General features: G+C 51.5%; 25 protein-coding genes across 25 annotated transcripts; 11 read left to right on the forward strand and 14 right to left on the reverse strand.

Moving 5' to 3' along the window:
• Positions 1-13,238: 13,238 nt before the first annotated feature.
• UCRPA7_2051 (putative cbf nf-y family transcription factor protein) lies at positions 13,239-14,384 on the reverse strand (the record flags this gene model as incomplete). The annotated part of the gene is made up of 4 exons (XM_007914626.1): positions 13,239-13,690; positions 13,743-13,861; positions 13,933-14,066; positions 14,121-14,384. 4 exons carry the CDS (start codon positions 14,382-14,384, stop codon positions 13,239-13,241), a joined length of 969 nt encoding a protein of 322 aa, XP_007912817.1.
• Positions 14,385-15,357: 973 nt separating this feature from the next.
• Positions 15,358-15,873, reverse strand: UCRPA7_2052 (hypothetical protein; the record flags this gene model as incomplete). The annotated part of the gene is made up of 1 exon (XM_007914627.1): positions 15,358-15,873. The coding sequence occupies one exon, from the start codon at positions 15,871-15,873 to the stop codon at positions 15,358-15,360; it is 516 nt and encodes a 171-aa protein (XP_007912818.1).
• A 12,887-nt stretch (positions 15,874-28,760) lies between these two features.
• On the forward strand, positions 28,761-30,532 carry UCRPA7_2053 (putative retrograde regulation protein; the record flags this gene model as incomplete). Its single annotated transcript, XM_007914628.1, has 3 exons — positions 28,761-28,768; positions 28,820-30,301; positions 30,352-30,532. 3 exons carry the CDS (start codon positions 28,761-28,763, stop codon positions 30,530-30,532), a joined length of 1,671 nt encoding a protein of 556 aa, XP_007912819.1.
• A 1,512-nt stretch (positions 30,533-32,044) lies between these two features.
• UCRPA7_2054 (hypothetical protein) lies at positions 32,045-32,815 on the reverse strand (the record flags this gene model as incomplete). Its single annotated transcript, XM_007914629.1, has 1 exon — positions 32,045-32,815. The coding sequence occupies one exon, from the start codon at positions 32,813-32,815 to the stop codon at positions 32,045-32,047; it is 771 nt and encodes a 256-aa protein (XP_007912820.1).
• Positions 32,816-38,484: 5,669 nt separating this feature from the next.
• On the forward strand, positions 38,485-39,498 carry UCRPA7_2055 (putative choriogenin hminor protein; the record flags this gene model as incomplete). Its single annotated transcript, XM_007914630.1, has 1 exon — positions 38,485-39,498. One exon carries the CDS (start codon positions 38,485-38,487, stop codon positions 39,496-39,498), a length of 1,014 nt encoding a protein of 337 aa, XP_007912821.1.
• Positions 39,499-43,751: 4,253 nt separating this feature from the next.
• UCRPA7_2056 (putative dna-directed rna polymerase i subunit rpa2 protein) lies at positions 43,752-46,898 on the reverse strand (the record flags this gene model as incomplete). Its single annotated transcript, XM_007914631.1, has 1 exon — positions 43,752-46,898. The coding sequence occupies one exon, from the start codon at positions 46,896-46,898 to the stop codon at positions 43,752-43,754; it is 3,147 nt and encodes a 1,048-aa protein (XP_007912822.1).
• A 4,311-nt stretch (positions 46,899-51,209) lies between these two features.
• On the forward strand, positions 51,210-51,596 carry UCRPA7_2057 (putative adp-ribosylation factor family protein; the record flags this gene model as incomplete). The annotated part of the gene is made up of 1 exon (XM_007914632.1): positions 51,210-51,596. The coding sequence occupies one exon, from the start codon at positions 51,210-51,212 to the stop codon at positions 51,594-51,596; it is 387 nt and encodes a 128-aa protein (XP_007912823.1).
• Positions 51,597-54,912: 3,316 nt separating this feature from the next.
• UCRPA7_2058 (hypothetical protein) lies at positions 54,913-55,525 on the forward strand (the record flags this gene model as incomplete). The annotated part of the gene is made up of 3 exons (XM_007914633.1): positions 54,913-54,956; positions 55,022-55,153; positions 55,231-55,525. The coding sequence occupies 3 exons, from the start codon at positions 54,913-54,915 to the stop codon at positions 55,523-55,525; spliced, it is 471 nt and encodes a 156-aa protein (XP_007912824.1).
• Positions 55,526-58,661: 3,136 nt separating this feature from the next.
• Positions 58,662-60,265, forward strand: UCRPA7_2059 (putative fibroin-3 related protein; the record flags this gene model as incomplete). The annotated part of the gene is made up of 2 exons (XM_007914634.1): positions 58,662-58,774; positions 58,834-60,265. 2 exons carry the CDS (start codon positions 58,662-58,664, stop codon positions 60,263-60,265), a joined length of 1,545 nt encoding a protein of 514 aa, XP_007912825.1.
• A 1,130-nt stretch (positions 60,266-61,395) lies between these two features.
• Positions 61,396-62,528, reverse strand: UCRPA7_2060 (putative fk506-binding protein 2 precursor protein; the record flags this gene model as incomplete). Its single annotated transcript, XM_007914635.1, has 2 exons — positions 61,396-62,073; positions 62,127-62,528. 2 exons carry the CDS (start codon positions 62,526-62,528, stop codon positions 61,396-61,398), a joined length of 1,080 nt encoding a protein of 359 aa, XP_007912826.1.
• Positions 62,529-64,086: 1,558 nt separating this feature from the next.
• UCRPA7_2061 (putative pre-mrna branch site protein p14 protein) lies at positions 64,087-64,616 on the reverse strand (the record flags this gene model as incomplete). Its single annotated transcript, XM_007914636.1, has 4 exons — positions 64,087-64,187; positions 64,248-64,375; positions 64,432-64,488; positions 64,552-64,616. 4 exons carry the CDS (start codon positions 64,614-64,616, stop codon positions 64,087-64,089), a joined length of 351 nt encoding a protein of 116 aa, XP_007912827.1.
• A 2,167-nt stretch (positions 64,617-66,783) lies between these two features.
• Positions 66,784-68,224, reverse strand: UCRPA7_2062 (putative 26s protease regulatory subunit 7 protein; the record flags this gene model as incomplete). The annotated part of the gene is made up of 3 exons (XM_007914637.1): positions 66,784-68,008; positions 68,074-68,165; positions 68,222-68,224. 3 exons carry the CDS (start codon positions 68,222-68,224, stop codon positions 66,784-66,786), a joined length of 1,320 nt encoding a protein of 439 aa, XP_007912828.1.
• A 529-nt stretch (positions 68,225-68,753) lies between these two features.
• UCRPA7_2063 (putative t-complex protein 1 subunit delta protein) lies at positions 68,754-70,457 on the forward strand (the record flags this gene model as incomplete). Its single annotated transcript, XM_007914638.1, has 3 exons — positions 68,754-68,801; positions 68,856-68,907; positions 68,959-70,457. The coding sequence occupies 3 exons, from the start codon at positions 68,754-68,756 to the stop codon at positions 70,455-70,457; spliced, it is 1,599 nt and encodes a 532-aa protein (XP_007912829.1).
• Positions 70,458-75,103: 4,646 nt separating this feature from the next.
• On the reverse strand, positions 75,104-77,739 carry UCRPA7_2064 (putative arsenite resistance protein ars2 protein; the record flags this gene model as incomplete). Its single annotated transcript, XM_007914639.1, has 3 exons — positions 75,104-75,652; positions 75,704-77,624; positions 77,699-77,739. The coding sequence occupies 3 exons, from the start codon at positions 77,737-77,739 to the stop codon at positions 75,104-75,106; spliced, it is 2,511 nt and encodes an 836-aa protein (XP_007912830.1).
• A 1,964-nt stretch (positions 77,740-79,703) lies between these two features.
• UCRPA7_2065 (putative translocator protein) lies at positions 79,704-80,330 on the forward strand (the record flags this gene model as incomplete). The annotated part of the gene is made up of 2 exons (XM_007914640.1): positions 79,704-79,815; positions 79,879-80,330. 2 exons carry the CDS (start codon positions 79,704-79,706, stop codon positions 80,328-80,330), a joined length of 564 nt encoding a protein of 187 aa, XP_007912831.1.
• Positions 80,331-80,682: 352 nt separating this feature from the next.
• Positions 80,683-81,744, reverse strand: UCRPA7_2066 (putative amino-acid transporter arg-13 protein; the record flags this gene model as incomplete). Its single annotated transcript, XM_007914641.1, has 2 exons — positions 80,683-81,573; positions 81,625-81,744. 2 exons carry the CDS (start codon positions 81,742-81,744, stop codon positions 80,683-80,685), a joined length of 1,011 nt encoding a protein of 336 aa, XP_007912832.1.
• Positions 81,745-82,810: 1,066 nt separating this feature from the next.
• Positions 82,811-84,988, reverse strand: UCRPA7_2067 (putative pre-mrna-splicing atp-dependent rna helicase prp28 protein; the record flags this gene model as incomplete). Its single annotated transcript, XM_007914642.1, has 1 exon — positions 82,811-84,988. The coding sequence occupies one exon, from the start codon at positions 84,986-84,988 to the stop codon at positions 82,811-82,813; it is 2,178 nt and encodes a 725-aa protein (XP_007912833.1).
• Positions 84,989-85,546: 558 nt separating this feature from the next.
• UCRPA7_2068 (putative diphthamide biosynthesis protein 4 protein) lies at positions 85,547-87,277 on the forward strand (the record flags this gene model as incomplete). Its single annotated transcript, XM_007914643.1, has 3 exons — positions 85,547-85,938; positions 85,996-86,056; positions 86,699-87,277. 3 exons carry the CDS (start codon positions 85,547-85,549, stop codon positions 87,275-87,277), a joined length of 1,032 nt encoding a protein of 343 aa, XP_007912834.1.
• A 572-nt stretch (positions 87,278-87,849) lies between these two features.
• UCRPA7_2069 (putative dna damage checkpoint protein rad24 protein) lies at positions 87,850-88,865 on the reverse strand (the record flags this gene model as incomplete). The annotated part of the gene is made up of 5 exons (XM_007914644.1): positions 87,850-87,963; positions 88,017-88,087; positions 88,140-88,381; positions 88,437-88,743; positions 88,805-88,865. 5 exons carry the CDS (start codon positions 88,863-88,865, stop codon positions 87,850-87,852), a joined length of 795 nt encoding a protein of 264 aa, XP_007912835.1.
• A 2,415-nt stretch (positions 88,866-91,280) lies between these two features.
• On the forward strand, positions 91,281-91,756 carry UCRPA7_2070 (putative mitochondrial atpase protein; the record flags this gene model as incomplete). The annotated part of the gene is made up of 3 exons (XM_007914645.1): positions 91,281-91,414; positions 91,516-91,647; positions 91,717-91,756. The coding sequence occupies 3 exons, from the start codon at positions 91,281-91,283 to the stop codon at positions 91,754-91,756; spliced, it is 306 nt and encodes a 101-aa protein (XP_007912836.1).
• Positions 91,757-92,163: 407 nt separating this feature from the next.
• On the reverse strand, positions 92,164-92,844 carry UCRPA7_2071 (putative nuclear pore glycoprotein p62 protein; the record flags this gene model as incomplete). The annotated part of the gene is made up of 2 exons (XM_007914646.1): positions 92,164-92,352; positions 92,404-92,844. 2 exons carry the CDS (start codon positions 92,842-92,844, stop codon positions 92,164-92,166), a joined length of 630 nt encoding a protein of 209 aa, XP_007912837.1.
• A 13,302-nt stretch (positions 92,845-106,146) lies between these two features.
• Positions 106,147-107,011, reverse strand: UCRPA7_2072 (putative nad-p-binding protein; the record flags this gene model as incomplete). Its single annotated transcript, XM_007914647.1, has 3 exons — positions 106,147-106,161; positions 106,212-106,501; positions 106,609-107,011. The coding sequence occupies 3 exons, from the start codon at positions 107,009-107,011 to the stop codon at positions 106,147-106,149; spliced, it is 708 nt and encodes a 235-aa protein (XP_007912838.1).
• A 1,109-nt stretch (positions 107,012-108,120) lies between these two features.
• UCRPA7_2073 (putative bifunctional phosphoglucose phosphomannose isomerase protein) lies at positions 108,121-109,257 on the forward strand (the record flags this gene model as incomplete). Its single annotated transcript, XM_007914648.1, has 1 exon — positions 108,121-109,257. One exon carries the CDS (start codon positions 108,121-108,123, stop codon positions 109,255-109,257), a length of 1,137 nt encoding a protein of 378 aa, XP_007912839.1.
• A 3,692-nt stretch (positions 109,258-112,949) lies between these two features.
• On the forward strand, positions 112,950-114,590 carry UCRPA7_2074 (putative thermostable alkaline protease protein; the record flags this gene model as incomplete). The annotated part of the gene is made up of 4 exons (XM_007914649.1): positions 112,950-113,190; positions 113,242-113,431; positions 113,747-114,111; positions 114,580-114,590. The coding sequence occupies 4 exons, from the start codon at positions 112,950-112,952 to the stop codon at positions 114,588-114,590; spliced, it is 807 nt and encodes a 268-aa protein (XP_007912840.1).
• A 3,405-nt stretch (positions 114,591-117,995) lies between these two features.
• Positions 117,996-119,136, reverse strand: UCRPA7_2075 (putative nmra-like family protein; the record flags this gene model as incomplete). The annotated part of the gene is made up of 4 exons (XM_007914650.1): positions 117,996-118,249; positions 118,314-118,663; positions 118,731-118,975; positions 119,032-119,136. The coding sequence occupies 4 exons, from the start codon at positions 119,134-119,136 to the stop codon at positions 117,996-117,998; spliced, it is 954 nt and encodes a 317-aa protein (XP_007912841.1).
• Positions 119,137-127,906: the final 8,770 nt, after the last annotated feature.

The following is a 127,906-nucleotide window of genomic DNA, read 5'->3' on the forward strand; positions in this document are numbered from 1 at the left end:
CAGTCAGCAGACCAATCACAGGTCAGATATACTGCAATTATAGCCCGTTGATCCGGCCAGGTTTGAGCCCCTCAGTTCGTGATGCCATTGACGCAATGTCAGCTGAATTGGACTCGGGTACAGCGATTCATCCGACGGCCTGCCAAAACTGCCAGATTCCCAGTTCATGAAATGGACGTATAGACAGTGACGGAGCTGCCTCAACCTCGTACATCGATGAAGGTTGGATTTGACTTTACTACAGCGGGGTCTGTAGCCACGGGGATCGTCGCACTCCTCTCCACACAACCAGAACAGTTTTGGAGTGTCGGCAATCGCATTGCGCATATGTGACTTCCCATGGCTAGATCCGCGACACCATGGTCGACGCTTTGCGAGGTAGTAACTGAAACCATTTGGCTCGTGATTAGAGGCAAGGGAGAGCTAGCACTAAGAACCTCCCAAGAAGGGAATAGCCAACTAGTCTGCTGCAGGTGGACGAATGACATTACCTCCAGCTTGGCTGCATACACAACTTCGATGTGGAACAAGCCCAACTTTGTCCTACCTTACTTACCATTTTGCTGATTCCCTTAAACCCATGAATCTCCAGCGCCCGCCTGCTTGTACAGTATAGTGCTTCTGGTCATACCAATGCCCTGGCCGGAGACGGTATGAAACTCATAAAGAACAAGTATTTTAGCCTGGCTAGCGGATATGTCAGACAGTCAGAATTGCTGCGAAGAATTCTCTCAAGTTGGAAAAGCCCAGGATTCGTAACTCCTCTTTGAATGCTGCGCTGACGCTGACACTGGCGCTGGTCCGGCGGGAGGCTGATGATCCAGGGGTTAGAATGGAGGTTCATTACCCGAAATCGCCGCTCTGTCAGTGTGCGGGAAACATGGGTGCTTCTTGACGAGGTCTCCGCCTTCCGCGACATGCAGAGACAAATGCAGTGTAGCAGGAGAATGTCAATGTTGTGGAAGGCGCGGATAATATTTGGGGTTGAGCTGCAATCTGGCCTCGCCTTCAACCTACAGACGAGGTGGTGAATCCGACCCAGGCTCTTATGGGGGATTCTTTGACGTGCATCCTGAGGGCTGCTCGGTTTGTCTTGTCAACAGTAGACTACACTTGGAAGCGCTAGCGAGCTTCTACTGTCTTGCGTTGGTGTTATCGCCTGCATGTTTCTCCATCTTGATACTACCGCCGTATGATTCCCGCCCTCGAGAATGCTGTCGTGCGTAACTTTTTTCTACGTGAGCTTTGATAACTTGTCATCCCGCTGAGGAAGGAGACGGTGTCCCAAGCAAGCAAGGTTTCCGCATGAACCAGCCTGATCAGCGGCATGCTAAGTGCGCATTTCCGTCACCGGCGTCCGGCGTCGAGAGCCATGATATGACGAAGAAATACGTCTTGTGGAACGACTGTGCCGCGCTCGCGACCAGGACGGCCGGGAAGTGATCGGTGCGGCGAATGGTGATCGTAGCGGACCATTGTGGACCTGTCAAGCGATGTTGGTGATTTGAATAAGACGATTGGTGGGAGAAGCCCCTGCGCATGCTGTCTTAGTGTCAAGACAAGCGAGCGGTGTCTGTGCGAGAGAGAGGAGAAACGAAAGTCATTTCTTCAGAGGGGAAAGAAGGCCGAGATTCGATGCGGCCAGTCGAACGCCATGCTCATTCCTGACGTGCCTTCCTTGTAGCCATGCCGCTGTGGGGAATCAATGGCCATCTGCAAATGGCCCAGCCGATTGCTGAGGTGGAAGGGAAGGGACGAGGGAGGAGGGTCTTGGCACGGCGACCCCTACAGGGTACAGCAGGAGCAGCTTCCTTAGCTTCTTTGGGTGCTTGCCCCACGAAGCACGACGATGATGACACGGAGAACTACATTGTAATGTCCGCACTCAGATCCCAATGAGGCAGGATAACTCAATGATCAGATTTGGCGTGGAATCGCTTCTCTTTCCATTCCAAGGCTGTACACAGGAGTCAATCTCCAACGACTCATTATCGAGCATGTCCGTTTACTGGAAAAGTGCAGTAGTTGCGCTGTCGTCCTGCAATATCAAGACCATGAGTCAACATCTTGTCGCGCAGAGCATCTTGGCCCTCGTTTATCGTTTGACTAAAGAGATGCTTGCTTCTTCTGTCCAAGACTGAAAACAGCCGCGCCACTACGGAATGCCTTATTCAGGTTTCAAGGCCTACAATCCGTTCTACGCAAGGTAGCCTCGCGCGCACTTACAACGTACCTCATCGCGCATGGCCTGTGAGCTTGTTCGGTCTTCTGGCTCGGATTCTCACACTGTGCCTTTTACATGCAGGATATTACCTCAAGGGGATGATGATTTGATGATTAAACACATCGCAATTTTCATATGAGCTTGTTATGTCCGTGTGCCGGTCGCGCCGCGAACTGGTTTCTTTCATACCATGCAACTTTCCAATTCGGGGTCTGCAAGTCCTGCAGCTGGCAATTATCTTCGTATAAATAGGGCCGACACACTACTCCGTGCTACGGAACCCGAACCGAAAGGAGGAATGGTCGGGCGCTCTTTTCCAGGAGCGAGGTCCTGTTTCTGAGCTGTCTGTCAGAATTCACTCCGATGCATTGATATTCCCGATATTGTGACGGTCATCACATTCAGCGTGCGCTGTAATGTAATGCAAAGCTCACGTTGGACGATGTGGGAACTGTCTGCGCGGAACGTGCATACGCAGGAAAGCCTCTCTGACATGGATCCAGCTCCATCTTCCATCCGCTCGCGAGGTCTTACTCACCTGCCAGATCGTCCACGGTGATCATCATGCAACAATGACAGCCGCTATGGACTGATTTCAAAGGCTTGGCTGGAGCCTTCCAGCCACGAGCAATTAAGACAATCTCAAGTCTTTGGTGAGGTTAGCTTGGATCCTGGGCTGCATTTTGTCCCTCTACGCCTGTGTATTGACAGGCTACCTGGTTTCACCGGCGAGCTATCATCCGAATGAGCACAGAGGTACTTGCATCACAGCCCCGCAGACACAACTACTACGCTTCGAAAACGCCCCAGGTCGAGAGCCCGAGGTCACAACCTCGGCGATTACGGACATCACGTTAGGGGCAGGGGCTTTTTAGCATGGTCCATGGCGCAAACAGTGAGTGCTATTCTACCAGGTCCTCTACAACCACATTATGGCAGCTTAGCCTTTGCGTGCGCTGGAGACTAACTCTTCGCCTTCCGTTGTGTAGACAACTTGTTCAAAAATCAAGTGAGGAAAATTATCTCTGGTAACAGGCAGACATTTCACTTGCGTCAGATGCTTTGTTCCGGCGTTCGCCCGTGCTGCCTCTCCCACAAAGACAGGTCGACTTTTGAACGTTTACCCTCAACTTCTATCAACTCTGTGGAGGCAGGTCTCGTAACAAGCGCCCTGTGCCGCATTGTGCGACCTCACCCCTTAGATGTACCCCTGTGTACATACGTACTGACATGGATTTACGACAGAGCGAGGACCTGACGAGAGACTTACATAAAACAGCGCGCCGCAATAAGAGGGCAGGTATGACTGGCAATATTTCCGCTCGAAATCGACACTAATGACAATTCTAACTGCCTATTGACCAATACGATTGGTGATACTGTTTGCGATTTGACCCCCGGTCAGCGAGAGACGACGCCAAACCGGCGGGGCTTTCGCAGAGCTTCAAACCCATGTCTCGTCGGTTTTCCTCGCCCCTCTTCTGCATTTCCTTGGCCTGTCCTAGTTTCGCTCGCACCAGGGGGCCCCTGCTGCCGCCATCTGCAATCAGCAAGCCTGGAATCTCGGGATTACTGTTGCCCTCGATTACCTTATCCTTTCGCGATATACTGGCACGCTTGGCCTAATGGGGAAGCATTTGCGGCAGCACCACCCTCGCGTCGCGAATTCAATGCCCACTTGCATGTGCAATGATTGGCACAAGTTGTTCTTCTAAGATTGCTTGACCCTAAAAGAATATCGAGCCTCCTCGATCGCCACATCCGGGGCCTCGAATTGTGCAGTACGGTTTACTTCAATGTCTTACGGGTGGCCAGTGCTGCCTGTCTACGAACTTTTAATTCTGGCTCTCATCTGCAATGCTGCCAGTGGGCGGTTGCGAGACTGCGACCAGCAGCATTTCTGCAACGACCCCTCAGACGTCGACAGGTTGCCGCTGTCACTTCGGAGCAATGCTTTCAATCTTTATGTGTGAGCCCGCCTAACATAAACCTGCATGCACCAAGGTTGATTCGTGGATTGCAGGCGTCATTGCCCTACCTACTGTTCGCCGTGCCGTGTAGGTTCCGAGGATCAAGGTACAGTACGTGTGTGTGTGTCGTGCTACCAACCTTATCAACGGTTCAACCAACCTTGAACCTCTTGTCCATCGTTTCCCAGAGTTGGGCAGTTGAGGCAGAAGGGCTCTTTTTTTTGCATAGAGATCCCGTTTAAGTCCAAATGGCATAATTCGCCGCGCTCAACCTTATCCTCTCGATACAATACCCACAGTCTTATGCGCTACGGTGCGGTACGGTGCGGCGCAGGCCAAGGACCCTGAGCACTGTACATACCTGTACGTATATCCCCGCTCTCACGCGGGCGCGCACATCCATCTGCTTTGTTTCGCCGTCCCAGCATTTGCCTTATTCACCATGCGATTAGTACCCTGTTGCGCTGCCAGGGATGCTGCTCTCGATACATGCGCAGCAAAAGAAGTATCCCGATCGCAGCTCGAAACCTGAGCCGTACAGCCACTAGGTCATATAGTTAGCCCCAAAGGAGGCAAGCGCAAGCCGTCATCCAGGAAGGAGCGCGCCGCGCACCTCAGCAGGTCTTGTCGCGACAGCCTAACACGAGCGAGCAGCTACGCGGCGCTGCATATCGAGCCGTCAGCTAGCTCTTGTGCCTAAGAGCCTAGGTACCTAATTAGTTATCTCCCCTCTTCTTCACATCATGGATGATGTATCTCGGTTGCATCGCGAGGAAAGCCACTTTCACTATCGACTACTGTAACACGGCCGACAAAGTCGCTTGATCATACCCATTTCCCCGACATTCATCTCTACACCTCTCTCGTCACTGGAGCCCCGGAACGCGACTAAGATATTACCAATTTTTTGATATGATCTAACCCGGCTGTGGTTGCCTGCCTGCGGACTGTACTGGACTGTACCTGTTGCGGGTAAGCCGCCTCCGTGGAGCAATACCCGTTTGCGCGACCCATCTCACTCGGATGGGGGAGGGGGAGTGAGGAGTCTCATGCTTGCCTATCTGCTCACAGCCGGATGCTGGCTGACTGACTACCTGAATGAATGAATGAATGATTGAGTGACTGACTGGATGATTGATTGATTAATTGACCGAACTCGCTTGTGAGAAAGAACGAACACCTTGCTACCCGCTCGTTTCCCGCCGCAGCCAAGCGCAGGCACATTCAAATCTATCTAGCCAGAATCGCCATCCATCACCAGCAATCATCATCATCATCAACATCATCATCGTCGTCGCCAATGTGGGTGGATGGGTACTTGGGAAGTGAGATACCTTCCTTAGATCAGCCAACCGTTCGTTGATTGGCGTCATCGACGGTCCTTGTCTCCTGTTTGCCCGTCTTGTTCCAGCCGCTATTCCGTCAAACCCCAGCCAGGCCAAGACGTAGCCCGGTCCAGCCCAGCCATGCTTGCCTATGCCACCGTATCTCATGCTACCTTAGCTTGGTGGAATTAGCTTGAAAGGGCAGAATCGAAGCAAGAAAGAACAAGATATTATTATCAGCATTCAATCATTCACACTACCATTTGGTAAGGCCCAGAGAGGAACAAGAGGACGTATCGGCGTCGTGCATCTTACATCCTTGACTTGCAGCAGCAGCATCTCATCCATCATTTCCTCCTGCTCCTAGCTACTGCTGCTGCTGCTGCTTTGCTGCTCCACAGCCCGCTCACACACGGATAGTCTCTTTACAAGCCGTTCCTAGCCCATCCCATCCATTCCCATCCCATCGTCACCCCTCCATCTCAGCAGGAAAGGCACATCTGGCTGTCTGTTCCCGCTGCAACTGCAGAGCGCCGCCCGCACCCCCAGCTTTTCCTCATCCGCTTCGCGTGGGTGGTGACGCTTTCCGCTTTCCGTCTCCCACAGTCGCGCAGACAGAGACGCTCGCTGCAGCAAGAAGAACAAGAGCGACATTCAGAGCAACATAACAGCGGCTGCAACAGCACGCACAGCTCGTGCAAGAGACGAACCCCCGGTCCTTCCCCCAGTCGCATCACATCTACTACGCAGTAGCACCTGGCCCCCGGTCCTACCTACCTTAGTCCATGCTCATGTCCATCATCCGCTCTTTGGGCTAAGACGCACCGCAACGCACTTTCCTGCCTTGGGCAAAGTACGACTGTACATACCTTTATACATTCATCCATCCATCGACACTAGGTACGCTATCCATACGGTCCAGTACTGTACTATACTGCACTGTATGTAATGTACTGCAAAAGCTGTGCTCGCCACCAGCCGACGCTACCAATACCTTGTCTACCTTCAACTTGGACGAACGACCGAACGATCGAACGGAGCACCCATCGTTTTTAGTTGACGGACTGAGTAAACTGAAGTGACTGATTCAACTCGATCTTATTACCTGACTGCCCTGGCATTACAAACCCATTCCCGGACTTGGACCATTCATACAGCCAGCATCATCCGCCTCCTGCACCTCCCTGTCCTCCTCCACTCCCCCCCTTGCCCTCCCCTCCCCTCCCTTCTCAAAGGCAACCGAACTGCCCTCTCGTCCCTACGGGTACCAACCCTGTCTAGGCCCCATTCCTGAAGGTACGGAGAACTGTCCTTCCCTGCGCTGGACGGGACTGTGGTGAACTGCACTGCCGTCTCTCCTACACTTGCCTAGGCTGGTACAGAGGTAGCCTACAGTACTTGCTGCAGCTACCTAGGCTCAGCTAGGTATGTATGTACATCTATCCATCCCCCCGTCCTCCATCCTCGTGCTTGCGTGCGTGCAATCGACCTACCTTGCCTTTACCTTACCTTACCTTACCTTAGCCCGAAAAGCCGCCTCCTCCTCATTCCCCCGCCTGCCGCCGCCGCAACGCAGACTGACGTGAAGTCCCAGCTCCCAGAAGGCATCTCTGCCATCCTTTTTTAACCTTTCACCTATTATTCGACCCCCTTCCCGTCAAGCCCTTGGGGATTTGCGCCAACCATATGCACGAGTAATCCTCCCTGCATCAAACCAGTCCGCACATTCCAGGTCAAGCTTCGCCTGTCTGCGCATCCACCTTTCACCACACCACAGCGCACGCAGGCCCAACTATATCAAGACACGTCGTGTCGACAGGACCCGTAGACGTGGTCGCCGTTGCTGCGCTCATGTACTCCGCACAGCCCAACGGCGCTGATAGTGCGACAATCAATCCAGCAGCTCTCGCATCGTCCGGTAAGTAAATCGCCCGCCTTAAATGCCCTCCCTGGCCCGTTCGTCCGCGCGGTTGCGGGCTGCGGTTGCGCCTGCGCCGCCGCCGCCGTCGCTCTCGTCGTCGTTGACGTTCGCCGCATCGATTCGCTGTCGCCGTTGCATCGTGGCCATCGAGTTGGCTCCCTCACCGAGTCTATCTCTATTGGCGCGCAATCTGCGTGCGTCGCATTCGATTCCCGACATGGCCGTCGTCCGCGTTGTCTCATCTTCTTTCTCGGCGATGCTAATCCCGCGTCTTTGCCAGACCTAGTCAATCCCGCCGCCTCCCGAGGTATCAAGAGAAGTCGGTCCCCGGACACATACGCGGAAGCGCCGCCGTCTGGAACAACAGGGGAGGACGGTATGTTGTGTTCATTCTGTGTAGCTGTGCACTGGTCTCCATTTATATATGTTCATGTTACATTTGTTACCCGTGCGACAAGCGCGAAAGAATACAAGCTGACGATGGCGTCGTCGCGCATATAGGTGAGAAGCCCAGAAAACGCGGCAGACCGATGAAACCATCAAGAACATCTGGAAGCATCCCCGAGAACCCAAGCCAGGCGCCGATTTCCCAGATGCCACAGACGCTCCCCCCTCACACCCCTCAGAGCCAAAATGCACCTCTGCCAGGACCCCAACCGGCTTACACGCCGACCCAGGCGTCGCCTCCGAAGACAACGCCAACCAAGTCGACCTTAAAAGCGCTACCCACCGTACGCGATCATACTACAGATCAACTCGGACCCGGCGGAGACGAGTATCTGCCCAGAGAAACCGATGAGAATGGCGAAAAGAAGGTTATGCCGAACGGGCAGTTGACAGGTGGACGGGAGTATCGATGCAGGACTTTCCTTGTTCCGAACCGGGGAGACAAGCTTTTCATGTTGGCGACAGAATGCGCGAGGGTCCTGGGCTATCGTGACTCTTATCTTCTGTTCAATAAGAACAGGTCTTTGTTCAAAATCATCGCCAACCAAGTGGAGAAAGATGATCTTGTCAATCAGGAAATCCTGCCTTTTTCGTACAGGTCCCGACAAATCGCCATCGTAACAGCGCGCAGCATGTTTCGCCAGTTTGGCAGCCGGGTCATCGTCAATGGTCGCAGAGTCCGGGACGATTACTGGGAAACTAAGGCCCGGAAGCAGGGCTTCACGGAGGCCGACTTGGCCGGAGAAAAGAGGCCAGGTGCATCCAAGGCAAGAGAAGCTGCAGCTGCAGCCGAACAGAATACGGCCCTACTTGGTGGACCTCACGGCGAGATCGTCTACAGCAACACGCCTGCCCAATTTGCCGGTGCTCCTCAACCCCAGCTCGTTCAACCAGGTATGCTTGGAGCGCCATCCTCTGGATCCACGACTCGAATGCCCGGATTAACTCTACCTCCAGAATATGCCGACACGAGGAGTCGTGACTACTCTAATATCCTCAAGACAGGCCCACGGCAAGAGATCACTGGTCCACCATACCAGGACAGGACACAGCCAACTCCCATGCCTGAACTCCATGCTCAGGCGCATCATGCGGCCGAGTTCAACCGCTCGGTGAATCAGCAGCGTGAAATGCGTACTGATTACATGCAGAACATGTGGCGACGACCACACGAACAGCCAGCATCGACCAATCTGAGCCAACCAGTGACGTCCAATGACTCTACTACTCTTCCAACTACGCGGGCCACTCAGTCGCCTCACACTGCTACCACTGGTATGCAACATTCGGGTATAGTTCCGAATCAAAGCCCCCAGATGATGATGACGGCTCCGCCGTATTCGGCTCCTATTCAGGCACCGAATCCGATCAGCCAATCTTCCACCATGAGAGGTATGACTACCCAGCCTTCAACCCAGAAATATACAGCACCAACAACTTTGTCTTCAGGATCAACGAGCAGCATGCCGCAGAACACACAAGGGTATGGCTATCAGCCTTCCAGCCAGATGTGGTCGAACACCCCGCAGGCACAACAGTACGGTTACACGCACACAAATCAAGCCCAGCAATCGCCGCATCCCCAGCAGGCCTCTACTTCCCAAATCCGTCATCCATCAGGAAGTGGGCAGGTTCAACCAGGCGGAATGCCCTACTCCGGTATGCCCGGCATGGGACAGGCGTACCCTGCCCCTTCTCCATATGATCATCAAACACCACGTCAGTACATGCATCAACCTGGGACCGCTGCACCAGCCGTGACACAGGCGTGGTCTGGCCAGCAACAGCCTCAATGGTGGGCAAACCAGCCACAATAATCAGGTCGTCTTGATGGACGTCCTGAGAGGGCGTAATCCGTCCTGCCGAAGATCGCTGCGGATGGCTGCCAGAGATCTAATGGCGCAAGGGGAGGCTCTCAGAATTCATCCCTTGTCAACTCGACTTGACTACCTACGTTGAGCGGAGCGAGTTTCACGATACCAGAAGCCTCTACGGAGCAAGCAGAGGCTGTTGTGCGGAGTCTGCTCGCTTTCACATATTGAGCAGCAAACAACATAGGGAATCGACTGGAGGGGGAAGGTTGATTACCGCATAGATGTGGCGACTTGTCCGGAATATACCCTTTGTTTTGATTATTTTGTCCAGATTCTGTCGTTGGCCACGCTGACTGCAAACGACATAATCGAATCCATTTCGACCTCGCCACCCTCATATTCACTCGACATAGCTCACATTTACTGTTGAGTATCATGGCACACATACATATATAACTTGATACCACTTCCATTCTGGTATTGTCTTTCATCCCCCCAATTCGACTCTCAGCGTCACGTTCACTCCCGTCTTTATCAATGACCGCTACCAAATTGTATCTTTTTCAAACCCCAACGCTGCTTACTTCGAATTTTTGGACTCCGTTTCCTAATCTACCGCAAATCCGTCGAAACCAACGCCTCCTCTATACATCTTTGTTTGCGATTCATTGCCAACGAGCTCTGCAATACGACGGCTCGAAATTGCATTTTCGAATAATTTCATTGGTGGTACTCTGTGGAATCGTTTCTACGCTACAAGTCTCGCATACACCAGAGGGTTTCGTTGTGTCAGTCCTCGCTTTCACGACAGTTGTGAATAGCTTGGGAGAAGCGTCCATGAACCAAAGTCGGCTTGGAAGACTTGTAGAAACATGGATATGGGTGCTGGCCGGCTCTCTTGATTTTGGGATACTGGATACCAGGTCTGGGGATACAAGAATGCGCACCATGCTTCTGGCTTGTAGTTTGACTTGCATTGGGAGGCGGAGGCCTTTTTCTCAAGAGGAGCGTTTGCCCTGGGATGGACTTTCTGGCTTTTCTACTTTGTCTTACCTGATTTTACTACTTCTTGTGCCTAGTTTGAATTTGCCGTTACTTACACTTGCTGTTTCATCCTGTTGCCTTCTCTCGATACAAATGTAAGGGGGAGGGCAAGTTACACTGGTCAGGTAGCATTGGAGGAGTTCCTTGTCATTTTGTGAACTGTGGATCTTGGTTTGTCTTGTCTTGGATCTATTCATCCTCTGTGAGGGTGGTGAGGCTATCGTCTGTGGGAATGTTTTGTCGACTCTTATCTATTTCCTATGTTTCTCGTCGCGCGCACACAACAATCACACATAGTTGCATGGAATGGAAGGGCTACAGGATGGGATGGAACTCCTTTGGGGCTAGGACACCGCTATCCTCCCCTCCTCTGTTTGTTTGTTGAACTGGCTGGCTGGCTGGGCTGACCTGGCATTGACCGGGGAGCAAGCTGGTTGCTGAGAGGAAGGGAGGGAAGGATCATAGCGGGTGCAGTCGGGCGATAATACCAACTCTCTTTTTTGTTTCTCTTGGATCATGTTGATACCCTACTCTACACACATGCTTACGTGTTTGCTATCTTGCCCCTGTGACACACACCCAGCTAGTAGGGCGAAAAACTCTTTGACTTGGAGATTGGCTCCGACATGAAACGGACAGCCTCGCTGTGTGACTCTTCGCCAGGGGCATTCCAGCCTCCTCCTTGTCTATCCCATGCCGTCCAACAGCCCGCACGCTGATTCGGGGTCCAACTTTGGCAAGGCTGCCAATGATTGCTGCCGCTCTTCCAGGATGTAAGCCGCCTGCAGCCGCCGTTCCCTGATCGATCGATCGCCCTGCCGGACGGCCGCGAATGGTGGTGGCGTGGGCATGTTTTCCCTCGTCTCGCCTTCCCGATCATGCTGCGGCTGCGTCGCCGTGCGACTGCATGACTGGCAGCGGTGTTTCCCCCCCTCGCCGCATTTCTCGGCCTACAGATCTCGTATGCCACCTGTCCCCAGGCCTGTTTCTGTAAGTGGAGCCGTCAGGAGCTCGACATTTCCTGGGTCTACATGGAGGACAGACAGCGACATGCGTGCGCTTCGACTATGGTTGGGTGGTGTGGGAAAGGTACAAGACAGGACAAGCCATGACGGCGAGAGACCAGTCACAGTCGACATCGCACGACCGGTGAGCCGCGTGGTTCCTCTCTCGCCCTGGTTGAACGGCGGCGGCGAATGCGGCGCCACAAACTACGGAGATGGGAAGTGTCCGTTGATGGCTAGAAGATAGGTGTGGGTGTGTGTAAGTGTGTGACACTGCGGGCGCAATACTGGAGCTGGGCGTGTTTGGCGAGGTGAAGAGCGACGCCAACCGAGATTGAGTATTGGCTTGCGAGCGGAACGAGAAGGGAATTTTGGAGGGGGGCATCGCTCTTGTTGGAAAGGAGGGAGGGAGGGCAGAGTAGAGCAGGGGGGGAGACGAGGCTGAGCTGAGCACACTCTGCAAAGACTACCGCATTGAGAAGGGTGTTGCTGGAGGTGGTTTGGTGATCCATCAGGGGAATCGGCGAGGTTCAGTCTGAGACAGTTGATCACATGTGTGAAGACGGTCATGAACAAGTATGGGGAGGCGGTTCATACGAAGCGCAGCTATTGATAAGTCTTTCTTAAAAGGGTTGCCGACTTATACGAACTCGGTCAAGTTGATCAAGGTGCTTGTCAGTAAATAGAGCTTTTCTGTGAGACGTGAGGAATCACTAAAATCAATCGGATTCTGCAGGTGACAAAGGAAAGTGAACCAGTCTTATATATGAACTTAGATTATAACAAGTTCTAGATTTTTGATAAGTAATAATTTGGCCAGGCATGGGGCGTGGCAATACATTTGAATCTGTAATCAATTCTTGCAATCCAAAACCACTGTTGCACAACCTACATACATCTTGACAACCAGAGAAGACAAGAAAAGATCATTTTAGAAAGATCAGTAATTACCATCATTAGGCTAGATAGCACACACCATCTGAAAAGAGCCTCGACGCTGAGCCTGCCTCTACTGTACCCAGAAACCAGACACTTAACACTCTAGCAAGTTTCCATGGGGTTGTTTCGTGTTAGAGAAATACAGTCGTTAGTAAAGGTCCTATCTCAAGAGGACGGCAGACCATACTTGTGAACGTTCGCATGCAGCTTCTTACCCCCTGTATGCTATCTTCTGTTGAGCGTCTTTCTAGACTGAAAGCTACATACATCCAGAAGCGATCAGCGCCCAGGATCAATCCCTTCCCTTAGCCTCAGCCTTCCTGAGAAAGAAAGCTTCAAATCTGAGTCGTGAATCGTTTCCAGTGAATCTATACGACTTCAAACGGAATTGTTTCGGATGGTCCTCAGTGATACCAGCAAGCCGACTGATGAGCCAGCTCGCCGGCAAACCAGTCGCGTAATGCGAGGTGTAAACCTTGGTAAACCTTTTGTAGCCGACACTTCAGGTGTGCTGATTGTTGATGCTCATCACCTGTCCTCAACACGAGTATTACTCACTATCGTTGCCATCATCCAGAGCTTCGTCCTCGTCAGGGCCATTCTCGCGATCTTCTACATCGTCTCGCTCCTCGTCTGCCGCCTCCTTATCGTCGTCCTCTTCTTCCTCTTCCTCCTCTGCATCGTCTTCGTCCTCATCCTCGTCCACATCATCCGGTACGGTCTCGGCATCCGAGTGCTCGTGCTCCTGTCCGTCTTCGTCAAGCTCCATTCTAGACGAGTCGAGACCGCTGGCATCGTCCGTTCTAGCCTTCTTCGAGCGTGGCTGCTGTATCGCGCTCGTGTCGGCGCCAGATACCAACGCACTATCGTTCATGGTTGTGTCCCCCTCGGGCATGCTCACCATTGACGCATCTGGGCCATCCTCGCCAGTGGTGGCCTTCTTGGCGGCAGCTATCTTCTTGCGATACGTAGTGCGTTTCGATGTTTGAACCTCGTTGAACTCTGTAGGGCTGTTAGAAACTGGTAATTAGGTGGTGGTAAGGTGTCGACGTACTGGCAAACTCGGCCTCTACGCGCTCCCGCATGAAGCCAAACTCGATCTCATCCAGAGCTCGGAATACATCGGGCGGCATGATAGTCTTCTTGTTCTGCATCGTCGTGATCTCATTGGCCCTGAAAAAAACATGGCAGACTTGTTAGCTATGCGGTGTAGATGGATTTGGGGCCTTTTGGGGGGCTCATACGCGTTTGCTAGATGATTGATGAATACCGTTGCGCTCTTTGACATGGCGAGTATCGCATTGGCCTGGATCTGGGTGTTTGGGGGAAGAACACCCTTTGCGAGGCGTGTGATGATCGACTTGGGAAGCTGGAGGTCCTATGGCCGAATGTCAGAATCGCCTCAAGAGCACTTGGGTATATACCAACACACCTCAATCGAGATGGCTGTGTCCTTTCTCTCTCCATCCTTATCCTTGTCTTTATCCTTCTCCTTCTCCTTGTCCTTTTCTTTCTCCTTCTTCTCCGATGGTGGTTGCGAGACACGCGCAGCAGCGGGTGTGGCAGAGGCGGAGGTGGAGGGAGCTGCAGCTACAGGAGCTGGGGATTGTGTGGCTGGGCTCTCTTCGTCGGCGAGAATGAATCTCGCTACAGAGACATCGCTCTTGCGCTGCTGATCGCTTTTGCGCGGAGGCATCTTGGGTATGCTTCTCAGTCTGATCGTGAGAGTATCGAGGGTTAGTGATGTCGCGCTGAGATGCCCTCAGCCACACATGGAAGCTGTGAAAGCAACTGCAGGAGAATGCCTTGCTTGGGGTTCTCTTGTGATGCAGTAGTATGAGGGACAAGTCTGATATTGCCTGGATTGCGTCAAGGGCAGCTTAGTCGCGCCGACATGCAGATGGGGGATGTGCTTGGGTGGCAGTAAGTCACCTTGGTGGTTGCGGTGTGGGGAAAACCATAATTTCTTCGGCGCGTTGTCGCGCTCTGTACTTCAAAGCGCGTTAAGTGCTTTTCTGTTGCTCCAAGACTAAATGCCCTTTCACCTTCCCACATCTACAAAGCCGCAACCTGGTAACATGTGATACAACATAACTTAAGTCTATCTTCTACTCTAGTGATATTTCACCTGAGCTGTCTTTTCAAAGCAACTCTGAACGGCATTGACCTGGCCAACGGAGGCATTACATCTACAGCACTATCTATAATGTAACGCCAATCCAACAGCTTACAAGCCTTGATATCGAACCATGAGGTGATCAGCCCTTATTGCAATGTTCTCCTACGAAATGACTCTTGAAAATCCTCGATCAAGCATCTCCATAGCTTGAATCCTTAATTCCCAGGCGGAGTTGGTTACCAAACCACTCCTTGGCAACCTTTCTCAACTCGAGAGCAAAGATTCGACTCCCAGGAACTTTTGCACTAAACCCATCGCTATTCTTATGGTTGTATCTATCTCCAATGTCTGGATCGATGATTACACCTGGTGGCCCCGGGATAGGGACGCTCACCCTAGCCGTTGCTTCATTCTCCTTGTTTGCATCGATGCCTACAACAATGTCCTCACAGATCATGATACCCACCACGAGATAAGGGGGCGACCACCTATCGTCTTTGACCCAAGCCAGTGCCGTCGACTGTACATCGGGGTCCTCCTTCAATTTGTCCTAGTACCGCTGGTGCTGCTGCAGCCTCTTCCAGCAGCCACGCTTGCCGCTCAGGTGGACGTTCTCGCTCGTACTCCCTTTGAACTCGAAACCCGCCAGTGACTTCAGAGAAAAGCAAAAGTCATAGCTAGTGCTCTTGGTGGAATTGGCGACCACATCCTCGAAGGTGCCCTCGACGAAGAGCTGGTCCTTGTCGTAGTATTGCAAGGGATTCTCTGGGAGATAATCGTTCGTAGGCTGCTTGGGATTCCTGACGATGGCACCGAGGATGCTCTGCTCGAATTTGGCCGCATCGAGCCACGAGTGGAAACCGAGCTCGACGGATTCGGGGTCGCTGCTCACATAGGGGCGACTGAAAATGGGGGCGATGCTCTCGTTGCAGCTGGCGACAGTCTCGCTGCGGACGACTGTTTCGTTGAAAGATAATGTTGCATCGGGAGTGTGCGTTGCATTGTGGCAAGAAGTATCCATGTTGCACGAGGCGCGTCCATGTCGTTCGCCAGTGTTCAGAGTCATGTTGTCGAAAGCTGTTCGAGAGCTTTACATCGCTCATGTTATTCAAATCGGCCGGCTGCCACCATCCCAACGAGGCCCTCAAGGCAAGCCGACTTCGAGTGCAGACACGCGGCCATTTTAGTATGAGGGGGAACAGGGCGACAAATAGGAAGCCATCGAGCCTCTACTGCGCCCTTGTCTTGCGACTTGAGATTGATGGTGGTGTTAATAAGGCGCCACCCAACAAATCTCGCCTGCCCCATTGAGCAGACAATGTCCTTGTTTGAAGAGCATACCAGCCGTGTGCAGTAAGTCAGAAGAGCCCAACAATGGTTCAACATTATGCAACGAGCTCCTAGTAAGTCGATTGGTTGTAATCGGCAAGGCAAACCGCACTTTCTGATATCAAACCCCCACATCACGATCTTCCATTCAAGTTTTGGAGGTTCGGCACCTCACTTTTTCCTCTCTGTATGAAAGGGTAGTATCCGCTTCCATCAGATACTTCGATGGGCTCTTCCATGCCAGGAGAGCCCTGCATCATGTTCGCGGTTGCATAACACTGCCGCCGAGCGTGCCGAGGCGCCCTTTCCATCTCCTTAGCAGACTCGAGATATTGCAGCGCGCGCGCGCGCGGTCCAAGCCGCTCGCGCGCTGCACGCTGCGGATCAAATACGACTTGACAAATCTTGAAAATGCCTCCCGCCTTCCAGACCCGGTCGAGAACTGACAAAGGCACATTGACCTCCGCCCGCCTGCCACCAGCCAGGTGGCAGACGAGGGCCATTGCCCGGATCTTGAAACGGGAGAAGCTCCAGCCAGACCAGGGAAGGGCAAGGGAGGGAGGGTTCCCCTCCGAGACGGCATTGAGTTCTTACCCCGGATCTGCCCCAAAACCTGGCGGAAAATCTACCGTCGTCATTTTCCGGGCTCATGGACTCCTTCTCTCTGGTCACATAATCACGGTGCCAGTGCATGTTTCACAATCGGGGTGTGGGGGTGGTTGCTGTCAACTGCCATTGTCAATGTCAAGTGTCAACGTTACAAGTGTCACAATCAACGCCAGGATATCAGACATGAGCAAAAGAAGACCGAAGCCACAGGGCTTGCTGTGTGCAGAGTCCAACTGAGACCTTTTGTTTCAAAGGTTTTTTTTTTCTTCCTTATTGTAAGATGCTGCGCCTGGAACAAAGTCGGCTCGCAGCCTATGCTAAGAGAAGCTACATGTATTGATACATGAGAAAGGCGTGAAAGGGCGCCCGATAGGCAAAGTTGTGCTCTCATCTGCAGCGGCCAAGTGACCAAGCTGAGTGAGGCACAGATACGCAGGTTGGAACTCGTGTAGATACCAGTCCAAGCCGCTCACCTGAGTTGAGTGTTCCATGAAATAAGCTGGACCTATTTATTTATCTCAGGCAGCGATGAAGTTTCAAGTCAACAAGCCATTTCGCTTCTTATCTCACTCTTTCATCTTCCGTCGCGGGGGTATATCCTTCTCTGTTTCTCATAATCTCATAACCCTAGAAGGTCCTGGACAAGCCTGAACCGCCACGAGGGCGCCTCGTTTGCAGCCCAAGCGGTCCGCGCGTTGTGGCCTGTCCCGCCGTTTGCTGAAATTGATATAAACGAAATAAGGCGCCTCTTTTGGCGGGTGGGATGCGATTGTGGTTTTAATATGATCAACGTTAACGTTATATAAGCCCCCTTGCGGTTCGGAACGAAAAGGCGAGAAGCCCCTGGTCGGCCCCACATCGGAGATGTTGAAGGATCCTGGTCTGTGAGGGATCAAAGTATCCGTTCCCACATGGTGAAACAGATAAGCCTCCGCGCTATATCCAAACCCGTGGATGTGCACGGATGCGTGAAACATAGAGAGATGAATCGGCGGCGGAACGTCGGCGCCCTGCTTATTCTCTCGGAAGTTGTGATGATCAGAAAACACCCGGCCCTGACGACCGGTGTTGTTTCTAGCTTGAGGTCTCAGCCAATGGCACGTCCAATCTCGTCGTCCCGTATCAGGGGTCGAGGAGAAAGGCCGCCAACGACGAAGTCGTCACCGAAGGAAAGCCTTGGAGGTGCAGCTGAAAAGGCTCGAGACTGGCGGCGAGAAGACCAGTAATAGTCATGCGATGTTCGAGGGGAGAGCTCCATCTCCGAGCCATATGCATCGCCAAAACTACGCATGCTTGCAGAGCTTCGTGAGCTTCTTGTCCGTGTGTGAGCGCTACGGGGTGACTGTAGGGGCGGAAGTTTGGACAGGCGAGAGGGGTGACGTTTGGGACTCGGTAGGAAAGGGTCGGCTCCTGGTACAGCCTCATCCGTCAAGCCTTCCCGAGCATTTGGTGCTCTTGCTTGGATCGGGGTCTGTGGAAGCTCCTTGTTCTCGAGGCTCTTCTTGCCACCATATCCACCACCATAGCTGGTATAAGCAACGGACCTAATCGAGCGGTCTTCTGACCTTCTCACGCCGGGATAAACAATCACACTCGGCGGCTTCTTTGTTGAGCCAACCGAAAGAGTTTTCGTGTGGCCGCTGGGGGGTGTTGCCCCATAGCCCGCCACGGTTGCTCCTGCGATGCCTGATCCGGGGCCACCTGGGCGCTTCTCCTCACGGCTGACCTTCCACGTGGCGATCTCGTCATCATCGATAGGGGTGATGCCTCTATTGAAAAGTCGGATCCGGTTCTGTCGATATCTCCAGCAGATCAAAATACCCCCTGCGATCAGCAAGAATCCCACCACAGAAAGCACGGTACTAAGAGTGATGACGAGAGTGCGGTTGTTACCGATCCCGGAGCTGCCATTTTCGCTCATAGTGTCAGTGCTATTGGACAAGGACCTAGTGGTTGTAGGCAGAGAAGAGGTTGGGTTGCTTGAAAATGCAGTTGTCAAAGTCGTAGGCGAGACACTTGGCGTGGATGCAAGTGACTCGCTTGAAGAAGTGCGTTTCAGAGAAGAAGAAGATGATGTCGAAGCGATAGTCAAGAATATGAGAGTTGTCGTAGTAGTCATAGGCGGCTGAGGCGTCGGAACAGTCTTCGGGTCTGTTGCGACTGCCGGAGTTGAAATGCCGGGAATGGAAGAAGGAGTGATCTCACGAGTGAACGGGAGACCAGGGAATATGGAAGGGAGCCCTGTAGGAAGAAACGGGAAACTTGATGGTAGTCCAGGGAAGTCTGTAAGCAGGCTCGTTAGCATTGCTGTTGTCCACTTATATGGAGCGGTCCAATCTGTAGCTGGTTTTTGCCAGTCCGCACCTTTCGCAGCCAACTCAAATGGAGTCAACAGCTCTTTGTCACGGACATCCACTGTCACAAGAGCCCCGGCCACAGGTAGTCGGACGAGCAAGCTCCATGCTGGTGCTGCTTTGAGCAACTTGAGCCAGAACATAGTCCTGTACTCATGGGCAACGCAGGCGGGCGCCAAAGCGAGAGTCAAGGGGGAAAGCAGAGTGTATCAGTATGTCATTGAGCCATTGAAGTAGTTCATAGGCTCTTTAGAGACGTATTCCAGCACGCCTGACAAAATACGGGCTCAACCAGTGATTGCAAACAACTAGATCAAGGAAATCGCGGAGGTATTACCAACAATGCAGTGAGGGTCAAAACCATGAGTTGATTTGGGCGATGCCGACTCAGTTAGGTTGAGAGAAGTCGGGTCGAGGCACTGAGCCCTCGCTGAGGCGGCTAGAGAGGCCGAATGAGGGAAGGTAGAGGGGGAGGTGGGAGCTTCCCGCCTCTATATACGGAAGATGGCATGTAGATTGTGCAGACGCCGCAGAGCAGATGGCATACACAGGCCTGTAAGCTTAAATTGTCAAACAGCAAGGTGAAGGGAGTGGCAGGTTATAACCATGCACAGAGCGGAGTGTGGAAACACGGCAGGTGATTAATCCCGCGCCCACAGCTGTGCCGGCGGGGCCTTGGATGCACAGGGTAATGGTGTGTAAAGTCAGTCTGTGTGTTTGCATGCTGGGGGTGAAGGCGTGCGTATTTGTATATCTGCTAGCTGTTTCAATGGAGAGCTCACGACATGGTGGTGTTGGCGGTGGGTGGAGAAAAGCTAAGCGGGACGCAGGTGTAAGTGGGAGACGGACGTGCTCCTGCAGTACGGATTTGCGGGAATCTGTCAAACAAGGTACCATACACTGCCTGGCTGTGCGCTTGACACTTTCATTCTTCTCGTACTCATATCCCCCACAGCGTTGAAGAACGGTACTGAGCCATCTCAGGTGCGACGCTGCCAGCTAATGCGTCCCTGTCCCTTCTATCTCGGCCAGAGAGACATTATTCGGTTTCATCGAGTGGATAAGCTCCGTTGTAACGGTGGTTGGATAACAGAAGATCGCCGCTGTGTGATCGGACATGAATGACAAAAAGGACAGGGGCAGGGGTCCAAGAGTGCTGGGCGGATAATAGGCATGGCGGACATGGATGGGTCCTCCATGGGTCAGGGGTGGCTGGTCCAGCGGTGGAGCGATTGATCTGGGGTGTGATGGCTGTCCCACAGTCTCACCATGGCTGGATAACGTGGGCAAGCAAGACCCAGCGAGCAAGCCAAGCACTAACATCACGGTTTTGTCACTAACCCGGCAGAGGACTTGACCAAGGCTGCTGACTGCAGGGCGGACTGTAGAGGAGTGTCAAGGCGAGGCCGAGGAGAATATAGCCAGCCAATCCCTAGCCGTAGGGGTTGTTGTGCTAGGTTCGTAGGAGTTCGTCAGGTCGTTCGTGCAGTCAGGCACCGGGCCCTGTGCAAGGCCTGGACGGTGCCAGGTGTCTGTCCTCAGGGCCGGCTCTTGTCCTTGCTCAACAGTCAGCAAGCAGGTGCAGACAAACAGGAGCGAATGAGAGGTCAATTCCGCCGTGTCCCTGATGGACACCATCCGTTAGCGGGCATCAGGATGGTTGCAGAGCTGGCCAGGAAGAGCCACAAAGGGAGGGGCAGGCCGAGCTGGAGAGCGTCAAGTGCGATGGAGGGGTCATGGGCGAATCGAAAGCGTGGCTCACGCATTCCAGTGCCTTTACATGACCCCCTTGACGCCTCTGCCGAAACATCGGCGCCCTGGAAAGGTGTTGCCTCGCAGCTAGTGACGCCGACCTCCTGCCGCTTGAGATCACATCCTAATCCACGATGCGCCAGTATCCGGCCCAGCGAGCGCTATTGAGAAGCCATTGCTGCCCGCTGCGGCCGACTGTCCCAAGGCTTGGCTTCTTTGACGCACTTGGTGTTGCGCCGTTGTGATGGTTGTATGCACCGTTCCCAGACTGGTTGCCCGAACCCATCAAAGGATGGATACTCTTCCACCGTCAGCGGCTTAACCCACCTGCCTACAACTTCAGTTCAATAGACACGTTCGACTGCCTTCAACCAAGTGTCTCATCATTTGACACTCTCCTAGGGTCTATAGACAAGGAGAGAGCGGCTAAGAGGTTGCAGACAGGGTTGGGTCCCACCTTGCATGCCCGGGAAAACCCTGGAAAGTCGAGACACATCTTGTATGCAACCTCTTAATAGAAGCTGTGGCAGCTATTGGCCACACTTATCGTGAACTTTTTTTTTGGCCTATACCTAAGGTAGCGACCTTTCTTGACACCTGCTTGTTCGTCTGATACCTCTCGGTGACCATCATGACACCAGATTTGGTCCCGGCTAGCCCAGCTTGTCCCGACCTATATTATCGTCAATTCGTGAACGAACACACAGTACAAATTGTCGATGCTTAGAACTTGCTGGCCAGCCTCGATTGGGCACTTCCGCGGCGGTGAAGTCGACAGCGAGGTGCCCCTGATTCACTCGCATGCCTAGCCCCCATAGGATTAAGTTGACATTTTCGGTGCAATCAGATCGCCGAATCGACACGTTTAGCGGGAGCCATCTAAGCTCCCGTACTCGGAGAAGGAGTAAAGGCCCTGGTCAATATCCATCCACTTAACACAGGATACTTTTCCACTATCAGGGGCACAAGGCTTCCAAGTTATTGGAGGTTACTTGATAGGTGGTCGGCTTGTCGCTCCCACCAGGAGATTGTTAGTGGGCTTGTGCCTCTGCTGGCGACTTGGTGTTGGTTTTCAGCACTCGACACCCAAAACACCCTCCATTCCAGAGGTCGTCAGCCCCCCAGATTAGCGTGTTTTACAACGATGAGCGGGAGCCAACGGCACCTGAACTGGCAAAATAGTGATCGACTGCGGAGAGTAAATCTGCGAATCACGGATGACTAGCCATGAAGCTTGAAACAGCCTCACCCTTCTGTCGTGGAACGAGTCCATTGGCTCTATTCACAGCCGGTGACAACCCTCGGTGACTCTCGGTATGGAATTCCAATGATGTTCTGTGCGGCCAGTCACAGTCGATGTCATTGCTTTTCCCTGACATGTGTGACACCTGTTGTGCATGGTTCTCGTTAACCCATTGTGAGACATGCAGAGGCAGGAGGGGGTAGGACGTGAAGAGAATGGGCAGGTGAACCATCGAAGGAACCACTCGACATCGAGACGCCTGGCTTATCTTGCAAAGGCTGTCATATGTGGGACTAGGTTCTGCGACGCCAGGCGGGCTCATTGATTGTCGATAGTGTGCTGCTCGTGAGTATCGCTGTAGTTAGGTCATGGCTTGTTCCTTGTAGAGCGATATGTTGAACCCCCACCATCAATCCTACTCACCAATTTCGAGAACCACAACTTTGGCCATGCCTGCCCCCCAGCTAAGGGTCTGGGAGGTCGTCCTTCTCCCCAGCGAGAGGATGAGGTGATGAACACGGATGCTACGTCTTTGGCCTCCAGTTGCTGAATGCTTATTGCGACATGGTGCAAGCGTCAGATCTCACAATCCGAGTGTCGAGCCCGCGAGCATGCAGAGCATCGAGATAGTACGAACTAGAAGAGGCCGCCGCTTATGCTGGTGGCTATCTCGGAAGACAACGATTCCGCCTCTTGAAGTGGGTATGCCAGCGATGGGGGAAAGCCTGTCACCCAAGGTAAGGCAAAACGATATCTGGTTGCGGGAGCTGTTGCTGTACTGTATTGCTGCATTGCTGTATTGGCAAAATAGTAATCGAGTAAGTGGGAAGGCACCCGAGGCACCCCGCTGTGGGCAAGCACGAACGCACCTGCAGAGGAGCTTCTTGCCCCATCCGGACTGGCCCTGGGCAAAAGGTGGACCAGGGGGGCCCGTCCCGTACCTAGGGTGGCCCGTTCTCAGGAACAGCAGCAAGTTACACCAATCATCAGCTTCGTCAGGCGAGAAATTTCCCCGAAGGCAGGATCGACTCTAGACACCAGCAGGTCGCTCTTGCTTAATGAGGTATTCCAGCAGCCGGTCAATCAATTCATCCAGTCAGTCGACGCTTTTCTTGCTACCTCCAAAGCCCCTTGCTTCTTTTGCTTTGATCTTTCCATATTCCACGTTAGCTGTCTTGATAAGTAACTGACTTGCACTTTCCGTCATAGTCCAATCAAATAACGGCTGCGGTAGTTTTGGGGCGTCCCTTGCTGCTCCATACCTCGCTTTCAGGTCGCTTCTTTCCTGTAAGGGCAAGCCGCATTATCATCGCTCAGTCTACACTAGAGAGGAGCGAGATAAGTGAGCTCATCAGATAGGTACAGTCCAGAGCAGACGACTGCTTCACCTTCGACTCCTTCACATTCCGCCGTTGGTTACACAGCTCTCATCTCCATAATAAAATAATCTCCACCGACGTTAGTCGACACGCTTTGATGCTCATCATGTCTTGCTTTTTCCTGCTGGCGGCCATGTGCTCCTTCCAGCCCCTCACCCGGCCCACAGCCGTTGAATGTGAGAAGTGATCAACCTAATACGGACGAGTCTTGACGTGATGTCTGACGGAAGACTTCCACGAACATTCCAGCCGAGCCAGCCAACCTACGCCACCGCTATCAGGGCGCGGACAGGTCTCCGAACTCGCAGAGTAGAAACCAGAGACAATGCCCTCAACCACTAAAACTTCAAGAAGTCGTCGCAAGATCTGAGGTCAACCTTGATTTACTGACTCGCCGAGGGCCTAGATGCCTGAGGTAGGGTTACGGTGTGGCTCTGTTAAATTCGCCGATAGGCCGCGCTCCCCTCTCCTAGCCGTCGAGGCTCAATTAGCCCGAATCTGACCTGCCGATTTTGATGAGGAGTGCAACATCACACTCTCTGCGTTTTATTCTTAGACAGACAGAGAGAGAGGGGCAAACCCCATGGCAAATGCAGCAGGGTGCTTTGAAATCCGTCGGGAGTGCAAGGCACTACATGAAGCACACATACCTAGTCTACAGTAGCCAGGGCTTGTGGAGGACCCTACTGTAGGCTGGCTGTGCAGGACACTGCTCGAATCTGCGCGATATCATACCATCGCCGCAAACCTACCGAGTCTCACTTACCCGCGAGCCGATGATTTGAATTAGAAAGAGCCTCTGTGCGCTGCAGCATCGGCTAGAGACACATTCTGTGTTCATTCTGCTCCGCGCTTACAGGATACAACATCGCGACGGAGGCGCCGTGCGGATGACGTTCAACCGCATCCTGAATGTCTGTGCTGCTGCTTAAACGCTGAGACTCAGTACAACACCATCGCTCGGTGATGGAAGCCACATAATCAATCGTGCATGAATGCGGTCAGCCGAAGCCAGGTAGAGCCTGTCTTGAACACAATGAAAATCTACGACAGGGCCGACTGAGTTGTGCGCCGTGCGTAGACTCAAGGATGATGAGACAGATTCCCCTCAAATGATCCTATATAGGATTCTAGACCACAAGTGCTGCAGCCTCTCCAAACGCGCTAATGCTGGCCACTTTAACGGTTGCCAACTTTCTGCCAGGCACGCGCAACTTGAAGCCTGATCTGAATGCTTGCTTGCTTTCCAAGCCTTCTCATTGGGCTTTTCGATCATGGGGTGAGCAAGGGATCAGAAAGGCCAGCTTTTTCACTACATAGCTTCGAGGAGGTGCATTTCAGCTTGATGGCATTCGCCTTTCAAACTGACTTCCCTAGTCTTCTCACCGCTCTTTACCAAGGAGATCAATTCGTCCGTAAGAGAGGGGACAATTCGGCTCAAATTCAGAAGATGGAGGCCCAGCTGACACACCCACTGAATGCCTAAGTTAGGGGCTGATAAACTAAAGAGTTAGCCCTGAGTTAGCCCATTTGCTTAGGTACCCAACTCCTATAAGATGAATTTGTTCCTGCAGTGGTGGTCGACTAAACGCTGCATCCAGACGCATTTGCCTGTTAGTGCCCTTAGCTGCCGCTGATAGCCTTCCTAAGACACGCAAATATACCACCATAACTGGGAGTCCGTGACCTTTTCCTTGGATAGTGTCGCAGCGAATCGCTTGGGGAGTTGCACTCGCGAGCCGTGCTGCACACCCTTTCCAGCCACTGCAATGGCCAATTGGCGTGGCTTGGAGCCTTCTGTTGCGACTGCGCGTGGCGTTTGCAGGCATCCAGGTTGCCAGTCGGTGATGGTGTTCTTCGATTTGAGCCTATTTGCCCGAGGCGCTTAGAATGACTCGCAGCTGCATCGCCATGTGGTGGTGTGAAGTGTGACAAGGCGTTGCGGGATGACCAATTCGAAGCTACAGAGACATCTCGAAACGATCAAGCATCCGCAGACAAACGAGGCGGGATACTCATAGATGTCTCCCTCGCATATTGAGCAAGAAATTGATGTTGTATAGAAGGCTGTCAAATCAACGCTCTGACCTACCCTAGCCCAAGTCAACTGAGGCTGAAGCGGATGGGACGGTCCGCATAACTAAGGGTATCAAAGTAGTGTGGAATGCCTATTGTCTCTCATGCAACAGACAGCATTGGGCATCACTCTAGGTTCACACTGCAACACCACTTTCTTCCAATATGAAGAGATTACTCAACATAGCCAGTTCTACCGTGGCATTGGCAGGCCGTGCGTGCTCATGGCATGAACGAACATCTCGCATCCTTGCAGCATTGAGTAATTCTGATGTCGACATTGTGGTGCACATCTCCCGCAGCGATCTCGTTTCAGCTGTCACCATCCCCCAAAACCCCGGATCAAAGAGATGGATTCAGTGTTTGAAACTGCAAAGCACGAGCCTGGCGATCCGACATGACAGGCTGGACTGTGCAGAACCTTAATCTGTCATCACAAAACTTGGTTGTGTAAGTCGCACAGCCAAGGCTATGAGTTCAAGACAGCATCCATGTTTCAAGCATTAAAGAGACCAAGATGTTATTACACGATGCAGCGATATGACAGCTCGGGTGGCCAATAACCTTACAAGTGTAAAGCGTTGCTTACCGTGCCTAGACTCTTTGATCCAACACTCTCAACTCTCATGTAGTGAGTGAGGGAGGGTGAAACGAGCATTGATTCGTGGTGCCTACTTTTACTATTTCCCAACCATGATCATCGACAGCGGCGGATGTTCTGCTGTCACGGTTCCATCTGTCACCCGTTTAAACCTCCGTGCTTTACTGAGCCATAGCTACCACCAAATCTATACGCTCTTCCGTGGGGGTGCTACGGCTTGTTATCGTGGTCAATATATGGACCATTAATGTGTGTGCTCGTTACCGGATTTCGAGAACCAGCAACTCATGGCTGCTCGGCAAGTCGCCATCCGAGCTCTGAAATCCTGCCTGACCAAACTCCCAATCTATCTGAGACCGGCATATTCTTCGCAGTGCTGTGATATACTAGGTTTGATTTCCACACTCGAACTGGTCATCATCTGCCGTAGCACGGTCATAGAATCAAATGGAGCCGCCCAGCAGACCCGGATTGTGGCCATTTCTTTGCCTCGCTTCGCTATGACCTACACAGAAAGCGAGCACTTTAACTTGGCCCCGCCAGAACCGGGTCATGACGAGATTCACCTTGTTCGAGAAAGTCTCCGAAGGTTGAAGCACCGTTTCATCGATCCTCGTTTCCGCCAGCTCCGGTTGTTGAGGGCTGCTCATTTCATGACAGCGTTATCTTGCGGCCCCATGCTGCCGTAACCCGGATCGCGATGGAGTCATCGAGGTCGAGAAGCTGGCAGGCCAGCACATCTCAATATTGCCACACGCTAGGCGTCGGAGCAAGTGCTCTATCAGGCTGCGACAACCAGAGAAATCTCGTGGTGTTCTCGGACTGGAAGAGTGACGAGTGCCCGTGCTGCAGCGGCACGTCTCCACTGGATGATGGACATATATGTGTTCCGCTCTCCGGGTATTAAGACTGATCGACTAGCTTTCTCAACACAGGCCGCAGCGTCGTATCCGATGCGGATATCACGAATTTGACAAGACTTTTTGACAGCAGAGCAAGCGAATTGCACACTTGCGCTCGCGTTCTCGTCCTTGCTGTCCCCATCTCCAATGGTGCACCTTGCTCCCCCACGTTAGCTAGGCTGGACAGATAAACAGAGAGAGTTGCATCGCGTTGACGATAGTCTTGGGGCCCTGCGGAGGACTCGTCATCTTCCGTTTCTTGGTCCACAACGTCTTGCTCATTAAAAATAGGTGATCACTTGACAGCACTGTTCTGTTCCTGGCTGTGGCACAGCACACTTAAATTTCCGCCTACCGAGCCGAGACCGAGAGAACCCCTGGCTATCTAAATTCAGGGGACCTCGATCTGGAAAAGGGGACAAACGACTTGCTGAATGCAGACGATATTGTCAGCCAAGCATTCAGGGACCGACTGGATAAGGAAACATTGTGGGGCGATGTTGTCAACGACGAGATCTGCTCTTGCGAAACAATGCAGATCATTGTGTTGCGACATGTTTCTTCCTTGGAGTCTCCATCAGGACTGGAGTGGAGCGCCACAATTTTTTATCACTGAGCTCGTGTTCCTGACCATGCTTAGTCAAAGCGCCGACGACGAGTACTTCCTGAGCTCTGAGAGACTGAGAAATGACTTCTCAGAAAAATAGATGACTCCGGGTTGTGATTCCGACGAGGCGACTATCGACGCCCCTGCTTTGAATAGCCCCAGTCTTGATCGTCTCTGCAACAGTCGGCATATCTATGGTTGGCAAGTGAGGTGATTTCCGGTCAGAGACAGCCCATGTGAGGTAGGATGATCCATCTCACCACCACTCTACTCAACATGATGTTATGGGGATCGGGCGGAAAGACGTGAGGCAGTTGAGCAAACCTCGTGGCTCTTACACGCGTTAATCGTCGGGTATGGCGATAATTAAGACCTGATAAACCGGCATTGACTAGCTTGTTGAACAACAGTGTCAACAGCATCTATCGCTTTACTTCCCGCTGGCTATGTCACCCTCTTGACCTTGTTGACTTTCAGTTATCTCGTCTCTCTCATGTCACTATCTGAGGAACTGACAAGGAAGTTTTCTAGGGGGCATCATCAAGTCTTAGATACCGATCTCTGATAATTATCAGGATGTATACTCAGCTAGAGAGCCCAGATACTTCATGTCAACACCCTTTCTTAGTCGTTCCTAGTCTACGTCAATGATAGGTTACTTTGAGATACAGGCTCTTATGCCAGTACAATCGCTACTTTCAGAGTAGATAAGACATCGTTCCAATTGAAGAACTCGTTACCTTGAAATAATTCGTTTTCTCGATGGCATTGAAGATGCAGTTTCTTAGTGCGAATTTATACCGTAGTTGACCACGTGCTAGTCCCCCACCAATCCCAGCGGCCGACGATGGCTCCAATTCTTTCAAGTTATGATATCACTCATCTCAAGCAACATCTTCACGCTCTCTCTACATTTCTGAGTACATGCATTCTGCTTCTTCTATACCCATATATTTCTTTATTTGATTGCAGTTGTTATAGAGTCTGAAATTATCCACAGCAATGGCGTCAACAGTTGACATAATAACGCTCGAAAATTTTGAGTCTAAGATGCCGCCATGGGATCCAAATAGCTCGAGCCACCTGTATGGTTTAGTAGACATGGGAAGGTTCGTCTTTCATGCATGTGCCGGAGATGTCCAGACCTGATGGTGAAACAGCAACGGCATACGGTTTTCCATTTCAGATCTTTCGCCTCCGCGGGCCCGATTGCTTAAATGCGTCTATCGCGAGCGGGCAGCCATCTCGCTGTTCGACGCGCTGAATGCAAACTCTACAGGGCCTAGTGGCCCCCTAACATTTCCTGAATCAACAATTGCGGAGGTGTCCCAGACACTGGCACGTTTTCGATCCATTGCAGTAGACGACTATGGCGTGCCCCTGTCCCAGATCTCCGTCTTCGCGACGGAGGCAATGCGCCGGGCTGCAAACGCCGGAGCTATTCTAGATGCCATCAAGACAGCCGCGCCGGGACTGAGCGTGCAGATTCTCGCTCCTGAAGTGGAAACGCTGTTCGGTGCCATGGGCGCACGGTCGGGTTTTGTTGCCGTCAAGGGGCTGTTTCTGGATCTGGGTGGCGGCAGCGTTCAGATGACGTATATGGATTCTTCATCTGACGTTCAGCCAAGTTACGAGATTGCAGCTGCCCAAGCTGGTGAAAGCCTGCCATTCGGTGCGGCGAGGCTCATACGGGTGCTGGAGACTGCTAGCGCAGATGTCAAAGCAATCGAGGAAGCGAAACTCAGCACGGGTATGGCTCGGGCGTTCTCCGTGCTGAAGGAGAAGTTCCCCAGCCTGGCGGAAACTGGTCATGGCGAAGCAAAGGACGGCGTTGATGTTTATCTCTGCGGCGGTGGTTTCAGGGGCTACGGCAGTATTCTCATGCATAATGATCCCATACAGCCCTACCCCATACCATCCGTCGGGGCTTACACGGTTTCCGGAGATCTATTCAAAGATACGAAGACCATGCGAAAGTTGAACGCGGAATACGAGGGCAAGATCTTCGGCATGTCGAAACGCAGGCGGCACCAGTTCCCAGCGATCGCCACCGTCATCGAAGCGCTCGTCCAGGCTGTTCCCAACATTAAGTCGGTCACATTCTGTGCTGGCGGAAACCGAGAGGGTGCCTTGGTGTTGAAACTGCCTCGAGACATCCGCGAGAGGAATCCATTGCCATTGCTCGCTTCAGTAGATGGCAAATCTGACTTCGATTCTAAGACCACGGAAACAGTGCTTGACTCTTTATTAGCGGCGATACCGTCAGACAGAGACTTATCTCGCATTCCATCAATATTCAGCCTGGGTCTGGCACCGCTGTTTGCACGAGAGATTTGGGCGCGTTCGGGAGAAGACGACGACTCGAACGCGGCACATGCTCTCCATAACGCAGTACACGGATATCCGAGCTCGCCGGGCCTGACGCATCTGGCCCGAGCCGTGCTAGGTCTCACGCTTTGTGCCAGATGGGGAGGCGGGCTGGCTCCAATCAACATGCAGCTTCACCACAACCTCAAGGCTCTTGTCGAGAGGGCAGATCCGGAGGCAAGCTTTTGGGCAGAATACATTGGTGCATCTGCGGCAGCATTGGCACGAGTAATTTCTGCCTGGCCGGCTGGAAGGAGCGTGATCGACATCATAAGGTACGCCGGCCTCTGGCCAAATTGCCAGGAATTTACTAATGAAAGGCTAGATTTGAAGCCAAGATGAACAGCAACAAGATCGAACTGAAGATACTTGTTGCACATGAGTCTACAAGAGGCATCAGTCCCGCTGACCTGTCCAGTTTATTCAAGAATGTGGGCAAGCGCAAACACGACAACAAGAAGGCAGACAAAAAGGTCTTCGTCACCGTGGAGAAGGTGGCCGAGTAACCACGATCTGAATCATTGCGCTTCTAATCCTCCTGTATGTGCCTACTAATGGCTACGACACACTTGAACCCGAAAAAATGAAACGAAGGCAGGTCTAATAAGCGCGGATGCCAAATGCCCAGCGAGGGCCTCCAGAGCTCTAGTCCTTTGTCTAACCCAGCTCGAATCTGAAGCAAAAGAAATTGACAGTCTCCCAAAATCCAACCAATCAAACAGTAAATGAAATCGACCGCGTCAGGACATGCTATCTCCGACCATTACTCCTATTGAGACATCGACGCTTGTCAAGGGCGATTTCGTGCTTAATGATTACCTCCCTGAGGAAAGCATCTGCTGGGGAGGGCGCGGCATTCTCTGTCTCGCCATTCAATATCTTGCAAATTTGGCCGGGAAGGCTAGAAACAAACTTACGAAAGACGATCCTTTGCGCGCAGACGTTCTCGAATTCGGCGCGAAGGCTGTGATCGTTTTGTAGCGCCACATCGATCTCACTGCTATCTTTCAAGCCGAGATACACAGGTGATTGCCTCCGAAAGTATGCGGCGTAGTGGATAATAAGGAGCCTTTGCAAGTCATCAAAGACTCGGATGCTAGCGCCAGACACCGGATATCCGTTCGGTTGTGAGCCAGATGACATCGGTTGCTGTACTGCCTGGTGATATGGGCCCAGTAGATCGCGGTAGAGCAGAATGAGCTGCCAGAAGCTAGCCCAGACCGGCAGGGCCGCGGATTGGAACCCCTTCTTGGGCAGAGAGGTGTCGAGCTCTTCGAGCACTTGGCGCTCGAGCGAGACGAAACGATCCCGGGCAAGCCTCCTGAGCTGCAGGTGTGCCACGCCTGACAATGCACGGGCTTGCTGAGTCGGCACCGAGGTCGCCCACAGCACTGGGCTTCTCCAGATCGTGTACCAGCACCGGATCTCATGAACCATGTGAACAAGACCTTTCTGTGAGTTGGTTAGGCGAATACGACCAAATGCAGCCAGCAAACCACTGTACTGCCGTGAAGGAACCGTGACCAGGCTCCTAGCCATGAGAATCAAGCGGCCAGAACACAAGAAACTTGGCGTCTAACATGAGAAATGGCTGACATACCTTTGGGAGGTTTTTTGAGCTCTTCGCATACGCAGACAAGAAGGATCCAATAGACTGGCGAAAACTCATTGTTTCCCGGCTCAACTGTTCCTCACTCCACCTCATGAAGTCTTGAGGAAGGGGAAGATTGTGGGATAGACAGTACTGCGGCTCTAATGTCTCCTGAAAATTGTTGGCTGTTCCTAAGACGCTGTGCCTCGGACGAGCATCAACAGTACACTGCTGAACCATCAGTCTCAGAGGAAAGTCCATGTGCCTCGTTGCCTCAAAGCGTATCAGCATTGGTACGGCCTGCCCGAAAGAACGCAGATTGGCCAAGATCGAGCTGTCTCTCCAGATTTCTGCCAAGGCTGTCAACACATATGATAGCAGAAGGGCTCCGGCGCATTACCTGCTTCAGGGATACGACAGTGCATGTCTACAAGCCTCTGAATCTCACAGACTTGCGGGTGATTCGGCTTATACCTGATGCACTCGTTGCAAGGGGTGTTGTAATCGCACTTGAGATGGTGTTAGTGGGAATCTCCCCTCTTCGGCCAGATAAAGGGGCACTTACCTCGACTTTCCGAATACGGCATCGCACACAGGCTCGTTTCTTACGCATACCGGCTACTTTTTCTCGCTTCTCCCCAAGTGGTCTCCTCTTCGGGGCACTAGGAGGTCGTGGGAGTGGACTGCCCACATTGGAAGGCTCAGGGGTCGAGAGTGCGAGCGGACCCACTTCAGGGTCGACATCGATGTCCTCGAACATGCTGAAGCTGAAGCTGAGGTTTCTCAAGAGGTCTGAATCAAGCGAGTTTTGTGACCCTGGATCTCCAAACTGCCCTTGGTTGAGCTGGGGCGTGGTGAGCTTGTCGTCGCCTTCTTTCACCTGGTCTAGAGTGACATCCATCGGCACAAGGTCATCCGCAGTGGCATAGTTGGCCGTGAAGGAAGAGGTCGACGAGGTGTAGCTCTGGCCATGGCTCAGACTCGGGTTGGGGTCATCGGACGTGTTCGACCAGCTGTCAGTATGGGCGTGTTGGGGCCCTTGGCCGGGGACCTGGAGGAAGTCTGAGGAAAACCGTGAAAAGTCGAAATAGAGACCGAAGGCATTCTCCGATGGCTCTCTGATGTCTCGGAGGGTGGACAGAATAACCGGAATCTCGTCGATAGCCGCCGTCGGAGAGGTCCCGTGGTCGTCCTCCATGTTTTTGATCCTTGGTGCGGCTGCCTTGGTTGGTTGTGTCACTTACACGGGCTTGAGGCGTACTAGACCGGGTCACGTCCGGGGTTTCTGGGTTAAAAACCAGGTCTGGATGTAGATAAACCAATAGATGATCACAATTCACACAATTGCAAGAGCTTTTCAGAAACAAAACGCATTAAATGTCAAACATGGCGTTTCAATTGAATATATAAGACAGTGACGCCTGGCAACTTACCTCTTTCCTCCTGGACGCGGCAGCCAATCAAAGGCAAGAACCGGGAGGGAGCAGAGATGTCTGGTTTTCGGTCAAGAAAGCCATTGAGAGCTCGCCTGTCACCTGCCTTCCCGTGACTTCAAGATCCGGACACTTTCGCCTTAACTTCACGTACATAAACTCTGAATCCTATCAATTTCGAGCTCGTGTTTGAAAGTAGCAATATTGATTCCATATATTCGGGCTCATTCAATTCATAAGATGCAACCACAATTTCTTGAGAAAATGGCAAGGGATAATCACTCGGGTCCCTGAATCCGGATGCCGTGTTCGTATCCAGACAGTGAGATAGATGATGGGCTACAAAGTGCAATAGAAGGGTAGGTCTGGGTCGGCTCTCAAATGGTCAGCGTGGCATGCCCTCTTCCAGATCTACTGCCGCTCAGCGCTTGGGAGTAGCCGTCTAGGGCTGAACTTTGGGTTGTCAGACAATTTGGGGAAGACATCCGCGCGTATATTGTGGCTTCAAGACCATGTTGTGCAACTCTCTCTACCGTTCGAAGACGCCAGGATGGCTACCGCCTTTGCAAGCCAGGAGGACCAAGACCATTCGGGCTGTCTCCGGAAGAAAGGATCATGATTGAGACAAGAATCAGACGGAGGTGGTGGGAGTGAACGGATCGCCATTTGACAGCAATTGGATCAACGCGCGCGGGTCGAGTGGATGGAGATGCATCATGATGTCTTCTTGTTCGAAAATATCTGACAAGCGGAGCCAGATGCACCAGGCTGCCAATTTTGAGTCGGCTTAGCACAGCCGCAGCGCTTAATCTTTAGGATTGGACTAAGTCTCGAAACAAGACCATTCTGCTCCTAAACCCTTCTATGAGGAATGCATGTGTCATTTTCCTCTGATCGTAGAGTCTTTTTAGCTTCTCGAACTGAGGCTGCTGCAAGGAATGGATGGAGGGTTGACAATAAGCTCCTGTCGAATACGCATATTAATTCCGGCAAGCAAATAGCCACTCCGGAAACTCAATCAAGCGAGCGAGCAAGCGAACGCAAACATGCATCATGATCTGGATAAAAGCGATATGTAGAGACTCGGGATTGCAAAATCGATGTTCAATCTGAGAAGCTGCAGCCCTAACGAGACCCTCTGAATATTTCTAATTCCGTGCCTCTACTCTACGGTTTCGAGAAGTGAGTTAGTTGCACTTGCCCCTCCATCGCGGCTTCCTTGATTAGACAGACTGTGGGTCGCAGACAAAATCGAATCACAGCGGGCGGTGGGTCGCTGGGCTTAGGCTGGGGTAGGCATGGTTAGTGGTCGATCCTAGTGCATGTCTGAAGGGGGGCTGTGCACTCTATTTGCGCAGTCGGTCTGTGTTGTCAGTGCTTGTTAACAGAGTCATTCTGGCTTGCCGGATGGCCCACGAGTCAGTGATGGGCAGTTTAACAGGCGGCGGGCCGCGGTTTTGGTCCCTCTGGCCGTTTGGGCGGACGGGACGTTGGAGGGTCCCGCGTCGCCGAAACTCAATGCTGAGGCCGGGCTGGTACACTATAGCACAAAGGGAGTCTGAATGGCGCGAGTTGTAAGGTAACTATGCCAAATACTGCCCGATGCTAGGATGAAGCGTTAACATCTTTGAACTAAAGGAGGAAAAAGAGCATGCGATATCCCTCATCGTGAACGTTGTTTCGGCCAGTGTGTCTGTACGTGCAGATCGGACCAGCCTCGCCAGCTGACCATCTACGTCATACCTGACGGCCCAGCCAGGGGACTTCTGTATGGTCCCTTCCGTCCCAAGAAGCATGGAAGCGGCAAGGCACTCGTTGAACCGGGGAAGACGGCAGCGGCACAGTACCGTCCAGGAAACGGTTTAATCTTTGAAGCACATCATCCATCGACGGAATGGCCTAACGAACTGCCGACGACGGTGAGAAATAGCTGGAAAAGATAAGGTAGAGAGAGTCGACGTAGGTTTCCTGCAACATCGACGGTTGAGCACGCCATTTAGAGACCATAGCCCGGTTGACTACCAGGTCATTGCTAGCAAGTACCTAAATCCCTCGATGCAATTACATGTACCTGCACTGCACCTACTTCCCTGCACTCTATCGCATTGCTGGAGGAGGATGCGTTGCCTGTCAGAGTCGGGGCCGAGTTGGTAGGAAGGTCAATTGGATTGTTGGAGCGGACCCCTGTTTTGCGCGGTGACATCGACCGCCTGCCATTGGAATTGCTGAGCCGCTTTGCATCATCATCCTTCTTCGGCCACCTGCCCAATCGTGACGGCATACCCAAGCTTAGAATTTGTTAACATAACATAACCTAACATTACCTCAACCATGCGAGTTGACAACAACAACAGCAACAATAGCAACGACACTTCACTGTTGCCTTTCCTCTTTCTCACTCTTGAGATTTAAGATACCTTCCTCAACTAGCTCATCTTCCATCCTACTTCCTTACATACCGGTAGTACTGACGCTAAAGACCTACCCGAGACACCGAACACTGCCAGGCCAGCTTCTACTACCCACCTGAACCTTAGCTCCTCCTTCTGCCAGGACCCTCCCGAGTTCTCCTTTTAGGTACATACTTGGACCGCAGGAGACGACCTGCCTAAGTCTCTTCTTGCCTGCCTGACCCTGACCCGACCCCGACCCCCGATTGTCCTTGACACCCCGCCATCACATACATAAAAGGTACATGCGGTGCACATCGACCTACCTACCTAGGTACCTTAGGTTGTCTCATTTTTCCAATCTTAAGCAGTGTCGCCATCTCCACGAGCTCCGTTTTACGATTAAGACACGACGGACACGAGGCTTTTGCTTTTGCGTTTGCACCACCAGCCTTGAGCAGCAGCAGCACTGCTCCACAGATCGCTCGTCCTCTCATCCCAGCTTTCTCCACTTAGTTGCCATGCGAATGCCGCCCCCCGTGGACGCGTAACGACACTCCTCTCCCCTTACGCAACCGGCGGAAATCAGGGCCAGAGCCTAGTGCCTCTTATATACCGGTACCTACCTCACCTACCCAGTCGATCCTGTCCACAGGACGACCCGAGACTCTGTCGGGCTGAAGCTTGTGCTTGTGTTACCACATCTCCAGCTCAGCGCAGCTCAGCTCAGCAGAACTGTCTCGCCCAGCATGGCGTCCAGTAAGTCCTCTCGCTTGAGACGGGACAAGTCACCTCTTCTCTCTTTAAACTTGAATCCCCGCATCCCCTTCCGCCGCCCCAGCCCCTCTCCGTCGGGAAATGCTGGCGAAGATCACAAGTTGGAAGTCGAAGAAGAGCAACCTACAGAGGCCGCAACGGAGGCCCATTCAGAGGGAGGGGAAGACCACCAGCACGACTCAGAGCCAGTGCTCAAGGTGCAGCGGCGGTCATCGACACTCGGTCTACTAACCTCTTTGATTCCCTCGCTCATATCTCCTTCTCCAGACCACCCGATCCACCGAAAGCCCGTCAGTGCTTTCCCACCTCCCACCTCAGACACGACAGGCCTTCCGCCCTACCAGCTACCCGAGATAAGACACTCCACAGGACTGGGCATCTCAGCCCCATCGGAAGCCCCTCCTCCTCCCCCGCCAAAGACCTCCTACGATATAGATACACACGCCCAGAAGCATCATACCATGCCGGCAGTGATCCACAAACACAGGAAGACACCCTCCTCGGGTCCTCCACCTCCCCAGCAGCCTCCACCATTCCCACCTGCAAATCAAGGGCCACCGCCTCAAACGAGCAACTTCCAGTTCACCGAGACTCCCTCCTCGCCGAACCTGCACAAGAAGAACAGGAGCAGCTCGGCTCAGCCAAGCCCAACCAGCAAGGAGAAGCATTCTCGGTTGCAATCGACTCGGCGGCCTTCCCCTTCGCCGGAACCCCGGGGCAGAAGCACTTCGGCACATCCACCACCGAGCAGAGGAGGTCAGTTGGATGCCCCTCCTTTACCTCCATCCGCATCACGGCCGTCCTCTCAACAATCCAGTGATGGCAACCAGAGCCCTGTGCATGGAGGTGAGAGCCGAGGCAGGCTACGGAGGAGCTGGTTGCCAGGAGGGAGGTCGAGATCGAACTCCCACGATATGGGTAGAGCGCAGACCTCTGGTGCGTGGATCATCTCGACCGAGAAACAAGTAGAGTACAATACGGCGTTTCTTCTTAAGGGTGATAAGGTACACGAGCCCAACAAGATCTTAACCTTTTACACATCTAACATCATACAGGTACCTGAGCTTTGGAACGAGAACGGCGCTATTTATGTCTACTTGTACCCAAGAGGCAGTGGCCATGGTCCATCCTTCAAGGTGCCGGCGCAGACAATAAATTCGTCCAGGGTCTTTGCAGAGCTCATTGAATCGGATACTGCGTCGATGACAAGTGGCCGAAGTCGGGCTAGAAGCTTTGGTGGGCGTGACAGCTTGTCTGCCGCGGACGCGCACCGTCACAAGGCTTCCCCGCCAACATCACCTCCTTTGGCCGGATCGGAGACGCCAGGAGAGTCGAGACTTTATATTCCTCCTGCTCCAGGGCTGAATGGACAGCGAGCTTCCCCGAACCAACCACCGATTTTGGATAGGCTCATATCCGTTCGCAACCTGTTCGCATTCTTAACGGGCCAGCCCCTGGTCGGAACCAAAGCACATCCGACTATCTTTGCCGTGTTCCTTCAGATCTCGTCTCTCCTCAGAGAATTTGATTTCCTGAGTTTTGACGGAACCTCATTTGGTGAGGCCGCGGACATGAGCTTCAGCTTTTTCATCGGCCAATTAGGTCTAGGAGATGTAAGGCACAGCCGGGAGAAAACATTGGAAGCCCTCGTTCTTGGCGAGCGGATGAGATCATGGGATTTGTATCACGAAGCCTTCACGCATGCTGTGGGCAAATACGCCGCCATTCTGGACATAAAGTCGCCCCTTTTCGAAAAACTTTCGAGCAGCACACGGCAACGTCTGGAACGAGCCCATCTGGATCTCCTCAGTCGCCAACATAATGTCAACATGCGACTCGAGGATTTTGAGTTTCCCAGTCTGTTTGCCGGTATCGCCAGCTCGACGTCGAACCCGCTTTACAGAGATGTTCGCTTCAAGAATTGGAGAAATTCTTTTGCCAGGATGAGAAGCTTCGTCATGAGCTACTACAAGTCACAATTCGGCAATTGGCCACCGAAAGCGCGAAGCAAGAAGAACCCATTTTCGGAAAGTGGATTGAATCGCTTGGTTCTGAGGATTCTCTATTCCGATCTATGTTCCTTGTACGACCTACTGGTTGATCGAGAGTCCGTGACGCCGCGAGTCATCGATGAGTCTCCAGAGGACATCTCACCCGAGGAACTGAACCCCGAAATCTCTGCTTTGCGGAAGATGCTCAGCGAGTTCGACCATTCCTCGCCTCCTGTACTGCCGCCAGTGCCATTCGATATACCCAAAATACCCACTATGACTACAATATTACCTACTTATGATGAGCTACAGCCGAAGGACCAGGCCAAATTTGATAAGAAGATTCAGTCTCATGAACTCCTCTTGATATTGCACAAGGCTTATAACTTTGATACGGACAGCGTGAAGACGCCTTTCTTGACAGAGTTCAAGGAATTCGAGTTGAAAGAGGCTAAGGGCAAGTTCGCCACCGACATGGCTGACAACCGCGTTGGCTACTGGCTCTTCCTGTATGCCGTTATCCAATCACTTCCGATGCTTGTGGTAGATGCTCCTGGCCTTCATTTCACTGAAAGTGTCGAGTATTTCCTCTGCGAGCCGCCTCAAGGCAACCTTCCATGGGTGGAAGATGCCGGCGAGGTCAGGAAAGCATGGTATCAAATTCCTGGCCAAGGAATCGTTGAGCTCTCTGCAGATGTGGTCATGTTCAGTGTCGAGGCAGTCTACCAGCGGAGCCACTGTTGGCTTGCAGCTAAGAACTGGGAGGTGACTAACGGATCGCTCCCATCGGTCCCAAGCGTCGGGGCGCCGCCCCCAGTTATGTCCCCACTCGAAGCTCCCCGTGCCGTCTTCGAGGACATGGACCCGATGCAGAGCCCACCTGCTCTAGGCGCCACGGGTCCCTCACCGCCGCCTGGCTCGACCGGCTCACTCCCGCTGCGTGGCCGGGATTCCTCATCTGGTCCATCCTTCAGGGGCTCGGGACACCCATACCGATCCAGCATCGTGCTTGGTCTGGAGCCCGTGCCCTTCCCCGAGGGCATGCCGGGTAGCGAGAGGTCGAGTCGCATCGTCAGCCAACAGCAACCCCGGCATGGTTCACGCGGATCCATCCCTGACACAGCAGCCATGAGCAGAAGCCGGTCCGCCGGCAACCTTCGCGGCATGATGAACGAGTCTCCTGCGTCCGAGCCTAAGGATCGCCAAGGCAGTGTTGGCGGAAGCACCTTTGACGACATCCTGAAGAACATGGACGGCCAGAAGAAGCAGACCAAGAAAAAGTTCTTCTAGGCCATTCATTACTGAAGTTGCGCCTTTCTTCAGGCTTCCCCTTCCGAGCTGCTTCAGTGGCAGATTGAATATATTGTAATGATACCCGGCATCAAGTTGGTGCCCCCTTTTTTTGGGCCTTGAAAAGTCTCTTCATCAGAGGCACAATCTAGTCACATAGCGTTGATATTGGTCATCTGAAAAATAAGCATGTCAAAAATTTGTGGTTGGCTAGTTGAGCATGTCATTTGCATTACTACGAGGAAAATGGTGTGTTAATATTGCATTTTGAGTATATGGGTTCGAGCATTATAGACTTCTCATTTTCTCTTCATATAGAGCCACTTCGCTTGGAGCAAATCACGGTGGTGATTATCACGAAAGATGCCACTTTTTCTACGATCTCGCCTCCTCGGGCTCACCTTCCATCGCTCGTGCCCTTCCCATCACAGATGACAAAAGAAGTTCCTCCATCCTGACCACCGTCTCGGCCTCCGTCTCCGTCTTCTTGACCCAACCACTCGCCCACTGTCTCCGCCCTTGCCCTCTTCCCCACTGCGCGCACACTCCACGCAGCACTGCCTGTGGTTGCGCCTCTCGCACCTGACGAGGCCCGCCCTGCAGTGTCCCGCGAGGCCGTCGCGCCACTGCGCCTCCGCGCAGAGCGCGATGCCCCTAGGCAGCGAGCCCGTTGGCGCGCAGCAGTGGCGGCAGTAGAAGCGGTCTGTGGCGAGCTGGCACATGGACACTGCGATGTCTTCAAGAGCACGGCGGCTTGTGATGAAATAGTAGGGCTGGGTGTATCGTCCAATCTGCTGAAAAGAACATGGCTCTTGACGCTGGTAGAAGAGATAGAATATGCTGATGGAGATGTTTGGCCGTAAAGACAATGAGTTATTGGGCTGCGCCCCAACAGTCAGGGGCTGACGAGTATCTAGTCAACAGATGTCACTTACTCACGGCAATATCAAACATCACCAAAAGAGGTCTAACTCCCCATTCACTCGTCCCAGTATCGCATCTAAAATCATATTCAGTCTATACGGCATTCGTCCTATCGTGCTTTCCAGAGGGAATCTCAAAACCTGTAGCAAACCGCATTACGGGCCTACCCCTGCTTCCATGACCCAAATAATCAACAAAGTAATGATATAAAATGTGTGATCCGTGCTTTCCCGCGTTAGACTAAATCAAAAGAGAAGTCGACATTACCCCATTGAGGCAGCTCTTCCTCCGACGAGGCTGCTCGAACTCGGGAACTCACGATTCGAATGCTCAAGTCTTCTACCTCAGACGGATTCACGGGTGTCCCATCCGCTCGCAGCACGCGGACCTCAAGCCACGCGCGTAGATATGGTTCGATATCGCCAACTTCGAGGGATGGTAGAATACCCTCTGCGACCATCGTGGCCAGAGTCGAGGTCATGGGTATTGTCCCTGTGGTGTGCATTCCGGAGGGAAGCATTTTGCGAGCATGCATGGCAGGCGCAGCGAAGATACTCATAGTACCAATTGCACCTGGGTCTGAACGCCAGCTTCGTGGATCAGTAGGCACCTCGCCCAGAAAGAGAGTTACCGAGAAAGGACCGTCCAACGCTTGCTTTTGGGCACGAATGTTTGCTGTCCATTCCCGATATTCATCGTTAACAATAACGTCTCGACTGGCCGGCTTGCCTACAGAATGACGCAGATGATTCACTGTCCTTCTCCCCAGTATGGAAGCGTCTTGGAGTGAACGGCTTCTGCGAGCGACTGCCAGACTGCCAGGGCTTGATCCACCGTAGAGCTGGTTGATAGCAGCTATCACCTGAGCCCTTGCTGTTTCGTTTATTATTGGGTTGGATAGTGAGATGCCTGCAATTTCGGCGTACGTGTAACCCAAAGCTTCTGGGTCGCGGACCATGTCTGAAGTCCAAAAGTTACGGTTGCTGTCGAGGAAGAATGGTGTTAGCGGTGATCCCGAATCCTGAATTTGACCAAGTGATGTTGTGTAAGAGTTCATCTTTGCAGGTTCTGGAGTGATCCATGCAGTTGGATAAAGAGCCTGCCACATGGCAAATATTCGATCGACCATGGCATGGTGAAGAAAGAAGATTGGATCGAATGATGAAAAGGGAATATAGGCCATATGGCCTACGCCGCCCCCCAAGATGTTGTGAATAGTGTCATGCAATGATTCAAGAGAATCGTATTCATTCTCGTGTCCGTCTGGTATCCAAGCCTCATTACTGAATGTGCTGTAGTTCCCATAATTCGAAAAGAGTGTGTAAAGGCGTTGTTGGAAAGATGGTAGGTTTGCGTCAAGTAATTGTGCCACGAAGGTGTTGTTGGACTGGGCTGCGGTCGTCAGCGTGGTTGGAGCACGCATGGTCCAGTCCCAAGTACTCCACTGCACAATGTTAGAAAAATTGTGTAGTAATACGGGAGATGACTCACGGGTGTGACGTTGAAAAATACAGTGGGATCCAGGGGCTTGAACTGGTATGTGAAGAGAGGATTCGAAATCATCTGTCGTCCATTTGGCCCATCCACCTCGACCATGGGATTGCCTCCTATACTAACAGGAAACACGCTATCTCCAGCGGGTGGATTTGCAGCCCAATCAAAATATGGTATTCGACAATTGGCAGCCGCGGCGACGAATCTGTTCCGGGTGGCTTCGTTGGGATAAAGAGATGCAATGTATTGCTCCAAGGCGCAAATGAGTTGCTGGCATAATGTGAGTAAACTCTTCACCTGCGTTAGTCTGTTTGCAATGTGAAATAACTTACCTCATACAAAGCCAAATATGGTCGATGCCAAGTTGGAAACAGTACGGACATATGATTGCAATAGCCGCTCCGTTCATTACCAGGCGTCGGCAGGACGTCGCCCCATGGCTTGTACGGAACACCGTGAATGCCTTGACGTTATCAGCGCCCATCAAACTTGTTCCAGATATGCAATATTTGCGGCCATACCTGCGATTTGGTACCACGAGAATGGTTGTGTCTGATCTGTGTACTGCATTAGACTGAGGGCCAGGATGTACAGAGTCCACCTGTCTGGGTCCTGCTGCAACTGTCTAATCTCTGGGCGAATCGGTGTGATGCTGTTCACTCGGGGCATGCCGGTGACAACAAAGGGGTCTGGGGCCTGCCGCCTGACAAGGTTGCTCATGTCGAAGCCGTAATTGTACTCTTGGCCGGCGGAGTAGCCAGCGCAGCAGGCAAACAAGAGGATAAGGAGGGCGTCGAGTGCCATGACAGCGATCGGGTCGAGTCAGGATGTCGAGTTAGGAGGCGTAGGTGATTAGGTGAGGTGCGTATTAGGTCACGTAAGTCGAAACGGAACGGTGAAACCACGATCGCAAATCTTTATGTACTGGACCCAGGTGAATTGAGGTCGCGGATATGGAGAGACTGGAGAGGGTGTAACCAAGGTAGAGGGAAAGGGGAGGAGCAAACGAGTGAGTGATGCTGCTTTGCCTTCTGGATTAGGGTATTGAAGGACAGCTCCAAGATTATGCGCCAAATTGTCGATACATCTAGGACTGAAGATATCCGACCACTAGTCCTGGAGAAAAAGAGTCCAGGAATGATGACAAGAGGGTGACAATGTGGTGTGGTTTTAGGGCTCAGCAGGCGCAAACATCATGGCTTGCGACCTTCGGCGTCGTGCCTGCCAAGATTGGATGGTTTCGTTTGCTAGTGTCTCAGGGCGACAATGAGCTCGCGGCTCGTGCCTTCCGTCTCTGGAGTGAAAGGTTAATCTCTTGGCCCGAGGTGGTCTGAACGGCTATAGAAATGCCTCCTTTTTGAATCTCGTGTGCTACTGCTGGCATGGATCACCACGAGAAGAGGGCGGCAGTTCCGAAATGAATATTCAATCTTCCGCCACGATCTTGCAACCATTGGAAGTCATCCCGTTCAACACGTAATACTATAAACACAGGCTGGAAACTCTGCGTACCCCTTCTCTGCTGCAGGAGGGGAGCGGCTACCTGCGTGGTGGAAAGGGAGCACAACATTGGATAGCGTCGTGCAACCCCCTAATGCCGTTCGGCTGCTGATGTCCAAGGGCCTTCAATTTGCAATTCACTTGACGTGTCTCGCAGTGGTGTAGGGACTCATACCTTCTACATGCTTTAGAACATCACCCTGACATTCAATGATCCTACAATCACCATAGAAAACATGTGCCAATCATAATACTTGATAGGCCACTTCTTAAGTAGAAATTTGGTATTTATTGACTAACATCATGATCCCATACAAGAAAAGACATCCTATCTATCAAGCGACCGCAAGAGCGTTCCGAAACGGCGGGTCCGCTTGCATTGCTTTTCCTAACAAAACTCCATCCAATGGTGCTGGTCTCAGCGGACCTTTCCTCGGGGCATCCTTGGGATCGACCCGGTACTTCAGCTTCACTCCCATCGCCGCCAGTTCCACATCCAGGAACTTGAGCGCTCCTGGGACCACCACCACCGTGGTGTCCTCACCCCCTATCCACTCATGACCCTGGCCATCTGTCCATATCTCTCCATCCAGCTTGGTGAGGTCCAGGTCCTCAATGGTATCCAGCCTCGTCGCGCAATTCCTGCAACGAACGGTGTTCACGGCCTTCCTCTTACCTATGAAAGGAGAAACCGTGGGCTGGACTGACAAGAACGATCCGCAAGTGCGGCATATCCAGGTCCGCGTGTAATCTGAACAGTTGAGCAGACGATCCTGAAGCAGAAAAGCCGTTCCGTGCGCCAGCAGGGCATCACGTTCCATCTCACCAACACGGATACCACCACCACGTTTTCGACCTTTGATTGGCTGGCCGGTTGTTGGAACAACCGGCCCGGTGGTTCGGACTTGGTATTTGTCGTTAACCATGTGTCGCAGCCGCTGGTAATAGACAACGCCGATGTAGATATCGCAGGCAAACTCCTCTCCAGTGATTCCAGAGTACATTGGCTCGTTGCCATGATAGTTGTAGCCGGCTTTCATCAGCTGATGGCCAAAGTAGTCGGCGGCCGTGTTGTCCTCATCAAACTTGAATGGCGTTGAGTCTTGAGCGAGACCGTGAAGGGCACCAGCTTTGCCGGCCAGAGACTCAACGAACATGCCGATTGTCATACGTGACGGGAAGGCGTGAGGGTTGATGATGACATCTGGCTGGATGCCGGACTCGGAAAAGGGCATATCAATTGATGGCCACTTCTGTGAAGCGACACCTTTTTGACCGTGCCTCGAGGAGAACTTGTCACCAATGACGGGTGAACGAGGAATGCGGAATTTGATTGAGATAGTCTGGCCCAGCTCGGTGCCACTCTCACTCCCAATTAATCGAACCTCTTCGATGTATGCGGTCTCTGAGTCTTTGTACTTCTCAAAATGCGTCTGGTTGTCGTTGTTCACCAGATTGCCCAGACGGTCTGAGGTGACGGTATGCCAAGCACAAATGACATCGCCTTCCTCAACTTTCCGGCCAATATATGGAAGCCCATCCTCGTCGAGCATGTCGCGCTGCCATCCTCGGATGGTACTTCCAGGAGCAAAGCCAAACATCTTCTCAATGTTTTTGGATGATCGCGTCCGCGAGTCGTCCTTCAAGCTGATCTTCTTCGTCTTGTAAATGGTACCATGGCCAAAACCCCTCTCGTGTGCAGATTTGTTGATGATCATAGCATCGTCCATGTCGTAGCCGGTGTAGGAAATGACGGCAACAACAGCGTTAGTACCATTAGGGAAGTTATCAAAACCGTATGCGTTATGCAACGGCGCCCTGACTATCGGAGTTTGACCGGTCTGCAGGCGATATGACTTGTTGTCTGTTCTGTAGCGAAGAGACGATCCGGGAGTGCCCATTGTTTGTTTACCCATCTGACATTGGTACATATTTCGAGGAGACTGATTGAAGTCCGAGAAGGGTGTCATATTTGCTAAGATGGACAGAATATTGGTGGGGTCAAATTCAACGTGGCTCGACTCCCCAGAAATGATCTCGGGCTCGGTGCAGGCAATAGACATGTAAGGCTGCTCATGCGGCCCGACAAAATCCTCTTTCTCAAGAGGTAAGTACTTGACTGGTCGAACCATTCTGGCGGGCTGTGACGACATGTAGACACCTGGGTACGATCCGCCATTGGAAGGGGGCACGTAGCCGATTTCGAGATGGACGGGAATGCCATGAGAACCCTCGACTTTCCAATGCCGGAAAGTATCTGCAATTCTCTTTGACTCTTTTGGTGTACACCATCCAATGATCTTTCCATCTAACATAACCACAACACTCTCATCAGTGGCAGACGAGGACGTCTCTACCGCGCCAAGTTCTGTAGCTAGCTGTGGTATAACAGACGCGTCGACATTTTCTGTCATTATCTTGCACTTGTGTGCCAGATGGTTCAGGAGACCGCAAGGGGCACCATCGGGTGTATGAACTGGGCAGAGAAACCCCCAAGATTCCGGTAGTAGCTTCCGCACTGTTGTCGTCTTAAGTTGAGCGAAGAAGCTACCTCTGTGCACCATTCGGAAGTGACTGATAAATCGGAGGAAGTTGAGTTTCTCCGCCACTACCGTGAAGCCGGATGTCTGTTGGAGATCAAGACCTGATGGACTGACCAAATTTCCGGTGGAGAGGAAGTATTCGAGGGCTTGACCGAGATTCTCGGTCGTCCTTCGAAAGATCGCATTTGGAAAATCTTTTGCAAATGTTTCCGTGGTAAAGAGGTTGGAGGGATATCTCCTGAAGTATTCGCGAAGAGCGCCTCGAACTCCAACAGACAGCATTTCATCCAGGCGTTCCTTCAGGATTTGCCCATAGAGGAAGCCTCCGAGGAGAATCTCCTGATTTTGGACAGCATCTGGGTTGTCCACCGAGCAGTCCCCGGCGACCAGTGAGTAGAGCTTTCTGATCATGAACAACAACATTTTGAACTTGTCAGCATCCTGGTCTTCTGTGACTTCTATATTGCCCAAGTGGACTAAGACAATTCTTCGAAGGAACTCCGTGCCAACATCATAATTGGACATGGTTTCTGGTACTCCTAGAACGACGCGAAACTTCTCTCCGAGGTAAGCGCGAGTTTTGGTCTTGGTGTAAAGCCCATATGTCTTGTATGTTCGCAGAAGTAGCTCGACGCGGTCTGTGACGAAAGTATTGTTGATGGCCTTTGAGTCGGGAGGGCCAACAAGACCCTCGAAGATCTCTCGGTCACTGGTCTCAACAAGAGCCTTCATGATCATCATGACTGGAATCAAATACTCGTTCTTGCGCCATGAGAATCGGAAGGTGACATTTCCGTCATCTAGATAATGGAGAACGTTTGTTTGCGAGGTCTCATCAGGTCGCACAGATCGAACTATGATGCCGTAAGGAGTATAAGCTGGACCTCGATTCTTGAAGCTCGGTCGGTTGATGGCAAGCGGAAAGTTCCTTCGGTTCATCAGGAGAAGTCGGATGATCTTTTCGTTACCATTGACGATGAAGTATCCCCCCATCTCTTCTGATTCCTCTTTCCTCTGCACCAATAAGGCGGGAGAGTTGCCTTCGAGGTGACATCGGTTGGACTAATGCTGTGTAAGCTAAGACGTCTAAACTAGGGGGTGATCCTCTACTTACCTTGATCATGATAGGCATTTGTCCAATCTCACGAATGAATTCTTTGGGATCGCCATTATTAATGCGGTACTCAAAGGTTGCGGTGAGCTTCCCGCGGTAGGTAACATGCCGTTCTCTGCATTCCGCCGGAAAAATCTCTCGAGTCTTTGCGAATTTGTTTGATTGTGGCACGAGCGACTTCTGCAAGGTGACACCCTTGATCCGTATACTCAACTTGTTCCTTTCCGCCGCCGACATCCCGTCTGTCCCGTCGAGAAAAGTCTTTGTCCCAATGTCTGCGAGGCCATGGGCAATGAGACCTGGCCGCCCATCGCTTGGGAAGAGGGCATTGAATGATTCGATATGAGGATTGACGGCAATTTGCAGTAGTGGATAAGCAGATCGGTCAGTGGGGGGATTGCGGAACAGGTTCTCGCGACGCAGAGTATTGTACTCGTGATCCCATTCTGTGCTCGTTCGTTGCCTCCGCTGTGAAGCCATGACGGCTGCTTTACGAGCTGCACAGTATAATTAGTTGAGAAAGTTCGGAGTCGGGGTGTTCTGTGGTGTTGGGGGCTGGTCAAGGCGCAATAGAAATGAAATGTTCGTGAAGAGATTGAACTCACATTTCTCTCTTTAATGAGAATGTGCAAGAGTTTCCAAAGACAGAAAGACTTGTCAATTACACTGCAATCGCAGGGCAGTGGAGAAAATTCTGACGGCTGAGTACATCCCAGTGCCGTCTCCACGATACATGTGAATTTGTCTATCCTCAATCGAAGGCCGGATCTCGTACAGCAGAAAAAAAGTTTTGGCGGCGGGACTAGATAACGATAAGAGTCACGTGCGCGTTTTATCGATAAGACGATACCAAGGTGCAGGTGAAAGATCTAAGGTAAGCAATGACGGGCGGCAAACACCCGCAGGCATTGTAAGGTATTACTGAGTGAGGGGTCGTTGGGGTTGTCTTCTGGTTTCAGAGACGGCGAACTTAAGGGTACCCGGATACTGAACCGGGCGCTTCAATCGTCGCACAGAGTCAAGACATGCAGAGGGTAGTTTGATCGGATTGCTGGCCTTGTCCAGCCTGAAGTGTCACGATCGAAACTGACGAGCTTGTTGGCACTTGAGTGGAGAGTAGACCATGCGTAGACAGAGGGAAGAAGTTCCCAGGTCGCATCTAGATGGCCAGTGTTTCGATGCACGACGATCCCCCTCTCCTTCCCGTACCGGGCATGCCGCTTCTCCATCTTGACATGACCTGCAGGCCCCGTAGGGCGGTAGGGCGCGGCGCTACGCCCTCAATCAACCTGCAGCCATGATCAAGAGCCCCCTCTGAACAGAATATCGTCATGGCTGTGGGGTTGTGAGTTGGTGAGGTGAGGTCTGAGGATTGGCCCGCCCGGGAAGGACCGGACTACCATCACCTAGGTAGGTAGGTAGGTATGTCGGTATTGGTAAGGTCGGATGCCTCCCACGACAACGGACAACAGTCTCTGGCTTGATGACAACACGACCACGACCACGACGACCCCATTTCGAGCCTGTCCCTCTTGACCTCTTAGGAAGCCGCTCCTTCTCCACGCCTCCCTCTCCTCGTCCTCCTCCACCTCCACGCCGCCGGGCTGCAAGTCGGTCGAGCTTGGCTTTGCCTGCCTTAGAGCGAATCGCTTCGGGCCAGTAAGCTTCGTTGCGACATCAACACCCAAAGAGCTGTCCTGGCCCAAAGCAGCGGCCACGGCCAACCAGCGTCCAGCGCCGCGAGGTACCGCCTGCGGGTTGCAGCTCGTCGTGCAGTCGCTCTGCAGCACTTTGCAGCCCAACTGTTGCTGGTGCTGCGTTGAGTTGCCCGCAGTCTGCAGTCGGGTGCATAAGTAGGTAACTTTGTAACCAAACTTACCTTAACCTTCCTGCCAATCCATGCCTGCGTGTTGCTCTGCCTGCACTGCGCTGCCCTTTCCCTGTCCCTGCCTTGCGTCCCTGCCTTACCTGACCTGACCGGAACTGACCTTACCTTACCTTACCTGACCTTAACTTACCTCAACCTCCAACTACCTCCAACTGCCTGCTACCTAAGGCTGACCTCTTTCTATCACCTTGAAGGACAAATATACGTCAACACACTAGGCCGACACAATCCTGACCTTTTGGTTCTTCCGTGTCATTGTCATCATCGCTGCTGTTTCCGACCCCCAGAGTACTTAGCTATCGTACTTGACCTGCAAGAATCTCTCTTCAGCTGCATCCCGACTTGCTCTTCACCTCGATTTCTGAGAGACTGAAGAAGCCATAAATCCCCACGCCTTCCCCGGTCCACTGCTCTCTGCCTTTTCCCCTCTGTGCCGCTCCGATTTGCCGCCGTTATTACGTCTCTTTATCTGTTGTCCGGAATCGAGCAGCCTTCGCCCAATCACCCAAGCCCCTCTACCAGAGCTTGGACCCCGCTGTTGGTGCCCTCTGCCTCTTCTCGCAGATTGCCAATTTTTCTCCAGGTCACAAGCCGGCAAGCACGTTCTTGTAAGCTCGCTCCTTGCGAGCAAGGCACATTGACGAGTCCCGCAAGGATCAGCACTCTGTGTCTGCGACCTCGACCTCGACCTCGACCACGGCGGCTCTCTACCAGAGACACACTACACAAGCACAAGGCCAGAGCGGGTAGAACAACACCGTAAATCGTTCACCATCCAAACAACCGGGGCCTACAAAAGCAAGCAAGCATCCATCCATCCGTCCAGCATTGCAGAGCAGCCTCGACCTCACGTCCTGTACATCTTTCCATCCTGTACTGTGCCATATCAGACATACCTCCCCCCACGAGTTAAATAGCACATACATACATACGTTACCACTTCGGGGGGTCTCATCTCACGTCCCATCCCGTCCCGCCCACCATCGCATAGTACACAACACCGTACCGCACGCACAGCGCCCGCATTACACCGCGCAGCACTCGCTCCAGTCTTAGTCTACCTTACCGGTCATACCGACCTCTGGAGTACTCGCTGCTAGCCTCCCTCGCCTTCATCTGACGTTACAGGCGGCTGCCCCTCCTGCCCTGCTAGTCCTAGGTACGCAGCTTGTCACAAAATCGCCGTTGCCGATGATCGTTTCTCTTCTCCCGTCTTCTGTCGTCTGTTCTGCTGTTTAGAGCTCCACTGCGACCTGGTAGACCCTGGTACACGAATAAGAGCCGTCGATCTAGCCGCTGCTGCTCGGTCGAATGCAAGGTTGACCCTCATCGCTTCCGTGGAAGCACGGTCCAACCTTGACCTCAAAAGCATCGTTGTGTCCCCGTAATCCGTCCAGGGTGGGGAATCTGTGCTCCCGTCCGGCGTCACCTAACATCACAACCCTTGGCGCCTCTGCTCACAATCGTGCTGCTGTCACGGATCGCACAAGCCCTCGAGAGCCCTGCATGCGAAACTGCTGCGTCTGGACCAGTACGGAAGTCTCACAAGATATCTTATTTCTACGTAATTCTCTTTTCAACGATACAAGTCAGAAGGAGAGTCTGAGCGCACGTATTTAAACACCCAACTGAAACCCCACCCGCCTCGTCCCTTCACCGTCTATCCGTCTGAACCAGCTCTGCGCGACTTTCCTCTGGTTCACTCGAGCTCCCCAAGAGCTGCAGACCTTTCCCCCGTCCCACTATTACCCATAGACTGCCCCTAGAGAACGCCAGCACCATGGCTGGGTTATTTCGCAAGGTGTACGACTGGTTGTTGAGGACATTCTGGTAAGTCGAGCTAACCGGCTATGCGCCAGCAACCGGCGCTTCACCGCAATGCTTTGGGCTCGAGTCGACAGCATCGTTCCATCACTGACCAGAAGAACCAGGGCCACAGAGATGGATGTCACCATGATCGGCCTCCAGAATGCAGGCAAAACTTCATTGCTAAGGGTTTTGTCGGTAAGTCGTCAATGATTGCCCCTGAATCATGGCTCCAGTCGCTAATAATACCCGTCCAGGGCGGAGAATTCACGATCGAGTAAGCTGCGTCCCGAGTCGTTCCTTTCTCTCAACCCACACCACGAAACCCATTCAATAGCCACCCGGCCGCTCGACCCCGACTGTCGCATAGCGCATATCTGATCAGGACAACTTGGCTGACCTTGTTTACTTTTGTAGTTCCATACCGACGATTGGTTTCAACATGAAGAAGGTACAGCGCGGTCACGTCACTCTCAAATGCTGGGATCTTGGTGGTCAACCGCGCTTCCGGCCCATGTGGGAGAGGTATTGCCGTGATGTCAACGCCATCGTGTTCATTGTGGATATTGCCGATGTTGACATCCTCCCCATGGCACGAGAAGAGCTGCATTCTCTCATGAATCAGCCGTCACTGGAAGGCATTCCACTTTTGGTACTTGGAAACAAGTCCGACTTGGAAGACAAGTTAACCGTCGATGAGCTCATCGATGCGATGGATCTGAAGAGCATCGGTCACCGCGAGGTCTCCTGCTATGGGATTAGCGCAAAGGAAGAGACCAATCTTGATGCCGTGATTCAGTGGCTCGTAAAGTTTGCGAATAACAGATGAGCTCCCGGCCATCGCTATACTTTGTGATCCGTGGTTTCGCCCGGCCTTGCTCAAGGATGCACGAACTCTTGACGAAATAACCCAGACTGGCGCAACTGGGTTCGCCGGCCACGACACTGACACCTGCTAGGGCCAAAATCGGCTCGTCTCGGTTGGTGATAACCGAATCATATATACCCGCCGGTGACGTATCTTTCTCGTCAAGGACCTGAGATTGTGAGCATGCCATCTACCCCCATACAACCCACCCTCTTGGCATTCTCTATCATTATTCTTCTGCATAGCAACGAAATGGCTTAGGCATAGAGCCTGTGAAAGGACTGAAGAATAGGACATCCCGCGACTAGAGAATTGGCGCTTGCCTCCCTGATATTCCCATTTCCTTGGTTGGATTCTCACTGAAAAACCCCTGTTTGAAGATGCCTGTGTAAGGATAGTTTGTAGCGCAGGATTGACGGTTCAGACCATTTATGAGACGATGAAGCTATGAGCTATATTGCGATAACTTATTTCCAATGAAATGACGATCTCAAAACATGCTAAACTTGTCTCGATACCTTGCGTGAAGAGCTGACGACTTGCCTAGCATGAGCATGTCCCAGGAGTGGGTGAAACTGCACCAATCTGGCGTGTACCATCTGAATAGCTTGGGCCGCTAGCCAGCTTATTCGGGCAGCGAGAGTGGGCTCTCTCCTGCGACAGACGAGACAGAACGAAGCGACATGAACGAAAAGCCGACGGATAGCCCATCTTAGAGAAAGGGACTTGGGCGTGCAAGAGAGAGAGATGTTTTGCAAAGATGAGAAAAGAATGGAAGTCTGGGGAGGTCGTGGGCAGCGAGAGCGGGCACGAAGGGGGATACTTGAAGGGCTACAACACACAGACCACTTTGATGCGTTGGCCAACTCATCGATGCATCTGGTGGTCTGGGGAGACGAGCCAACGAGAGCAGCGCGAACCTTGCAGATGCCGTGACGAGGATGATTGGGCGCAGCGGAAGCAACTCGTTGCAGGGGGGGTCCTCCCGGATCGACGAGCTACATGCGTGCTGCGTGTGGTAGTCTTTTTTGCTTTGCTCGTCGACGGGACGGACGACGATACGATTTCAATCGCTCTCTGTGCATTAGTCTGGCGAGAGTCTGGGTAGTGGTGAGCGGGCAGCACCGCCGCCGTGACGTGTTCGTACATGTAGTAGACGACTACCCTAGGTAGGGGCTTTTTACCTTTTCACCTCTACACCGATGAGGTAGGTATCTATTTGCAGTATGGTCGCTATCAATCTACCTTACCGACCGACCCGCGACCCTTACATTTGGCATTTTCTGGCTTGCATCAACGGGAGGGATAAGAAGTGCGCGCCGCCGACCGCCACATTGTCTTGCAGCTCCGGGAATAACTGGTGAGGATGGAGCTTGGGGAAAACGAGCACAGCACATCGCAGCACATAGCAAAGAGACAATTAGGTTCCCGACGTGCTACGACCAGTTAGATAGGCCGTAGGCACTGCGGCAGATGTGAACATGGAGCAGAATACCGGTACCGTCGTGCGCACATTCATTGCATTGACCGGAAGCAGCTGGGTGAGAGGGTGTTACTGTGCTACTGTACAGTACTGCCTCTCGGCAGCTCACCGGCCGATGTTTCAAGTCTACGGAAGGACTCAAGCTCTGAAAAATGGGAACGGATAGCCCGCGGGGTAGGCTAGGTGTGTTTCCTGGACAGCAACATTCACTGCTATCGAAGACCCGAAGGATGCGGCGGCGACGGGCTGCCTTGACCACCTCGGAATAGCTTCTACAAGGCAGACGCAGGAACCCCCCCCGGTGTTGGACCGATTCCTTTACGGCGCAAGAGGGACAAATAAAGACTTTGGGGTTCATTACTAAGGAAGATAGCTAAGTGGATAGACAAATCCTCCTCTTCCTCCTCAGTACCGCTTCCAACTGCCAGGGTTGGTTCTTCTAGAAGCGAGGCGAGGCGAGGCGTAGCTGGTGCTGGAGAGGTGGGCACGGGCGAAGTACCACTAACAAAGACCTTCAAGTGGTCCGCTGACCTGGCACTCCTGGCTCGCCTGGCTCACCTGGTTCGGCCGTGTTCCGTCGTGGCGGAGAGGTGCCAACGACACTACCTCACTACCATGTATACGCCGCACTTTTCAGGGCAGGCATCTTGTTCACATTGTCGGGGTTCGTTGTTTGGAATCATTTACGCTTCAGCCCTTCCCAAGTAAGGGCATCCTTAGGTAATATCTCAAATGACAATTAGGTCAGCCTGGTGACTGACTCGTAAGGACCGCTGCGCATCAACTTGCCGGCTCGGGCTGGTTGTTGAGAAGCCTTGCTGCGCTCGCTTCCGTATGGGGGAGCTTCTCTAGCGAGTACGCTGTACTGCATAGTACATAGCTCAAATGATGGCTGTGTTACGCGGGCAGGAATTACTACAGTATAACGTTAGGTATGATTGAAGATACCGCAGGTGGTCGCACAGGATCTGAGGTAGGGAGACAGGTGTTGGTGTTGTGCCTTATCGCGCAGGTCGGGCCGCTTTGGGCCAAGCATTTGCCCTCTAGAGACTTGAGATACTGTGCAACCGTAACTGTTCGCTCTTTGTCAGCCAACGCGGCTTCAATAACGACTTTCTCAAACCGGCGTCTTGGAGATCCGCTGGCTGGTACGTGACGAGCGCGAGTAAAGTGGTGAGACCGCCGAGTACCTTAGCACTGCTTAGCTGTCTCTGTCCGTGCGGCCCAGAGACGACGAGAGTTTGTTAGCGTCACCGGCCGGGCTTGGAAGGCGACTGACCAGAAGTACACAGCCACACGGACACGCCATCACCCATCATCCACTTGCATCCATCCACCCCAAACGAGCCAAAGTCTGCGCTGGAAGCTGCTAGCTGCTGGCTGCTGTGCCCAGCCCAGACCAGCCATTCCAAATGGCCCGTACTGCGTCAGATAGGCCTCCTCCCTTACCCCCCCGGCCGCCCCAACCGGCAGTCTTGGCCAAGCCGCCATCAAAAAAGCAGGCTTATAACTTAAAAGGGTCGCTGCTGTTTCGCCCTGTTCTGTCCTCTGATTCATCATTCCATTGCATTGACTTTGCGACGTCACCTCTCTAAATTTCCCACCACCATCGGCACACCCTCGACGACCGAAGTGACTTCTCATCAACCTACAACAACAACAACAACAACCTTCATCATCATCATCGTCAAACCGTCGCCACTGCATCTTCAAAGCATCAATCAACACAATCAGAGAAATCAGATCCCGCCAAGAATTCTCACACATTGCGAATCGAGCTAAGCTTTCGCGAAAATGGCACCGTTAGCCGATGAACTGGCCGCCGTGGTCAGCAGAGAGTAGGTTCTTTGAAAGCGCATCCGCCCAGATGAAGACGCGCGCATTGCTAACTTTGCATCTCCAGTGTTCGCTGCTCTTCAGGCTACTACTACAGTGGAGGATATTGCTATAGATACAGCTCCTGGTATTGGTGGGGGCGATGGGTATTCGCCGGCGTTGTCATCCTCTTCATCATCGTTCTGCTCTTCCTGCTTGGGTAAGTGGCTGCTCCTCCCACATCAATTCACCTGCAGTCTTGACTGAATTTGCGATGGCTAACACTCTCGACCCCAGATGCATGAACGCCCGCCGCAGGAGAAGAAGAGGCCTGCAGCCGCGCTACGGCACCGGCTGGATGGGCGGGCCCCCGGCCTACACCCCGGGCAACTACAACCAGCCCCCGCCGCCGCAGTACCAGCAGCAGCAGCCGCAGTACACGGGCAACACGTTCAACAGCAACGAGGGCTACTACGGGACCCACAACGAGGGCATCAACCTCCAGCAGCCCCAGCAGTCGTACTACCCGAGGAGCGGCGACGACAGCGGCTACGCTCCCCCGCCCGGCCCGCCTCCGAGCAAGATTCACTAAGCGGATTTTGGAAGTTTCCAGCTTGAGGAGGATATGATCGAGGGAAAGGGAGGCTGTTGGAAACGATGATGCTAGATGTTATATGACGTACGCACGTGCGAGGTAGAGGACGGGGTGTTGACGGGGTGGATCATTATACCAAAAATCTGGCGTTGGTGGTCTCGGTAGCTTGGCTTTGTTTCCTCTTTCTTCCATAATGACGCGGGAGGGACATATTGCAGGTGAACGGCGGCATACGCCGTGCATGAGGCATGGAAAGGTCTATAAGGATCAATTCATGTAGTATTTCTCAGTCCTGTTACTACAGCCACGCAAGGCAAGGCTCGCTACCTGTGTGTGGGCTAGCTCCTATCAATCAATCAAGTAATCAATCAACCAATAAATGAGACCTCTCACATGCAACTCATAGCGACGTGCTTCTGAAGAAACTTGGCCACACGGCTCTGGATTTCTCGACACTGCTGCTGATACTACTTCATCGTTCTCAGCCAGGGAAGCATGAATCTGCGGCATACGCCGACCAATAATTGGCCTCGGAAAACGGCACGCAAGATATTCATGAGGGTGTCTACCTTATAAGCCTTGGTCCTGTAAACGACACTCAGCATGAGCATCTGATTTAAGCCTATACCAACAAAGGCTCCCTCCGCCGGATACTATCGATCAATCCAGAACGCGTGGTTTGCGGCATGCCGTTATTGTGGCGAGATGCCTCATCAGCCTGCTGTGGCTAAGAGCTTCCGAGTAGCATGCTGCAGCCCTTTCCCCGCGTGAGCTGCATCCGGCTAGGGCCGTTTTTGTCGCCATTCCACTCCGTGATAACCTCACGTGAGAGTCAAGCGATAGAAAGGCTTCCTTCTTGACAGTACCGGTAGTGTGTTTGCCGCTTATTAGAAAGCACGCCTTCAGGTCAGTCACGATCTTCTCCCCGCGCGCGCGCGCAGGGGCCCTCTGACGGCACGGTGTGTAATGAAAAGCAATCAATGCTTGCCCAGGGCCTGCATATCCTACGCAAGCCAAGCCAAGATTAGGGACAATTTCCTACCCCTGGATCTGAGTCTAAAGTTTCTGAGCGTGCAACTCCGCAATAACCGTCCGAGTCTAAAATCTGCGAGACAGAGAGAAAAGGAAGGAAGGGAAAAAACATAGCAGGACCGTTATGACGGTGCTTACCTCTCCTTACTCCAGCTTACTATGTACTACGGCACTGGAAGCGGGCCACCTGCAGCCGGCGCTGTCGATGGTCATCTTGAAATGCTTGGGGCCCTGCAGCAAAAGGGAAAGGCGGATGCGCGATCGCAATTCCCCCCCACTGGCCGGACACCTTGACACATGCTAAGATCCCTCCTGCAGCTCGGCTCGCTTATCACCATCACCGCTCATCAGCGGCCTAAACTGCCGTTGCAAGCTTGCAAAAGGTGGTCATGGTGGTGTGTGGGCGCCCTCTTTCTTGAGGTGTCGCCGTCGCTCTTCTGGGTTCTCCTGAATTTTGCGTGCAATTGAGTTAGGACCCCTAGCGCGATACCGACTCTAGAGTAAGAAGCCAGGGGACTGAAGAGCCTTGACCGCAACGGCGTAGGATGTAGATCGCGGGCAAGAAGAAGTCTTTTTCTTATTATCCCTCAATTCCGCCATTTTCTTTTCTTGTTTCGACACACCACCAGCGCCAGTCCATTCTCCCCGTTTGGCTGTGACCTTGTCGGTGCGCTGTTAGTCGGTCAGTCGCTCATTATTTCCCGTACAGACAAAACAAATCCATTCGTTCAAAGAAGAGCAGAAGGTCTCAGTCTCCCGTTTTCTCATATCTTGAGAGTCTCTTATCTCTCTTGAGAACTCTTCTTGACCAGATCCGGTTTTATGATATCACATTTCCCCCCGGATCGGATAGACCCTACCGTTCGTTTCTCTCTTTACGAACCCGGACCGTTGGACGGACAAGAAGCCGGCCTACACCACGCCATCCGCGTATATTCAGGTCACGAGAACTGAGTTGGTGGACGCAAGGAGGAGCAGCACCGGCGCCCTACAGCAGAAAAACAGCAGCCTATTCGAATTCAAACCCCGTGTTGAGAAGAACCACTGCCAATCAGTGCCTCCCTGTCTGGTCTTTTCACTGTCAGACAACCCACCGCCGAGCCTTGGTTCGTTTTGGAGGGGCACAGTCGATTTATTTTCGGAGCCTTGGTGCTGAGTGTGCTGGCTGAGCTGAGCTGCTTTGGTGAGCAGTAATTTTGTATTGGCATAATACATAGTAAGGAAGAGGGGACTTGCACCTCCTCTCACACCACCTCACCTCACCTCGCTCACCAAACCAAACCAAACGCGCACACATACACTGCTGCAGTAGCCCGTTAGCGCTAGGGCGGTTCCTGCACTAGCACAGCCCAGTTTCAGTCCCCGACTGCGAGACGAACCAAAACGCTGGGCTAAGCTCTCCGTCCCCTCGCCTACCGTTCATTTACACCCATTAATTGTCCCTCCGCCTCCCAACCCTCTTGCAGCAGGGGGCGAGGCTTGGACCACCTATTCCTCGACGCCGCCGTTGTGCCTTGCTTTTCTCACCTCCCTCGACAGACAGCCAGACGGACAATTCAATTGTAAATTGTAACGACGTTCGCTCTTTTTCTTTTCTCCGTCGCTTCTCCTTTTCGCTTGGACCAGCGACAACCAAAACAGTCGACTTTCACGACGCTGGGGGGTTCTCTTCACATTGAGCAAAACAAACGACACGACACGACAGGCAGGGTTACCAGGAATCCCGCGCTCGGGAGGGTTTTAGGCTGTTGCTGCGAAGGAAATCTCCCCCAAAGACGATCATACACCACACGAGCAAGCGACATCCCAGAATGGAATCATAGCAGGAGAACCCTGCTGTAAGTCCGATCGCCTTATTATACGCCGCCGCCGTTTATCCACCCAAACCAGAGGTTAGCTACATCAGCAGCAGCATCAGCAGCACCACAACCACAACCACAACCACCCCCGTGTGGGTCCGTTTGTGTGTTCTGTTCTTCGCAAGCAACCTCAGCTCTTTCCGCTCGCTGAGCGGAGTCAAATCGGGCCCACGATGCCTTCGATAGATGTTGCCATGGAGAGGAGTATGAGGAGGGGCGTCACAGAATTGGTAGCCGCGGCCATGCGTCCAGTGCTGGAGGGAAGGGGGATTGTTGCCGACGCTCAGAATCAGGTTGACGATGTGAAGACTGCTTTTTCTAGCTGGGACAACTGCATGCAGGCCGCCTATTGCAAGTGCGTTCTCCCCGAGACTCCAGGGTGGTGTATACTGTGTTGCTAACAAGCATGTGCAGGTGGCCGGTCATTGCCATAATTGTTATTGGCGGCCTGATCATATTCTCTATAGTCTGGTGCATTGCGCGGTGTCTGTGCTGCGGCCTCTCGTGCTGCTGCGAATGCTGCTACTGCCTCAAGTGCTGCGGTGAGTGCTGCGGCTGCTGCTCGCCGCCGAGAGGCCGGCGCCACAAGTACCTCGACGAGCCGTACATCCCGCCGAACCAGGGCTACCGCTCGGAAGCGCCCATGACCGCGGGCGCGCTGCCGGCGAAGCCCTCGCCGTTCCCCAGCGCCGCTGCCGCCTCGGCGCCGCAGTACGCCGAGTTCGAGACGAGCAAGAAGGGTGGGGCGCACGAGGACGCCCTGCCGGAGATGCCTAGCTGGGAGGGTGCGGGAAGCAAGAAGGTGCTTGTGGAGGACGAGCCCGTTGAGCTGGAGCAGCTGAAGAAGCCCGCCACGACCGAGCTCAACACCCAGGGTGCGCAGAACGTCCCCCTCATGGCTGGTGGCCATGTTCCGGGGCCTGCTAGTCCCATCTCGCCGGACTCCAGGAGCCCGTATGGTGTCCCGGGCAGCCAGTCTGCCTCGAGTGGATATCTCGGTGCGGGCGCTCCTCCTGCTGCTGCCGGTGCCCATGATCACAATGATCCGTATGGCTTGGGCGACCAGCCGTACAGCCAGAACGCAGGTGGATACGGACAGCAGTCGCAGACGTCTTTCGGGAATGATCAAGCCTATGGTATGGCTGGTGCTGCTGGTGTGGCCGGAGCCGGCATGGCTGGTGCAGCGATGGGACCGGGCAGACGGTCTCCCAGAGTCAACAACGGTGGCTATGGCCAACAGCCCATGGGCCAAGGGCCAATGGACCGAGGATATCAAAACCCCCAGGACTACAACAACGCTTACGGGAGGAGCCAGTCTCGCGGCCCTGCGGACCAAGGTTACGGCATGGGTCCTGGACGCCGGTCACCGCCTCGCGGCCCTAATGGCTCTAACGGTCCCAATGGCCCTGTCCGTCCAAATATGATGGGCGGAGCGGCCTACCCAGACCGCGAACGCCGCTCTCCCGCTCCACAGGGAGATCGCGGGTACGGCAACAACTACAACAACCGGCCGTATCCTCCCAACCCCCAGAGACAGTACTCATCCGATTCCACACGCCCTCTGGCACGCCCTCCCCCACAACGTCAGTTCACAGACGAGTACCCACCACCCTCTCCTACAAGCCTACAGAACAACTCGGGCTTCGACTTCAACTCCGGGTTCAGCAGGCCACCGCCATACTCTAACAACAGCTCTTACGAGAGACGTCCTAGTGAGAGCAGCCGCCAGGGCAACCAGGGCATCCCGACGTCCTCCAGCGGCGGTGGACAGGCGTATCCCGGATACAAGCCGTACCAGCCGGCCCAGGATAATACTAGGCAACAAGACGGATGGAGCGGTCTGTAAATCGCCAGATAATCCGTTAAAGCTACGATGGTGTGTTCATATAAGCGGTGTTTATCTGCTGCGGATGGATTCAGTTACGCATATATATATTATACTGTACTGTACGACCAGACGACGGTGTTCTTTCTCGGTTGATATCCAACGACAAATCGTTTCAGCATTTACTACAAAACGGAGATGGGTGTTGGTGTATACAAAACTTCATTCTACCTTTTTTTTTTCTCTCTCTCCCTCTACGTCATCACGGCATGTCATCGGCTTCTTTTTTCAACATCTATTCAACTTCTTTCATTGGGGATGGGGGGCCTCTTGGAGTTGGCTGTCAGGTGTTTTTTTATCATCGTATGTGTGATCATGTATCCAAGGCGAGGTGGATCCTCTTGTGGATGTGGATGCGTCTTCTCTTCATAATGGGCGTGGGGGAGAACTTGCATGGTGATGGTTCTTGTGGGCAAATATCACGGTCCTAGAGCTCAGCGAGATTTTAGATGGCGGTGAAGTGGTAGAATGTGGATGACTGCCACCAGGCCTGGTAGCCTGGAGTCTCTTCAGGTCGGACCCGGGCCTTGTCTGCAGCAGTAGCAGAAGCTGCAGCTGCAGCTCCCGGGGGTAATGGGGGGGTTTCTTGGAGACGCGCGTCATCTTGGCTAGAGGAGATGCTGGAAGCAGAGAGTCGCTGGGCGCTGCTCGGGAGCTAGGCAAATAAGCTTAAAAGTAAGGTATGGCTGGAGCCGCGATGTCAGGCCCAGTCGTAACTACACGGTTTAGGTGGAATGGCAAGAACATTGAACCAACAAAATGCTCTTATTCGTGATTTGTCTGCAAGGAGTCCGCTCGTAGTCATAGTTCCTTAGCGAAGCTAGTATGCGTACAAATGGTCATATGTCAGTGGGAGTTGATTATCACGTTTATAACACTATCATCGCTATGCTAGCGCCAACAACGCCGTGACGGACAGTCTCTCGCATGTGTCCGTGGTCATCTGTATGTATATCCAACGCCTGGGTGTCTGTATACAATGCCTGGGAGCAAACGCAGGCATGCCAGCGCGAAGCAGAGAATCCGCAGTAGTCCAAGTTCCCAATTCAACGACCGGCTAGAAATATCAATGATGAATGGGGGTGGGCCTTTCACTCGTGGGGGAAGAGCTCTTCCTGGATCAGCTTGCCCCTGGCGTCCCGCTTGTCCTTCCCGCTCGAGGTGCTCCCGATCACGGTCTGCGAGTCCCCGTCCGTGGCCGGGTCATACTCGCGCGTCGTGTCCTTGACCTGGTCCGCCTTGGTGCTCTGGCCCTGGCGCCTGTGCGCCTTGATGTCCTCCTCGTCCTCGAGCTCGACCGAGTCCTCGTCGTCGCCGCTCTCGCTCAGGTGGTCGTACGCCGCGGCGTGGGCGTGGGCGTGGGCGTGGGCGTGGGCGGTGCCGACCTCGGGCTCGCCGTCGTCGTCCTTGGGCGCCTGCTTCTTGATGAAGCTGTCGATGATGTAGTACTGCAGGGCGTTCATGATGAGCGGGAAGACCATCATGACGAAGGCGACCTGCAGGCGCTCGTTGCCCTCGGTCCAGCCCAGCGCCCAGTCGCCGATGCGCGAGATCCACGGCATCATCAGGAAGATTATGAGCACGCACAGCTTCATCCCGAACAGCCCGCAGAAGTAGATCAGCGACTGCTTGAGCCACCACCACGCGCGCGGCGGGCTGCCGTAGTTGCCGCTCTGGATCGACTCGGGCGGGTTGCCGGCGGGGGTGAGCGCCACGAGGCCGGTGACGATGCGGAGGAGGAAGATGAGGATGGGGATGCCGAGCGTCGTCTGGGGTGTGTATGTTAGTGGCTGGGACGGCAGATGAGTCAGGGAATACGTACGTCAATAGCAAGGTTGAGTAGATAGGAGGAGCATGGGTTCGGGGTATATTCTTCGCCTCTTCTCAGGAGCCTCGCGGCACCCGAGACCGCTGCCGGCTCGAGGCTGACGGAGAAGCGACCAGAGGTCAACATCGACATGACGACATTCGCAACATGCAGGAGGGCGGACCCAAACACCTGCTTCGAGGCGTCAAAGAACCATATTTTGACCGGCCGTTGAGGTCTTTCTCGCCAGCGCTTGTAGACCAGAGCCAAGAGAGCCAGGGCGCCAAGGGCCAGCTGAACCAGGAGAGCAAAGGGCCCTAATAGTCTGCACTCTCCGTTGGAGTCGTCATCATCTGATCCCTTATCTGCTACGGCGGTAGCCGCAGCCGTTGCTGCTGCTATGACGCCGCTCGCCATCGTCGCTATCGCACCATCGAGGGTGGCCGTTGGGACATCGACGCCGACTGGGTTGGGAGCCGTTGCTATATGAAAGACTCCATCTGCACGAGGGAGGATTGGGGCATCGCGGACGATATGAGCAACAGCCTGCACGAGGGCAGCTGGGGGAGACATCCCCAGAGGAATCACGGCGTGCTGCAGTGAAGTTGTGAAAGTGTCCGCTTCGGGGGATGCAGCTCCGAGATGATAAGTCGTTGTCGAGCGGTCGAATGACTGAAGAGCCGCCTAACTGTAGAGCGGGCGCAGAGTCAAGCAATCACACGAGAAAAGGAAAGGACAGAATAAGAATTACGAAGGGAAGAAGAGGCCCGGATACATATCGCAAGGCCAGAAATGTTGGGGGCAACGTCGTGTGAAGATACCTACCACATTGAATGGGGCGGTGGTCGAGGTCATGTTGTAATGGTTAGTCAGGAGGGATGGCTGAGACACGCCGTTGATTGGACCCGGCACAGCCTAACGGCTGCCTGCACAGCGCCTCCAACTGCAGCTCCTTGGGCTGACCACACCCTAAAATCTCGGATCTACAGCATGTGGCCGGCAAAAGTGTTAGTAGGGGGCTCTTGGCTCTTACCATTTGCGATCCTGGTCTGCGTCCTCTTCTGGCATTGCGAAGCTCCACTGCGCATGACCACCGACCTGAAGAGCCTAGGCTCTAACAAAGGTAAGCTTAAATAAGGTAATTCGGCAAGCCACTATCGGTTGCATATCCAAATGAGGTATAATTACGACAATGGTCGAGCGATTGAATAGAGATGTCTTGAGAGGCATCGTATACAGCATGGACTCTTTGTCGAGATATTGATAGCGGGTTGAGGTGAAGAGACTCATCGCCATTGCCGTTTACTTCACGACAAAATGAACACGTCTACATTCCGAGCAGCATATCACACATCACGAGTCACAAAACATCTCTCTTCAAGAGGAGGCTAAGAGATATGAAAGAGGGTAACTGCCTTGTAGCAAGGCTGCGTTGCATTCTTCCCATGCCGTCGTGGCTCAGCAAGCTGTCCATAAAACAAAACACAATTTATATTCACACGCAATACCTGTGAAAAAGCAGACGCCAGTGTCCATAGACCACACCATAAGAGGGCAGTGATGCCACTTCCTATTCCCCGAACCCGGCAAATTGAGCCAACCAAACCATCAATTATCATGTCGTAACGAAACGCATTCCTTTAGGTATGTGTGAGAGAGAGGAGGATATGTATGAGGGGTAGCCAAAGCCACGCCAGATCCCGACTGTCAAAATTTTCCGCACGTAGTTTTCCCATGGGCCTTGTTCTCCAGATCGAGACTCTTACAGTGTTTGGTTACACTAGGCGCACTCTGGGACCGTAGGAAGTAGACTGCGAATAAAGCTGGTGACGGGGCTGCGAGCCCCGCCGGTGACCATCGGCTTGCCCTTGTTGGGGATCGCCTTGGATCCCGCAGGAGTAATGGTGATTGATGACGAAGACGAGCCTGCTGATGATCGAGAATGCAGGTGCCTATCCGCAGGCCCGTCTGATTGTCAATCGATGCCGTGCTGTCTCTTGAGCTGCGCTAAATTCTCCTTGCGAGCCTCGAGGTCCTCTTTTGACTTGGCCATCTTCTCGGGCTGATGATATAGAACTACAAAGAGATGTTAGAGACACACATACACACATAACGTATCTAGAGGATGATACGTACCGACAAGGTAGCGGTTCTGGAAGTTGAAGCCGTTGAGCTTGTCGCAGGCCTGCTTCGCATCCATTACGTCTTCATAGACAACGAAAGCAGTGCCCTTGGTATTGGACGCAATGCCCTGGCGGACCTGGCTGTAGGAGCTATTAGCATTGGGGACAGAGAGAGGTTGCATGCTGGGAGAGCGTACCGAATAGGCCCAAACTTGCCGAAGAGGTCGAACAACTCCTCGGGAGTTACGTTGTAGCTATCGAATGAGTCAGCAGAAGTTCATTGAGTATAGTTCATTTCGGTAGGAGAGGCAACGGACCTTAGATTCTTGACGAATAAAGCTCTGTTGATGCTCACGTGGTTAGCAAAGTGATGCCCAGACATTTGGTGATAGTGATAGAGGGACCCTGGGGGACCCTGGAAGGACGCAGAAAACGCGGGGCGGGCGTACCGATTGACCTCCGGGGCAAGCTTGCCGGCTCGACTCATATCTTGATGGCAGGTATCGGGTGCACGTCTACTCTCAAGTGGTGCTAAGTAGATGGCGACGCAGTCGTTGCTGGGGAGGGTGGTGGTGGGTTGGGATGTGGGATTGGTGATAAGTCGTTCGAAAAGGCGAGAAAGGAAGCGTGGAAAGAGTATGCGGAGATGTCGAAAAGGGCGCTAATCCTCTCTCGGCCAGGCAGCCTCGTCGCCTGCCCATGTCGCTCGCTGCGCTGAGGACTTACGAGCTTCTCTCCGATTCGCTCCGCGCTCCACTCTTTCCACGTGACACGTCACACCCACGCTCTAGCGGGTCTGTGCTGCTTCCCTGTTTGGGTTTCCTGCCTGGGTGAGGGTCAGTCAGTGTTGCCTTGGGCTACCTTGCTGGTTTTCAGTGGCTCCCCCCCTGTAAGTCAGTGCCTTGACCACAAAGGTGCTTTGTTTTTAGTGGCTCCGGGAGAACCTTCAGGGTGGGAGAGCCACCTAACCACCACTGTATTACTGACTGCCGATGATTCGACGACCTAAGATCCCAGTCGTAGGTATCCATCCAACTTCGACCGACACGCCCCAAAACCGCTCAAACCCAACCACTCGTTCGGCCACGACACGGGCCAGCTCATCCACGTCGTCTATGAGCTTGGCCATAACAATCAATCCTCATCGAATGCGTGGGGAGCAGCTTTCTGCCCCGTCTGCGTACCCCGAGACAGCATATCTTCATCGCTACAATGCCGTCAGTCACGCAGGAACAGTCCTTCGTCCCCTCTAAGAAACGGCGGCGAGACGACAACGATGGCGAGATTCGCCTGCCATTGTACGCCCACTTCCACCCTAGACTCTCGAATCGCTGGGCTGATGACTTGCACAACAGCGCTCAGGACATTGAGCCTTCACAAAACATCTATGCCGTCTCTTTCGACGACCCTCATCACAACAACTTCGCCTTCCGGCAACGGCAACATGAACAACAACACGATAGTCGAGAGCACTTCTCGGGTAACCACCCGCTCGCCCGTAAGATAATACCATTACCTACGGCAAAGAGAGCGCGGCTATACGACGAGGAGCTGGAAAATGGTTCTCGGCAGGGATTGGCAGAGTCTCGTGGACAGCAGCGACAACAGTCAGCACCATCTTCACCGCGTCACACCAAATCTCCTTCAAAGGAACTCCAACAAACCAGCGGCAACAGTCGACCCGCTGCGGCGAGGACGACCTCATCAGCACTCCTCAGTCCCTGCCACATATGTCACAGGAAACCAACGAAAAGGTCGGATCTGGACTCATATGCAGATTGTATGGGCTGCGGGCAAAGAACATGCTACGTCTGCATTCGGGAGTGTCTAGGCTGGAAGGTGCCAGAGCGTGAAGATGACGAGATGCCCAGCCAGCTGGAGGAGAATCTGTCTGCCTCCTTCCACATGGAGGATGCACCGAACGAGAACGAGACTGGACCAGAAAGTGGAAACGTGGACCAGAAAGAGCAAAAGATAGCGGACTGGGCAACGGGCGGAAGAGGACACCGTCCAATGGTCTGTAGTCGGTGCTGCATCGAGCGGCCGACAGACGGAGAGATCATTTGCTTTGGATGCTTGCCTTTCGTCGAAGCGTAGGGCTTGGGCGCTGTTGATTTACGAATGCATTTGGGGCGGACAGCGGAACAACACATTTTACGAACTCACTCAAAGATATCCACGAACTGCACCCATGTATTGCACGGCCGCAGAAGGCCATAGTTGGTTTAATCATGTTAGCATTACGTTCTTGAGGGCCGGGCAAGGCTCCGGTACCTACTTCTGTAAATTTAGTCACCACCCCTTCGTAGGGCGTTGGTATGGGTTGGGAACTTGCTGTTTTATCACCACGTAGGGACAACACAGTGGCAATTATACGAGCGTATTCATTGCAAAGAACCGGCGGATAGTCGCCCTAGCATAGCTCAGAAAGACGCCGCATGAATGACAAATAAGACTACAAGACACCATGGATTCAACTTGATCTCTATGCTGTCTATTGACTGTTCCAGTTCCCCATACTCGTACATGACGATGGTCCGTAGGCCATCTTAATTATACTGCATGTATGTAGCAGTCGAGTTGAACTTCAAGTTGCCCTTGATCACCTTGTCCACCGCGCTCAGGAAGTCCTTCTCTGAGGCAACCTTTCTCCTGGCACGGATGGCGAACATGCCTGCCTCTGTGCAGACACTGCGCAGCTCGGCACCGGTAGCATTGGGGCAGAGACGAGAAATCAGCTCCCAGCGAATGTCTCGCTCCACGGACATACTCTTGGCGTGGATACGGAGAATGTTTGCACGACCCTCGAGATCAGGTAGCGAGAACTCGATCTTTCGATCGATACGGCCGGGTCTCATCAAGGCAGGATCCAGAGTCGACGGTCTGTTTGTGGCGAACATGACCTTGATGTTGCCTCGAGCATCAAAACCGTCCAGCTGGGTGATCAGCTCCAGCATAGTTCTCTGGACTTCGTTATCACCACCAGCACCATCATCGAAACGAGCGCCGCCAATAGCATCGATTTCGTCAAAGAAAATGATGCAAGCCTTCTTTGTCCGGGCCATCTCGAACAGCTCACGGACCATACGAGCACCCTCACCAACGTACTTCTGTACCAACTCGCTTCCAATAACTCGGATGAACGTTGCGTCGGTTCTGTTCGCCACAGCACGAGCACACAGCGTCTTTCCTGTTCCAGGAGGGCCGTACAGCAGCGCTCCCTTCGGTGGGTCGATACCAAGGTTTACGAACCGCTCGGGTGACAACAGCGGCATCTCGACGACCTCTCGCAGCTTCTCGACCTGCTCTTTGCAGCCACCGACATCACCGTACGTAACATCAGGCTTCTCCTCGACCGTCATCATTGTAACGCTGGCATCGATCTTGGGCGGCAGGGGTAGCAGGATCTGGTACTTATTGCGGTCGACGCCGACACGCATGCCCTCCTCGATATCCGTGGGGCTGACGCGCTCGCCCAACTGGACAACGAACTTGGCAATCTGCTTGACGTTGATGACATACTTGCTCTTGGAGTCGTCCTTCTCGTCGGCGATGATCTTGGTGCACCGCGCTACTTGAAGCGGTTGCTCTTCTGACATGCGCTGACGGTCGGCGGCGACATCCCAGAGGTGAGGCGGCGCCAGCCCCGTGTCCGACTCCTTGACGCCGATCTTCTCGTCCACACTCTGCTGCTTCTCTTTTATCTGTTGCTCGAGCTTCTTGAGGGCTGCTCCGTAGGGCGCGGCGCCGTAGGTCTTGAGGACTTGGATGTCCCTGGTGACAACGGGTTAGCTAGCTTCGAGGGAGGAGAAAGGATGTATTAACAAGGTGCGACATACTCATCTGTGAGAGGTGTGATCTTCTTCTCCTCAATCTCGTCATCTGCATATTTCTTTTGGTACTTCTCCCAGTTTGATCCCGTGGCAGAAGGCTGAGATTCATTAGCTCTGGCACTGTTGGCAGCAACCAGCTGGGGGCAATACGGACCATCTTGACGCTTGTCGGGGGAGGACTCAGGTCCCCGAAAACAAGGCGCTGGGGATTCTGCAAAGAAGTCTCGTCGTAGAATTAAAATCCGTTTGAGGTGAGGCGTCTCGCGGAGAGTATATCGTCGCCGAGATGGTGGTGATGGGGATGAGGGAAGTCGCTGTTGAAGTTGTTTGCTTTGAGAGGATGATTGGGGTGCTGGGAGACGCATCCGTAATCCAAGTTGCCTTGAGCTTCCACGCCTGGAGGTGCACGTCCCCGGCGAGGCTGACCCAGCGCTACGTACAGGTACCTCAAGGCAAGCTAATGCGAAAGCTGACTTAGCGCCACACCCCACCAAACCCAACTGCCTCCTGCTGCCGGCAGGAAGAACCTTCGACACCGACTTAAAAAATATCCAGCCAGGCACACTGTATGAGGGGAGTACCTAGAGCTTGACCCACGCCGCGAAGATACTACCTCTCGACCATAGTATCCTCCCCCAGCAAAGACACTCGACGACAACACAGAAGCGCACAGAAATCGTGTCAACATGGCGACTACAGAGAGTGCGGGAGTCGGCTCAAATGCTGCTTTCCGGGTATGCTGAAGCTCCTACCAAGCTCCCCCGTAGCTATTGCTAATCGTGCTACAGAATAAGGAGAAACCCTTGGCCGTCAGGTCGTCCAATATCGTCGCCGCCAGAGGTATGAGCTCCACTCGACATATCATTAAGACCTAGTTTAACGAGTGAATAGCTGTCGCCGATGCCATCAGAACATCTCTAGGACCGCGGGGTATGGACAAGATGATTCGCAGCGGGAAGGGCGAGACCATTATCACCAACGACGGCAGCACCATGCTCAAGAGCATGTCAGTCATGCACCCCACAGCGAAGATGCTTGTAAACCTCTCAAACGCACAAGACGTGGAGGCAGGAGATGGCACAACCTCCGTGGTGGTTATCTGCGGCAGCCTGCTGGGTGCTGCAGACCGACTACTATCCAAGGGCATCCACCCCTCAGTCATTTCAGAGGCGTTCCAAAGAGCCGCAGCAGCAGCAGTACAAGTCCTCCACGACATGTCAATACCGGTTTCGCTATCAGACAATTCAGCACTACTTCAGGCTGCCAATACCTCCCTGTCATCAAAGATCGTGTCACAGTACTCTAACCTTCTCGGCCCTATGGCAGTCAACTCAGTCACGAAGACGATCGATGTCAAGACAGCGGACAATGTGGACCTGAAGAACATCAGAATAATCAAGAAGGTTGGCGGTACAATCGAGGACAGCGAGCTAGTCGACGGCCTCGTCCTCACACAACCAGTGATGAAGAACGCCGGCGGTCCTGCTCGCATGGAGAAGGCCCGGATCGGCCTCATCCAGTTCCAGCTAAGCCCGCCCAAGCCAGATATGGAGAACACCATTGCTGTGAACGACTACCGACAGATGGATAAGATTGTGAAGGAGGAGCGCCTATACCTCCTGAACATGGTGAAGAAGATCAAGAAGGCCAAGTGCAACGTCCTCTTCATCCAGAAGTCGATCCTACGCGATGCTGTTAACGACCTCAGTTTGCACTTTCTCGCCAAGCTGAACATTCTCGCTGTCAAGGATATTGAGCGTGACGAGGTCGAGTTCATCTGCAAGTCCACCGGCTGCAAGCCCATCGCGGATATCGATTCCTTCACCGAAGACAAGCTGGGCACGGCTGATCTCGTAGAGGAGTCGCAGTCGTCCGGCAGCCGCATGGTCAAGGTCACCGGCACCAAGTCGGCCGGCAAGACCGTCTCCGTCGTTGTACGCGGCGCCAACTCGATGATTTTGGACGAGGCTGAGCGATCTCTACACGACGCCCTGTGCGTCATCCGCTGTCTGGTCAAGAAGAAGGCTCTGATCGCCGGAGGCGGTGCTGCCGAGATTGAGATCGCCTCACAGCTGAGCAAACAGTCCCGCGAGCTGACCGGGACTGAGGCTATCTGCTGGAAGGCGTTCGCAGACGCTCTAGAAGTCATTCCGACAACATTAGCGGAGAATGCTGGTCTCAACCCTATCAAGGTCGTAACAGACCTAAGACATAGGCATGAGATGGGTGAGAGGAACGCTGGTGTCAGCATCAAGTCTGGTGGAGTGAACTCCAACATTTCTAAGGAGAACGTGCTGCAGCCACTGTTGGTGAGCACGAGCGCGATTGAACTCGCGGCGGAGACTGTGAAGATGATTCTGAGGATAGACGATATTGCGCTGAGTAGGTAAAGCGATTTATTCTGTTAGAGGGAGAGGGAAAGAATGCCTAGACGGAGTGTGAGGATTGTAAATTATAATCTACTAGAGGTATTCAGTCATGATTACGAGATACTCTTGAGCATCAATGGAATGAGGGTTTTACCTACTGCATTAATTAATCTGCCCTTCGCTTCGGACAAATACATTGCTGTCCTCGAACTATCTTAGATCTATACACAAGCTCGATGCGTGAATACTATTCGCCTGATCCTGTTTCTTTGCTCTATAAGTATCTAACAGCATTTGTGACTATCCTCTACTCTAGTCGTGTTTAAGACAAATTTCCCCTGAATCAGGATGCACCTCTCTCGTCTTCATTCTCGATCTTACTAGTAGGTATCTCTCTGAGCACTCCAATTCTGAACAATATATCATTTTCGCGGCACCTTAAAACACGCCCTCGTGAGATTGCCTTTCTACATTGCTCCAAAAATGTGTTCCAGTTGCAATACGTAGATGGCCAGGTGATCAGAGACTGAAAATTCTTGATGATAGTAGCAGAGTCTTCGTTAGAGACAACTCGACAGACTTCCTCAATATCAGCGTATACCGGCGGTTCCAATGTTGTTGTAATTTTTGAGTCGCGGATATAGATAACACGGCCTTTCACAGTTGTGTTGATGCATTTGCAGCGTAATAGGAGAGAGTCCTTCAACCTTTTTGCGGTAATGTCTGACGGTCCAGGTATCAACTGGCTAAGGATTGCTTCCAGAGCTACAAACGCAGGTACTCTGATGACCATCCGTTGCGTCTTTTCTCGAGGAAGCAACGTGATTGCTATCACTTCGTCTAGTGTAAGCAGAACAGCGCCGTATGAACAATCCATGTATACGGAAAAATACACGAAGTCAGTAAGTTTTCCTCCATGCTGAAGGAACCGGGCGATAGTCTGTATGACCAAATTTGAGCTGTTGAAGTACCTGTTTCGGTCAAGAAACCTATGATCAAGCAGTTTACAAAGAGTATACTCCAAGAATCTCACAAACGGCGTTTCGACCTTCAAAACTATGTCGTCAGAACAAAGATGGGGTGGCACAACTCCACGCCATTGGGGATCAGCACCATTCTCCAACAGCCACTCAATGAGAGTAGATTTCTGTTCCATATCGTACAAGCCCTTGTATGCCTCACTGCCTACGGAGCAAAGAAGCAATTCTGATCGAGAGATATTAGACATTGTCTGGTCTTTGACATGATCAAGGACGAATTGGTCCAGGTGATTAAGGGTGCACATCGCCAGGAATTGGGTTGGCTCAGAGTACTGACACTCCTGCAATTTGCGGCAAGACCCTAGCTGTCTGGACGTGTACAAATCTTCACATATAGAAGTGATTCGTCCTAGCTCACGATGCAAGGTTGTCTGAGCCTTTGAGAGCCGTTGCCCAAGGTGACGAATATCTTCCAGAATCGCCTCCACGTCGTAGTTTCTGGTTTTTGTGATACTGGAAAAGACTTTGTAATGAGCAAGGCAAGCTTGAACCATGCGAACAAAGAGTTCGTCCTCGGGAGTCGAATCATAACTCAAAATATTCTGACCTTCATGAGTTCCAAGGAGGAACTCTTCAGCTGTTCGGTCTACGATATCAAGAGTCAGTAATTGTTATCTAAGGATAGTGAAAGAGCAGGGAAATGCTGAAAAGAGATATCTCAGGAGTAACTGTCCATCTTGAGACCTTTATTTTGTCTCCTTAAAACGAAATATGGCTAAAGAAGTGAAAATGAACTCCAGAAGTTGCTCACGTATGAACTGGAAAGTTGCGGTAGATCTGTCCAAACGCTCGAGTGTTGTGGTCTCTTTACTCTCGTACTCCTGATGAGGAGCATTATAACATGAGCCAGATGACCAGTACTCAATCCTAGATGATCCGTCGGATCCATATGCGTCTTCAGGTGAATCCGTTTCAGATAGCTGAAGTAATCCTGCAGTCTTAGTTTCAACACGAAGGATGGTGTCTTTGCAAAGATCTGACAGTTGCTGTGCCGTTGGAAGCGGCCCACTTTGTTGAAGTATCCGTGCTGGCGTATCCGTGGTTGACAGCATCATGTGGAAAGCATTGATGCCACCCGATCTAATTGAAAACGAGTGTCTGGGCATTGTCCTGTCGCGATTCTTTCGAACCTCGAGTAAGACGAGCCGAAGGTAAAGGGCTGCCTCCTGCCGATAGACATCCTTGTCATCATTCAAACGCGCCCACATATCCTTGTACAGCTCTATTAGATCATTCGGCAAGCTGTTAATCCTTCCCTCCAGGTCTTTCACTTCATCTTTGAGCCTCAGGCCTCGGTTGATGCTATTGACGGCAAGATGAAGCCAGAGGAAGACTCCTTGCGCTTTTGAGACAAGTTCATGTAACAGATTTCCCCTTGTCTTCTTGTCTTGCGTTTCGCCGGGAGGAAATTTGACGTGGTGGCTGGCAAAAGCGTACATATCAGAAAAAGTAAGATCTTGCAATCTGAGCTTCGAAAACTGTTCTAGATGGCCCTTAAGGAGCGGCTCTGGTCGACTTGCTAGGCAGAGTTTGATTTTGTCAATCGCTTGAAATAACTCGACTGTCTCAAGCAGCTTTAGCACACCATCTTTCGGATCGACTTCGTCGAGACCATCGATAAATATGCAGATTGCTTTGTTGTACTGCTTCATCACGTCGAGACAGACTCGTTGCAACTCGTTCAGTGACCAGTCAGAGTCACTTTCCTTTGTGTGTGTACCGTACTCCCCAAGAACCATGTCAAGCATGTCTATGTTACTCTGCAGCAGCTGGTATAATATCGAACACAACATGCCTTTGATATTCTGCTGCATAGACGTTCCAGGGCGCCAAAAGAAGTGAGATATGACAATATTATCACCATTCCAGCGTTTTAGTGCCATTTTTGTTCTGGGCTCGTGTAAGATATACTTGACCAGTGTTGATTTCCCTGCCCCAGGTTTTCCACTGATCCAGTATATTTTGCTTTCGGATCCTAGCCAATTAACAAGATTATCCCACTTGTCGCGATGATATGCCTTGAAAACATTAACCGCATTAGCACCATCATCGTCGCTATCATGGTGACTGCTGACACTGTTATCCTGGCCGCTGTCATGATTGCCGACCTGATCGCTAACAGGGTCGGCATCATGATAGCTGTCAAAGATCCAATGATATGTTTTCTCGTGTGACTCGACGATCTGGTTTCGTCGGTCATTCATGCGGCTGAATTTCAAACTTCCAAGAAGGCGACGCCGTTCCCGATCGCTATGGGCAACGAGCTTCATCTCGTTGAGAGTACCCCATATCTTCTGGGTAGAATCAGCTATGGTCGTCTTGAAATAGCTCTGAATCGTATTCTCGGAGTTCCTCAGCTCAGATGTAACGTGACGTTTTATCTCGTTATTCGTATTTGTCGAGACCGTCGTGAGATGCTCCCTCGTGGCTGTGGCCTCTCTGACGGCAAGCTCAGCAGCACTTCTATGGCCTTGTGCTACCAGTTCTTTGAATTGGCGTAGCTTCTCATCGATATTATCTAGGCTGGTGCTTAAGTTGTTGAACCGATTACTAGCATCGAGTCATTCATTAGTATTTAGTCCTTCGAAACCTCTATACCTGGACTCACTAGATCTTGACAAGGAGGCCGGCCTGCATCATTTTCTCTACCTCTCCCAACTGACGCTCCAGTTTGTTAAGTCGTCGTTTGCGCCAAGCTGTTTTCGCCGCCAGCTTAAGAGTACTGGCAAGTTTTCCTTTCGCCGCATCGTCAGACAAGAACTTGACTTCCTCCTGGATTTCCTTATTGATAGTCCGGCATGTCTTCGTGATCTCTAGTAATCGAGCCTGATCCTTTGGCAGGCTCGTTGCTTCCAGCACTTGTAATTGAGACTCCAGCTCGTCAGATATTCCGTCGAGAAACTTCCCCTTAGTACCTAGAACAGGATCATATGACCCGGTCTCGTATATACCCTTGATAAGACCGATAGCATCTCGCCCGAAGCTTATGGTCTGGAAGACGTTGCAAGCAATGCCAAACGCCGCAAGAGCTTCAACCCCGGACATGATGTGACAGGCTCCAGTCGCTCGTCCAAATCTAGGTGAAATCAATACCAAAATAGATCATGCCAGGCTATGACAAAGATTGCCCCGTCAAAGCCTACGGTGGCCGTCAAAAGCCCTATGTGGTTACCATAAATGAGCACGAAGTGGACTAGAGAAAAGTAGTTGACGGTCAGGATGCGCGAGGCTGGGAGATGTTTTGCAGACTGAACCAATCATCAACTGTCACGGTGAACCCCTCCTTCAGCTCTCTCGCCTGACATGACATATAGTAACAAAGGAGAATCATGAGGCCCATGTTAGGCGTATTCGCGGAAAGACACTCGAAACACCGAAGAAGAAAAGTCTGGCTCTTATGTCCATTGTTCACTTGTGAGTATCCCAGCCTACCGATTATTTTTTGTGTGATGTACAAAGCTTCAGTAAGCTGCCCAACCCCAAACCAAGCAATATCTGCCCCATGGCTGTCCTGTTGATGGAAGCAATATATCCTCGACCGAAATGAACCGATACAACAAGCAATACGATTTTCAAATGCGATGGGACCATCCCAATGACTGCGGCTTCAGATCGCCGCCCAAAACTTTAGTAATTCAGCTCACCAGAACCTCCTCCAGAGACCTGGTCAAGGTCCTCGTAACTCTTGAGAGTGCGGCCCTGAATGGCCTCTCGAGGTCCGACGGCTGCTCCGCCGCCGGCGCCATCACCCCAGCGTCCGGCACCTCCACCACCCCGGCCTCGGCCGCCCATCATGCCGTTCGGCATGCCCTCAGCACCCCAGCGCGGTCCATTGCGTCGATCGTAGGGGCCAGCACGGTTATTGAACCGGCCACCAGGTCCGCCCATCGCTCCACCGCGGCGGATGGGTCCTGCGCCGCGATCATCAGCACCCGGTGCGTGCCAGCCAGCAGGATTCTGCATGGCGGCTCCGAACATGTTCGGGAAGCCAGGCATCGGTGGGAAGCCCGGAAGAGCCATCATGTTATTCATGGTGTAACTCTGTAGGTTGAACCCACGAGGGGTGCCACTTGGCGTCTGGCCATTTGCGGGTGGGAAATGTCCATTAGAGTTGGCATCCGTCCTAGAAGGCGCGATATGAGCCGGATCCATGATGTAGGCATTGACAAGCTCAAACTAATGCATCATTAGTGTTGTGGATTGTGAGGAGTGCGATTATAGTCTTACCTCTTCTTTGAGCTTTTCAACCCAGTCCGCATGACGCTTCTCTACATGCTTCTTCCAGAAATGCTCTTCCTTGAACAACTTGGTGCATTCAGGGGCTTTGCACCTCCATTTGTGCTCGTCCTCCTGCTTCACATACTTGAGAAGCTCGTCGTTGAGAGCCTCCTCCACTGGTTTACCGCCTAGCTTGCGGAGGTCGACCGAGTCGGGCTCCAAGATCTGGGCAATTTTCTCTTCAAAGGTTCTGACCCAATTGTAAGCCCGCTGCAGCTGTTGCTCGGTCTTCGAAGATGTGCCGCGGAATTTCCGGTCCGGCTCAGCAGTTTCGCCTTCCTCGAGATCCGTGGTGGACTCGGTGCGCTTCTTGCTGGGGAAAGGCTCCCCTGAGGCGCTGGCACGAGCGACAGCTTTGGCGGAGGAGGATAGAGTGCTCCTGGGGCGACGCAAATGACCACCAGGACACTTGCGTGTCAGCTCATGGATAGAGTCGCTTTCGAAGACGCAGAAGAAACAGAAGTTGAAGACGCGGCGAAGGTACTCGATCAAAAGATCGAGTTGCTTCTTTTTGACAAGGAGCTCCTCATCATCCACTTCGTCGTCTACCATTCCTTCGTCTTCATCGTCCTCGTCGTCTTCCATTGGTTCGGGTTCTTCGCCTTCATCCATAGCTTCATCAAGATTGATCACACGCTCCTTCTTAGACTTCTTCGGCGCAGCGGCAGTGACCGGAGGCTGCAGACGACCCGAATTCTTCAAGTCCTCGACGCGTTCCTCCACCTTAAGGGTTGCGTTGAAGTCTGAGCCGAAATCCTCCTCGAATTTATTAACCAGCTTCTGCACCAAGTTGAGATCTTTATCAATACGCTCTGGAGCAGAGAATAAATCCCACAGAGCCTTCTTGCGGGGATTTGACGGAGGGTTGTGGACGCCGACGTGGCAAACGAAGTCCCCACGCACCTCATCCTTGACAGTCTTACTATTAATAGCTTCGAGAGCCTTCTCAGCTGTGGAGACAGGGACGGGCGACTTTATCGTCACATCACCATCGTCATCCTCCTTGCCATCTGAGCGATCTACGATGGCAGCAGTTTCGGCGGCTGGATGTAGCATGATCCATCCGATCCGGTGAAATCTCTTGCTTGGGTTGGGGTCACTGAGGGAGAGCCACTTGAAGCCGCCCTCCTCCTCACCTAGATGCTCTTTACAAAAGGCCTCTAGGTTCTGACGGCTCACACTAGGAGCAATCGTCTTAATGAGGAGTGTGGGCTGGAAAAGATTCTCGTCTCGAATATCAGCACTATTGGCCGGAACCAGATCTCCAACGCCGAGCACCTCATTGGCTGCCGTCGCCTCGCCCTCTTCCTTTTCGACGACGCCACCCGCCCCATTGCTCTCGCTCTTAGGGATGCCCTCGAGGGTAAAGTCATCGAAAGTGCCAGCCTCAAGATCTTGCTCCCATTGGGTATAACCCCCTCGACGGAACTCATTGAGTTGCCTCTTCAAGGGATCTCGGATCTCGGGGACATATCGCTCACGGAACCATTGTTCATCTTTATGCTGCTGAACGAATGTCTTGGCCATCTTTGCTTGTAAATCTTCTTTGTATGCATCGTAGGCAACCTGAATCTTGGCCTTCTCCTTGTCACGATCTTCCTGTGACAATGGCCCGCGAGGTCGCTCCTCTCGGCGTCGTCCTGACTTCTGACGCTCCTTCTCCTCCTTTATCTTCTCGTTGGCCCTCCACCATTCGCCAAAATATGAGAAGCCAACCTGATAGGGAAGCTTGATAGGGTCAGGTACTGGATTGGTCAATGGCTGCTGTGGAGTGGCAGCTTCCTGACCGGGAACATAGCGATCAATGTTTGCGGGGGGCGAACCAACGCGGCGTCGATCCTCCCGATCGCGAGGAGTAGCGTATTCGTCCCTGACACGTCTTGGTTCGTACCTATCGACTTGAGGGGACCTCGAACGATTGGACCGGCGTCGATCGTAACCTACATGTGTTGTTTAGTATGAAGACAGTCTAGTGACACAGACATCATCGAAGGATAAATGTTGAGCCAGGGCGAATGAAAACATGCCAACTACAGTCCTCGGAGGAACTTGTAGGTCACGTAAGGAAGTACAAGAGAATGTGCAACGCACCAGGAGATCTGCCACGATAGAAAGTATCAGCTCTATCCTCCTTGCCTCTCGACTCATCCCGCCCATTCCAAGCCCGATCGGTGGGAGAACGAGCCGAATCTCTGTATGAATAGGAATCCATCGCTCTTGTCTAAGCCACGAGTGTTGGCATCTGTCGTTGAATGAAGTCGTTGTGGGAGGTCAGAATGGAGGTAATGTAACGGCGTGTCGCGCCTCTCGTTGCTTGCTTAGGTTACACCGGAAGCTTGGTGTTCAAAACGAGGGAAAGAAAGCCTGTTGTTTGGCGACATGATTGCCGTTAGAGAAAACATTCTTTGATAGATTAAGGGCGGGCTGGAAAGAGAAGTAAAGCGTGGAGCAGGAGCAAGAAGATAACAAGGCAATTGTCAAATAGGACGTAGGTGCAGCAAGCCTTTGCTTGTAGCAAACGAACAACAAGAAGAATAGAGGAGAGAAGTGATCAAGATTGATTGTATGGGAATCTTTCTCTTTTCTCGAGCGGAGGGGATGGAGTTTGAATATAGGGACAAGAGTACAGATACGACAACGTGCTGGAGCTGAGGGAGGGAGAAGGGGGAAAGGGCGTCTCAACAAAGACACAGAAGGGGTCGGACTTAATGGAAAAGGTGAACGAACAATAATTGAGCTGAGGTAAGAGAGGAAAAAAAAGATGGTGATGGCGACGCCAGACCTCAGAGTCAATCAGGAGTGGCGATCTGCTGCGTGGGAGATCTTCCTTTGTCTGCGTCTGCGTGAGGTGAAACGGGAGGCTGGATGAAGTCGCCCAGCGGCGCGCGAAAGTAGAGTAAGATGGACGGAGGATGGAGAGAGGTCGGCAAAGTGGCCGAAGCGCTAGCAGGGATTATGTAAGCTGGGCACGAAAGTCACTGCCAATCGTGGACTGTGCGATTTAAGCATAAGGACCACCAGCCAGGTACCTACCTTGCTTGGTTGCTTGCTTACTGTGGTACTTTTGCTTGCCTGAGGTAGGGCGTACTATGTAAGCTCGCGCCCCAGAAGCACTCCAGCTTTAGGTACCTGCTTCGGCTACTGGGCAATGCCTTGGAAGCTGGCTCGGGAACTGGGGAAATATCCACACAAGCATGCAATGGACGTTATTTGAACCCCAACATGGGCACAGCAACTTAATCCTCTGTATCGCTGGCATGTCATCCTGCTCAGGAACTCTTGGGCAGGTGTGTAGATATTCTAGGTGCTGACATCTAATCATTTCCAATACATCCAGGTATGTGCTGCTTGCCACCAAGTCCCCAGCAGGCTATTAAATCACAGCGGTATGAGTGCCAGCAAGGTAAGCTGGGCATGCCATTCCAAGGGAGCCTGGAATTGCTGAAGAAGAACAGAGCGATTGTGTGTTGGCGAATGGCAGTAATGGCGCAGCAGCTTTGACGCATCAGGGTACGTGGGCCATATGATCAGATCAGATCATACTCAAGGCGACGGGACCTCGGGAAGCCAAGTGAGGGGGACGAACTTTAGATATGAAACAGCAGACCTGGCATGACCTTACCTGTCTATGTGAATGAATGCTCTCTCCTTTTCCTCTAAATCATCAGCTCAATTGAAAGTCTGGAGTGTGTGATCTCCAGTATCGTTTTCGCAAATTGAAGATATTCTTAGAGTTTGGGTAGTTCATTCGAGGTAAGGTGCCTTGTCTCTTAGACTGGAGCTCTGGAATGTCGTCATAGCTTTGGCGGAGCTCCAACCACAGACTCAACCCAATCCACCACGTAGCATCAGCAAAGACCTCGGGAAAACATTGACATAGTCCCCTTTTCTTCTCTTGCTGACCTCTGTCTGTCTTGGTATAGACAACAAAGTATTGTCAAACGCCAAAATGACAACCTACATACCGGCTCTGACGATCCCCTACTCCGTCTTCGCCAACCCGGCGGCGTCGATCCTCCTGCCCGTCGCTCTCGGCACCGCCGTGGGCTACAGCACTCGGCGTAAGCTCCCTGACCCGGAGTCACACAGTTCTCGATGAACGAACTCGCTAACGCACTCAACAGCGAGCGAGACGCAGAAGACGTACCTGACCATCAAGCAGCCGCCCTACCGGCCGCCGCCCAAGGTCTTCGGCCCCGTGTGGACCGCTCTGTACGGACTGATGGGCTACGCCGCCTACCGCGCCGTGACCAACGGCACCTCGCCGCTCGCCTCGATCGAGTCCATCCGCCGCGCCAAGCACGGCGCCACCCTCTACACCATCCAGCTCGGCCTGAACCTGATCTGGATGCCGCTCTTCTTTACTGCTAAGCGACCCATCGAGGCCACCGCCGACGTCGTCGCCCTGCTCGGCATCAACAGCTACCTGACCTACCTCTGGGGCTCCGTCGACGCCGTCGCCGGCTGGTGCCTCGCCCCCTACCTCGGCTGGCTGGGCTTCGCCACCTACCTGTCCGCTGGCGCGGGCTACCTGAACAACTGGAACTTTGAGGACAAGGAGGTCAAGTCTGCTTAAGCTAGAGGATGATCATGTGGCGGTCGTGAAGAGCTAGGGCTTGTGGGCACGAACACTGGAGCTGATGGAGGCTCGTGTCACTGGGCTTTTGTTGCATGTTGTTGGTTATACGCAGGAGGCAATCCCCTCTTTGATTTTCCCGAGTACAGTATTCTAGATATCTATAATTTTTTTGGTTCACGACTGCAAAGTCCATCCCGTAGAGCGCCGTCTATATCGCCTGACGACCATTGTGATCTATGCTGATATTATGTGGTTCCGTGAACGCCAATGTCTCATCAATCATATAAAGCCCCGAATCATGTATGGTGTACGTTTGGCACCAGGGGCTCGTCCTTTTTACTTAGATCGCTTATGAAAGAGGGACATATTTCTTGAGTCCGTCAAATACCATGAAGATGAACGCGGAGCTTGGAGCTGACCGCAGACAGGTGATGCCGCAGCCCCGGTAGAAACCCCTCACGCCGGCCTGCTGCCAGAGTGCCTTGCCTTCACTGACAAAGGTACGCTTCACCGCCGTGCCTCCAATCGGCGTCGTCTGCATGCGTGACTTGATCGTATCGGCGGGGAAGAAGAGGAAGTTGTATGAAACGCCGGCGGAGGCGCCGGCCAGAGCTTGCTGCCACAACGGCAAGGGGTTGGCGACTATCTCGTCAACCTCGACCTGCGACTTGGCCTTTTTAATGTTCCAGTCTCGCAAGAGCTTCGTCGTAGTCTCCTTGGAGCCGAACCAAGCCGCACAGCCTCCCGCTTCTCTGATCAATGTGCCCAGCTGTCCGTGCCAGAAGCCCATGATGCCCTCGTGGCGGAATATATCTCGAATGACCGGCAGCGGCCGCAAAGGCGCCTTCACGACGCCGGCCTCGGTCTCCGGGACTTGGATCTTGCATTTGACTAGCTCGATCGGTGTGAGGACAAATGACGTGAAGACACCGGAGAATGCTCCGGTGAAGTAAAGTGCCGAGAGTGGCAGTGGCTCATCCGGCGCACAGAAGCCGGTCTTGTATATAAAATCTCGCCCGATTCGCTCGAAGAAGAACAAGCTGCTTGTTTCGGCAGCCGCACCGACGAGTGGTGCGCTAATGCCCCGGTATAGTCCTAGTACCCCATCTGCACGTATCGACTGACGAAAGCAGTCCAAGGGGCCGTTGTATCGTAGCGGGAGGTGGTCTGGCTGTGACTGTAGCCGGACCTTCACCGTGTCGAATGGGTATTCGATATACTTGCCGACAATACCGGCAACCTGAAGTACTTGTTAGACGGCTCGGGACTCTCCACAATGCCCTTGACTTACCGAGCCATATAAGATGTCCTCAATAGACTCCATGATAGCAGTCCGGGCCGGGATATCGAGGGGTGTAGCGATGGGTGCCGAGGCTGGAGCTTCGACCTTGACGTGGGAAGCCGACGCCATATTGTGAGGATACGGAAGAGTTATAAGCACAAGGCCCTTATAAAGCGAGAAGAAGTCCGTTTCTCGTGAAGAAAGTTTGGATCAATATTCCCTGCAGTGAGTTAGTGACATCGCATCTACCAACGACGCCAACACATTCGTGACACAGGTGAATAAGAGAATGCTGGCAGCTCCCATAGGACCGGATGGAAAGGTCCTTGACCCCGAGCTGGCATATGGGATGCTAGAGTAACTATGAAAGGTGAAGAGAAGTCCCGTACCAGGATCCTATTGGGAAAGTAGCTGCAGACAGATGTTTGCGTCTTCTGTATAAGGCAGTGGGCAACCAATAGGACTGATGTTAGTCCCGTCACCGCTCCTCGTCGAGGGGTCGTCCTCCAAAATGGCGGCGTGGAGCGGAGCAGAACTGGTGTCGGAGGAGCATGTCGCAAGAATGGGAAAGGTCCCAACAGACTGGGCAAGGGACACAGGGGCAAGATGCGCGATGCCGCAAGTTAAATCAATTTCATTCACCGTCTCATGGGAGGCGGGCGTACGTGGTGGAGTGGATTGCGCATCTACTTTCACCAAGCCCGTGGTAAGCTTTGCCGTGTTGGAATTGGGTAAAAAAATGAATTTTCGACCGGTTTGCGGCGCCAATCTTCAGGGAGCCAGGGGCCTCCTCCTCTATCTTAGCGCGGGGTTACAGCAATGGAGGGGCACCTGGGGCCTGAATGGTACTGCCCAGCTAATAACTTGACCCGGATGGCCCCGAGGTAACCTTGCCATGCTCCATCTCAGGGACGAATAGGGTGAGGCAATTCATACAGTCTTCCTCTCAGGCCCCAGATCGGTCGAGAATCGGAAGGTGGTTTCAGGATTTAGCACCATCTGATAAGATAATTTCATGCAAGATGATCTTCTCTCGTGGAGATTACTGCGGCATTGGCATTTCCTTTGGGGCTAGCCCTAGTATTCTAGCTCTGATGTGCTCATGTAGCCGAGGCTCATCTTCTTCATTCTGGGTATAGGTTGATAGGTAAGCTACCTACATGATGCTGTCGTACAGATGCCTGGTTCCATTGGATCACCACTGACCGCCGCCGCCTTTGCCGAATGAGCCGGGGGCACTGACATCTTCAACCTTCCTGCCCTTCACCGGCTTTTGCTGTGCTGCTGGGTGTCTTCTCAGCTCGTCAGGCACCTTGGAGATTGATGACTTCTGGATCATCTGCTTCAGATCATAGAGCACATCTTCATCTTCGTTGCCAAGGAATGTGATGGCAACACCACTCTTGCCAGCACGACCAGTACGACCGACACGATGTGTATATGACTCGATATTCGTAGCCATGTTGAAGTTGATGACAAGCGAGACGTCGGGAACATCAATACCACGTCCAGCCAAGTCGGTAGCCACCAAGATGTCCGTCTGGTGATTTCGAAGTGATGCCAGAGCCGCCTCTCTTTGCTCTTGAGTCTTGCTGCCATGGAGTGTGACGGCAGAATAACCAAGATGCTTGATATCCCTCGCCACCGTGTCGCAATTCCGCTTGATATTGACGAAGACGATAATGGGCGGCTGGAATTGTCCCGAATTGAGAATCTCGCCCAGCCTCTTCTTTCGCTTGTCCTCGCCACCAACGAATTCAACACGCTGCTCCACAGTTTCGACAGCCTCGCCAGCGTTACCGATAGTCACGATGGCTGGGCGTCGAAGGTACTTCTTCGCTATCTTCTCCACTGCCGTAGGCATGGTGGCCGTGTACATCATCGTCTGTCTGTACCTGTCCTTGCCTCCAATGTATTTGCTCATGAGTTGTGTATTTTCGGCCTCTTCCGTGTCTGGCTTCTCATTTCCAACCGGAAGAGCATCAAGAATTTTGTTGAGAGACTCTTCGAAGCCCAAGTCAATCATACGATCAGCCTCGTCCATGACAATGTAGCAACACTGGGAAAGGACGAGCAAGCGCCTTTCAATCGTATCAACCAAACGTCCTGGGGTGGCAACGATGATCTCGGCACCGTTTCTGAGGTTGAAAGCTTGTTCCTCAAGTGAGTGACCACCAACGATACTGACACAAGTAAAGCCCAAAGGTGTTGCAAACTTCTTTGCTTCTGATTCGATTTGCTGCGCCAGTTCACGAGTTGGGGCTAAAATCAGAGCGTAAGGTCCGTCCGCCTTTGTATACTCGTCGAGGGGCGGCAATCCAGAGATGTAGACCAGTAGAGGAAGCAGGAAAGCTGCAGTCTTTCCCGAACCAGTCACAGCCACACCAATGAGATCACGAGCTTGAAGTGCTATCGGAATCGCAGCTCTCTGAATAGGTGTCGGCTCAGTATATCCGACTTGATCCACAACCTCGAGAAGTCGGCGCGGTAGGCCAGACTCCTTCCAGCTCCGCATGGGATTTGGAATCGCGCCGCCCTTGGTCGCTATACCAAAGTCTTCTTTGAAGATGCGCCAGTCTCTCTCGCGCATCTCGTCGAGTTTCTTCTCAGACCAATGCTTGCCAAGCCCGTTTCGGGTTGCCCTTTCTCGGCCGCGACGCCACTGCTCAAGATACTCTCTTGCCCGTTCCCTGCCGTGCTCTGGATCGGCATCTTCCAGTTGACGGGCGAACTTCTTTGCGGATTCCTCCGCAACGTCTTCGCCAAAGCCGCCCAGTTTTCCTGCCCAGAATGACGTGGTCTGTTCTGCGTAAATAGGATTTTGGTCTTGACTGGTGTCCTCCTCTGCGTCCCACTCGAAATTGAACTTCTTCTCCGTAGTGCGCTTCCTCTTTTTCTTAGCAGAGAATGTGCTTTGATTCATCTCCGGGCCCATATATCTGGCTCGAATAAGAGAAGTTTCGTCTTGCTCCGCTAGCCTCTTGCTGCCCTTCGTAGAGACGGCAGGTTTTGGTGGTTCGCTACGGCTATTTCCGTTCTCCTGTCCCCTATCTTGGTGACCGTTCTGATCGCGCATGGCTTTCGGCCCTGTTGGAATAGAGTAGTCTCGCGACTTGTCTGTCTTGCCATTTGTATAGCTATCGCGATTTCCGTTTCGGTACGATGGAGCCTTATCCAGTGGAGCCTGCTGTTTCTGCCGTTGTTTCTCCTCTTCTTTCTCCTTCTCTTCTTGCGCTTTCTTGGCAGCAAGGGCCTCTCGCTGGGCTTTGGTCATGAACCGAGGCTTTGCGGCTGCGGCATCTGCCTCTTTCTTCTTCCGTAGGATCTCCTCGATGTCCAGCGGCTGGCGCCGAACAGTACCGTTGCCGTTCATGATCGATAGCTTTCCGACGAGAAGAAATGCAGTGGCGATGTGGAATGGGGCCCAAGTATGACTGTCGCAGATTGAAATATTTGGAGGGGCGAGGTTGAACGTCTACTCCTCCGCCGGCGTAATAAATGTTAGTTCAGCAAGGGTATCACTACCTAGGTTCCTCCTCAACAAGGGGTTACGACCTTCGTAAAAGCTAAAGACCTATAGTAACAAACAGAATATTGAAAAGCTTGATAAGTGTTATGCCTCTTAATATTGAGTAGATTCACTTCTAGAAATTAACGTTTATCACCTAGGCAGAGGAGTACAAGGCTGAAAGATAACTCCTCTAGGGGGACGGCTGCTGGATTTTGGCGTCAACACACACCAATCATGCCTGGAAGCCGCGCCAGATCCACTTTATTTTTACCTATTGATCCGTGCCCCCAATCGCCTGAAAGATTCGCCCTGGTCCGTCAAGTGAATTGGGAATCCTGACATTCGTACATCACCCAACGCCGAGCAACCGGCGATATCTTCAGTTTGACGAGGAGGAGATCCTCCCACAGATCCTGCACCATGGCGACCACTTCGCAGTACATTCAATTGGCAAAGGCACTGCCGCCACGCCTTCAGCGGTTTTTCGCGAGATACCCCCCGGCTTCCATCATCAACCCAGCTGCCTCTGGAGAGCTACCTCAGACCGCCTACCAAATAGAAGCACCGAATCCTTTCCTCGCGACGAAGCACCCTGTTACTGGAAAATGGCACGATCCCAAATTCTCGCTGAGGAGGCAGGCAGAGCTGGTGAAGCTGGCTAGGGAACACGGCGTTGAGGAGCTGCTCCCATACACACCCAAGAAGACCGAGGAGCGGATACGGCACCGTGTCGAACACGGTCTGAGAGTTAAGGGAACTGGTATTGGCCAACAGGTCAAGGGCCACGCCCACGAGAGACACTTGGTTGGGAAGTATGTTCTGCTGTTGTGCTTGTTAGGAGAGCAACTCTTACTGACTTTCGTGTTTAGGATGGAGAAGAGGAGACAGGCCATGCTCAACATGCCCAAACTTATTAGGGAATGGAAAGCAGTAAGTCAAATCGCCAAATTTTTTCCCCCTGGAACAGTCAACTAATCGCAAGTTCAGGTTGGAAAGAAGAATTGGACCAGGTTCCCCAGGTAAAGCGGCTAATGTTCTGGCACTTGCCTGGCGATCCTCGATGTATATACAAAATGTAACACCAATGTATACCCACGGCCTAGGGAAATCTTCTCGTCTCGTTCCATCTTGATTCTATTTTCCCTTCCAATATTGTCAGTTGTCAAGCTCCCTGTTCCACGACCCAGGTATTTCTCGATTCCCCAGGTAGGCAAGGTAGGGTTCTCTTCTCATGTTCACGCAGATCGAAGGTATTTCTCTCGACACATGATGTGGCCATTATCTCAGTCTTTGCCGTATGCATTCTTGTGTCTCTATCATCAGCCTTGTCTACTTTCTTGAGATCTATCTGGCATTGCTTACATCTCTTCACATGGCCGAAAGCTCGGCACGTGACCGTACATTTTCCTTATCAGTGACATACAAAATTGAGTGACTCCAGCTTATCGCAGCAAGAGGTCGGCATATCAGAAAAAGTGTTGACCTCACACCTGCAACCCAACCCCGAGTCCGGAGGGGTAGAAAGACAGTCGTCTTTTACCCATCTGGATCTCCGGTTCTTGATCTTTTCAGAAAAAAATTGTAAAAAAAATGGCCGAGCCAACCCACTACGAGGTGCTAGGCATCCCGCGGTCCTACCTGGAGGATGACCGGGACCTCGCCCCCATCATCAAGACGGCTTACCACCGGAGCCTGCTCCGGAATCACCCCGACAAGGCCTTCAACGTGCAGCCGGGCGAGCCGCGCGTCATCGGCACAGCGCAGAACAGCACAAACTTCACCATCGACCAGATCAGCGAGGCGTACGCCGTGCTGTCGGACGTCAAGCGGCGCGCCGACTATGACAAGGCGCTCAAGACGGCGCGCAACGGCCAGGACCAGCCTGGTAGCGCCGGTAGCGGCAGCGGCTTCCAGACGGGCATCGAGAACGTCGACCTCGACGATCTGCAGCTCGACGAGGCGCAGAACCGTTGGTATCGCAGCTGTCGGTGCGGCAATGAGCGCGGCTTCTCGCTTGGCGAGAGCGACCTGGAGGAGGCTGGCGACTTCGGCGAGCTTATCGTCGGGTGCCAAGACTGTAGCCTCTGGCTTCGGGTACACTTTGCCGTTGTGGTCGACGAACACTCTGCTGCAGCACAGGTACCAGGCTGAGTAGAACATCCGGGTTCAAGCTTCACGCACAATGTTGACCAGGTTCGCTATGCGGCGTTTGGTCTCTTCGGCGCGCTCTCATGGAAGGGGACCTGGGGAGGTCTCACTTTGAGAGATGGAGACAGGACAGGAGTATTATGCTACCGCTGAGGTTCCAAGGCATAGCTGGTGATAAGCACACACGCGGTATACCCTCTCCACGAAGGCGCATACCATTAGGCTGGTCGCCCAATCAGGGGCAAGCTATAATCTATAATCACATGGGGGTCAGAGCATGGGTACACATGTAAGGCTCGAGGAGCTTCTCAAATCACGAAGATAAAGTGAGCTTTATTGTCCAGACGAATCTTAACCCCTTGCGCATTAGAGTCTAAATGAAAAGCAATCTGAATGTGCTAGCCTCCAAGCTGCTCTCATTAGCCCTGTTGCAGGATCTGAGATCGCCTAAGTCTTGTGTATTTGCGTAAAACCATGCAGAGTCTTTAGAGTTCTCCGATCCGCACTCCATAGACACCAGTTCCTCCGGGGGATCAACCAATGTAAACCGGTCACGACACAAGAAATTAAGCATTTTACTCGGTAGGCTTGGGTGCCTCCGCAGCCTCCTCAGTCTTCTCCTCCGCCGCCGGAGCATCAGCCTGACCCGACGCGGCGGGTGCCTCGGCCTCAGAAGAGGTCCAGAGGGTCTGAAAGCAAAGTCAGTGGTGTCCCTTGGCCCTTGCAAATGGTCATGTCTTACCAGGTTGTCGCGGAGCAGTTGCATGATGAGGGTGGAGTCCTTGTAGCTCTCCTCGCTCAGGGTATCAAGCTCTGTGAAATTCGTGTCAGAGATTGCAAACTCTACATGTTCAGATCAACTCACCAGCAATGGCATCATCAAAGGCTTGCTTGGCGAGGTGGCAAGCCTGGTCAGGGGCGTTCAAGATCTCGTAGTAGAAGACAGAGAAGTTGAGAGCGAGACCCAGGCGGATTGGGTGAGTAGGAGGCAGCTCGGTCTGGGCAACCTCGGTGGCAGCCTTGTAAGCCTCAAGAGACTTGTCTGCGGAATCCTTGCGCTTGTCGCCAACAGCGAACTCAGCGAGGTATCGGTGGTAGTCACCCTTCCTGATCGGGTATTAGCACCAAATTCAGGCATTTTCGCTTTCATGGGATGACAAACATCTTGTGATAGAAGACCTTGGACTCGCCGCTCTTGGCCGAGGGGATCAGGTGCTTGTCTAGGACGCTGAGGATGTCCTCGCAGATCTTAGCCAGCTCACCCTCGATCTTCTGGCGGTACTCCTTGATCAGTCCGACCTGAGTGGAGTTGCCCTTCGACTCCTCCTTCTGCTCGATGGAGGTCACGATTCTCCAGGACGCACGACGGGCACCGATGACGTTCTTGTAGGCAACAGAGAGCAGGTTTCGCTCCTCGACAGTCAGATCGCGGTCCTCGGAGGCGACAATCTTCATGTTGTCCACCATCTCTGCAAAATCGGAATTAGCGCCGCTCTCATCGGATCCAACATCAGTCTCGATTGTACATACCCTCGTAGCGTTCAGCCTGCTCGGCGAGCTTGGCCAGATACACGGCGTCTTCGTGACCCATTTTGTTGACTTCGGTTGTCTGGGATAGTGCAACGTCAGCCTGATGAAAATTCTTGACCGTTCTTTGAAATGAGCAGAAATGATTTGTGATTGGCAATTATGAGAGGTCGACCTGAGCCCCAGGAGCCGATGAAATTGGCGCATCGACCAGCGCCGCCTCCCGAAGGCTGTGGTGACGTCCCCGAACGCGCCTCGCTGACTTCATGACCTAAAAGGAGGCTCCCCGCTTCTCAGTGGGGTTCGCGCCAGAGGCCGAGCCGCGAGCGACAGCTTGAAGCAGCATCGAATCGAGGGCCGAGAGGCATCCGGCGACGATTGGGACGGTCCTGGGGATTCAGGAGCGATGTAGTGGTGCGATTTTGTGTGAAAGAGGGGGCATGCGATGACGATAGAGTGCCGGGCAACCAGGCGTTTTGCGCTGTTGAGGGCAAGGCGGGGGACGAGGCGGTGGATAGGGCGGTGTTTGCTTTGGCAAGGTAACGGTCACGACTCACCTGTTTGAGATGTGGAAAATGTGGTGGTGATGAAAATGGGGAATTTGGCAGCAGGACCAAGATTGGCAGTTGGGAGAGATGAGAATGGCGATGCGAATGGGAAGTGGGTTTTTGTGGTTGAGGTTGAAGTTGGCAAGAGAGTGACGGAGTTGGGGTGCAGAGAGCCCACACCGTCAATTAAAGCGGGCGGGAGGGAGAGAGAGAAAGGGCCTGGCTTTCTTTGGCTGGGACTGAGCGCGGCACTGTCCTGTGCTGTCCTGTGCTGCTAGGCTTGGGCTGGGCTGGCTGGCCCCTCCCACCTATTCACTGTCCGTTGAGTTATTGTTATTTATTTATTTGACCATTTATTCGCGTGAAGATGACACCAAACCTAAATCCACTAGCTTGTTCAGGCAGCAGCTGGCCTTCCCTTTGAGGGACAGCGCCTCTGTTTCACGCACTTGCAGCACTGCCACAGATCGTCCTTTTTTCCCATTTAATTTGAGGACAACGTCATTCCCCAACCCGAAAAACATATGACACCCTGTCGTCCACAGCAAGGCCCTCCCAGTCTCAGCTCCCAGGACAACCAGCGCCAGCGTGACCCCCTGGTGATGTGCTTTGCAGGCGTGATGTGTAGCCTGTGTTGCTGGTCACGCCTGCCGAAGTTTCTTTTTCTTTCCTTTCTGGCGCCTGCCCTTTTGAAACTTGGTACAGTAGTAGTGCAACCTCCCGTCCGTTTGCTGGCCTCCGTTAAGAACCTGATACAAGGCTTACGTTACGGACCCGATACTGAGGAGCTAAGGTCCTCCGCCTGGGAGGTAATTACATTGAGTCTCATTAGGGGCAGGAGCAAGGCTGCCCAGTGTTTCCAATTACTGTGTGTCCCAGCGCTTGATAGGGCGGTCGCAACCTGGGAAATTCCATGCGGCTCCCTTCAATAAACGGTACTACCTATCTTCCTTGCGGACTGGACGGTGTTTCCCTTTGCCTTCTGGGTCGACGACAGTGGCGCTCTACTCCGTTTCAATCTCGCCGCCTTTCTGTCGGGCTCTCATAAGGCTGTTCGCATTGGGTAGTAAATCAGGCTTTGTTTTTAGCTATATGCCCCGCAGACTGCAGACTGTGACCGATGACTGTGTGCTACCTTGCTATCATCCTAAGATGTCATCCCATCTTTTGAGGTGTACCTAAATGTTGCAATCCAACCTGGATGATAACGCAAGGCAGCTTGATGTGACCAGAGAAAAGCAGCACACTGCATGCAGCCACGACTAACTTGCCGTGGCGATCCTCGTACGGTGCGGTACAAGAACAAACAGCGCCCCGTTTGTGGAGCAGCCTTACGCGCAAACCAAAACTACGTATGGATCGTCTGAGCGATGTCTGCTAGCAGGGCCCAGCAAAGTCTGACTCTCAAACAAAGGCCATTCGCCAATCCATTCCTCCCAGGTTGAGCAGGAGATCTATAGCTTCAAGAAGTCAATATAGACATCATCTAGTGCATCGAGGGAGATCTAGATACATGAGATATCGTAAGGCACACGCATCTGGCCCGTCTTGGATCATGAAACCCAGAAGAGCTCATGCGGGGACCGGGAAATCGGCTTCTCTGATTGGTTCTCGGCTGCAACGATTGAATGGCGGCCTGAGGCTCGTCCGCTTTCTGCCGTCATGCCGATAGGACGATACCCTGGTACCACCACTACTCTCCAGCTTGCAAAGCTTCCCACCACCACCACCGAGAGCCATCATACAGTTGATCACCTCAGACCACGAATTGAGCCACCGTACGTCTCGGTCCCCTTAGGATACAAAAGTCTCCAGATTGTTCCCTCCCCAGCTCCTCCTTCGACCCCGGATTGCCACCGGATCTAACCTTTCCCCAGATTTTTCCCTCAAAGCCTCCCGCGTATCCCATACATCCGAAACTAGCAGCAAAAATGCTTCGCCAGTCCTTCCTCAAGAGCAGCAAGCTCACCCGGCCCGCGCTGGCCACCCCCATCCGCACCTTCACCGTCTCAGCTCGCACCATGGCCGAGGGTGACACCGGTGCCCCGCCCAAGACTGGCCAGGCGTGAGTCTCTCCCCGTCCCTGCGAGCCCATGATTTCCCGCAGGCAGCAGACCTCGAGGATTCGAGATATCAAGGATGCAATTGCTAACGCTCTCTTTCCAGCGACGCCTTCCAGAGACGTGAGCGTGCCTCCGAGGACTACGCCATCCGCCAGCGTGAGAAGGAGAAGCTGCTGGAGCTCAAGAAGAAGCTTGCCGAGCAGCAGGCTCACCTGCAACAGCTGTCCGACCACATGTAAGTCCCAATTGCTCCGTCATGCCGGCAACGCAATACGTACGGCCTCTGACACTGACTTCTTTGCAGCGACGAGATCACCAAGAACCAGGGTGGTGAGCACAACTAAGTTGTTGAAGCCAACCCCATGTACACTTCTGGCAGAGATATTAGAGAGGGAGGGAAGGAGAGACGTGGACTATACCGCAAGATCAATGACATACGTGACATTGGATCCCTCGGGACGATCTTGAAATGTAGGCTTAGCATGAGCAAGCGTTTTTCGTGAAGCTCCGTGACATTGCTCTTGTCTTAAGCCTCAAGCACATTTGGGTAGTTGTACATATACATTATGCATCTTTTTGCACCTCCGTGCAATCCGGTTTCCCTGTCTCGAAAGAACAACTCATCTCTATGAATCCTATCCCTGCTTGCCTATGCCTTTGCTTGCCTATGTGATCCTTGCTTCCAGTATTCGTTCTTCTTGTTCTTGTGTACTACAAATTACATCTACACCCCGCTACCTCGGCCACTCTTTTATCGTCGACCCATGTAGGAACGATAGAAGCTTTCTGCCGCATCGGTCTCTGGGCCTCCGTATTGAGTTCCCATGCTGCTGCTTGCCTTCTGAGCCGCAGTCACCTTGGCCTGCAGGGCTGCAGCATTCGTGTCGATCCACTGAAGCTGAGTGAGGTGTCCATTGAGGACACGAACGATTTGGCTCAGCTGATTGGCATCGTTAGTGTGCGTTGTTATATAGTTGCCAGAGAAGCTTACCGGATCATCGGGCTTGTTGCCCTTGCTCAGCGTGGCAGAAATGTCATTGATCTCCTTGATCATCTTGCCCAGGTCCTTGCCCATCTCATCGACACGGTCAGTCAGATTCTCAGCAAGCTTGTATGTGCGCTCGCGCTCCTGGTCTGGCCCGCCAAGCTGCTCACTAGATCCAACCTGGCGAGTGAAGAGGTCATTGACTTGAGCCTCGTAGGTATCGAGCCAGCTCTCCAGCTCTTGTTGGTTGCTCTCCACCTGCTGGAGCTGGCGTTCGATCTCGTTACTAGCTCGCTCTGCCTCGTATGTGTTAAGGTAGAGCTTTTGGATCTTCTCGCCATTCTCAACTAGGAGGCGGTCCCAGGCAGAGATCTGGGTCGCTTGGTCTTTGAACTCCTTCTGGTACTTAGAAAGATCTGTGGCCCATCGAGTAATGATCTCGTCCATGGTCTTGTTCTTGAGTCTTGGAAGCTGGGATGGGGGCCCCGTAGTTGACGCTGACAGGTTGGCAGCAGAAGTTGCCCCATTTTGGGCAGTTGAAGTTGGTGCTGGTGTTGGTGCCTTGCCCAAAATACTGCTGCCAGCAGTCGTAGTAGACGGAGCTGTACCGGACGATGCAGTCGTCGTCGCCGGCGCAGTGCTTGTTGTAGTAGCAGACGGGGCGGAAGTTGCGGAGAGACTGGGAAACAAGCCAGGTGCACTGGTGCCAGATGCAGCAACGGGAGCCGTGGTACTTGGTGTGCCACTGCTAAACAGAGACTTCGTCTGCGTGGGAGCCGCGGCGGCGGTAGTCGAGGGTGTAGTAGATCCAAGCCCGCCAAAGAGCGCCGGCTTCGACGTCGCTTGAGGGCCCGCTGACTGGGCGGTCGACCCTCCGCCGAATATACTTGGAGTGGAAGATGTTGCAGGAGCCGGGGCCGGAGCATTGCTTGCCGGCGTTGTTGTTGCGGGTTTAGCACCAAATAGATTGCTTGCAGGTGTTGAAGATGTCTGGGACGGTTGTGAGGCCGGAGTACTACCACCTCCAAAGAGATTGCTGGAAGTACTGGCAGCGGGTTTGGAGAATAGGCTGGTCGACCCGGTAGACGCACCACCGAATAAGTTCGATGTTTGCCCAATCGATGGAGTCGAGCCTCCTGCACCGCCGCCAAATAAGTTGCTAGAAGCAGCCGTGGAGGGTTGTGTCGTTGCGGGTGCTGCGCTGGAAGTTGTCGGCTTGGCAGTTGATCCAAAAAAGGATGGAGTGGCTGGTTTAGAATCCCCTTGAGCGGGCTGCTGGGAGGTTGCTGATCCAAAGAGGTTTGGGGTGGGCTTCGCAGAGTCCGCCGGAGGTGCACCAGCTGGTGTTGTCGAGCCTAAGCCGCCAAACAACGGCTTGGCAGGAGTTGCTTGAGCAGATGTATTTGCACTGGTGCCAGTAGAAGATGGAAACAAAGATTTCCCCGCGTTCGCAAAGAGGCCAGCCGCAGGCGCAGGAGCCGTAGAGCTGGTGCTGGGTGCTTGAGTCGTATTACTGCCTCCGAAAAGACCACCTCCAGTCGATGATGCACCACCAGCTGTGGATGATGCAGTATTGGAGCCACCAAATATTCCTCCACTTGGTGTGCTCCCTGGAGCTGTCGCCGGAGTGCTTGAGTTGCTTCCAAATAGGCCTCCAGCGGCAGGTGTCTTGTTCGCGCCGCCAAATAGATTGCTCCCTGAGCTGCCACCAGCTGACTGCCCACCAAACAAGGAGCTTCCCGTCGCAGGCGCACTTGAGCTACTCGTGGCAGCGCCTCCAAAAAGGTTCGGTTTCTGTGCTCCGCTGTTCGAAGCTGCGTTCCCGAACAGGCCAGCACCGCTAGATTGACCTGAGGTCGAATTGCCAAAGGAGAATGACGGAGTGCCCGTTGCTTGTCCAAACACGCTTGATCCGGGAGCAGAAGAGGTGGCGGTTGTCGACGGGGCAGAGGCGCCTGCGCTGGATGCGGGCGCCCCAAAGCTGAAGCTTGGCGTAGACATCGTGAGAAGGTGGCAAGTATGTGATGGATTGCAAGAGTTGATCGTGACGCTTCAGAGTGAAAAGGTTACGGGTGGATGACCCTAGGACGTCTTTATTCGCGGGCGGAGATCAGGAACGGCTCATGACCATTACTAGATCCTTCTGCCTTCGACAGGCACAGTCGGTCGGGAAGGAGAGGAAGAGGTGATTGCTGATGCGGAAAAGATGTTGTTTGAGTTCCTTGTGGACGTTTGATGCTGCACGCTAGGAGCTATCAAGGGTGTCCCGTTCAGCGTTGGCTGGGAAGCTTTTTTCGCGAATTGGAAGAGCTGTTGCGCGCCTAGCACAAAGCGCGCCACTGCCCAAAGAACGGGGTGTTCCTTAGGCGCACACCTTCCCTTGATCCCACTCCCACACCGTCGGTCAACCCTAACCCTCGACCACTGGAGGAGCATCGGTCAATCCCAAGTGACTATCCCCTAAAGTAATCACATCAAGGTCGAAGACAATCCTCATCTTGAGCTCTGTCAGAGCAATTGCTGCCTACCTGGGTTGGACTTTACTATAAAAGACATCGTTGATTGAACTCGTGACCTAGTTGCAACTTCTGGTGTTATAACCTATCAGTCAGCACTGTCTGTCAGGCACCTAATTAGTCAACAAAGCGTTGCGTAAGTTGTCTACGCAACGTGATGATTGTGTGGCAGAAGCAACCGTGATCCCCTAATCACCATACTCAAACATCAAAGTTCCTGCTGCCCCTTTTTCAATTTCCAACTAACATCTTATATAAAAATACTTCGAACATAGTTAAGGGTTGTTATTTCACGATATAGCGTTTACATTCCGTCGTGTTCTCTAGAAGTGGCCATGAAGCCCACATTGGGCAATACCTGAGGACTTCGTAACCCCGCCATTACCTCAGGAACTGCGATACAAAGTGCTCCAGCAAACACAATTCAAGGAGGGAGCCGGGTATTTCCCTTCGTATCTCTCTGCATCTTGATTTGACACGTAACAACTTTTGCATTGTGGGCAATCTATAGTTTTGTCTCGCGCTCAGCTCTGATGGCTCACAACGGTTGTACAACAACGACAGTTGCAGACTACGTTGCTAAGATCAATGCAATCCTACAAAATAGTGTTGCGGACGGAGTACCCGGCATCTGCGCTGCGATTTCCTCAGCTCGTGGGCAATGGGCGTTCGCAGCCGGCGTCTCAGACTTAGAGAACCTCGAACCAATCCAAAAGACTCATCTATTCGGCATCGGCAGCATCTCCAAAGTATTCACAGCTGTTGTTATTTTCCAGCTCATAGAAGAGAAAAAGCTACAGTTGTCAGACTCTGTCGGCGAGCTTCTAAGCATTGAAGTTTACAATGAGATTGATGATGCTAAAGAAGCTACCGTGGAGCAACTCCTCAGCCATCGAGCAGGTATCGACAGCTGGGAAGACGATCCAATCTGGATCCGCAAAGGGAGGGGAAGTGAGATGAATCCAGCACATCTGTGGGAGAAGACCGAGCCTCTAGAGTACATCCGTCGCCCAAAAATGTTTGCGCCGGATCCTGGGCAATGGTATTACGCGAACACTAATTATACCCTCCTCGGCCGTATCATAGAGAAGGTCACCCAACATACCGCGGAAGCAGAAATGCGTCGACGGATACTCGAGCCACTCAACCTGAAGCACATTTTCCTTGAGGGGTTCGAGAAGCCAAATCTAGGACTATTGCCAGGTCGCTATCATTGGGCCACCAATACGTTTCGTGATACTGCAGGGATATGTCCGTCTTTTCCTGAGATACGAGGCAACCTCATCGACTGCACCATCTCCAATCTTTCTACCGAGTGGATGGCCGGTGGCCTGGTTTCCTCCGCCTCAGATCTCGTCAGATTTGCGACTGCATTTCGTGACGCAAAGTTGCTCAGCGCGGACTCTTTAGCCATTATGGAAGATTGGAGACCGGCGGGCTCGTATGAGATGGGCCATGGCCTGATGAGAATAAAACGGTCTGGTGACAATGCATGGCTTGGCCATTTTGGCAGCGTCCTCGGCTTCACAGGTGCTCTTTGGTGGGCAGAGAAGGCCGATTGCGTAATATCCGTGCTGTCGAACGTGGGAGTCATGCACTCTGGCGACGTTCCATCAAGTCCTGGTCATATCATCCTCAAGTCTGACTTCTTAGAAATTGCTTCCCAGTTGGCGGCTAGCTAGCTTTAGAAATGAACGGCACATTGATACCACGACATGAATAAGCCACGGCGCGACTCAATGAAGCCACCTACCAGTCAAGGTTGACGCCATAAGATGGCAAACTTATCTACACTACTTGAAGAGATGCTGCTTTTGACACTTAGTGCTCAGATCACACATAGTTGATAGTCTTGAGGATTTCGATTGGCGTTCGCTTCATTTAGATCACAGTACTTACTAAAGTCGATGTTAATAAACATACACCTCACTTACCTGGTCCATCTGTAAAGATAACCTAATAAAGAAATGCTCCACCCAAGACACTTTCATCAAAGAGGCTCGACCCGTTGAAGAATCTTTAGGCGTAAATTGGTCGCGATGGCCTTGTTTATCAACAAAAGGTGTTACGATGTTATCAAGACACGGCGTACTTATCCCTCTAATGCAAGATATCATACCAGTTGTAAGAAACACACCAACAGTCTAGGAAGTTTCGTACACTATGTCCGCTTCATTCTGTCTTGCCTTGCACGTGTTACTAATTTTTTACGCAAGGCTCGGAAGGGATGAGCTCTTATTTAGCAGATCCAATTCCAGATGACTATTCTGGCCCGTCGTTCTTTTATTTGCTCATAAGAAGTACAATACAGAGGTAACCGCAGATTGAAACTAGGGCGATTGCCTACGGAATAACGATTAAGCTTGCGCATGATCCGGATTTTATGGACACCGTCTTGCCTTGACAGCTGTAACTTCCACAAGAGTCTACGACGAAAATGCATCACTCCAAATTCCACTTCCGTCTTTGGACCTGAGCTGCCTGCTGCTTTAACCTAAGCTGAGATGAGCCGAGGCCGAGCCGAGAGTGAGCCGATGGAGTAGTCTGAGCATCCTGCCGTTTATGGAGGTTGATGCCTATGATATTCAAAAACTAACCAGACATGATCTATACCGAAATGTGTAGATTACAAGGGATTAAGGGCTTTAGTATCTCCTTTTGTGGATGGGTAAGGATATGAGACGTCGAATATTTTTGATTGTGCCTTGCTTGAGTGGCAATTTTGGCTATTTGATCCCTTTTTCTGCCTATTTGAGGCGACTGTTGTATCATCTTGTTATTGTGAACGCTGGATGAAGCTTTACGTTCTTAGGTAACCATCGTGCTCGAGCCTCACCCCTATCGGTCTTGGACCCAGCGGCTACAAAGGACTTGTGTAACATAGCTTGTAGGTGTTATGATTATTCCGCCTTGTAGGCCTGTTCTAGCGTTAAGTTGAGAAATTTATGACCGGCTACTCTTTGAACATGGCGTACAGGTCCATGCTTTCTATCTCTCATGACAGCAAGTATGCAAAATAAGTTGTCAAGGTGGAAACATGGAGGCATTCGACGGGCATGTCATATACACTTTGGTGTAGGGCATACAAGTACAGGCATCTTGGGCGCACTCGTTCTATCTACTTCACTGGTCCCATAGTTGCCCGGAGGCGACAAATTAGTAATGTAATAGCGGATTCTGTACTCATGTCTGCTAGGATGCTATGCAGCTCCAACGTGAGATTTGTTGGCTAATTTTCAAGGCAAAGATAATGAAAGTCAAATATCATGTGAAATCTCAACGTACACGGTTGATGGAAATGCATAATCGGCGCTTAGCTGGGACAAAAGAGAGTTCACCATAATAGCAGGATCAATAGCGACTTCAGAGCCGAGCCTTATGTATTGTATAGTAGGGAAAGATATGAGGTTGGTTTTTGGCAATATAGTAGCTCTAATAATATCCAAGCATTTCTATCAGATTCTATGATGATCTCCACTGTTCGCAATTGTTCGCTCGAATCCAGTCGAACAGGTTATCTTGAGTCCTTTGCAAAATAAAATCCTCAATTGCCTGACGAGGAAGCCCTTATTTCCATAATATCCAATCTATCTCCATATCGGAGCCGATAGGAAACCTTCTCCCCATATAACACCTATCTAGATCCAGATAATATCTCATTCTAACGGAAACTGTCTCCATAATCCTCTATTAAGACTATTGGTCATGAACCTTACACTAATCAGTGCCGTTTTATGCTTATAGAGGAAATAGAGGACCTCAGATGGATCCTTGAAGGTTGCATGGCATAGATGTAGAACTCATAGTTGTGGTATTCGAAGAGCCTGTAGGAAACTTCCAGGGTAGGCTTCAAGGCTGAAAGTTTTTATTGATGGTGTTCCTTCCAAATTCCAACGCCTCGTTCATCAAGGTGCTGAATCTGTTGACGAACTGTCCCTCTGCGGATGGGACCAGCTGCAAACACTCAACTAAACCAGTTTCGGCTAGCCTATAAGTCGCTTGTGCTTCGTCGGTCAAAGACCTAACTCCCTTGACTGGCGCCTGTGGTGTCATGCCGTGACAGATTGGCGTATGCAAGCGCGGGATATCCTTAACGTCGGGATGGAACGCGTCGGAGTGGATGCGCTGTCCGGGAGCATGGGGAATAGAGGCGAGCTTTCAGGTAACCGTAGCTCGACTAGCGGCCTTAACAAGTGATACCATGGTCATATCTGATTCCGTCTAAAGTCGATGAGCGGATATGCTCGGTGGCTAGAACGGGAGGTTGTTCGCGGGTGTTCGCGGGTGTTGACGCGACCCCGCCTCTTTTGCAGTGTTCCGCCTTGTCATACTTCACGTTTCAGCAGGGGTACTTGGGTCGAGGCTACAGCGTCTCCCAAGCGGACAAGGATGTGCTGGGTCGTTGCGACAGGCAGTCTTGCCGGTGGAACAGTGGCCTACTCGCCCCCATTGATCGTTGAGTTAACCTAGACGTGCTTCGAAGGAAACATGGGGAGGACTACGCCGGTAAGCGATTCGAGGTATGATTGCTCTTGGTCCGAGTTCCACCAGGCATTTTAAAACAAATCTACTGGATATAAGATGCTCGCCATGTGGTCCAATAACTTAACCTAAATTCTATAAGATTATGGAAACCGAGTTTTAGCGACGTAGCCGGCTCCGGTTCCTGTCTGTATTCATTGTAAGACTGGATGTCTCGTTTCATGCGCGCGATCGTATGATCCTGACTAAGTCTAAAATCTCCTCAAAAGGCAGAGAATTATCAGCAAGGTGTAGACTGCTAAATGCACCACAACAAATGCCAAGATATGCCATAGCACGCTTTGCGATACTACCTTCCCCAAACTGGATTCCGTAAACAACTACAAATAATGAGATCAAGGTCAATCTGTAGAGACGCCTACTCGGACACTGTGTTAGTTCAAAGCTTAAACATCAACTAAGGGATAGACTCACCTTGTCAATGATTTGTCAAGAGCTACCATCTTGCTAGTATCGGTGACAATTGTATAAGCCAACTCTAAACATCTTTCCAATACGTTATTCTGCCACGGCTCGCAAAAACCTAATTGCGGCATAATGGCCAAACCAGGTCTGATCCAGGGACCGAATATAAGGTATGTAGACTCGTGGTAGAAACAAAATAAATGCGGTCTTAACGAGGCATCTGCATAATGCTCTCGCGTTGATTTACTAACTTGATTCGGCGGATAGCCGTACCACATTGATAATGTTGACGCGCAACTCTCAAGTCGTGCTTGCAGATCTGTAGGTAAAGTCCGCCATATATTCATGCGATTCACAGAACTCAAAGTTGTCACAAGCAGTGTGGTGGTAGCAACCTGAGTGACTAGAGGGTCATCCAAGCTCGTAGACGCAGGCACAACAGGAAGATGATCAATGGAGTCAGAGTGGAGCAACTGTAGTTGCTGTTAGCACGGGATCAGGCAGTTTGCTGTTCAATTAGCCATGACACGGAAAGCTCACTGGTGGCACGCCGTTATGTAATGAGTGATTAGCCTCAAGGCAGTACAACAGCCAGACGGTGCGTTTAATTGAGTTCTGACCATCCACGCTCTCGAATTGATTCTGAATTTCCCACGAGCTATAGAAACGCAGTTCCCGGACGCATTGAACCGCGATCGACAGCAATTCAGACAGACGATGGTGGCCAATCTTCGAGGCGATGATGATCTATAAGCATGACAGCAGCATATCAGCAATATTCACCAGTATATATCCAAAACTTGAATAGAGTCTGGCAATACATACCATAAGCATACATGTCTATGGCGGCAGAAGCTATTCAGCCGTGGAATGCTCTTTATACCGACATGTCATCAATCGGGATATTTGGAATTTACTCACTCGAAGTTTCGGAAGACTGCTGTCCGTGGTGTAAAGAGTAATACACGAGTTCAGAACAGACTCAAAGTAGACTTCACTCTCTGAGGTATCGCCTGTGGAGTCCAGATAGCCTCTACTCTGCACTAAAGTATAGCCTATTGCGGTCACAACATCACTAAAGAGACAGAGTAACGGCGCTGGCTCAGGTGTTTCCTGCGCGCGTAGCAGGTAATCCTCTATATCGGAGCTGCTGAGGAACAATCGGACTCTATTACTGGTTATTAGCCACATGATATGATTGCGTCGTAGGGAAGTTATATCCTAGAAACCGAACTCACTCTGCATAACGCTCTAGGCAGGCTAGTCTAAGATGAGATCAGATGTTCTATCCGGATTTCGGTAGAGACATACCCTTAGTATACATTCGAAGATTTGCACGACTTCCTGTTTTCCATAATGAAGAAAGCCTACTGCTTTTATTCCCGAAATCGGATTTCAAGAATTGGTTCCGCTGTGCGCTCGTTGCGAGATTACGGAGTATGCGACGAATTTCTTGATATTTGCCCTCGTCGTTTGCAGCAGGAACCTCCGGTAGTGCAAAAAATGTTGCTAATCGGAAGTCTATCCTTACCGGTTGGCAGATGTCAGGAATCATCAAATCACTTTGCCACTTCTTTGCGATGGGTTCTCCTTGTTAGTTACAACTGGGACGACTTGCATACGAAGCGACAATAACTAACCGTTTGGGGTGTACCTCTACCAAATTGAGTTGTAGTTGCCGATTCTTCTGTCTGCCATGCACCATGGAGACGTGATATCTCACTCCCGCACGAGATCTCATCCTTGTCTAGAATCGTCAATAAATTCGGCAGACCTATATCCGCTGGCATTTGTTCGGTGAATACACTCTCACTAGATTGTCTCTCGACAGCAAGAGAGGGGTCTTGGGGGGCACTCGGTTCCTCCAAAGCACTAATCAATGCTGAATCCTCCAGCCCCGGCAGGAAACCCGCGTCGAGATCGAAAGAGGATAAGTCTGTAACGTCTGTAACTAGCGAATGTTGGAGCATGGAAATGTCAACTGTATAGTTGCTCTGGTCGGACTTCGGGGGGGCATCGGCGTGTCCTTGCGGTGTCTGGCTTGCCTGGCCTTTGGCCGTGTTTCTTCTCTCTGACATATCACTAGAAGGAAAAGTACCTTGTCGACTATCATAGTCGCAAGTCTGCCCGCTTCGCTTGGTGGAATATTAACAACATTCTAATAAGAGATTTAGGCTGACATACGTTACACGAAGAGCAAGGCACTCCTCCACTGCCTGCCCTTCACATCAGTTCTTCTAAATCTGGGGCTGAATGGAAGTTTGCGGGGATGCGCACAGCGAATCTTTCTCATCTTGCAAGTTCGACATGCGCCGCGTCGACGTGTGAGGTGATTGGTACATTTCGTTGGGGTTTGAATGTGAGCCATCGTAGCGATGAGAATCAATGACCCGGCACTCGAGAGGCTCATGAATGGTATGAAGGTCACATATGAGGTGGTATCGAGATGTCGATACTGAGAACAAAGTATGAGATGTATCAAAAAAAGATCCAGGCTAACATTCAGAGTCCTACAGGTGGCCCCCAAGTTCAACACATCTCCCAGTTGCAGCTTATCGCCTAGCCTACCAAGTTGCCGTGATGTTAGGCGGAAGTCCTCACACCCTATTAGGTTCTCAACTTGATCGTGGTACGCAATTCACCATACAAGTAGCAGCAAAGTCCATGATATCTCATGCATTGAATGCTCTTCTAATTTCTCCCCCTTTTACTAACCAGCAACAAGCATACTCAACGATCAGCCTACCGACCTTCTCCAAGAATACATGGTGGTGAATGCCAATCCTTCGGCGATAGTTTCCTAATGTTGCAAGCGGCACTTCAGCTAGGGTTTGGCTTCGTGTAGGGGTTAAGCCCAGGTATCCTTGCCTTTCCCATGGGGATATAGATTGAATCACGAAAGTAGGGCCTGGCAATGCCGCGATTGGCTTCATTCTGTACGCACGCATTGAAGATCTAGCTGAGCTGCAATAATTTAGCGCTGAACTAAGGCTGCAATGCCGAGATCACAGAGATTAATCCACTTAACGGAAAATCCCTCTAATCTCATTGGCCCTTCCACTGAAGCCTGGGAAAAGGCTCTCGAGAGCATTGCTATATAGGCATGAAAGGAGGGTTGTTCCGGGCAGCACTTTGGCTGATCAACAGTGACTAACAGTACTGTTGTTCTGTGCTTGTGGCGATACGCCGACTCTATTAGACTTGCTTACAAAGTTATATGCCATGGACGAGAGGACTGTATTCACATTGACACAGGGGTATCCGAATCTTGTTACTATACTATGCTGCCAGCCGCTTCACCGGTTACGATCTTGCAGGGATGAGCCTTGCCTTGCGAACCTATCTTGTGAGCGGCAGATCCGAGGGCTAGATCCTGCTCGGAAATCGCGGGAGTACCCGCAGGCTACCCGTCCCTAAGGCAGTATAAGCGGATCCGATAGGCTAAGTCCTACTCGGAAATCGTGGCCAAGAAGGCGGTATAGAGTGGTCCGGTCGGCTGGGGATGCGGCCTGCGATGATCTCCTACGGAGAGTTACGACAAGGGTGGGGCTTCGTACGTATGCAATGTACGTACATATAGAATGAAGCATGTAGGTGTACTGTGTAGGTTCCATGAGGCCCTCAATATTATAATGAAAATTTTGTATGTCATATTGTATAAAATACGGGTTTGTATAGAAGCCGAGTTTACATACTTGATTATACACAAGGTGGGGTATTGCCCGGAGTGGTTAGCAGAGGAGGTGAAATGAGTGGTCACATAGAATTGAAGAAGATAACCCACACACCCACGAGAGAGCTGGCAACAGCATGCTCAAATCGATAGTTCCGACACGTCACCGCTCCGTTAACAGATCACGGTTTGACCGGTTCCGCTGTCAGCAAACCCTGCCAACTCATACCCTTTGTAGTTCTCGAGATCGCTTCACCCAGCTCTCTCTAGCTAGGTTACAGCTGATGTTTCAATTTTGGAAGAAAAAGACGTGTACCCCCACAAATAGCATTGCCGAGCTTTTAGCGCAAGAAGATCCTTGATTTTAACCTTTTTGACCTGTCAATTTAGTATGCTCAAATGTATATCTAAGTGTTACAAATATGCAATAGATCACAGGGGTTGGGGCGATCAAACTATAAATCCAAAGTATACCAAGAAGGTAATAGACCTTTATATAGTAATACCATTGGGCAATCCTCTGTCATTGTCAGTCTGTCACCAAGGACGCCCTAGGAATAACATCACCTTACCACAGGCGTCGAGATTACTGCTAACAAAAACGATCAGAGGGACTGGTCAAAAGGTATCCTCGCGGGGTTGCTGATCCGAACTTTAGGAAGTAGAGTACTAGCTTCCAGTTAACATTCGTAATGCTGGTCGATTTTAAAGGTGTCATTAGGTGCTACGTTCTTTCCGTCACGATGGACCGTTCGTATCTTGGCTCGTCTGCTTAATTCCCGGTTAGTAGCGCGGGGGATTCGTTACATCGGCTCTCGTCAATGGCCATGCGAATCCATGTCCCCGCGTCTGACATGTCAAGCAATTCGCACTATTAGAAACCGACCCTTGCCTGTGAGTAAAGACTCTCTTGGGTAAGCTTTCTTACTCAAAAGCCACCACGGCCCTCATCCAGAACTTCTAAAAACTGCGTCAGGGGCCCTTTCTAACGGGGGGTGACACTCTAAAACAACTAATAACACTAATGTTTGATTAGATTGTCACACTCGATCTGTAGAGAGTCTTGCACAATGGGGCGAGGACTCACCATTCAGGAACTCTCCTCTACAGAAACCGCAGGGCTTCAAGACCGACAGACGCATGATGATATCCCTCCCGATGGCGGGTTTGCAGCATGGACTCAAGTTGGTATGGGGCACCTCGTCATCTTTAATTGCTGGGGTTACATCACCTCGTAAGTTCATGCTATCCTCCTGGAAATTTCAATTCTTGCAACCCTAAACTCACATTCGAAGTTTCGGGTTCTTTCAGCAGTACTATGTCGAGATACTGAGCCGGTCTGCCTCAGACATCGCTTGGATTGGATCAATGCAAATGTTCCTACTCAACTTTGTCGGCGTCTTCTCAGGACGAACGGTCGACATGGGCTACTTTCGCCATTCTCTTGCCATTGGCTGTACGCTTCAAGTTGTCGGTGTTTTCGCGACAGCGTTTTCGACGCAATACTGGCAGTTGTTCCTGGCACAAGGCGTCTGCAGCGGCCTTGGACATGGATTACTCTTTGCGCCTTTGGTGTCTATCATACCAACCTATTTCAAGCGGAAGAGAGCATTCGCCGTATCCCTGGCGACTTGTGGAGCAGTAACAGGTGGTATGACATTCCCGACCATTGCGTACACCTGCATGTCGAGCCTGGGCTTCAGGTGGACGGTCCTCATCATGGGGTTTGTGATTACTTTCAACGCGATCATGATATTTAGTTTCACTAGGACTCGTGTGCCAGTGCGCAAACCTCGTTCACTCTTCGACCCGAGCGCTTTCAGGGAGCTATGGTATTCTTTGTTTGCCATAGGCTCCTTTCTCGCTCTCTGGGGCGTGTACTTTGCTTACTTCTATGTAAGTCGCGTCCTCGGAACAAATCTTCGAAAGTACATACGACGCTAAGGGAGAAATAGGTCGGCATATATGCACGTGAAGTATTGGGCTTCTCTATGAAACAATCGTTGCTGACCATAATTGTTATGAACGGAGTAGGGTTTTTGGGGAGAATCATTCCAGCTCTACTTGCAGATCGATACTTCGGTATCGTAAACACACTTATTCCAGCAATCGGAATCAGCGGTGTTCTTTTACTTGGTTGGGTTGGTGTATCTTCCGCTGGAGGTCTCTTTGGATGGGCAGTTATCTACGGCATAACGGCAAATGCCTCACAAAGTTTGGTTTCCACTGCGGTTGGTGACCTGAGTACGGATCCCACTCGTGTTGGTACAAGAGTTGGCATGGTATTAGGCGTAGTCAGTATCTCCTCCTTTACTGGACCGCCAATCGGGGGGCAGCTTACTGCTATCCACGGCGGTGATTACCTCTACGCACAACTGTTTTCGGGGCTGTCAATGGTGGCTGGGTGTCTAATGTATGTATTGGTGGCATTCAAGAGACCGAAAAAGTAGCCACATCAAATAGAGGACCTACTTCGTTCAGAAATTTGCAAAACTCGTGTAAAACCACCTAATCTGCTACGTTGTCTTGACCTCTTTCGGTATGAAACCCACAATTACCCTCAATACCTCTTGTTCGGACAACCCGATAAGTACGAAATTCGGCATGGATCTCTTACACAACGAAGCCCTGAAATGAGTTAGCTCCAAAAGCCAGATTCTGAGAATAGTCGTGCTCACCCCATTTGCGACAATATTCTGTCCATTAATCCAGCCTGCTGCAGGGCTTGCAAGAAAGGAAATGACCGAGGCGATATCCTCTGGCTGACCCAACTTATTGGATGGCGTTTGGCTGGCAATGTAGTTGATGAAACTTTCGGTCTTGCCCTTGCGGAAAAGTTCAGTATCCGTTGGGCCTGGAGAAACGGTGTTGACGGTGATGCCCCGGACTCCGAAGTCTTTGGCAAGGGCACGAGATAATTGTTCGATGGCCCCCTTGGTAGCGATATAGACCAGTGCGTCGGGCAAGACTGAGGATAGCCTCGTAAGTGATGAAGAGAGGAATATAATTCGGGAACCTGAATAGTAGAAGCTTTAAATTAGAGTGGATGCCACAATTATACAAGAAAAAACGTACCGGAAGTTAGATGTGGAGCGGCTGCTTTAACAAGAAATAACTGTCCCTTGACATTGGCGTTCATGTGGTCATCAAAAAACTGCTCATCGATTTCCGCCAACGGCTTGCTGCCCATGATTGCGGCATTCAAGACAATGATGTCGATTTTTCCATATGATTTCACTGTCTCATATAACAGCCTTTGACCACCAACGACCGTAGATACGTCTCCCTTGATAGCGATGGCCGCGCCTGCTCGTCTGGCATTAATGGAATCAACAAGTCTGCCGGCCGCCTGTGAGTTGGAAACGTAGTTGACAACGACGTTTGCACCATCCTCGGCAAAGCGTTTGGCGATTCCAGCACCGATGGATCGGGAAGAGCCTGTGACTAGCGCGACTTTGCCTGACAGAGATGTGGTCATAGTGACTTTGGAACATCAACCAATTCGCGAGTGCGTGTGACTGAATGGCTGTAATTGGGGTTGTAATCTCGGTTCCATAGAGAGACCTAGGGCCACCGTCAATATACAGTATAGCCAGGGACTGCGCCATAGCCAAGCCACAGTTTCGCTAACGGACTTGCCACAGTCAAGTCCTTGGAAATGCAGTCTAAAAGCCCGATCACAATAACAAGGAGGGCGGCCAACATGCTCCAGCCCTACCCTTGTGGTGACTCTCCGGTAGGAGTTCGGGGACTAGTTCCATGATTGCCGCGGACCGCACCCCCAGCCGACCGGATCACCCTCGGATCCAGTTTATACCACTTAGAAAGTTTGCCTAGAGGTAACCCCGATTTCCGAGTAGGACTTAGCCTATCGGATCCGCTTATACTGCCTTAAGGACGGGTAGCTTATGGGTACTCCCACGATTTCCGAGTGGGATCTAGCCCTCGGATCTACAGATGAGCCGCTGACAGGATAGGGTCGCGAGCCGGGGCTCGTCCCTGTGGGGTTGTGGCCGGTGAGACGGCTGGCGGCGCCGCGTAGCAAAATTCACCGCTGTCGTCATGAGGCATTATCCTAGTTCGTAATAGCGAGGTTGATCGCAATAGTAGAGACCGATTGGTCAAGGGTACGTGCGATAGCGAAGTCTAGAGCTGCGGAACGGCTCACTCATGCTCTGGAATGGTTTGTCTTGAGTGGCGGATGGGTGATGGCAGCTATACCAAGAGCTTGGCTTTGAGGTATCTTGGAGAAGCCTTCCATCCGCCGAAAAGATTATCGGTATTGCAATGAACTTAGCGGTCACCGGCACATTTTCTACAAGGTAGACCGCCGCTCATTATGAACAATGTGGTGGATCGAATGTGTCTATATAAACCGTGAGACAACCCCAGATGGACTCCCTGTTGAGAGTGCTACTTTCCAATCTTTCTTTCGCATCGCTATACTGCTACATCTGCTACAGAAGGTGTAATCTTTTTTGACTACAGACCCAGGCCAAGCTATTATAACTTACTATTTACAACAGATAATCTGTTTCTTGCCTTAGGCTTTTCTCAATCAGAATCATGTTGCAGAAACAACAGAAAATGCAGCCACGCCTAGAGCGTCTCGAGCAAATGCTCGGCGACCCTCTTTTCGAAAGTATACTCTGGGGCCACGAGTACGACCTAGGTGAACTGGACAACGGTCTTCGTGGTAGGATCGAGTCCGGACAATTCAAGAGGATCGTCTTCTATGGGATGGGATGCTCCTCGGTGGTGTCCGACATCGTCAAGGGCTTCTTTCTGACGGAGCACATCCCGATACACGTCCAGGTTATTAATGACTACGATCTCGACTGGTTTATCGACAGAAACACGATGAAAGAGGATTCCACGCTGGTGATCATTGTCTGCTATAGTGGCTGGTCGGTCGAGCCGTGCCTGTTCTTCGAGACCATGCGACAGATGACAGGCAACAAAAACTTGATAGTCCTATCTGGAGGCGGGAAGATTGCCTCTTTGTGCAAGGATCATGGCACGTCGCTGATCCAGTATAAGCTGAGACATGCCGACCGGGAATACCCCCTCTACCACGTTCAGCAATTCTTCTCGATATTCCTCGATTTGTTCCACAAGCTGAAGATCACGAAGTCCTCATATCAATCAGAGCTCGAGGCCTCGGTCAAGTTCTTGAAAGAGGAGTTCCACGACGGAACCCTCAAGCGAGCGGAGGCCATTGCTGAGAAGCTGAGGGGTAGCCGTATTGCCCTGCTGAGCACGGCGGACTGGTACGTCACCTTGCTCAAACAGACTACCATGTTCTTCAACGAAATCGCCATGGTTCCGACTCACCGAAATCTCCTGCACGAATTCTCCCACACTGAAGTGGCTGCCTATTCCGACCCGGCTACCAAGCAGGCCATCGTCACTTTCTGTGACTCGAACGCCGACGACTATACGAGGAACAAGATTCAGACTCTAGAAGGGCTGTTCGGTAGCAAAAAAGTCCCTCAGAACCGTAACATCGAGTTTGTCAATATCGACCTTGACCAGGACAATTTCTTCAAGAAGTTCTTCTTTGGGCACTTCTTTACAGTTTATATTGCGTATTACCTAGGGCAATACTCCGATGTGGAGGGGAGGGATTTGATCTCGATTGCCGCGAAGAACCCTTGGTGGAGCCAGCGCAACATCGAGCTGCACCCCAAGTGTATCGACATTCCTTCGGTTCTTGAGTCCTAGAGGACTGGCGACAACCTACACGAGCTAGCAGATTCGTAGGTGAATGGGTACTAGACAGTTTTTCTCTTTTCAACGAACGAAGTATAGATATTATTTGCGCTGTCTTTTTTTTTTAAAAAAAAAGAAAACAAGAAAAAAGAAAGAAGGGAAAATACTGTTTACACTAGATAGTTACCATCATTCTTTTTTTTTTTAACTATCTTCAGTATATAGTAATCACAGTCATTACTGTATTTGATATCAGAATTAGCGGCCTAACATCATAACCCCACTTTACTCTAACTGCCGTAGCACTTTATATTGTCACAGGAAGTTGGTCACCTTACCTCACTTGCTGTGCACCCTGCAGTACGGCGCCCTCGTGTGAGCGTACTGCGAATTGCCCGTGGACAGGCTTAACCACGTAGTGGTTAAGGTGACCCTTCTCACTGGCACTGTTGCGTGATATGAAAGTATGGTGATACCTAGTTGTTGATCCACTATGGACGTGTCGATGGTGTAGGTGGGCTATATAAAGGCCCTCCTGGCCAACGGCTTAGGCAACCATGACATACGTACTCTGGAGTACAGCCTTGGTGACCCTAGCTGCAAAAGTCACTCCTAGCGAGACATAGAGTTTGGCCGCGGTGTGACGCCTTGTCCTCCCAGGCATCATTCGGAAGGTTTGCTATAGACCCAAGACAGAATTGCTGTTACCGATCAGGATCGTTGCTACCTCGTGAGCTCTATCACCAACTTCTCAGCTCTTGGAGGCGGTATGTACATAGCGCTTCTGCACACGGCTTAGCAGCTCGATAGAGTCAGCCTCCGTAGCCACTTATGAAAACAGGGAGAGATTACGCTGGCAAGTGGCACGTCGAAGGAAGCTTGGAGGAACTACAAGCTAGCACACAGGAAACGCAGCTTTGTTGTTTATTTTCTGTTAGATGAGATATGTGCGCCGGGTCACCACTATCGTCTGACCAAAGAAACGGCGTCACGGTTCACATTTAAGCCTTTAAAATGGACATGTTTCACTGCGACAGGCAGGGGTAGTAGATCCTGAAACTCTTACGCATCAAAGGATACTTCTAAACCCTCATCATGTGCTGGCGTGTCTCAAACGTAGGCCCGGTATATGGCACCTTGGATATCGGCGGCGGTTCGGGCAGTTCCGCCACACATATATCGTTTCTCCGCTAGAAGCTATCAAGGCTCGGGCCGCGCACACTGGTGCTCATGTGCTGTAAGTCCTGAGCGACGACTGGCTCGCGGCCGCTGATTTTCATACCATTTATCTGATACCTGAAATTTGTCTTGTCTTCCTCAAGAAATTAGCGGCCGAGGGATTCGACGGACCGGCATTTGAGGCGAATTTGAACTCAGCAACAGTCGTCAACAGTATTGCAGAAATATGCCCAAATACTATTGTATTAACGCACTCGAGTGACATCAGCACTATGCCCTGGGTGACTCATCCTAATGTCACGGCTATTTTTGCTGCTCATCTGCCCGGCGAGGAATCCGGAAAATCCAGTCTGGATGTACTATGGGGGACGTTTACCCATCTGGACGACTTCCATATACAATACCCAGTCACGGAGGCGGATTATGGCTTCCTCGTTGTCGACCCCTCTAGTGTCGATGTCAACTCTCCAACAGCGTGGCAGTCGAATTTCACAGAAGGCTTATTGATCGACTATCGCTATTTTGATGCACTGAAAATCGAACCGCTCTATGAATTTGGATCTGGCCTCAGCTACACGACTTTCGAGGTTACCTCGGATCTATCAATTCAGCCATTAGTAGCCAATCCACATCCCACTATGGCGGTCTCTTCCAATTGCACGTCTGACAAACTCGGTGGCTTGTTTGTCTTTGAACTCGACTACTTGAGTCGAGTTTGAAAGCGATTTACTTTTCTTCGAGATAGCATGCAACAGACTGGGATTCACACTCGGGTTCACACTCAGCGTCGGCCCAACGCCCCCCAGTCTACTTGCCTCTGGATCGACAGATTGGCTAATTTCATGATATTATACATTTGGGAAATAGACAGGTACGAATACAATTAGAGCAACGGCATCCTGTCCGTTATGATAACTACCTAGCAAGCCCCACGAATAGGCCACAGCTCTTCTCGTCGATATGGCCTAGAAGGCCGTCCTCGACAAAACGAAGGTCATTGGCCAGACCGTCGCAATCCTAAAGACCTAACTACCATAATGACGGCTTCGCACACGAAAACGTTGACCAACGGCGACGAGCATCGAGACTGCGGCGCAGAGCTCGAGAAGGCGCGTTTTGTGCTGTTTAATTAATGATGCGAAACACTGTTGTTAAGCCATGCCTGATTTTGAGTTTCAGGTACCTATTTCAGTGATAAGATTAAGCTCTATTCGTGATTGCGGAGTCATTGATTGCATAGGTAAATTCCAGAAAGTACTTATCAAAGCACTAAACATGATTAAGGAAGGTACCTAGGAAGAGCTGTTTTGAAGAAACAAAGCCTTTTCTAAGTCAGGCTAGGGGTTTCAGGAACTTCTGCAAATGCTACATCACAATCATAGCGAGCCTCATCGCAGGCGTTGTATGGCTAGCGTTATCAAATCTTCTTCGAGTTACGGCGCTAAGATCGATGCGGGTTTACTGACGAATCAGCACCCTCTCAGTTTATCCACACAGGTAAGGTCAACACGTACATGTACAACATTACTACTTCACCTTTATCATTCACAGGATCAGACCATGAATACGAAGTACATAACCGAATATCAGGAGTCCCACTTCAAGTCACACCGTATTGCATCTGTCTGAGGGTTTTCAGTTGCCTTATTGAGACAATAGGGTTCCCTCCCCCAGAATATCACGGCTCTTCTCGTGATTACACTCTTTGACCCTTTACTCACCTTTCTCAGTTTCCTATTCTATAGCAGTATATGAATTAGTTGGACTATTACTAAGGACGCAGGGGTATTGACTCTGCTACCTTTGGCTACTATCTTCCTAGAGCATACGGATAAGCGGTCTAGTAGTCCCGTCTCCGAGAAAAATATCCAGCTGTTGTCTGCCGAGGCCAGCCGCTATGGTGAATATCTAGCGATGATATTAGTGCGGAATCATTGGAAAAATTTGAGCGGACAAAACTATATAATGTTGCTTGTTGCGACCCTTCCATAACGAGACAACATGAGATCGAGATTTCCCATCCCATCACAAGAAACTACCGCTCAGCTTCAGGTCTGGCAATGATGTATACACCGATCGGACTTGTCCTCTTGGCATTCTCCTGTTGTGCTACACTAGCAGAATCCTTTAATGTCAAGACGGAGCCTGAGTATGTTCCAGACGTGTACATGGTTCAGTTGCATGATGCCACTGCCCTTGGACGTCGGTCGGGGGATCATACTCACGTCGCATTTGCGAAACGTGCGCTTGAAAAGTCCATCCCATACGAAGTGAGATTCTCGTTCGTCGACACCGACCTCTTTTATGGCCTTTCCTTAAAACTCCTGAATAACGACTCTGTTGGCGCTATGCAAGCTCTCCCTGAAGTGGCAAACATGTGGCCTGTCCAACTCTTACCACGCCCCTTAGCTGCCATAGACGTGGCATCTACAAAGGGCCTCAGAAGTCTTCCTGAAGCTACTTCAGATCACTTTGAGAAGCGACAAAATGGCAGCAGTGGTTTGGACTATAATAGTCCTCATGCCATGACTGGTGTCGATCGCTTGCATAGCTCCGGCATCAAGGGTAAGGGAGTTAAGATTGGTATCTTGGATACGGGTGTTGACTACTATCATCCTGCTCTTGGCGGTTGCTTCGGTCCCGGTTGCAAGATCTCTTTTGGATACGACTTGGTTGGTGACGACTACAATGGTTATAACACTCCTGTACCTGATGATGATCCTTTGGCTACCTGTTCCACCGGAGGTCACGGAACCCACGTCACTGGTATGCAAGTCGCTCCTTATCACCACGATTCTCTCACTTACAGTGAAACAGGAATTATCGGAATGGAGGTTCCAGACGACTATCCACTGTTCAATGGGCTGGTCGGTGTCGCTCCTGAGGCTAGCATTGGAATGTACCGCGTCTTGGGCTGTAGCGGTGGCGTAGGCACCGATGTCCTTGTTGCTGGTATGGTGCGTGCTGCTGATGATGGCGTGGATGTCATCAGCATTTCCATAGGCGGGTATTCAGCCGTGGGAAACTCCCCGCACGATCCTTATCACACTCTTATCCAATCTCTCACTGACCGTGGGATTGCGGTAGTGGTGGCAGCTGGTAATGACGGCGCTACTAGCCCCTTTTCAATCGAGGCGCCTGGGAATAGTCCCGCCGCGATTGCCGTTGCATCGGTAGAGAACACTCTCTTCCAAGTCTTTGATATGATAGATTCCAACGGCGAAGTGATTCGTTATGGAAGTGTATATCCATTTCCTCTTAACAAAACCCTTTGGGCCCTTGTCGTTGGAGATGGAAGTGTACAGGGTGATTTTGGTTGCAGAGCCATCGATTTCGACGCCATTCAGGGAAATGTCACTGGAAGTAAGGAGGACTACGTCGTTATTGTAAAGCGTGGGCTTTGCGGACTTGCCTTGATCCAGTCAAATGCTGCTGCTGCTGGGTTCCGCAATGTTTTGACGTACCCGGACAAGGATGTTCTTGGCAATCCTTTTCTTCAAGGCTATGCCGCAGCTATCCCTGTCACCGATGACAACGGCGTCCCCTTAAATTTCGGCACTACAACAAACAACAAGATCTACGTGGGAGCAAAGAAGTCAACAGATTATTCTGTGAGGTTCACTGATGCCACTCCGGAATTAGTGAGGCAATCTTGGGGTGGACAGATGAATAACTTCAGCAGCGCAGGTATGATTGCACTCCACGGTCCCATCCGGCCCTCTACAATTATAATGACATGACTGATTCACCCTATGGTGCTACAGGTCCAGTATGGGATTTCAGCTTCAAACCTCAGATTGCTGCTCCTGGTGGCGAAATTCTGTCAAGCTGGCCGCTTTCTGCCCGGGGATGGGCTATTGCTCGTGGCACTTCCATGGCTACTCCATACCTTTCAGGGTGTTATGCCTTAGTCAAATCTCAGCTACCCGACTTATCAGTCACTGAAATCCTCACGCGCCTGCAAACAACCTCAAGGCCCATGACTCGAGCCACGCGAAGCGACCTTTCTCCAACAGTTCATCAAGGTGCGGGATTGGTCAATGCATACGACGCAATATTCTATCATTCCTTCGCCTCTCCTGGTCAACTCGAACTTGGACCTAGTGAAGTCCTTGCCGAGTCTCAAATCTCCATTGACATAACCAACCCTTCCAGCAAAGATGTAGAGTATACGCTCTCACATTCGCCCACTCCCGGCATGGCGCATTTCCCATATCCAGATGTACCGAACAACCAGGGCTTTTACAATCTTGCCTACCAGCGGCTAGACTCGTTACCGTTTGCCGCAAGAGTCGAGTTTCCTGCAGGTTCCACCGTTACAGTTCCTGCGGGAGGTACTCGAAAAATTCCTCTCAATATCCAACCACCACAGGGCCTTAACCCACTCCAAATTCCCATATACACTGGATTTATATCTATATCGTCCACTCGGCACGAGCAGCTTTCCATCCCATACATGGGTGTTGGCTACAATTATTCAGCCGCTGCGACTTTAGGGTCGGTGCCAGTGCCATTGAATATAAATGATTTTGCGAACTACTCGGCGTTGGGAGCTCCTCAAGTATTCGACTCTACAGGCTACGGTATTGGGAACTATATCAAGGTCGATCCCACGTCGCTAGGCATTCTCTACTCTACCCTACAGCCCGTATACATGTCACGAATGGACCTGGTCCGCGCAGAAATCGACTTCGAGCCGACCTACTACGGTTTCGACCCGAGTGCGCCGGTGAACTACACCAGGACAGCGACGCCCACGAACAGCGTTATCGCCGGGGTGGAGATTTTAGGGAACATTGTTATCGACGTTGCCGACGCACCGTACCTAGCATTGATAGAGACATGGCCCGATCCTCCTCTATACGACGCCGCTACATCCTTGCACTCGATTCCGATGTTGAAGGGTGGCTATCGTCTCCTGATTCAACAATTGAGATACGGAGGTGATTTTGATAATCGGGCGGACTGGACAAGTTGGCTCAGCGGTGTAATTGATGTTCCAACAGATTTCGTCTAGGGGCGGCACCTTATCCGTAACCAGAGCGCAAGGAAAATGTGGCGATCTTAGCGGTTCCTTTACGATGAAGGTGCCTGATTGCGAGGAATGAAAAATGTTCTTACTGTGGCTGTGGCACAGGGTAGAGGAGATTGTTCACATCTAAGAGGTTAAATAGCACATTTCAATCCATAAACTAGAAGTCTCAACTTTCCCCCCTTGGAAGCGCTCAGAAGTACCGAAGAGGTCTATTTGATAGCCTTAGTATTCAGCGTTACTCAGGGGTTTCCCTAGTACTATATGGACTCAAGCTATACTCTTTACACCTAAGTAGCTCTCTTAGATGATTGGATAGACTAGATTTTAACTCCCAAGTATATCTTTCAGTTGCTTTATAGGACTTCGAAGACAGGATGCAATTCTAATGATATCCACATCAAGCGGAAAATTGATGACCACCAAAGCGTCGAGTGTTCCTTCTTTCCAAGGTCGCTTATAACTATGCTAGGAAGCCATGTGAAGTTGCAACCGTACAGCCACGGCGCTTACAGGCCTCCCAAAAGGCGCGATGTAACTCCGCTATGCAAGAAACGATTAGCGCACCGACCGCCGCTTCACACACAGGGTACCATCACCAAAGTCCTAGCCTTTCTAAACCACAGCAGACTGTTTGCAATAAGCCGACTAGGAGGATCATATTCCATTGACTTTGAGGTTGATTACTGCTGGTCAAAATGGACACGTCCTCAACAGTTGCGACATGGCTGTCGCTTGCTGTCACAACGGCAGGCCTCGGTGGGTTGATATCTCAGGCCAGCGCCATTATTGACAACTTGGATCCTTTTCACTCCACTCGAACCGTTGAATATTTGGGCGTTTGGTTTCAGCGACAGTCGAAGTTCCCTTGGTGGCGCCTAGTGAAGCCGCCCCCGGACGGTCCAGTCATATCAGCCAATATCAATGAAGGCTTCTGCGGCGTCAATGTTCTCCATCTCACTCGGCTGCCGTCACCGCAGGCTGGCAAGGCTGGTTGGTCCATCATGCTGTCGATTTTCCATCCAACGGCTCCGATTCACCTTCAGCCGGCGACCTCTGATCTCGCCGAGAAAGGTGTAACCCGCACGGCTGAGCGTCCTGTGCAATTTGACAGCGATAAAGATTCCGTGGCATCAAGCAGTCCTGGTTGGGGTAATCTAGGTCATCGACAACTCATCCGCCATCAAAGTAGCGCCTGTATCACAATTTCTCGCACCACACTCCTCGTCGCCATGTGCGTCACTAATGCCCGGAAAACATTTCAATATGCTGATGCCGCCGGTTTTCGGGCCGGCTATGCCTCTTACAATGGCCAGTGGTACCTAACCTGGCCTATTGGGCAAGAGGCTATTGTCAAATTCGCGCCACATGATTCGCACAGCGCTTCCACAGATGTTTACCCAGCGAGCTTCGTGCAAAGGGTCGATCGCTGCGTTCAAATGCTGGCTGGCATAGTATCAGCTCGGGGGGCTGGCAGCGCCATGCAGGTAGCGTTCTGTGGCCGTAAGCCAGCGGGGCGGTACGAGCTCCAATATGTGGTGAAGGGCTTCCCAGGGGCTCACGGAAGCCGGCATCTTTTCAACATGATGGGAGGGAAAGGTTTACGAAGTTGACTTCATGTACGCACGACCCATCCATCCGGAGGAGGTAGCGGGGAAAACCTCAGACATGGTGCTTTCCCTGCCTAGCACTGACAAAGGAGGAGTTACGGAGATGGCTGTCAATTCAACAGAGGAGGAGATGATCAAGCACGCACTTGATTGTTTACCATGGGCCTCGCTATCATGGAGTATTCATCGAGGGATGAAGGATATTCTAACGGTGTATGCGAAGCCAGTCATGGATAGCTACCGTCACCAACTAGCTTTCACCCTAAAGCAGTTTGTCCATAATAACCCAGCGTCTCTCGATGCCCGTGGCTGGAACCCCAAGTTTGTGCGGGAAAGCATGGGGGATATGGCCGCTGGAGCAATACTAGCCGGGAGTGGTAACTCTGGTGACCTTGTCCGTGTTGTCACAGAGATTGTGCTAGCCATGGTTGGTGATTGGGGCTTCCCACGCTTGGACAATGTTAGGTTCTGGAGGAACGACCAGCGCCAACTAGACCTGGAAGGTGTTGTAGCGTTAACTAAGGTATTTGTGTTGGAATGGAGTAACGAATTTGATTATCAGCTTTACCATGAACTACCCATAACTATTCACTTTGCTTAGAAGACCTGCAATCATGAATATTCACCTATGGCTAAATAGAAAGAGGGTTTATACAGCGCCTTGGACCTCAAGTTTGATTTGACAACGCTTCGGCTTCGAAAATCAATCTGCGTAGGCTAGTTTCGTTATCATCGTTTGTAATAGCGCTATGATTAAGAAATATATAAAAGTCGGCAATCTGCATTAGTTAACACGTCCTTCATGTATAGTCCATCGTGTCCCGTGAATTTCAAGTTAAAAGACTCCCATGTTTAGATAGATTGAACAGTTGAGACATGACAATTAGCAGGACGAATATGCAAGCCTCCAGCCTTTAGACTCACACCCTCTATGTCTGTTTCCATGCCAGATTGAGCAGAGTCTCGACAGTAGTAGCCTTAATATCGGGGAAGATCTCATTCAGGGTTTTGTCAGCTTTGAAGTCAAAAGCCCCCTTTGCAGTCCATAAGCCGAATGTTGATAGAATCATCTGAAGCATTTCTTTGGGCACAAATTGATACATTGGCACATGAGAAGGGAGTTCTGTCACCTTCCCTTGCTCTAGAAGCTCGAGATTCTCATAAGTGACTTTGAACTTGGTGCCTGAGAAGATGCGATGTCAGTTTTCTTATGCACAATGCTTCAAAAGAATAACTTGTTATCCTACCCTTAGCAGCCTCTGCAAGGCGGACAAACTCATTCCAGGTCACCCTGTCACCGATGATATACGATATTGGATCCCACTTCTCGAGTGACAAGCTAGCCGCGGCGAATTTTGCGATATCAGCCGTCAGAGTGAAGATGATGGGCATATCTCCGGACCCAGGAATAGCCGCGACGTTGTGTTTTATATCGACTACGTCGGTCATGGGAGACATATATGTTTTGATATGTGGCATACCCCAGTAGTCAAGTATGAAACCATTGACAAAGCTCGTGTGCTCTAAATCGACAGTCTTGGCTAGTTCGGCCTGCGATAAACGTTTGTAAGCCACGAACGGAATGCGGCCCTCGTCCCTATTTTCATGGTACGTTAGCTCAAAAGCATAATAAATATTATTGCAAGGCGATCAATAGAGCTTACTCCTTAACATAGCTATCGGGATGAAACCCCCAGTCGCTAGGAATGAAACGCTTGGTCGTTTTGGACGCGTCGGCGGCACGAATGAGCTCAACCTCCTTGGGTGGACCGTTGAATGGCAGAAGACTCAATGCAGAGATAACAGTGTGAACATTGTGCTGCTCTAGAGTCTTAGTAACAGCATTGATGTTGCTGTAGTCGACCGCAAGAACCGTGACGTCGAGCTCTGCCTCCAGGGCGGGATTTGACTATTGACATTTAGCAACAGAAGTGATGCAGCAACAAGTCATGATATTTAACTTACCTGCCGGCTCAGAATCTTGACCTCATACTTTCCAGTAGCAATGATAGCGTCAACCAAAGCCCGACCAAGTCCTCCGGTGCCACCAGCAACAGCGACAACTGGCATGCTTGACATTTTGCAATCCAAGGAATAACTGATATGATATATTTCTTATCTGACTTACTCGTTTCTGGTTATTTGTCTTTCGTCTTCATCGATCTAGAAGGGGGATCTTTCCACTTATATACGCAGACATGTCTTAGACATTCTTGTACTAAGTACCTAAGTATCGGGTGTAAATTGCTGCCGATAGGCTCTATACTTGACTTGATTGGTTGATCGGTAGTAGTTTTCTTCCGATGCCGATGTCCAGCCCCTCGAGCGGACATGGTGATGGTCCACCCTTTGTAATCATCCAGGCAGGCTTCCTTCAATTACTTTATCAACGCCATACTCGTCATCATACATGAAACGCAATCATTTTCTCCACAGAACAGCTTTATTGAAAGTGGTGCTAGATTAGTAAGGATAGTATCGCATTCCTTGATCAACAATCATGTTACGAATCCGAGCCGATTACTGGTAACGCCTGAGTGTGTCAATCTCGATATGGGACACTAGTGGGATGGACTTCATCTTGTCATAATGTCCAGAGTAGAGAAAGTAAGTAATCCAAAGCTTTTCGGATGCTTCTCTGACTGTCTGATCAGGCTTGCGTGAGGTGCAAGACGAGGAAAACCCGCTGCGATGGGCTCACTCCTTCGTGCACTTTCTGCTCTCATCGCAGACTAGAATGTGTTTATCAGCCATTTCAGAAACGAAGGGGACTCGGGAAAAGGTCTAGGTTCTGTTATCACTTTGGATATCAAGCTGATTGTTTTCGTAGTAAGAGCCACGTTCAGGACCTAGAAAGCCGACTAAACAGGATGGAGGCATTGCTTCATCGCTCGACCGTGCCTGACACGCATTCTTCCCTCAGACATGACCAAGTACAGGATGTTCCCAACACAAATGCAAGGCCTAATATAGGGAACATGTCTATATTTCCGCAAACAACACGCATTGCAATCTCTCGAAACAACAATGATCCACGGGATAATAGATCTTTTGCTCAGACCTCAGAGTCATCTGAGTCGAGCTCGAGAAAGACTCTGGTCGCGTTAAACACCGAGGAAAATATCTCTTCGCTAATTGCATCTCGGGATACACGGTGCGAACTTGCCGGAAACAGCTCAGAACTGTATCACGGTGGGTTCAGAGCTCAACGGTTCTCTCCTATGATGAATGACGAAGCCATAAAGGAATTCTTGATTCCAATACTTGATGATATAAACTCTGTCTATCCTATTTTTGACTCGAGCGTCTTGCAAGCAACATTGACCCAGCCAGCTTCGAATGAGAATGTTGAACGCTGGGCTTACCTCAATGCCTTGCTTGGACTGGGTCATCTACACGGAGCCAGTAACGACCAGTATCTCGAGAGCCGCAGAACGGCCTGGGCATTTTTCAAAAATTCCTTTGCGTCTTTTCCACATTTGCTTGTTCATGGACGAAGCTTGCTCGCCATTGAAGCTGTGTTATGCATGGCATTGTTTTTAGGTCGATCAACTGATAAGCGTACCACATCTTTACTTGTCGCATCAGCTCTGAACATTTACTCGACACTTTTCTTTTCTACGGAGAACTTGGACTCGAAGTCTGATACAATCGCAATCCATCGAAAGAAAAAGGCCTTTTGGACTGCCTACATCCTCGACAAGAACTTGAGCCTTAACTGTGGGATCCTGCCGTCGTTTAACGACGATGAAGTGCGTCCAGATATTCCAGAGGAATTTTCGACACAACAACGAGAGTTCAGCATCTTCAGTCACAGATGCAATCTTGCTGTTATACAGTCGACAATTTATCAGAGGCTTTATAAGACTGCAAAGAAGAACCACAATCCTGCTGACCTGCTTGGATCCATCAATGTGATGGAAATTGGGCTTAAAATATGGAAAGATACTCTGCCTCACGGGGTCCGGCCTTACTTCGATGACATATCAACGGAAGTGGCCCTGCCATTCCATCTATTGAGTCTTCTTTTATCATACCACAACGCCATCGGTATGGCATTGCGCCCGGCTAAGCGAAGCAACTCCTGGATATCCTTCTCTAAACGATACACCATGGCGGCTGGGAATACACTGCGCTGGGCAAAGAACATTAATTCGTATTCATTTCCAGACATCTGGTAAGACTGAAATACGTATATGTTTAAATTGAAATTAACGATGAGATAGGAGTGTCTTGCCCTGGACGCTTTGTGCCGTTATCATGTTGTTGGAGAACATATTAGATAACCCTCATGAGACGCAGGCTGACGAGGATGCTGCGCTCCTAGGTGACTTTGTGCAAAATCTGACGAAGTCGAGTCAAGAAAACCAATACGATTTGAAAAGTCTGTTAAAAGGATGTCAAGCCATGGAAAGCATTGCGAGGGACGCAATCACCGCTGCGAGTCAGAGAGAAACCTATATCCCCAGTCAGAAAGTACAGGTAAGTGACCCATTAAATATTAATCTATATCTATCATAGCAATGCTTGCTAAGTAGTATTGACTAAGGCTATATCTTCTTTGTTGTCGTCGTGCGTCCATCCGATGTATTTGGCTCAAGGGTTGATGAGCAACGTTGTAACCCCCGACCACAGCATCACCATTGCATTCGCATCCATTCTCGGTTTTGACTGGGACACGAAAGCACCCTCTGGTCCATTTGGTTCTTGTATATTTTGGCCGGAAACGTATGGTTTCACATTCACATCTCCTCAAGATCGAGGTAATTATTCATAACCACTCCTCCGTCAGCATTTTAGTCTAGGGCGGTATTATAAGTAGAGAGGGCATGCATAGAAACATTGCTGTTTTGATCGATCTTGATCCATTGTTTGTAATCTAGAGGGTAGACATTTGACCTTCCCAGTTTTTTGGGTTACAAACTGCCGAAACGTTTTCAGATGTCTGTTTGGAGAAAGGTGTGTATTGATATCAACTGTAGCTTGCAATGTTACGAGCACGTTGAATTGCTACATTGAATTTCTAAGACGTGGCCTAAACATTAGTTGAAGTTGTAAAGATATGTACAAGTGAGTCCGGGTTATAGGCCGAGCCGTCGGTCCATTTCGCCATCTTTTCTGGTCCCCATGACAATGCCAACGATACTCTGGCGAACTCGTCAATCTCCGACATTCTCACGATACTGATGATCCCATCCGACAGTGTCGGCAGCTGCTGCAACAATAACGGCCCGTCCTCGTTACAAGTCTTGGCCCATGAGTATGCAGAGTCCGCGTCCCATATTCCCTTCCTCGCCGTGAATAGCAAGGTCCCGGGACACCCAGCCCAACCCTGTTGCAAAACTAGATAGACCGCCTGGACCCGTGTGGCCGTGACCCAAGTCCTTCTAGTACTCTCCGCTACAATCCATCTCTTCCAGCGCATGGTTGCTGGATCTTGGTTTGGCCTGAGAAAGTCTGTATCTGCGGCTGCGATATGCTGTCCGCCGCCCTCTCCAAAACCGGAGATAGTCTGCAAGAGCTGTCCGGCCCAGCAATCCAGCTGGCCAAGGTACTTCTCAGCCTGTGCACGCATTGAGATATCACCGTCGAAGAGGCAGATTATCTGATAGATCAATAGAGCTTGTACTTGAGACAGTTGTTCGACGACATGGCCGGGATAGTGAGCAGCCCGGTACTCTACCAACTGTGCAGCTCTCTCTTTGATGGTAGTAAAAGTGAGATTCTCGTTGCTCGAGTTCTTGAGAAAGTATGCTGTGAGAGATGTATAGGCATCTTGAATACAAGACGGAATCGAGTCTTGATAGAGTCGCGAGTGAATAAATGGATTCTGGCCTTCCAAAACCCACTGCCGAAGCCATTGCTGGACACTGCTAATATATTCTTTGAGGAAGGCATCACCTTGCAATTCGGGCTGCTGTACTCCTGGAGGCAGATGGGACAGCATCCATGATTCTTGAGAGAAGAACCACTCCTGTTCTACGACTGAAGTAGAAGACTCATCAATGCCCGCTTGTGAGGGTCGATTGTCGTCGATCGTTGTCGTGTTGACAAATACGAGATTATCCGGATCAAATTCATGAAAGTCTACATCAAGACTAGCATCGGAGGGTCTAGGAACATCTGGTGCATCATTGGTTTTGAGAAGCGAGCTTGCAGGAGGACTCTCTTCAGAGGCATAGACCTTTTTTACCCGCGGATATCGGCATTCTAAGTGATTTTCTCGACACCTGCGGCAGGACGGTGTCTGTTTGTTGCACTGTCTCTTAGCTCTCGCGCACGCGTGACAGGCTTTCCGCCGCCAGCCCTTGTCGCTTACAGCCGGCATCGAGATGTTGCAGCTTCAAAATGCGAACAGTGACAAAGGCCCAATTCGCTTAGCAAGACGCCGCTGAAGAAAAGCAGTTCGTGGGCAGATTGGCAATCCATCAAAAGCCGGCCAGTATGATTTGCGGAAATTCTTCCGCCGGGACCCACGAAGGCGAGCGAGAGATCTCCACTTTCACTTACACGGCGATACTACGGCGGACACGAATGGGAAAACAAGAAGCAACATTGCCTGTTGATGATGTGGTATTATCTAACACGGCGTGGCGTTGGAGTCTTGGGGCCTAGAAAGAAGTACAAATCATGAAATACATGATCGACGGGCGAATCACTAATATGAATAAAAAATGAACCAATATCTGTATTTGTATACCATATACAGAAGTAGCTCACACACAAGTATGTGTCCAGTGAAACACAATAATTGATGGGGTTGCCACAATTCAGGTCTTTCATCTTTCCAATTATAGAATATTATTACTTTGCTACATTTCTTGACAAGGGAACATGGCCGGTGAGCGGCGATGTCTCCGCATCGACACTAATTAGTATACCAACTACTTAAACAAACATGATTTTCGAATTATTTCATGATTTTATGTCCTCCAGCCTTCAAGCAATTCTCGTCTCTTACCACGGGTTCCAGTCACTTCACTAAAGGTACACCAACCTAGTATAGTGTGACGGACATGGGGTCCTCGACAGCACCGCAACTTATTTTCGGATGTGGTGGCCTCGGCAATGAGTTCCTCGGGGATGATTCGGTTGCGGAGCTCTTGCATTTGCTCAAGCAAGTCGGAGTGGATCGTCTCGATACCAGTGCCTTGTATCCGCCTACGGACGTGGGAGCATCACAACGTCTTCTCGGGCGAACAGGAGCAGCAAAGCTGGGCTTTACCATCGATACCAAGGTTTTGCTCAACATCGGAGGAATCAAAGGAAGCCTTGAGCCTGAAAAGATTGAGAGGTCAATTATTGAGAGCCTCGATGCTCTACAGTTTGCAGAAGATCAACGTATCCACGTCTTCTACGCCCACGCTCCCGATGTAGCCACACCCTTGAAGGATCAGGCAGCTGGGTTCGATGCACAGTATGAGAAAGGTCTGTTTGACAAGGTATGGGTTTCAGTCTTTTCCCCTCCCGCAGTCTTTGAAATGGAAGGACGGGTTGGTGACGAGATAACTAACTAATGCGTTGTGCCATAACAGTTGGGAGTTGGCAACTTCCCTATTGAAATGCTCGCTGAATTCTGGGCCATCTGCGAGCGTGAGGGTTTCGTCAAGCCCACAGTATACCAGGGTCTCTACAATATACTGGATCGTCGACACGAAGGACCGTTGCTTGACTTTATACGTGAGCACGACATGGTGTTCACAGCTCATAGCCCGATCGCAAGTGGTTTTTTACACGGGGGATTGACCTCGGGTCAAGTGGAGGGGACGCGGTTCTCTGAGGGCAATATCATGTCGATGGACGCTCGCCGGTATGATACCGATAAGCACCACGAAGCCATTCACTCCCTCGACAAGGTGCTAAAGCCATACGGCATTCCCAAGCCGGAGGCAGCCTTACGGTGGCTGGCCTTCCATTCCCATCTTGGACCTCAGGATGCCATTGTCTTCGGCGCTAGTAAGATTGCCCAAGTAAAGGAGAACATTGCGTCGGTCGCTCGAGGGCCACTTCCGGCGGCACTTGTCGCGGCACTAGACGACATCTGGCAAGTTCTGGCAGCTAAGTAGTTGCGGCCACATACGGATCTGATGAGCTAGATTCATAACCGATCTATATTCTTCGATTTGGCTATACTAAAACAGAGCCAAATTGCATAGCTGTGTCAATTTCCAATGTATATAACACATCGCGGGCTCACTTCACACCTGAGCAAGTACCTATTACTTCAGTCACACAGCTGAAAGAGCTTATGCGTTCCCAATAAACCACGTCATTTTTGTCTTGCTACATGCAATTGCATTTGACTTTAACTTTTACACAACTTATACCACGATTCTGACATATTAAATCTCAACTATTGGGCCTTGTATGGTGAGTAATCGTAGATGAGTGGGCAGGAGAGCCGGTTACATAGTATAAAACCTCCGTAGTATAATCATTTCGGTGTATGTATGAAGTGTATCTTTATCCGAGGTTACATAGAGTTTATTTTTACTCTCGCAAACTCTATCATAATAATTAGAACATGCTAATCTATGTCGAATCATAGCTTTTCCATTCGTAGTGGCTAACTTTTAGTCGAAAGATTGGGTAATCTGGTAATTAATTTCTATATCGTTACTAGAATTATGTAGGTGTGATTATCTTTTATGGAGGCTTAGTGAATGCTCGAGAGCTGATATCCGAGAAGTTGAAGCGTGTATATTGACGCTTTAATCAGACGTCTTGGCCCAGTGCATTATGATTTATGCAATAATATCCCTTCACAAATGCGACGGAGATCAAACTTACATATATGAGCCTTTATTCCAGTGAACTAGGACGTAACCTTTAGTTCTGCTGATACACAGCGCTCAGCACGATCAATCAAGGCATCCAAAGGTTTGATTTAGTGTCTTATCAAACTTTTCTTGAGTCATGACAGTTGAGAAAATATCATGACCATGAGAGCGAACAATTTATTATTGTGATAGCCAAATTGAAGGACATATTCAATCAATACGGCTCAATAAACCATTTACTTCTCAACTGGAGACTGAACCGCCTTCACGACATCTTCGAGTGTAAAGTCCATTAGCTCGAGAACATTTCCCCATTTATCCTCAACATAGTAGCAATTATACTGGAAGGGCTGCATGAGTGGGCCAACCTTTCTACCTCCCTTTTCAAAGATTTTCTCACATAAACCCTCCACATCGTCGGTTGTGATCGCCAAGTGAAAGAACCCTCCCTTATTATAGTCTCGGCTGAAGTTGAACTCCTCGCCCAGCTTCATTTTCGGGTTTTTAAATTCGAAAAGCTCCAGTACAGGTCCTTGCCCGAAAGTCAAGAATGCCACGTCAAAGGCCTGTAAGCTTCGTGGGTATACTGTGAACGCAGGAGCGTCAGGCATTGTTGAGCGGTCGAGTTTCATGATTGGCATCATTAACTTCACGCCAAACACATCGATATACCAGTCCACGGCCTCCTCTAGGTCCGGAACGGAGAGCGCGATATGATTGATCGCGCAAACAGAAGACTAGAGCCGAATTAATTCAGGGACATATGTGATTTACGCAGGGAGATTTTACAGCCATGGTGACAAGCGTTCTATAGGAACTTGATGTGAGCCTGGTTGTGGTTGGATGTCTATAATAAATGTCTGTGAGCCGGACGGTCTTTTGGCTTGAATATAAATGCTATTTCCTCAGCTCGATAATTTCTCCTATTTATACAGAAGCTACCCTACAAGTCCCAGTTGATTTGTGTTGATACCTCTGCGACTATAGTCTATCTCGCGCTGTCTCTATTTAGTTTCAGCTATTGACAAGCCGAGGCCGGTAATTAGAGACTTGAGGGATTCAAGTCAGCACTAGCCGGCAACTAAAGCTAAAGGACGGGTCGTCATACGCTTCTTTTCACGTACATTTGCCTAGGTAGCCAAGATAGCGATAGGCTACACCCTTAGTGGTGCAATCGGCCAGACTAACTTCGCAGACCAGGTACGAAAAGGGTTCAACGGCGCTGCCCAAGATGAAGCCGACATATCTAGGAAGCCATACCCCGCATGGAGATCGCCCTGAAAAGATGTGAAGATACACAGCGGAGCAAACCTCGGGTCGTGGTTTCTTGTTGTAAGTTCAGCAACGATTGAATGGGAGAAGAAGTCTTCGTTTGTTGAAGACGATACCCGGATGGCTGCTGTTCACTGCTTCAAGGGCTTGTCTCAGCTGAACAGCGGCCTACTCTTCTAAATAGCCTTGTTTCGGGACCAAGACCAAAATTCCGAAGTCTTCGTTTCCGGTATTGACACTTGCTAATATTCGATAAACACACCGAAAGCAACCTATCACTATGGTCAAGTGCTTATATTTCTAATTGTTGAAGCACAGCGTGGAACACTGTAGGGAAATGAATGGTCAAGATCCATGAACATATACATTGTCGCTGAGTGTTGACCTAACTGTAAAGATCGATAGCAACTCATCTACGATAGTATCGTAGGCGTTAGAGGTGTCTTGGTGGGACCTTGTTCTACTCTGGCTCAGTTTCCTTGCCAGTGGTTGGGTGCACTTTTTGAGCAAGTCTCTCGAGAGACAGGAGTGGGCAAAGGTCACATCTCTACTGTTATGGACAGTGAAAGACACAGCGCCTCCCTGCTGGTTGCATTGTTTTGACAAATCGATCTTAAGGGGGAAAAAGGGCCAAGTAAACCTCGAAAATGATTTATTTATTTATTTCAAGAGATATGGCCTATTTACGGATCCTGATCAATAGTGAGGTATCTGAGTCCTGGCAAGATAGATGTCTGTCACAGCGTGATTAAAGTATTAGGAGACGTTATATTAACTCCTCCATTTTG

Source organism: Phaeoacremonium minimum, assembly GCF_000392275.1.
Source record: "Phaeoacremonium minimum UCRPA7 unplaced genomic scaffold PA7_03_scaffold_146, whole genome shotgun sequence".
Lineage (NCBI taxonomy): Eukaryota > Fungi > Ascomycota > Sordariomycetes > Togniniales > Togniniaceae > Phaeoacremonium > Phaeoacremonium minimum.